This window comes from Macaca nemestrina, chromosome 6 (genome assembly GCF_043159975.1).
Source record: "Macaca nemestrina isolate mMacNem1 chromosome 6, mMacNem.hap1, whole genome shotgun sequence".
Taxonomy (NCBI): domain Eukaryota; kingdom Metazoa; phylum Chordata; class Mammalia; order Primates; family Cercopithecidae; genus Macaca; species Macaca nemestrina.
In genome coordinates this window covers 65,174,323-65,318,501 of record NC_092130.1, presented here as the reverse complement: position 1 = coordinate 65,318,501, position 144,179 = coordinate 65,174,323, and the positions used below count along the sequence as shown (strand labels likewise).

At 40.6% G+C, this 144,179-nt stretch overlaps 1 protein-coding gene, 1 long non-coding RNA gene and 1 pseudogene across 4 annotated transcripts; 2 read left to right on the top strand and 1 right to left on the bottom strand.

The window, feature by feature from the left end:
* Positions 1 to 39,769: 39,769 nt before the first annotated feature.
* Positions 39,770 to 41,227, top strand: LOC139363947 (syncytin-1-like; annotated as a pseudogene).
* A 33,563-nt stretch (positions 41,228 to 74,790) lies between these two features.
* Positions 74,791 to 129,966, bottom strand: LOC105499984 (tripartite motif containing 36). Of its 3 annotated transcripts, none has more exons than XM_011772888.3 (10): positions 129,815 to 129,966; positions 113,311 to 113,545; positions 95,177 to 95,502; positions 92,629 to 92,775; positions 89,658 to 89,753; positions 85,747 to 86,000; positions 85,387 to 85,511; positions 81,964 to 82,251; positions 78,737 to 79,034; positions 74,791 to 75,296 (listed from the first exon to the last, which is right to left on the bottom strand). In XM_011772888.3, the coding sequence occupies exons 1-10, from the start codon at positions 129,875 to 129,877 to the stop codon at positions 74,942 to 74,944; spliced, it is 2,187 nt and encodes a 728-aa protein (XP_011771190.1). In that variant the 5' UTR covers positions 129,878 to 129,966; the 3' UTR covers positions 74,791 to 74,941. The 3 variants fall into 3 exon arrangements, with proteins under 3 accessions (XP_011771190.1, XP_011771187.1, XP_011771188.1); XM_011772885.2 differs by lacking the exon at positions 129,815 to 129,966 and adding an exon at positions 119,540 to 119,845; XM_011772886.2 differs by lacking the exons at positions 74,791 to 75,296; positions 78,737 to 79,034; positions 81,964 to 82,251; ... (4 more) ...; positions 95,177 to 95,502; positions 113,311 to 113,545 and adding an exon at positions 121,007 to 121,126.
* LOC105499985 (uncharacterized) lies at positions 121,122 to 130,092 on the top strand. Its single transcript, XR_003013814.2, has 3 exons — positions 121,122 to 123,093; positions 127,597 to 129,174; positions 129,959 to 130,092. It is a non-coding gene; the product is annotated as an uncharacterized lncRNA (long non-coding RNA).
* Positions 130,093 to 144,179: the final 14,087 nt, after the last annotated feature.

Here is a 144,179-nt window from a genome sequence, read left to right as displayed (position 1 = left end):
GTGAATGACATCTGCAATTACGAAGGAAGTTCAAGGGAAAGAGCCTCCAAGGCAGTCCTTCACAGATGAAAGAGAATCTAGGAGAGGGGAAAGAAAAGTAACCCTGCTTAGCCTGAGCAAGGCTTCTGAGCTCCAATTCGACCTTATGGCATTCACACAGGGGCATGGAGGGCCAGCCTCTTCAGCACATATTGATATTAATAGTCCTCATTTATCAAACCCCACCTGTATGCTACACAGAACTTAAAATGCTTTACCTGCATGCTGTCATTTAATTCTCACCATAACCTCACAAGGTAGTTACTTTCATGACACCCATATCACAACTGAGGAAACCAGGCCTCAGAGAGATTAAATAAATTGCTCAAGGTTACACAGCTAGAAAAAGCAGACACTCAAACTCAGGATTACCTGCCCCCAAAAGCCCATGCTTTTTATCTCTGTCATCAACCCTTCAAGGACAGGGAACATGTCTTGTTTGTTGGTCCAGCCTACCACTATAGAGGAATGTCAGTAAACAACAATGAACTGAAATGATCCTACCCAAACTGGCGCCAGTTTCCCACCTGCTGGCTCATGAAAATAAGCAGAGGAGAAGGGAACACAGGCCTCCTCTGTTTGAAGGGTGAGTAGGCCTAGGCCAAGGGGCTCCAGACTCAGGTAGAGCAGAAAAAAGACTTCGAGGGTAGGATCAGGTTCCAGCTGTCATACCTGTACAGTAAGTGGTGCTCCTAAAGGCCATGGCAGAAATTGTGACACCATGAAGGGAAGAATGAGAGTCTCTCTATGCGAAGTCTTCACACCCCCACTTCTGGATTGTCTGAGCCCATAAAGAAAGATGAGCTAAGGAGGGGTAGAGGTCAGGGGCCTATAACTCTAGTTATGACCACTTGTTGCCAGAGCTGCATTCTCCTGGGAGATGCACAGGGTCAGTGTATTAGTATGTTCTTAGGCTGCTAATAAAGTCATACTCCAGACTGGGTAATTTAGAAAGAAAAAGAGATTTAATGAATTCACAGTTCCACATGGCTGTGGAGGTCTTACAATCATGGCAGAAGGCAAAGGAGGAGCAAAGGCACGTCTTACATGGCAGCAGGCAAGAAACCAGGTGCAGGGAAACTCCCCTTTATAAAACCATCAGATCTCGTCAGACTTACTATCATGAGAACCGCTCAGGAAAGACCCACCCTATGATTCAGTTACCTGGGACCAGGTGCCTCCCACAACAGGTGGGAATTACGGGAGGTACAATTCAAGATGAGATTTTGTGGGTGCACAGCTAAACCGTATCAGTCAGGTAGCACAGACGGGGCCTGAAAGGCCAAGGGAGACACAACAGCGGTGGCAGAAAGAACTCTTTTCAGAGTAGGGAGAACTCAACAGATACCTATGAAGGACTGAACAGAAGCAAACAAGACGTTGTACCTTGGATGTGTCTGCCTCAAAACAGCTCACAAGGTTGATTATTAAAATTATTTTGGCCTACAGCAGGAATTTTGGCCAAGTTTCTAGACCAGAATTAGGCCCATAAAATGGCAGCATTTTAAGGAAACTGAGAGAAAAGAAGACAGAGGTCTTCCCCTGAGCTCAGCCAAGTCAGTGCGAGAAACGTGCTGAGAAGCCCCTTCTTGGGATGTCTCCTCCAGAGCCTCCACCTCGCAACTTCCACACTTGCCTAAGCATAAGGTAACCTGGGGAACTTGTTTTAAAAATATGGACTCCTAGGCCTCACTATACATTTACTGAATCTGAGTTTTCAGGGTCCTGGACATGCGTGTTTTTAGCAAAGACTAGGTCCTTTAGGAACAGAGGAGTCTGGGAAACACAGCAACAGTCCAGGCTCTCAAATTGTTACACCAGTGTAACAGTTTTGAAAGCCATTTCCAAGTTTGAATGAATGTTTAATGGTTTCAGATTTTTTTAAGTAAAAACAAAATACAATGGGAAAATCATCTTTGAGAGAATATAAATTAAATTTAAATGGGCCAGTTAACAATTATTTTCAAAAGCCAGATGATTTTGAATAAAATCGCCAGCACAGCAGAAGCTAATGGCTTGTTCCCTTGCCTCAAACGTGCTAATAAATGTGGTAATAGAGAAGACTTATTTGGAATTTAAATAAAGGTAAAAGAACAAGTTCACTTCAGACCTGGCTATATTTTTTGAGACTGTCCTTTTTAAGGAACTTCAGACTTGAAATGAGGAAAAGTAAGTGTATCTTCTGAATAAATCACTGAGAAAGGTCTTGATCCCAATCCACCTTGCAGAAGGTTACATTATCCCGGCCCTGACTAGGTGGTGGATATGAGAGTGATCTCTTTATTTCTACTTGCTGGCCTGCAGGAGGCTGGATAGGGGAGTGGTTGGGAACATGGGCTTTGGAAACAAAAAGATCTGGGTGGGCTCAAGTCCTGCTTCTACTACTATGTATCCTTGGACACACAATTTAAACTCTCTGGGTCTTGACTTCATCACCCATAAAACAGAGTAATCATGAAACCTTGTTTGTAGGGTTATTGTATGAAATGAGTAAACGAAGCACAACATCTGCATATAATCAATACTCCATAAAAATTAGGCACTTCTATTTCTATTTGAATTATGAAGACAATGTTACTCAGCTTTTTAATTAGCACTGGCCTTGCCTGGTCACTTCCTGCTAAACCATTTTTTATTTCTGGTTTCTAAATTTGCTTGCTGTATACGTAACATCTGAATTTTCATCCAGAGCAAAGAGTATTATCCACTTTGGCACAAAAACTTTAAAAATCTATTCCCAAACAGTAAGTTACTCTAAGTTGTCCTCATGATAAATAATTGCCCCTAAAGAGAAATGGCCTGAATTTTTCTATATTTTAACTATGCTGCAAAGTCAGCTCTTACTGATGTATATATACATATCATGATGAGAGTCTCTCATTCTCTACTTAGCTAACTCTTACTTTTACCTTAAAGCCTCCTCCAAAAGGTCTGTCTTCCCAGTGGACTCAACGTATGATGGGGCTGTACTTCGATGATGACCTGAATTCTGTACTCATTCATTCATTCAATAAAGGTTTGCCAAATACCTACTATCTGCTAGGCACCAACCTTATTTTTGTCTGTATTTTTTATCTGACACTTTTCCTGTGATTTTGTATTATTAGTAGTAGTATTATTATTCCCACTCCACACTGAATTGTAACTCCCTTAACAGCTGAGGCTATGCTGAATTCTTCTCTAAATCTTCAGTGCCCAGCAAGTGCTTTCTACACATCAGACTTGGGAAAAAGTTTCTTGTTGCCATCTGGCTGATTCTTACCCAGGTGGGGCAGTTTCCCTCAAGATGGAGAAGATATGGTGATAAACCAGCTTGCTTAGGCTTGCTGGTTTGTTATAAGACCTTGAGTAAATTACTTTGTGACTTACTGAGATCCTCTCAAGCCTCAAGACTTGGCAAAACTTAAATCCGTGTAGCTCTAAAGCTTAGTTACACCATCCTGGGCCTCAATTGTCTCTCTGGGTATTGCATAGCAGAAAGCCATGGGACAGATAGACCTGTGGATACTAATGGAATGGTTTCTACATTTTCCCAGAAATGTCATATGTTTCATTTCATTTTATCTTAAAATTTAAGAACATTCTACTTACTGATAAATCTCTCTCCCTTCAGTGAACAACAAATAAAAACAGATTAAGACCAATTTGACTCAAATCAGCATCAATTTCAGCATTCATTCTGTGAAGAACAATGAACTCAGTAGTTGGCCGGCCACAAGGAAAATTACAAAAATAAAAAGAACAATATCTGCCCTGAAACAGACTGAAATTTTTCTGCTCGTCTGATTGGTTTTACTTTTTATCCAGATGATTTGGCATCACAGAGACACAATCTATACTCTGTTTATATTCTTTGCCTTCATAAGTAATTTGTGCAAGACAAAATAAAAATTTTTTAATGCAATTCGTAAGTCTTAGGTAATGGGAGTTTCATGAAGACATATTTGTTACCTAGATATGGCATAAAAATTCTATTTGAGTCTGATATTTGAACACCTCCATCAACATTCCTAGGCCCCTAAAATACAAAAGCCCCTTTGTGTTTTCTTCTCCACTCACAGGTGTGTTCCGATCATGTTATGAGCTTGGGTATCAATTGTTGTAAAGTTGCCTGAATCACATGGCCTAATTGGAGACCAAGGCTACAAGCTCAGTCTCTTTGGAGCCCTTCATGCTGCTATGAGGGCAACTGTACCCATAACCCAGCTCACAGCCCTGCCCTTAGAAACCACTGGTACTGAAGCAGAGAGAAGGTCACGGGTGGATCTCTATAAAGTCAGCACCACGACTGGAGAAGCAAAGTACAAGTTGTGCTCAAGGTGGGTAGAAAGCATCTTCCAACTCCAAGTACAGCACACTTTGCTTTCATAAAATATTAGCGGGATGTTCTCAGGCAACTAACAATGCATCTGATTCCCACCCTAATCTGCCCAAAAGGGCAGTGATGAAAAAGCCTGGCAATTAGCGTGGGCATACAAAATGCAAAAAGGCCACAGGAAGGTTATAGTTCTTCAACCTGCTGGTTGTTTTCATGTTGCAAGGAACATGAACTTCCATTTCTGTTTCTACCCAAAGTGAGCCACAGACTCCAGTTCCTGCCACTGGAGCCATCTTGTTTCTTCATAGCCTCTTTCTACTTCTCTTCTTATTATAATTAATGTGCTTTTATCTTGCCTGGAAGTGAAATTTGTAATGTGATTTTAAATCTATATGCTAGGTCCATCATCTGTCCCTAAATTGAATATCTGGGACCCATAAGCAAAAACTGCAAAGAGAAAAATAACAAAAATCAGTAAAAGCAATTGCCCTATAGTTAGAGTCTGGACTTTTCACTAGTTTTCCTCATGAGGAGCAATGCTGGTTAGGCTGGCTGTTTTGGTGCCATTTGGCAAATTCACTCTTCCAGGACCCAAAACAACTCCCTGAACTGAGAATTAGATCCTTCATTTGGTGAAAGGAGCCATGCAACTCTTATAAAATCGAAGTCATTTGAAACTTTGCTACTCCCTATTAAAAACAAAAACAAAAAGACCCTGTTGGCTCAAGGAGTGAAGAAGTGATGTCTTACAGAAAATAATTCATTTCTCTACTTTTCTTAGATAACATCCCCCCCTCTCTCTTCTTCCTCCTCCCACGATTCCCTCCCTGACCCTTCAGTTTGCCATTCCCATGCACAAAGGACCCAGAGTCCCTTAAAACAGAATGGATGTTCATGAAGAAAGAGAATCAATCGGGCCACGTGAGGGTGGACAATCAAACTCAATTCTTCAGGCAGCAAGATCACATAACTTCATTCCTTCCCTTGACCAACACAGATGGGTGACACCCGATGAATATAGCTAAAAGGAAGAAGCCATTTTAATCCAAATAAGAGTAATTTCATGAGTGTTTGGAATCATCCAGGCTTCAGCATTGCTTTTCTTACCTCTTTCTCTGAGTAGCAGATAAATTCTGTCAAGGGAAGTGAGACTAAATTAGTCCTCTCTGGGAGAAAGGAGACAGTTATACTTTTCCAGTGAGGAAGTACAGCTAAAGACATATGTTATATATTTATATTTCTATATGTTTATAATATATATATATCCTTAATCGTAGTATATCAGTTAATCATTGGAAAACAGTTACTGAAAGTTTATAGACAAATAAGAGGGAACATTTTTGAGGCCAAACCTAAATAACACAGAACTGCCTTTTAGAGGTTTTCAGGGGAAAATATTTTTCTTCTCAAATATTATCAGGTGGAGAACAGTTGAAGCCAAACCAAATAGCACTAAACTGCTTCCCAGAGGTTTTTGTGGAAAAATATTTTTCTTCTCAAATATTATCAGATGGAAAATCCAACAGCCACACTAGAAAAATCCCAGTTGGTTACAGCAATCCAGTTTCCCATCAGCAAGCTTTTGTTGTCCTCAAAGCACTGTATTGGCAGACCAAACGGTAGTGCTGCAGGGAAAGCAGATCCAAAAGCTAAGAACACTGACTACAAATTGTTCTTTCCCTTCTTAGTCTCTTTAGAAGGAAATAAGCTCAAAGGAAAACCAAACCAACATCCCCCTCAAAACCTGAGATTTCTCCAAACTTCCGTGTATGAAGGAGCAATACCATGGCTCAGAGCATGACCTCCATAATCAGACAGAACTGGGTTCCACTTCTTCCTCTTCTTAGCAAGTGACTGAGCCTCAGTTTCCTGGACAGTAAAATTAAGTTGTCATCTACTTCATAGCATTGTTGTAAGACGTAAGATCAGGCCGGGCGTGGTGGCTCACGCCTGTAATCCCAGCACTTTGGAAGGCTGAGGCAGGCAGATCATGAGGCCAGGAGATCCAGACCATCCTGGCCAACATGGTGAAACCTGTACTCTACTAAAAATACAAAAATTAGCCAGGCATGGTGGCATGCACCTGTAGTCCCAGCTACTCAGGAGGCTGAGGCAGAAGAATCTCTTAAACTCAGGAGGCGGAGGTTGCAATGAGCCGAAATCACGTCACTGCACTCCAGCCTGGCAACAGAGCAAGACTTGGACTCAAAAAAAAAAAAAAAAAGATGTAAGATTAATGCACACAAAGGACTTAGTTCAGTGTCTGAGTAAATTCTCAGTAATACTAGAAATACATGTTAATAGTTATAGAAATAGTTATTTTTATTAATAAATTGTTCATAAGGCTTATGGTTAAGATTCTGAATTTTTACATTTTGTTTTTACTTTTAATTGTTTTTTTGTAGAGATGAGGTCTTACTATGTTTCCCAGGCTGGTTTCAAACTTCTGGCCTCAAGCAATCCTCCCACCTTAGCCTCAAAAATGCTAGAATTACAGACATGAGCCACTGCACCTGGCTTAAGATTCTATAAATCTTGATATTGTTGTGAAAATGATGACATTGTTTAACAAGATCATGCGTCCTAGAATTTCCAGGAAAATCTCTATTTCAAGTATCCTATGGTCATGCATACAAAGTGTTGTTTTAGTAACCAGGGTATTCATTGATCGTCACTGTAGGTTGTTTGAAATGGAGAAAGTTTAGGGAGAGGAAGTGAAAAGAGGGACAAAGTGAGAGAATACAGGATTTATGGAACATGAACCCCAAACTGGGGTTCTTGAACTCCTTAGAGATTAATATGAGCAATCTTTTTGTAAATGAAAAATCTTAATAGACATCAGCCATACAGATAGATGCAAAAATATGACCAATATATTCAACAAGTATATTTAATGCTTTTTGCTATTTTACTGCATATTTAGAGAAGTTCAAAGACATGAAAAAAGAAATGAGAAACACTTTCATAAATATAGCTTGTCATTGAAGTCCTGGCAAAGAGAGTAGCAGAAAGGTGTTTGGTGCTGGAAAACCTGGAAACCAACATTTCAGATCAAGTCCTAATGGCTTCTGCACCAAAGCTAGGCAGGCAGTTACCTAGGAATGTCAAGCCTATCAGAAACTTGCCTTTTGAGTTGTTGATCCAAGGAACAAAGGAAATGCCACTCTCACAAATCCTCCCCAAGCTCCTCTTACATCAAATCAGCAATTGCCTTCTTTTCAAATCATAAATACTGTAAATGTGGGCTGGCCACGGTGGCTCATGCCTGTAATCCCAGCACTTTGGGAGGCCAAGGTGGGTGGATCACAAGGTCAGGAGTTTGAGACCAGCCTGGTCAATATGGTGAAATCCTGTCTCTATTAAAAATACAAAAAAATTAGCCAGGTATGGTGGCACATGCCTGAAATCCCAGACTTGGGAGGCTGAGGCAGGAGAATTGCTTGAACCCAGGAGGTGGAGGTTGCAGTGAGCCAAGATCGTGCCACAGCACTTCAGCCTGGGCAACGGAGTAAAACTCTGTCTCAAAAAAAAAAAAAAAAAAAAAAAAATACTGTAAATGTGAAGGGACATTTTCACAGAACTGGTTTGATTAGATCACATTTTTTAAATAAATAGAAAATGTAAAATCGTGTATTTTAACTGAGGGTGCTAGACTTTGTATAAATAAATAACACAACTGACATATCTTGAATGGGATGGTGGTTCTGGCAGTTACTTTTAGTAAGGCCTTGGTTCACCTCCCATGCTGTTATCTGCATATCTCCCTCTGATCAGACTTCATACCTTTATTGTCTGCATTCAGGAGGCTCTTGAGGCTGTGGAATAGAGCTTACCTCTGTGGGGCATAACTGGTTGGTGTCGGAAGTAGGCTACCTACCTGTTCTATCCAGCAGAGCTTCAACATAAAAGTGGAAGGAGAAGACCACAGGTGCCTCTTATACACATAAGCTTACAAGTTTACCATAACAGTCTGTTCTCAACTGAACAGTGCGAACAAATTGAACCACAGTAACATTAGAAGTGTGAGATTTAAAAGTCAGAATGTCTATATTCCAACTCAATGATTTAAAAGATAGCCACGACACTCAACACACTTGGACACAAAAGAAATTCCATCCACTGAGATATCCAAAACTTTCCACTGTGAAGGCTGGTGTGTGGGTCTAAGGGATGATGCTGTTCATCCCAGAAGAGATGCTTTGAGTGGGAAGCTGAGAAGGAGGAGGAATAATGGCCCTGCCCTCTTCCTAGGGTCTGCCCTATACTGTGTATCATTATCTTATTTAAAAGTATATCTGAGGAGTGGGCACGCCCAAGATGGCCGAATAGGAACAGCTCCAGCCTCCAGCTCCCAGTGTGAGCAACACAGAAGACAGGTGATTTCTGCATTTTCAACTGAGGTACCAGGTTCATCTCACTGGGGCATGTAGGACAGTTGGCGCTGGTCCACGGGTGCAGCTCAACCAGCAAGAGCTGAAGCAGGGTGAGGCATTGCCTCACCCAGGAAGCGCATGGGGAAAGGGAATTCCTTTTCCTAGCAAAAGGAAATTGAGACACACAACACCTGGAAAATTGGGTAACTCCCACCCTAATACTGCACTTTACCAAGGGTCTTAGCAAATGGTACACCAGGAGATTATGTCCCACACCTGGCCCGGAGGGTCCCACACCCATGGAGCCTCCCTCATTGCTAGCACAGCAGTCTGAGATAGAACTGCAAGGTGGCAGCGAGGCTGGGGAGGGGCGCACGCCCTTGCTGAGGCTTAAGTAGGTAAACAAAGCCTCCGGTAAGCTCGAACTGGTTCAACAAGGCTGGTTCAACATACGCAAATCAATAAATGTAATCCAGCATATAAAAAGAACCAAGACAAAAACCACACGATTATCTCAATAGATGCAGAAAAGGCCTTTGACAAAATTCAGCAGCCCTTCATGCTAAAAACTCTCAACAAATTCGGTATTGATGGAACGTATCTCAAAATCATAAGAGCTATTTATGACAAACCCACAGCCAATATCATACTGAATGGGCAAAAACTGGAAGCATTCCCTTTGAAAACTGGCACAAGACAGGGATACCCTCTCTCACTACTCCTATTCAACATAATGTTGGAAGTTCTGGCTAGGGCAATCAGGCAAGAGAAAGAAATCAAGGGTATTCATTTAGGAAAAGAAGAAGTCAATTTGTCCCTCTTTGCAAATGACATGACTGTATATTGAGAAAATCGCAACATCTCAACCCAAAATCTCCTTAAGCTGATAAGCAACTTCAGCAAAGTCTCAGGATACAAAATCAATGTGCAAAAATCTCCAGTATTCTTATACACCAGTAATAGACAAACAGAGCCAAATCATGAATGAACTCCCATTCACAATAGCTTCAAAGAGAATAAAATACCTAGGAATCCAACTTACAAGGGATGTAAAGGACCTCTTCAAGGAGAACTACAAACCACTGCTCAGTGAAATAAAAGAGGACACAAACAAATGGAAGAACATTCCATGCTTATGGATAGGAAGAATCAATATCATGAAAATGGCCATACTTCCCAAGGTAATTTATAGATTCAATGCCATCCCCATCAAGCTACTAATGACTTTCTTCACAGAATTGGAAAAAACTGCTTTAAAGTTCATATGGAACCAAAAAAGAGCCCGCATTGCCAAGACAATCCTAAGCCAAAAGAACAAAGCTGGAGGCATCACGCTACCTGACTTCAAACTATACTACAAGGCTACAGTAACCAAAACAGCATGGTACTGGTACCAAAACAGAGATATAGACCAATGGAACAGAACAGATACCACACATCTATAGCCATCTGATTTTTGACAAACCTGAGAAAAACAAGAAATAGGGAAAGGATTCCCTATTTAATGAATGGTGCTGGGAAAACTGGCTAGCCATAAGTAGAAAGCTGAAACTGGATCCTTTCCTTACTCCTTATACGAAAATTAATTCAAGATGGATTAGAGACTTAAATGTTAGACCTAAAACCATAAAATCCCTAGAACAAAACCTAGACAATACCATTCAGGACATAGGCATGGGCAAGGACTTCATGTCTAAAACACCAAAAGCAATGGCAACAAAAGCCAAAATTGAGAAATGGGATCTAATCAAACTAAAGAGCTTCTGCACAGTAAAAGAAACTACCATCAGAGTGAACAGGCAACCTACAGAATGGGAGAAAATTTTTGCAATCTACTCATCTGACAAAGGGCTAATATCCAGAACCTATAAAGAACTCAATCAAATTTATGAGAAAAAAAACAAACAACCCCATCAAAAAGTGGGCAAAGGATATGAACAAACACTTCTGAAAAGAAGACATTCATACAGCCAACAGACACATGAAAAAATGCTCATCATTACTCGCCATCAGAGAAATGAAAATCAAAACCACAATGAGATACCATCTCACACCAGTTAGAATGAAAATCATTAAAAAGTCAGGAAACAACAAGTGCTGGAGAGGATGTGGAGAAATAGGAACACTTTTACACTGTTGGTGGGACTGTAAACTAGTTCAACCATTGTGGAAAACAGTGTGGCAATTCCTCAAGGATCTAGAACTAGAAATACCATTTGACCCAGCCATCCCATTTCTGGGGATATACCTAAAGGATTATAAGTCATGCTGCTATAAAGACACATGCACGCGTATGTTTATTGTGGCACTATTCACAATAGCAAAGACTTGGAATCAACCCAAATGTCCATCAGTGACAGACTGGAATAAGAAAATGTGGCACATATACACCATGGAATACTATGCAGCCATAAAAAAGGATGAGTTTGTGTCCTTTGTAGGGACATGGATGCAGCTGGAAACCATCATTCTCAGCAAACTATTGGAAGAACAGAAAACCAAATCCACATGTTCTCACTCACAGGTGGGAACTGAACAATTAGATCACTTGGACACAGGAAGGGGAACATCACATACCGGGTCCTATTGTGGAGAGGGTGGAGGGATAGCAATAGGAGATATACCTAATGCAAATGACAAGTTAATGGGTGCAGCACACCAACATGGTACATGTATCCATATGTAATAAACCTGCACGTTGTGCACATGTACCCTAGAACTTAAAGTATAATAATAAAAAATTTAAAAAGTGTATCTGGGAATGTTCTGAGCATTTATTTGATTCCTAAATGAGGCTAAATATGACTGTGCTAGAAAATAATTGCTATTAGAATAGAAATAAAACAAAAATAGATAGTGAATATCAAAGAATGTGTACCTCCATATAAGCTAAACAGCATTGTTAGTGCTGCCTTCAAGGTATTCTGTGCTCAGGCTGTCTGCATTCATCAACCTAGATGATGTACCTGGTGGGCTACTGAGATCTGCTCTGAGTATTCATATCCATCACAAACAAATCAAAGATACTGTGTTGTCTATAGAAAGATGTGACCTACGCACCTAGGGCAGGACAGGCACTTGGAGTGTTGCTTTCCCACTTGTAACTAAAGATTATATTTATGAGAAGTCTCATAATCTGTATTTATAAAGATTTCCCCTCGTGACTAAAAATTAAATTTATGAGATGCCTCTCCTTTTTCCTTTTTCTTTTTATTATCCTTTATTAAATGAATAATTATACCAGAAGGTACCATTTGTTAACCACCTCATTGATTCCAGGAACAGTAATATGCCCTTTTCCTTTAACTTTGAAAACAGCCCTTGAACTAAGTGCTATTATTGTAAGAATTGAAGAAAGAGGAGAGAAACAAGAAGGGTGGCTCAACAGTCAACAGGTTTATTTCCAACTTTGCAGGGACTACTGACAGAGTTAGGTCAGAAGCTGCAGTTTCTTATAGACTAAGAGTTTTTAAGGATTCAGGGTGGGAGAGTTTATCAGAGGCTTGGACTGCTTCTGTGCTTCTTTATTGTGCTTATCTGGGAGGGAGAGTTGTGAGTCTATTCCCACACATCCTTCTGCAGCTGCAGGAATACCCCCTGAGTTTGCCTTTAGCTTCTGTATCTTAGTGCACCTGAAGGGAAAGGAATGTGATTAAGGCCTACCGTTTTACTGGAACCCCACTGTATGAGGGTGAAGTTTGGCAGTTACCCAAGAGACTTCCCCTCTGCCTTCCTCTGTGCCTGAGCTGTCTTATTTGTGTTTTAGTGTCTGCTCTTTTCTGGCTGCTTGTAGTTAGAAGAGAAGTGATTTCCTTGAAATGCATGAAGCTGGAAAGGCACCTGGAACTTTGTTTGTCTGAGGTGATGGTGCTCCTGCTCTGTCAATTATCACGTCTGGGAGATGAGAAACAAAGGCTCAGAGATGTTGTGTAGCATGCCCCAGGTCACAATCCTATGAGGTGGCAGAGCTGGAATTCAAAGCCCAAGTCACTCCAACTTCAAAACCTATGCCCTTAACCATCTCACTAGACATCTGCCAAGAATCAGACCAACAGGCCCAGGGCAAATGGGATTATGGCAGCCTGCATCAAGGACATACCAGATACAGCCTTTCCTGCCCACTCATGCCCAGCTCATGTGTCCCATGTTTCTCTCTGTCTCCTACTTCTGGCTTACCTAAGCTGCCTTCATTGACCACAGTCCCTGGCTTTGACTTAGTGAACTTGAGATGAGAAGTCTTCTGATCAAGGTTTTTATCCATCGAAGAGTTCGTGGTATCATGAGCTTCAAGGAATGAAGCTGTGAACCGCTGCAGCAAGTGTCATAGCTCCATTAGTGGCAAGATTTATTAAAGTGAAAGAGAAAGTAAAGCTTCCAAGTGGTGGAGGGGACCCGGAAGGGTTGCCCTTTCGGGCTTGCGTGTCTTATGCTTATATCCCCTTATGACCCCTCCTCTTTTCCTTTTTCTGTACTATAGAATTAGCTTATTTTCTATCCGCTTGTGGGTTGGTGGGCCTGATTGGCTAAAAACATCAGCTGCAGCTAGAGCTTAAACTCCCTATATGATTGGTTGAAGTTTCAATCCCTTAGCTTACAGCTGTGACTCATTTTGGCTTAGGGAAAAGTCCCTTTAGGGAAGTCCCTATTGACCCAGGAAGTCCAGCCAACTTAGCCACTTAGTCCCTCAAACTGACTCCAATCTCTTTGTTTTTTACCACATTTTCTATTTGGGGGGTCTGCATTATCCTAAGTCCTTGCCTCTGATTTGAGCCCAGTCAGCCCTTCCACAGTTCTATCAGTCTGGAACTCCATCAACTCAATCAATCTTCCCTTTTGTAGATCTGTGTGGAACCTCGTGTCATAAACTGGATGCCTGGAACAATTAACATGCATGAGCTAATAACATTTTCATAATAAAGGTGTTTTAGTGTATGTTTCTATATGTGTTAGGCATAAATATGCACATATCTTTTTTTAAAAACTAATACTAAGATGACCCTCTGTCTAGACTGAGGAGATTCCTACAAGGAAACCATTTGCTTCCTTCAGGGAATTCTTCACAGTCCCATACAATAACCCTACAAGATCAAAACCAACTCCACGCAACCCTCAAGTTCTTGCTGTTTTTCCTAGGCCTAGCTTGCCACCTACTGGCAAGAAACAGGAGTGAGAATCCAGGTGCAAGGACAGAAAAGGAATGACAAGAATTGAACACGATGCCTCTGCTAAATATTCTAGAACTTAGATTCTAGCTTTAGATCTCCCAAGGCCCAGATCTGCCAAAAATCTACAGAAAGACTGGAAGCAGTCAAAGAAGGCTTTCTCCTCTAAGTCACTGTTAACATCTGTGTCTTCTTGAAAAAGAGTATGAACAAATCAATGGTCTTTATGCCCTTCATTGGCAGAAGATCTCCTTTTGTTAAGACACTACAGGATGAATAAGTTCTGGAGACCTAATGAACAGCCTAGTGACTATAGTTAATAATACTGTTTTGCATACTTGAAATTTGCTAAATGAGTAGATCTCAAGTGTTCTCACCACACACACACACACACACACACACACACACACACCAGTGAAGTGATGGATATGTTAATTAGCTCAGTCGTGGTAATCTTTTCACAATGTATGTGTATATTAGATATCATCTTGTACACCTTAAATATATACAATTTTATTTGTCAATCATACCTCAATAAAGCTGGAAGAAGAGAAGAGTTTGGGAGTTTTTAAGAAAGAAAAAGAAGAAACTGCACAAAAAAGAATAGGAGAGAGAAGGAGCAAATTTGAAATTCCCAGAGAAAATTCGTAAAGACAGCCAAGGAGGAGTTTCTCAGCTCAGTCTATCAGCAGACATCATCAAGAATGCAGGGCCCACAGCAGTAGGGTTGTGGACAAAGTGCATGATAAAGCAGCTTCTTTCTCTTTCCCTGGAACTTGAATCTGTGAGCTCAACTGAACAAACACCAATCAAATGTAAAAGCCTAAACTAAACTCTTACGTTAACATTTTTAATAACCTTCAAACTGAAAGGTTTTCTTAAAAATGATATCTTTACCTAGCTCATATAAAATTATACATTTCTAAAAATATTAAACATATCAAAAGCATGTCATGCAAATTTGATTTCAATGTCTTATATCCACATCCTCACATCATAAACATCTCACAAATAGCAACCCCTTCCAAAATGACTCTTTTTCATGCTTTAATTTTGTGCCCCAGTTTTCTCTAACTCTTGAGAAAAGATGACAATAAGGAAGAAAAACTGACCAGCCCTTCTCATTTTCCTTCCTTCTCACTTGTCAGAAATTGGGGGGAAAAAAAAAAGCCTGATGGGTTTTAGAAAAATTTTAGATTTTATGACCTTTTCTCTGTTTAAAGTGCAGATGAATTTCAAGTTAATCATAACAGATTGACCGCACATAGCCATTTCCTTCCTCTCCTGACACTCAAAATGACAACAACAAAATAAAAAATATATTACTCCCAAGGACAAAGAGAATGGGAGAGGACGCAACAGCAGCCAAGGGATTTAAACTCATTTGCAGAAAATTGAGTAAGGGTAGACTTTAGAGTGATGGCATTTTTACCTCACTGCCCACAGAGAGCAGTGCTGCTAAGAAGCATGTGAAACATGTGCCTGAGATCCCGCTCATCAAAAGGCACCTAATATCAAAGGCAGGGGTAGGGTGAGCGGCTGGAGAAAAAAGAATTGATTGAAGGTCTAGAGATAGAGTAGTTGGAACCCAGGTATAACCTATTCCTACAGAGCCAGAAATGAAATCTACAACCAATGACTTTGTAGGAAAAATGATGCCTTCTCTGACAATATGTCACCCTTAAAGGAGAGCATCTGACAGTTTGATGCTTGGCAGGGAAGACAAGGGCATGCGCAGAAGTGGGGTTGGGGGGAGTTGATCAACAGTCCAGTATTTTACAATTCTCTTGCTCCTGCCATCCAGAAGCAATTACACTTCAGCTTTACTCACCTTTCCCTAGCTTAAACCAACCAAAAAACTCCTGCCCAAGGAAAATGTTCAGATTTGCAAACCACCCAGCAGTAGCAAACAAGACAATTCATAAAGAGACTCAGGAGCTTAGAAAAGAGACATATACGTAGCATTGACCACTTTCTTTTGCTAGTTTCAGAGCTCATCTTTAAGATATTTATTCCCTACAGAGGGTCAAGCTTTTGGTTTTGATGAACCTCCATACGTCACACACCAAAAACATGCTTTCTAGCAAAATACTACATGTAATACCTACCCATTAAGACCAAACAAATCAAGTACATGCTAGAGCACCTTACAATGTAATTTTACATGCACACCGAAGCACTCATCTCCAAATCATCTAATAACACTGCCAACTAATTTCCTTAGTATCCTGACCTGAGAAAAATCTCAACCTTACAGGTATTTCTGGGAGTTGGGGAAACATAGTGAAATTTAGTTTCTGTACTGTAGGTGTCCAATAAACATTTTGGTTCTGTTGTTTTTACTGTAACGTGACCTGTGCCTTTTCTAACTCCCTTCTGAGGCAGAACTATTTTATTCATTATTAAAAGCGGTAAGAGTTTGTAGAAATACAGAAGTATAAAGCAGATGTTATGGGTGAACTGTACTTATGACCTCAGCCTCCCAAAGGTCACACAAGGTGGTTCCTACTCCTCCTGCTGACTTCTGGCATCTCTATGCCTAAGGAGGTCATCTGGCCACAGGAGTGTGTCTGCATATTGTGTATAACAGGCCAAAGGGGCAAGGAGTTAATGCTCCAATGAAGGAGGAGAGTTGGTAGATAAATACCCTAAGCTTCCTGCCCCTCAATGGGGATGATTACAGCTATGTTCCAAATACTGTGTCAGCAGGATGGAGATCTGGTTGTCTATCATTCATTAATGGTTTCTCTTGCCTTACTCCCCGATTCTCTCATAGTACTTCTGGCAACCACCCCTCAAATAAACAACTTGTTATATGGAGTCTCTGGAAAAGTCCAGTGGGAGAAAAAACATCACAGCAACACCAACAGTTATTCACCATTTGAAAAGCAGCTTCTAACATGTTGCTAGAGACTAAATGGTGGACCACAGAAAAATCACGAGACCACGTGACCAGGGCTACCCCTTCAGAAGCTGGGTAGGGCCAGATCACTAAATGCCAAGGTCAGGCAGCCTCAACATAAATACCCAGCACAAGGGAAATGCTACTGATACAGCTCCGTTGTCTAGAGAAACACCCAGGGTCCTTGGCGACACAAACACACATGGAGTGGATTAAAGAGCAGAAAGTTTAATAGGCAAGAAAGAAGAAAACAGCACCCCCATACAGATGGAGGAGGGCTCTGAACAAAAATCTCCATGTGTGGCAGAAAGCAGTCGGTTATATTGGGAGGCTAGAGGAAGTAGTGTGTGATTTACATAAGGCTCAGGGGATCAGTTTGACCAGGTGTGTCATTCATGTAGCCTGTGAGAGGACTGGCCTTCCCACCCTGGAATTTTAATATGCAAATGTGGCTACCTGGATGGTCACCATGATGTCCTGCACATGTGGCCTCTACTTGGCTGGTCGCCATGATGTCCTGCATACGTGGCAACAAAGAAAAAGTGGGGGGAACCAACCACCATATTGAGTGGACCTGGCTTTTAGCCACCAGCATTTGCATATCAATGCTTGCAGATCTAGTTTTTCAGGCTGCTTTCTGTTAGAAAAGAAATGTTTTGGGGACTGTTTTTATTAAACAAAAAGCCTTACCAAGGACTCTTTTACTCTCTCTAGCTGCCTAAAATAATTTCTTAATAACTCCTGTAATATTTCCTCCCTCAGAAGATGTCAGCCTAACTGCTGTTAGGGGGTTTTGAACTGCAACTCTTTCTAGCTACTTCCTGCTGAAAAGGGGCATTGAGTGGGAAACAACAGCTAGGGTTCCTCCTGGGGTAGATCTAAGGGTCCTCAGAAGAATGGCTTTTCCACATGTGGTTCTCTTTGTAACACCATTTGGAATTTGATCGCTTCTAGGCAAGAGAAAAAAATTTGAGTGTACAAGGTCCAAATATTAATACAAGACATGTAAGCAAGAGGCGACTTAATAAAGGAGCTAACCAATTCCATGAGGAAGACTGAAATTCATTAACGAGGGACTGTAGCCACCCAGAGCTGAAGCCCACATTTTCTCTTAGCCTGTCAATGATTTCGATGTGATCTTTAAGTACCTGTAGGTTTTCTTCTACTTGACTAGAGGTGTTAATCCAGAAGCAGCATGTTTCATTTAAAAGTGCACAGGTACCTCCCACTTGGCTGTAAGAACATCTAGGGCTTGTCTATTTGGTACTACTACTGAAGCTAAAGCATCTATAGATTACTGTTGTGACTCTGTGGCTCCTACGGCAAGAGAAAGAATACAGGGCATTCAAATAGGAAGAGAGGAAGTCAATTTGTCTCTGTTTGCAGATGACATGATTGTATATTTAGAAAACCCCATCATCTCAGCCCAAAATTTCCTTAAGCTGATAAGCAACTTCAGCAAGGCCTCAGGATACAAAAATCAATGTGTAAAAATCACAAGCTTTCCTATACACTAATAATAAACAGAGATCCAAATCATGAGTGAACTCACATTCAAAATTGTTGCAAAGACAATAAAATACCTAAGAATACAACTTACAAGGGATGTGAAGGACCTCTTCAAGGAGAACTACAAACCACTGCTCAAGGAAATAAGAGAGGACACAAACAAATGGAAAAATATTCCATGCTCATGGACAGGAAGAATCAATATTGTGAAAATGGCCATACTGCCCAAAGGAATTTATATATTCAATGCTATTCCCATCAAGTTACCATTGACTTTCTTCACAGAACTGGAAAAAAATACTTTAAATTTCATATGGAACCAAAAAAAGAGACTGTATAGCCAAGACAATCCTAAGCAAAAAGAACAAAGCTGGAGGCATCACACTAACTTACTTCAAACTATATTACAAGGCTACAGTAACCAAAACAGTATGGTACTGGTACCAAAACAGATATAAAAACCAATGGAACAGAACAGAGGCCTCAGAAATAACACCCCACATTTACAACCATCTGATCTTTGACAAATCTGACAAAAACAAGCAATGTGGAAAGGATTCCCTATTTAATAAATGGTGTTTGGAAAACTGGCTAACCATATGCAGAAAACTGAAGCTGGGCCCCTTCCTTACACCTTATACAAAAATTAACTCGAGATGGATTAAAGACTTAAATGGAATACCTAAAACCGTAAAAACCCTAGAAGAAAACCTAGGCGGTACCATTCAGGACATAGGCATGGGCAAAGACTTCATGACTAAAACACCAAAAGTAATGGCAAGCAAAGCCAAAACTGACAAATGGGATCTAATTAAACTAAAGAGTTTCTGCACAGCAAAAGAAACTATCATCAGAGTGAACAGGTAACCTACAGAATGGGAGAAAATTTTTGCAATCTATCCATCTGACAAAGGGCTAATATCCAGAACCTACAAAGAACTTAAACAAACTTACAAGAAAAGAAAAAAAAAAAAAAAAAAAAAAAGCATCTCCATCAAAAACTGGGCAGATGCTATGAACAAACACTTCTCAAAAGTAGACATTTATGCAGCCAACAAACATATGAAAAAAAGTTCATCATCACTGGTCATTAGAGAATTGCAGATCCAAACTACAATGAGATACCATCTCACGCCAGTTAGAATGGATATCATTAGAAAGTCAGGAAACAACAGATGCTGGAGAGGATGTAGAGAAATAGGAACACTTTTACACTGTTGGTGGTAGTGTAAATTAGTTCAATCATTGTGGAAGACAGTGTGGTGATTCCTCAAGGATTTAGAACTAGAAATATCATTTGACCCAGCAATGCCAAATACCCTAAGGATTATAAATCATTCTACTATAAAGACACAAGCACACATATGTTTATTGTGGCACTGTTCACAATAGCAAAGACTTGGAATCAACCCAAATGCCCATCAATGGTAAACTGGATAAAGAAAATGTGGCACATATACACCATAGAATGCTATGCAGCCATAAAAACAGATGAGCTCACGTCCTTTGAAGGCACATAGATGAAGCTGGAAACCATCATTCCCAGCAAACTAACAGGAACAGAAAACGAAACACCACATGTTCCCACTCATAAGTGGGAGTTGAACAATAAGAACACATGGACACAAGGAGGGGAACATCACACACCAGGGCCTGTTGGGGGGTGGGGGCCTAGGGGAGAAATAGCATTAGGAGAAATACTTAATGTAGATGATGGGTTGATGGGTGCAGCAAACCACCAGGGCACATGTATACCTATGTAACAAACCTGCACATTCTGCATATGTATCCCAGAGCTTAAAGTGTAATTTAAAAATAAAATAAAATAATTCAGGAACTACTGTTACTATAGTACCTATTCTCTTCCAAGGCCTTGGGAGGATTAAGTGTAGTCAGGAACCACAAAGAAAATATACCCCTGTTCTTTGAAGGGATGGTTCTAAGTTGTGGCCTGATAGAGACACCAGCAGTTTTTTCTCATATATTAAAAGTTTCCCCTCTTTACATATAATAGGGGTACCCTTGGATATGGATAAGGATATCAATATTCAGGATAGTCATTTACGATGCCATTTTGAACTGAATATGCCAAGTGAGAAGGTCAACCTGATAAATTGAGTTTTGAAAAATTACAGACATAATATGCCCTGGCCAATATCTACGATGATCCTTGTGGCAAGGGCTGTCAGTCCAAATGTCTCCGGTTTGCCCACAAATTTGTAGGCTGCTACTATTAGCGAACATCATACAAGGGTCTGGAATTCCATGAGGGGGCATGTTTGGAAAGGCCCATGTGTTATTCTTTACATTATAGTCAAAGTGCTTAGTTAGAGCATGCCATTTCTATTGGAACTTCCAACCAGAAAGAGAGGCTAGATTCTGAAAGCCCCCCAGTAGGGCTTCTGATCCTTTTAGATCACCTTTACTGCACTTTCCTCCCCAATCTTTGAACTATCAGCAATTACAAGTGTGATTTGACAATGTTTGAGATATCCCAAGTATGGTCCTTCCCTGTTGCTTTTAAAGCAGTAATCCCAGCACTTTGGGAGGCTGAGGTGGGCAGGTCATCTGAGGTCAGGAGTTCAAGACCCAGCCTGGCCAACATGCTGAAACCTCATCTCTACTAAAAATACAAAAATTAGCCTGGTGTGGTGGCGGGCACTTGTAATCTCAGCTATTCGGGAGGCTAGGGCAGGAGAATCGCTTGAACCCAGGAGGGGGAGGTTGCAGTGAGCTGAGATTGTGCCACTGCACTCCAGCCTGGGCAACAAGAGTGAAACTCCGTCTCGAAAATAAAATAAATAAATAAAATTAAAGCAGAGGGAGGCATTTGTATTATCCGGTCAACTTTTCCCAGCCTGAGGGTGTGAAGCTTATTTTGGGGGAGAGTGGTCTTTGGCACTGGGGGCAGAGTGTTTTTCTCAGAGGAGTTAGTTGCCCAGCTGAAAGTGCTCCCATACCATGTTCCTACTGCAAATAATAGAGTGAGTATAACAATTCCCACAAGGGAGGCATGGTAAGTAATTTCCATCTAAAATTGTTATTTGCCAAGATACATAGAATTTATCTTTAGAGTTCTATGAAGTTACAGATGTAACTCCATGGATAATTAAAAATGTCCTTGCAAATATGCCTCAAAAAGAAATTCTAATATTTGGCAGTAAAACTCAAAAGGAGAGGCAGAAATGACAAAAAGTATTTGATGAGGTAGGGGTGGAAATGAGTAAGAGGAGTAGTTCTCACTCGATGACTTCTCTTTCATGATTTTTAGCTTAAGGTCTCCTATTTCTTCACATTGATATTCAGGACGTTCCTGTGGGCTGTCAGGGGTTGTTCCCTCAGCTCTCCAGGCTTTGACTCAAGTGCAATGTATCCAGGAGTCTATTCCTGTACATTTTATTGCCGAAGGGGTTGAAAGAAGAACAGCGTAAGGCCTTTCCCAGTTTGGGCTTAGGAAAGCAGAGAGAGAAGGGAGAACCTTTAACAGTACCAAATCTCCTGGGTTAACAAGAGGTGGTCCTATTTCCTGGGGTTGGACTTTTGCTAATTGTGCTAATTCCTGTTAGAGATGAGCCAGAGAGGACATGCTTAACTAACTCAGAGGTTTCCTGATCTAATAGAAAATCACTGGTGAGGAAAGCCTGTCCATACAGCATCTCAAAAGGTCTGAGACCTACTTTTGAAGGGGTATTTCTTATTTGTATTAAGGCCTTGGGAAGAAGAGTGGCCCAAGGAAGGTGAATTTCTTGGGATAATTTTCTGAGGTGTCTCTTGATAATATCATTAGTTTTCTCTACGTTTCCTGCAGACTGGGGTCTCCAAGCACAATGTACATGATATTCTATGCCTAGTGCTATTGAGGCCCCTTGTGTGACAGCTGCCTTAAACATGGAGCCATTGTCACTTTGAAGGTACTTAGGTAGGCCAAAGCAGAGAGTTTTTTCATTAACTAACACTTTTATTACCTCAGAGGCTTTTTCTGTGCAGCATGCAAATGCTTCTACTCAATTAGTGAAAGTATCTACCCACACCAGAAGGTATTGAATGCCCTTCATCTTTGGCATGTGGGTGAAGTCTATCTGCCAGTCTTCCCCTGGATAACTTCCTATTCTTTGGTTTGAGGAGGAAGGAGTCCTATTCAGGGGACTATTTTTGAAAAAGACTTCACTGGCATTAACAACTTGTTTGAATGTTTCTAGTATGTTCTCTCCTGAAAACAATCTCTGGGCACGTTGATAAGTTTTATCCTTTACCAAGTTAAAAGTTTGGTGAAGGATTTTAAGGACTTTACATTGGCTAGAGGCTGACAAGTGGAGTTTGCCATTCTTTGACTGTAGACATCCTGAGGGCTGAAAAGTATACCCTCGAGAACTGGCCCATTCTATTTCTGTAGGGGAGTACTGAAGTTTAATTTCTCTTACAGAGCATCCCCAAATTAGAGGGGTTTGAAGTATGTTGATGTCTTGAGACTTCCTTGCCACTGACTTAGTTGCCTGATCAGCTAATCTGTTTTTTTCAGCTACTTTATCTGTTCCCTCTTGATGTCCCCTACGATGCATCACTGCTGTTTCTCATGGAAGGAAGACTGAGGATAATAATCTGTTAACTTCCTGGTGATATTTTATAGGAGATCCATTAGTGGTAAGAAAATATCTTTCCTTCCAAATGGCAGCAGGAGCATAGAGAACCAGGAAAGCATACTTGGAGTCAGCGTAAATATTAGCTACCTTTCCCTTGCTTAATTAAAGTGCTCTTTTAAGAGCTATTAGCTCAGCTAATTGAGAGCTTATGCCTGTAGAGAGAGCAGCACTTCAATGACATCATTTAGAGTGACTACTGCATATCCTGCCCTGCCTTTGTTCTACAAAAGACCTCCCATCTGTCAAGAGGGCCCAGAATGGGTTCTCTAGGGGAGTTTCCCTGAGATCTTTCCTGGCTGCTTAGGTCTGTATTATGACCTGTTCACAGTCGTGTTCAGGTTCCCCAGTTTTCTTAGGGAGGAAGGTGGCTGGATTTAGGCGAGAATAAGTTTTTAATGTGATGTTGGAATCCTTTAACAGAAGGGCCTAATATTTAATGAGTCAGCTATCTGTTAGCCAAAGGCTTCCCCTAGCGTACAGTAGTCCTGCCATGTTATGTGGGGTATAAACAGTTAAGTCATTTTCCAGGGTTAATTTGGAGGCTTCTGGGACCAGTGGGGCCACTGAGGCAATGTTTCAGATGCATGCTGGCCATCCTTTAGCCACCAAATCAAGTTCCTTACTTAGATAACCTGCTGGTTGTTGACCTGGTCCTCAGGCCTGTGTTAAAACTCCCAGGGCCATTCCCTTACTTTATGATACGTACAGGTTGAAGGCCTTCCCTCTAAGAAGGCTGAGAGTTGGTGTCTTAAGCAAGGTTTGTTTTAGATGGTCAGAAGCCTTTTGACTGTTAGGTTCCCAGGTTAAAAGATGAGTTTTAGCTCCCTGAGTTTCTTTTATGAGGTTAAATAACAAACAAGCTTTTTCACCATGCCCAGGTACCCATAGTCTACAAAATCCTGTAATGCCCAAAAATCCTCATAGTTGCTTGAGGGTCTTGGGGAGGTGGAAGCAGAAAATAGACTGAATCCTTTCTTCCCCTAATGCTCTGGTCCCCTCTGACAGCACTAAACCTTGGTATTTCACTGAGATGTTGCAAAGCAGGGCCTTGAATTTTGAAATCTTATATCCTCTGCTATTTAAGAAGTTAAGAAGAGCTTCAATGCCTTCATGAGAAGCTTCCTCAGCTGGGGCACAGAACAGAATATCATAAATGTACTGCAAGACCATAACTTGAGGGTGGGAAGTCTCAGAGAGATCTTTTGACAATGCTTGTCCAAACAGATGAGAACTATCTCGAACTCCCTGAGGCAGCACCGTCCATATTAACTGGGCAGTTTGGCAGGAGGGATTTTCAAAGGCAAACAGGTATTGAAAATCAGGATGTAATGGTATGCAGAAAAAGACATCCTTTAAATCTAACACTGTAAACCATTTAGTTCCCTCAGGTATTTCAGTTAACAGGTATAGGGATTAAGGACTACTGGGTGGATTGGAACTACAGCTTCATTAATAAAGCAGAGGTCCTGAACTAGTCTCCATTCTCCATTGGGTTTCTGCACTCCTAATGTTGGGGTGTTGCATGGGCTATTACAGGGTTTGAGGAGGTTCTGCATCTTTAGGTTAATAATGGCTTCTAGCCCTTTCCTAGCCTCTGGCCTTAGGGGATATTGTCTTTAGTTAGGAAAAGAAGATGGATCTGTACTGGCCTAGAGATTATAGCTCAACCTATTCTTCCTTGAGTTGCCCACACTTCTTAATATTAGCTTCCATTAGGGAGAGACAAAGAGTTTGTCCTGGGGCTATACGGATGCTGGCCCCCATGTGAGGTAGAATATCTCTACCTGATAAAGGAGTGGGACTTTCAGGCATGATTAAAAAGCTATGTGTAAATAATAGGTCCCACCTCATCTGCAGCTAAGGGGTTAGAAAAATACCGGATTAGAGTTTTTCCTGAGACACCACTTACAGATTTGCTATGAGAAAAGGGGAGGCCTGGAATCAAGAGGAGAAGAGAGAGACTGGCTCCAGTATCCAGAAGAAGATCTACCTTCCTTCCTTCAATTTCCAGAATCACGCAGGGCTCCCCTAATGGCAGTCTGGGCTGCTGGAGCCAGGGGTTTGTGCCCCGGGACCTGTCAGTCCTGCTGGACTATCAGACTGGTTCTGAACCCAGTGACCTCCATCTCCAGGGGCAGTTTGATCTCCAGTGGTCTCCGCCACAGACTGGACAGGGTTGAGGTGGCTTCTTCTTGCTGCCTGGGCATTCCTTCTTAAAATGCACTGACTTGCGACATTGATAACAGCTAGTGGATGTGCTCTGGGGATCCTGGACTTTGCAAGCTTGCAATGCTGCTACTAGAGCCTCTGTCCTTCTCTTGGTTTCCTCTCCTTTTCCTGGGCCTCCTCCTAATCCCTACTGTAAAAGGCCAAAGTGGCTATTCTCAGGAGGTTTTCTAGGGTGCTATTTGGTCCTATAGCTTGCTTCTGTAGTTTCATTCTAATATCGGGAGCTGCCTATGTAATCAACTTGTCCTTCAGGATGAGCTGTCCCTCAACTGAATTGGGGGATAAAGAAGTGTGTTTTATTAGTGCCTTTCTGAGCCTTTCCACAAAGGTTGTGGGATTCTCATCTGCTTTTTAGTCTATCATGGACAGCTTAATTCAGAAGTTTGGCCCTGGTTTTTCATAAGCCCTCTAACATGCATATTAAAAAGTGCTTCCTTTTCCATTCATCTACTGATTTACTGGGGTTCCATCAGGGTTGTCTGCCAGAACTGCTTCTCCTCCTGGTGGGAATGGAGTTTCCATTACTTCTTCACCTTCCCTATCCCCTTTTTTCTCTTTGGTCTACTATAGCAGACAAGTTGCTCATCTCCATATTTTTCTGCTGGCTGCAGAACTGCCTGCTTCTCAGCTGCAGTAAGAGTCTGACCTAGGAGGAACATAACATCCCTCCATGTGAGGTCAAACACCTGAGTTAAATTTTGTAAAGTTTCTATATACCTATTGGGGTCATCAGAAAATTGGCCTAAGTCTCCCCTTATTTGCTTAAGGTCCTGTAATGAGAGGGCAACATAAACCCTCATGGCACCATTTCCATCAGGCATTTCCCGCAGAGGTAAAAAGTGGGGAAAGTGGGTAATACTGGAGATGGTAGAGCTGGAGGAGCTGATGGTATGACTGGAGGGGCTTCTGGATGAGGGGTACTGGAGGGTTGGGACATTCAATAGCTCTCTCAGATTGCTCCTGTGGAATCTGCTTTAGCTCTGGGGAACTATTCCCCGTGGGTTTGCCTACCATGGCTGCTAAGAGAACTAGGTTGATCATGCAAAACTTGTAAAGGTTTGTGTTGTGTTGCAGGGCAAAGAAAGCCTGTACATAGGAGACCTCAGACCGTTTGCCCTTCTGTCTACAGAAAAGATCTAATTGTTGGATAATATTAAAATCAAGACTCCCCCCAGCAGGCCAGGTTTTTCTGTCCCCAAGAAGGTAAGAAGGCCATGCCCTTGTGTAACAGAATATGAGGTGATTTTTATTCAAAGTCTCAGGGTTAAAGGAGTCCCAGTGCTTCAGAATGCACTCCAGTGGAGTGCATGCTGAAGATGATTTGTTACCCATCTAGAAAGAGAGGTGAGAAAAAGGTGTCCCTGAAGTCTTCTTCCTTTCTGTGTGTGACCCAGGGTAGAGAAGAAGACAGTGGGAGTGTCCCCCTTGACTGTTTTTTGACTCCTTGGTTCCTGGCTCCCTGTTAAATGTGTCACCCATGGTTGTAGGAATGACCCTTCAAGCCATGGCAACAGAGATACTAAGCTATTGGGCTAGTCATGCTCACCCAAGTAGCTCTAGTCCTCTGCTTGTGATTTCCCTTTGACTTCCTAGACTTGTGTGACCTGTGTGCCTCCTTGCCACCCCACCCCTCACAAAAAGGATCTTGGGAAAGACTATATAAAAGGCAAGGCTCCTTCAATGGAGGGAATGTGATAGATTGTCTGCTATTATGGCCCATGCTAAAGCATTTACCCTTAGAAAAATGGTTCTGTTTAACTTCTGGACCTTAAAAATCCCCTTACTAATTAAGTACTGTCTTAATCAGAGACAGAATAGGTGTCTTAAAGGGACGTGGGGACCTAATGGCAATTTTCCTGCTAATGGGACAGTATCAGGACTAAAATTTGGCTGCAGAGGACATTTTACTCCTAATTGTTGAAGCCAGAACTTTCGCATTCACAGAAGCAGCATAAAGCCTGGTTTCCAATAGAAAGATGCAAAAAGGAAAAATTGGGAAGCTGCAGTGTACAGCAGAGTACCAGCAATGTGTCTTATAAAGAGGATTTATATTTCCATTAGGTGGCGCTGTTGGCTTAGAAATACCACGTGCTCACCAGAGGACTAGTAGTAAATGACCTCACTATGGGGGAAAGGGAAGACCTCTGTTCCTAGAAGATCGCAGTGGCATTCACCTGAGCTATCTCCCCAGTTATTACAGTATTTCTTGATCTTGCCTAACAGGATTACTTCCCCAGGCTGTAAAAACTCACACATATTCAATACACAGAGAGAATGAGACATAGCAACTACAGATAGAAAAAGAAGGAAAGTTTTGTGACAGAATAGCTGCGGATCCTTTAACAACACCCGGGCAGGCTGTCAGAGGCTGAGTCCAGTCAAGAAGCCTTTGAATAACACCAGGGTGTGCCCCGGCCAGAAATTCTTAGTTACTTCAGGATTCTTCCCAGCCTCACACGATGGCTAAGGTTCCCTGTGAAAAGAAGCTGGTTTGAAGCATGACCAACATTCCCAATGACCCGTGGGTATTTGGGGGTTCTCCATGTTCTCCCCAGAAAGCCTGAAATCCAAGTCTTTAAGAATGGCTGTAACACTAAGCGTATCTAGACAGCTGACAGATGCCCATTATTGATTTGGTTTTTTGTCTTGTTTTGAGACAGAGTCTTGCTCTGTCATCCAGGCTGGAGTGCAGTGGCATGATCTTGGCTCACTGTAACCTCCACCCCCTGGGTTCAAGCAATTCTCATGTGTCAGCCTCCCAAGTAGCTGGGACTACAAGTGTGCACCACTATGCCCAGTTAATTTCTTGTGTGTGTATTTTTAGTAGAGTTAGGGTTTCACCATGTTGCCCAGGTTGGTCTTGAACTCTTGAGCTCAGGCAATCTGCCCACCTCAGCCTCCCAAAGTGCTAGGATTACAGGCATGAGCCACTGTGCCTGGTCAATTTGATTTGATTTTAAAATGAAGGCCAAGAGCTTGGAATGAAAGGACAGATTTTGAGTTCACTCCTCTGCTCACCACCCTGATGAATGTTGTACCTTTGCTTCCTGACCAACGCACCATGACATTTAGGATTAGGCCTAAGGAGGTCTGGCAGACACAACTAAGTTACACAGAAGGGTGACCCAGATGCTAAGTTACCAAACTCTTGCACTCTTGCCTCTCCCTTAGTTCTTACCTATGACCTTGTGAGGGATTTCCTAAGATCAGCTGGTGGAGAGAGAAAAACATAAAGCTCTCCCAGTAGAAAGAGCTTTGAGCAGCACATGTAGTCATTAACTGTGGGGGGAGGAAAAAGTGGCCAGAAGTAGAGATATTCAAGAACTCCTGGGAAGTGGTAAACAGCTCTGTTGGCTGGTCAGGGCCTGAAAAGAAAAAGGGAGAAATATTAGAAGATAGGATCAAGGAAGTCTGGAGAAGGAGCACATGTATTGATGTTTGTGATTCAGGTCAGTGCCTACCAGATCATTCATCACAAAGGGGTTACACAGGAAGGCTCATCCTGTGCTGGTAGCCAGCCTCTGTTCTCAGGCACTCCGGTGTTTTCACGGTAAGTTTGTGACTAGAGTAATCACGGTGGCAGGGATGGAAGCTATGCCGAAGCCTGATAGCACAGGCCCTTCTTATCAAAGATACTCTAGTTACCACCACTGCTAAATGTCAATGTCAGAAACCAATACTAGCCAGGTGCAGTGGCTTACATCTGTAACCCCAGCACTTTGGGAGGCCAAGGCAGGAGGATCACTTGATGCTAGGAATTTGAGACCAGCCTGGGAAACATAGTGAGACCCCATTTCTAAAAAAATTAGGCATGGTGTTTCATACCTGTAGTCTCAGCTACTCAGGAGGCTGAGGCAGGAAGATCACTTGAGCCCAGGAGTTCAGGGCTACAGAGAGCTATGATTGTGCCACACTGCACTCTAGCCTGGGCAACAGAGTGAGACTCTGTCTCAAGAATAATCAATTTCTTTAATAAAAATTTTAAAAAGAAACAGACAGGCACAATGGCTCATGCCTGTAATCCCAGCACTTTGGGAGGTCAAGGCAGAAGCATTGCTTGAACCCATGAGTTCAAGACCAGCCTGGGCAACATAGGGAAACCCCATCTCTACAAAAATGTAAAAACTAGTTGGATGTGGTGGCACACTTGTGGTCACAGCTACTGGGAAGCCTGGGAGGTCGAGGCTGCACTGAGTCGTGATTGCATCACTGCTTCACTGCTTTCCAGCCTGGGCAACAGAATAAGACAGGAATGAAGGAAGGGAGGGAGGGAGGGAGGGAGGGAGGGAGGGAAAAGAAACTAATACTGAGGCCTAAATATGGCATTCATTCCCTCAAGGAAGCCAACAAATCACTTGGTGACAAGTTGATTTCCTTACACACTAGAGAAGCAGTGATTCATCTTTACCGGGATGGATGTGTTGTCCAGGTAAGATTTGCCTTCTTTGCCTATACTGCCTATATCAACACGATTATTGGAGGGTTCATATAGTATGTGACTTAACAGTAAGAGATCCTATATAACATCTACTTGGACTAAGGGACCCACTTTATAGCAATGTAACAATGAGCACATGTTCACAGGATCCACTGGTCCTATCATTTACCACTCCACCCAGAAGGTTGCCAATGTGATAGAACATTGGAATGACCTGTTAAAGACACAGCTATGGTTCCAGCTTGTGAATGTCAGCCAGTTGAGGTATAGTCCTTCAAGATAAGATATAAACATTGAATCAACAGACATTAAGTAGTTAAAATACATAGGACTCGGAATGAAGGGGTATGAGTAGGAATAACCCCTGATACAGTCTGAATGTTTTTGTCCCCCAAAAACTCCTATGTTGACATCTTAAACCCTAAGTTGATGGTATTAGGAGGTGGGGCCTTTGCAAAGTGATTAGGTCATGAGAGTGGCCCCTTCAGGAATTGGATCAGTGCCCTTATAAAAAAGGCCCAAGAAAGCCAGATCATTTCTTCCAACATGCAAGTTTACAGTAGAAGTTGCAGTCTGCAACCAGAAGAAGGCCTTTGCCAGAACTCAATTATGCTGGTACCCTGATCTCAGACTTCCAGCCCCCAGAACTGTGAGAAATAAATTTCTGTGGTCTGTAAGCCACCCAGTGTGTGGTATTTTGTTATAATAGTCCAAATGGACCAAGATTTGGACCAAACCCAAATGGACAAATCTTCTCACCATCACTTCCAGTGAACCACTTATGTTTTTTGGCATTCCTGTCCTTACAAGTTTAGGTTCTGCAGGATTAGAAATTTTAGTCTATGGGCATGGAATACACACAACAGAGTTCTACTAAACCTAAAGTTACCACTGTTTCCTGATCATCTAGGGATCCTCTAAAGAAGTTAATAGACTAGCAGGCATAACTGATGAGGATTGTGATAAGGAGACATGGTTGCTGCTACATAGTGGGAGCAGGGAGAATGTCAGTGGTTCAGTGGGATGCCCCTTAATGCTTCCATAGCCTTCCAAGTGCAAGATCACCAGGGAGCCAGACTCACCAGGGAAGAAGGTCTGGTCATCCCATTAGGTGAGCAACCTAGACCAGTAGAAGCATTAACCGAAGAGGAGGGGATTCCAGAATGAACATTCTGTGAAGGAGAGGATGAATATCCCCACAGCCTGGGAACAACTGCAGCAGCATCCCACCAACCACCCTGCTGTTAGGTCCTTCCATCAGGGGTATGATTAAGGCCATAAATTAATGACAGAGTGAACTTAACATGGGCACATTGATAAGCAATACAAAGGACATAGTGCGAAAGATGCACTCATGCCCTGTGCGTATCCCCTTGACACACCCTGGAGGTCATCTGAAGATAACTCCCTTACTGTCCACTGGCTTCCTGTGCCTCCCAGTCCACGGGCACTCTCCAGCCCAGGACTGTGCTTGGCTCACACACGGGGCAGGCTGGAAGTACCAGGGAGTTAATGTCTCAGAGACTGTCAACCAGAGTTGGAGTTGATAATGACCCAGCTTTCTCACCTCTTGATGGGAAATGTTCGGATTATTTTCCACAGTTTCTTAGAGGGATATTAATAAGACTGAGCTCCATTCACCCTCAAAAGTTACCCATTATTAATGCAGCTTCAATGGCTTTCTTCCTTTTCCTGACTCACTTCCCCACTTTCACCCATGGCGTCCTGGGATCACCTTCCTATTCAACTCCTTATACCCAAATCCTTGACTAAAGTCTACTTTGGGGGGAAACCCAGGCTAAGATAAAAAGACAAAGAAAATTATCATATTTTCTAATTAATAGAATAATATGTGGCCAGTGAAAATATGTACATAGAAATACAGAAAGGCACGTGGATTACAATGTTAACTGAAAAACAATAATTTGTCTATTCTCATTACAACTACAAATAAGTAAAAACAGATCCTTGTGGATGGAAATATACAGGGATGATCATCACTTTGTTGGGGCTGAGGAAAAACATTTTTTAAGGAGGGAGAAATCAGAGTGTTAAAGTGCCCAGGGTTCAAGTGAGATAAGCGTGACATTACTCCCTGTTGTGTTTGGACTTTTGTGCACAGCATTGTTCTCAGCAGTCACAGATCTGCTGGTTGTAGCAAGATCACCACCATCCTGGGTACTGCCAATTCTTTTCCCCAAAGCTGCTCATTTACTCACAAAGGATGGGAAAGCTCAGCTGTCTCTGGCTGTGACTGTAGAAAGCCTAGATTAGAGAAGCCAGACTAACAATGTGCAATCCTCATAAATTAACCTTGGTTTGGAAGAAAAGCTTGACTTACAGGTTGGGATATTCAGTAGCAAAACCCTGTACCCCACAAACTACAATTAAGTATAACCTGTCTTCTGAGTCTAAGGGGGCATGACTAAGCCACAAGAATGACCTTATATGGCCTCTGGCATTGGAAATGTTCCTTTTTACTGAGAAAAAACAGATTAGTCTATGCCAATGGCCAGACCATAAATGAAAAAGATTTAGTTATTTACCATATAAAAATATAAAGCATTTTTGGGGAAAGTATACTACAAAAAAGAAAGTCAGAGCTGGGTGTGGTGGTGTGCTCCTATAATCCCAGCTATTTGGGATGCTAAGGCAGGAGGATCACTTGAGTCCAGGAGGTAAGAGACCAGCCTGGGCAACACAGGGACACCCTCATCTCAAAAAAAGAAAAATTCAAGAGCTAAACAAGAAACTGGGGGGGGGGAAATCTTGCAATAAATATGGTAAAGGGTTAATATCCTTAATAAATAAAAAAAGAAGACAGATGGTGAATAATCTTTATTCATCAACTTCACCAACATATTTGCCCTGAACAGGACTGTCAGCTCTCAGCAGATATCTGGAACTCTACGCTGACTTAGGAGGAAAATTTAAATGCTCTACTGGTAAAAAGAAGTCAGCATTTGTCAGTGGCAGTAGAACTGCTAGAAACTGTAGAGAAATCCAGGAAAAGCATGGTTTCATTTCCATGTTTTTACCCTGAGCAAAACAAGGAAAGGAAAGTGTTATATTGGGGCTGAACTGGCACATTTAAAATATAGAACAACTTAAAACCCTGTGATCTGGGGCTTCCTGAAAGTTAACAAAAATCTAGCAAGCTACAAGGGAAATAAATAATAGGAGAATCATTCAACAACAGCTCTGTCTTTAATAAAGCTAATATTTTGACAATTTTATGAGGTTTGTGTGGTTTTTGTTTTGTGGTAAGCTCAGAAGTAATCACAAAATATAATATGAAAGCATTATTGTAATAAAATAAAAACAACAAAAACAGATTGAACTAAGAGCAAAGGAAATCAATTCAATACCTTGCATTTCTCAAGGACTGATAGCCACACAGAAGGAGATGGCTACCAATACTGTAATTTGAGGGGCCCTAGAAAGGCTCCAGTGGAGATAATTCCTCTCATTTCCTCCACTGAAATTCAGCCTTTGAAATTTAATTCGTTAAGATCTCCAATGCCTTTGGTTTCTTATGCAAATAAGGACAAGGATATCAACCTAAAGTCATTTCCAACTATCACCCTTTGGGGAGGATCTTTTTCAAGGCCCCAGTGGAAAGAGAATTGAGACTAGAAAGTGAGGTGAGAACCCTAAAAAGGGGAAACCTGGGAGGAGGCAAATACACATTTCTAACCATTCTGTTTCTACCAAGGTCAGCATATGTCCCAGGCACACACATCACACAGGCATATCTGAAAGGGAGAGAACTGACAAGGAAACCTGCATAGATTCTAGAGCAGGTGCTTGCTAAGGTGTAACCTGCTGGCTTAGAAAGCACTGGCAAAGACACAGGGTTACAGACATCAACTTCTTAGCAGATCTCCTCCCACTCATCGCCTCAGCCTTTGGGGCTTCTTCAGAATTTCACAACTGCACCTGTTGTTGTTGTTTGTTGTTGTTGTTGTTGTTGTTGTTATGGAGTTTCACTCTGTTGCCCAGGGTGGAGTGCAATGGCGCTGGGTCAGCTCCCTGCAACCTACGCCTCACAGGTTAAAGCGATTCTCCTGTCTCAGCCTCCCAAGTAGCCAGGATTACAGGGGCCCACCACCACACCTGGCTAATTTTTGTATTTTTAGTAGGGACAGGGTTTCACTATATTGACCAGGCTGGTCTGGAACTCCTGACCTCAGGTTATCCACCTGCCTCAGCCTCCCAAAGTGCTGGTATTACAGGCTTGAGCCACTGCACCTGGCCACAAATGAACCATTTCAAAGAAGTTTCCCCCAAGATGAATAACTGCCCCAGTGGTGGGCTTCCAACTTCCCTGCAGTCAGTGCCTGCCTTCTCTGTATTTGCATATCTTGCTGGGTTTTAACAAGAAAAAGAGTTGGTCACAGGTGAATTAACAGCTCAGGAAAAGCAAGACTGTTTTTCTGAGAAAATAAAATAAAAAGCTAAAAGCTTGCAAAGTCACCAGATGCTGAATACCTCAGAAAAAGAATTACTTTGTAATACTGCTTTGAAATGAGCTTCCTAAGCAGATGAGGTTCTCCTTCGTTGTAAACCACCTCCCAGCAAACCAGATATTCAGGTCATTCTCCTTACCTTCTGGGGATATCTCCATAGTTTAGAAAGCAAGATCACAATTTTTCTTTTCTTTTCTTTTTTTTTCTGAGACAGGGAGCTCTGTTGCCCAGGCTAGAGAACAGTGGCAGGATCACCACTCACTGCAGCCTCAGGCTCCCAGGGTCAAGCGATTCTTCCACCTCACCCTCCTGAGAAGCTGAGACTACAGGCATGCTAGCTTGCCCAGCTAATTTTTTTTTTTAATAGAGATGGGACTCTCCCTATGTTGCCCATGCTGGTCTCAAACTCTTGGACTCAAGAGATCCTCCTATGTCAGCCTCCCAAAGTGCTGAGATTACAGGCATGAGCCCCCATGCCTAGTCATAAGGTCACTAAATTCCAAAGAAATCTAACATTTCTTTAGCACTTACCAATGTCAGGCACGATAAAAGTGACTTTCATGCATTTAATCCTCAACTCACCTCTATTTTGGGTATGAGGATTATTATCCCTGTTTTGCAAATGTAGGAGCCGGTACTTACAGAGCTCAAACCTCTGCCCAAAGTCAGCAACCGGGGCAGAGCCAGACAGCAAAGTAAAAAGAAAAGCCTGCTGACACTACAGCTGGAGCCCTTCCCCTTCCGCACTCTACTCTCAGATTCACAAATATGGGGAAAAAGTGCACCTAAACTCGGCCAAGATCTACAAAGGTCAATTGAACAAAGGAGCTAGAAATACTTGGGCGAGCTTTACTGGGGAAAGTGGAAAGGGAGGTAAGAAGTGGCTCCTCCACTACTTAAATATCATCAGTGCAGTAATTCATGCAGCAAGTACTTATTGAGCTCCTGCTTTGTGCTAAACAGTGTTCTGAGCATGGGAGATGGACTAGAAGGGGACAAACCAAACCCTAACCTCATAGAGTTTAGATTGATAATGAAGACATACAACACGGCAGCTGGCAGTGAGAGACAGGACTAGCTGAATTTCCTAGGCCAACTAAGAATCCCTAAGCCTAACTGGGAAGAGGACTGCATCCACATTTAAACATAGCGCTTGCGACTTAGCTTACACTCGATCAATAGGGTAGTAAAGAGAGCTCACTAAAATGCTAATTAGGCTAAAACAGGAGGTAAAGAAATAGCCAATAATCTATCACCTGAGAGCACAGGGGGAGGAACAACGATTGGGATATAAACCCAGGCATTCTAGCCTGGCAACCCCCTTTGGGTCCCCTCCCATTGTATGGGAGCTCTGTTTTCACTCTATTAAATCTTGCCAACTACACACTTTCTGGTCCATGTTTGTTCCAATTTGAATTGAGCTTTCGCTCACCATCCACCGCTGCTGATTGCCGTCTTTGCAGACGCCGCCACTGACTTCCACCCCTCCCTATCTGGCAGGGTGTCCACTGCACTTCTGATCCAGCAAAGCAGCACCCATTGCCGCTCCCAACGAGGCTAGAGGCTTGCCATTCGTCCTGCACTGGCTAAGTGCCTGGGGTTTGTCCTAATCAAGCTGAATAGAGCTAAAACACTCACCGCATGGCCCAAGATTCCATTCCTTGGAATCTGTGAGGCCAAGAACCCCAGGTCAGAGAACAAGAGACTCGCCGCCATCTTGGAAGTGTCCTGCCACCTTCTTTGGAGCTCTAGGAGCAAGGATCCCCCGGTAACATTTTGGTGACCACAAAGGAACTCTCCAAAGTGATGAGTAATACTGGACCACTTTCACTTGCTATTCTTTCTGTCCTTCCTTAGAAGGGAGGAAAATACCAGGCACCTGTTGGCCAGTTAAAAAAATGATTAGTGTGGCCCCGAACTTAAAACTTAGGTGTGAGGCTGTCTGGGAAAGGGCTTTCTAACAACTCCCAACCCTTCAGTGTTGGGAGCATTGATCTGCCTGAAACCAGTTTCTGCTTTCAGTTTTCCTGGGGAAGCAGAGGGCCGACTAGAGGCAGAAAGCTGTCATCCAAAACTCCTGGCATTAGCCAGTTGAGATCAATGGTGCAGCCAGAAGTTTCTACTCAACAGTTACCCATGCGTGTGCTGCTACCTTTCCTTCTGACCCATACCTCCTGGGTCCCAACAACGACTTTCTTGAAAGTGTAGCCCCAAAATTCTCCTTACCTCTGAATCTACTTCCTCCAACCCCTGCCTCCTAGGTACTAATGCTTCAGACTTTCACTTCCTCTCCCAAGCATTAGAACAAGTTGTATCTCCAAAGGGATCTAGGGAAGCTCGATGCTGCATCCTTAGGCATCTAGGCTATGAACCCAGGGAGTCTTGTCCCTGGTGCCCCTCCCAATTTAGGTATACAGCTCTTGACATGGACAGTTATGTGACACCCATCCCTCACCACCCTTGCCAGGGCCCCAAGTTTGTAAATGGCTAGTAGGATTGCTCTCCCTTTGTGTAGATGCTCTCCTCCCCCATTTTCTACCCAGCTTACCCCCTACTCCCAGCCACACAATACAATCTCCAACCCTTGGCTTCTTGGCCAGGGCCTTGGAACTGACAACCCAGTACTCTAACAACTGGAACTGGGTCTACAACAGCATAATAGATCAAGATGAAAACGAATTGAGTAAATTAAAAGGGAGGCACATATTCCTATAGTGGCAAATGGGGGAAACAAGTGAATGTCCTTCCGTTGTGTTCCTAAAATCCATCTACAAAGAAAAGGGAAGAAGAAAGAGAGAGACAGAGAGGAGAGAGAGAGAGAAAAAGAGGGAGTCAAAGAGAGAGAGAGAGAGAGAGAGAGAGACAGAAAGTCGAAGAGAGAAACAAAGAGAGAGATCCCAGTAGTAGCAACTGCTTTGCTAACAGAAGAAAGTAGAAAATTAGTCTTTAGAGGAAACCTCATTGTGAGCACATTTCACAGTTCAGAACTATCCTAAGTCAAAAAAAGAAAAAGGGGGTAGCTTACTAACTCAAAAATCTTAAAGTATAGGGCTATTCTGTTAAAAAAAAAAAAAAGATAATTTAACATTAATCACTGAAAATTTCCTTAATCCAGCAGATTTCCTAACAGGAGATTTATATCTTGATTACCATACAAAGGTCCAACCAGACCTAGAAGGAACCCCCTTCAGGACAGAATGATAGATGGTTCCTCCCAGGTGATTGAAACACACACACACACACACACACACACACACACACACAAAATGGGCATTCAGTAATTGAGGGAAACTCTTGTAGAAGCAGAGTTAGGAAAACTGCCTAACAATTGGTCTGCTCAAACATGAGAGATGTTTGCACTCAGCCAATCCTTAAAGTACTTACAGAATCAAAAAAACTATCTCAATTCTGACTCAAAATGTTACCCACACCCTCTCTGAAATGAATTTGCATAAGAACTGTTGTTTGTGGGAATGCATCTTGATGGGGCAACTGGGTTGTTATGAAATATTCAGGAACCCAGCCCAGCTCTAGAACTCACCCCTAAGCACAAAAGCAACATTGGGCATGCTGGTAAAGGACCACTAGAATCCAGCAGTCTGGACCCCTTTCTTTGTGGTCAAGAAAGGTGGGAAAAGTGGTGCAGGACTGCTACATCAGTGAGTGTAAACTAATCTGATAAGCAGAGGTCCATGGGTGGTTACACATGCTGAAAAGAAATAAGCATTAGGACCATAGAGGATGCTCTAGGACTAATGCTCATCAGAAAATGACTAGGGGTGCTATCATCCCTATGTTCTTTTTCAGATGGGGAATGTTCCCCCCAAGGCAAAAACGCCCCTAAGATGTATTCTGGAGAACTGAGACCAATTTGACCCACAGATGCTAAGAAAGAAATGACTTATATTCTTCTGCAGTACCGCCTGGCCACAATATCCTCTTCAAGGGGGAAGAAATCGGGCCTTCTGAGGGAAGTATAAATTATAACACCATCTTACATCTAGAACCCTTTTGTAGAAAAGAAGGCAAATGGAGTGAAGTGCCATATGTACAAACTTTCTTTTCATTAAGAGGACAACTCACAGTTATGTTAAAAGTGTGATTTATGCCCTACAGGAAGCCCTCAGAGTCTACCTTCCTACCCCAGCATCCCCCAACTCCTTCCCCAACTAATAAGGACCCCCCTTCAACCCAAATAGTCCAAAAGGAGATAGACAAAGGCATAAACAATGAGCCAAAGACTGCCAATATTCCCTGATTATGCCACCTCCAAGTGGTGGGAGGAGGAGAATTTGGCCCAGCCAGAGTGCATGTACCTTTTTCTCTCTCAGACTTGAAGCAAATTAAAATAGATCTAGGTAAATTCTCATACAACCCTGATGGCGATATTGATGTTTTTCAATGGCTATATTGATGTTTTACAAGGACACTTTAAAAAAGATTGTCCAAATAGAAATAAGCTGCCCCCTCATCCATGCCCCTTACGTCAAGGGAATCACTGGAAGTCCCACTGTCCCAGGGGACAAAGGTCCTCTGAGTCTGAAGCCACTAACCTAGTGATCCAGCAGCAGGACTGAGGGTGCTTGGGGTAAGCACCAGCCCATGCCATTGCCCTCACAGAGCCCCGGGTATGCTTGACCATTGAGGGCCAGGAGGTTAACTGTCTCCTGGACACTGGCCCAGCCTTCTCAGTCTTACTCTCCTGTCCCAGACAACTGTCCTCCAGATCTGTCACTATCTGAGGGGTCCTAGGACAGCCAGTCACTAGATACTTCTCCCAGCCACTAAGTTGTGACTGGGAAACTTTACTGTTTCCACCTGCTTTTCTAATTATGCCTGAAAGCCCCACTCCTTTGTTAGGGAGAGACATTCTAGCAAAAGCAGGGACCATAATACACTTGAACATAGGAGAAGGAACACCCATTTGTTGCCCCCTGCTTGAGGAAGGAATTAAGTCTGGGCAACAGAAGGACAATATGGACAAGCAAAGAATGCCCATCTTGTTCAAGTTAAACTAAAGAATTCTGCCTCTTTTCCCTACCAAAGGCAGTACCCCCTTAGACCGAGGCCCAGCAAGGACTCCAAAAGATTGTTAAGGACCTAAAAGCCCAAGGCCTAGTGGAACCATGCAATAGTCCCTGCAATACTCCAATTTTAGGAGGACAGAAACCCAACAGACAGTGGAGGTTAGTGCGAGATCTCAGGATTATCAGTGAGGCCGTTGTCCCTCTATACCCAGCTGTACCTAACCCTTATATTCTGCTTCCCCAAATACCAGAGGAAGCAGAGTGGTTTACAGTCCTGGACCTTAAGGATGCCTTTTTCTGCATCCCTGTACATCCTGACTCTCAATTCTTGTTTGCTTTTGAAGATCCTTCAAACCCAACATCTCAATTCACCAGGAACATTTTACTCCAAGGGCTCAGGGAGAGCCCCCATCTATTTGGCCAGGCATTAGCCCAAGATTTGAACCAGTTCTTATACCTGGACACTATTGTCCTTCAGTACATGAATGGTTTACTTTTAGCTGCCCATTCAGAAACCTTGTGCCATCAAACCACCCACGTGCTCTTAAACTTTCTCGCCACCTTTGGCTACAAGGTTTCCAAACCAAAGGCTCAGCTCTGCTCACAGCAGGTTAAATACTTAGGGCTAAAATTATCCAAAGGCACGAAGGCCCTCAGTGAGGAATGTATCCAGCCTATACTGGCTCATACTCATCCCAAAACCATACTAACTGTTGGATGTGTCTCCCTCTGCACTTCAGGCCATACATATCAATCCCTGTACCTGAACAATGGAACAACTTCAGCACAGAAATAAACACAGCTTCCATTTTAGTAGGATTTGTTGTTTCCAATCTGGAGATTACCCATACCTCAAACCTCACCTGTGTAATTTTAGTAATAATATAGAAACAACCAACTCCCAATGCATCAGTTGGGTAACTCCTCCCACAGGAATGGTCTGCCTACCCTCAGGAATAATTTTTTGTTTGTAGTACCTCAGCCTATCATTGTTTAAATGGCTCTTCAGAATCTATGTGCTTCCTCTCATTCTTAGTGCCCCCATGACGATCTACACTGAACAACATTTATACAATTATGTCATACCTAAGCCCCACAACAAAAGAGTACCCATTCTTCCTTCTGTTATTGGAGCAGGAGTGCTAGGCAGACTAGACACTGGCATTGGCAGCATTGGCGGTATCACAACCTCTACTCAGTTCTACTATAAACTATTTCAAGAACTAAATGGATGGCCGGGCGCGATGGCTCAAGCCTGTAATCCCAGCACTTTGGGAGGCCGAGACGGGCAGATCACGAGGCCAGGAGATCGAGAGATGATCCCGGCTAACACGGTGAAACCCCGTCTCTACTAAAAAATACAAAAAAACTAGCCGGGTGAGGTGGCGGGCGCCTGTAGTCCCAGCTACTCGGGAGGCTGAGGCAGGAGAATGGCGTAAACCCGGGAGGCGGAGCTTGCAGTGAGCTGAGATCCGGCCACTGCACTCCAGCCTGGGTGACAGAGCAAGACTCCATCTCAAAAAAAAAAAAAAAAAAAAAAAAAAAAAAAGAACTAAATGGTGACATGGAATGGGTCACCGACTCACTGATCACCTTGTAAGAATAACTTAACTCCCTAGCAGCAGAAGTCCTTCAAAATCGAAGAGCTTTAGACTTGCTAATGGCCAAAAGAGGGGAAACCTGTTTATTTTTAGGGGAAGAATGCTGTTATTATGTTAATCAATCTGGAATTGTCACTGAGAAACTTAAAGAAATTAAAGATCGAATACAATGTAGAGCAGAGGAGCTTCAAAAGACTGGACCCTGAGGCCTCCTCAGCCAATGGATGTCCTGGATTCTCCCCTTCTTAGGGCCTTTAGCAGCTATAAGATTGCTGCTTCACTTTGGACCCTGCATCTTTAACGTCCTTGTTAAGTTTGTCTCTTCCAGAATCGAAGCTGTAAAGCTACAAATGGTTCTTCAAATGGAACCCCAGATGAGTCCCTGACTAAAATCTACCGCGGACCCCTGGACCGGCCTGCTAGCCCATGCTGTGATGTTGATGACGTCAAAGGCACCCCTCCCAAGGAAATCTCAACTGCACGACCCCTACTAAGCCCCATTTCAGCAGGAAGCATTTAGAGCGGTCGTCAGCCAACCTCCCCAACAGCACTTGGGTTTTCCTGTTGAGAGGGAGAACTGAGAAACAAGACTAGCTGGATTTCCTAGGCCAACTAAGAATCCCTAAGCCTAGCTGGGAAGGTGACCGCATCCACATTTAAACATGGGTCTTGCAACTTAGCTCACACCCAACCAATAAGGTAGTAAAGAGAGCTCACTAAAATGCTAATTAGGCTAAAACAGGAGGTAAAGAAATAGCCAATCATCTATTGTCTGAGAGTGCAGGGGGAGGGACAATGATCAGGATATAAACCCAGGCATTCTAGCTGGCAATGGCAACCCCTTTTGGGTCCCCTCCTGCTGTATGGGAGCTCTGTTTTCACACTATTAAATCTTGCAACTGCACACTCTCTGGTCCGTGTTTGTTCCAGTTTGAACTGAGCTTTCGCTTGTCATCCACTGCTGCTGATTGCCGTTGTTGCAGATGCCGCCACTGACTTCCACCCCTCCAGATATGGCAGGGTGTCCACTGCACTTCTGATCCAGCGAAGTGGCACCCATTGCCACTCCCAATCAGGCTAGAGGCTTGCCATTGTTCCTGCATGGGCTAAGTGCCCAGGGTTCATCCTAATCAAGCTGAATAGAGCTATAACACTCACCACATGGCCCAAGATTCCATTCCTTCGAACCATTGAGGCCAAGAACCCCAGGTCAGAGAACAAGAGGCTTGCCACCATCTTGGAAGCAGTCTGCCACCATCTTGGGAGCTCTAAGAACAAGGACCCCTGGTAACAGAAGCACGGGCTATGAAGAAAAACAAGGAAAAGTGGTGTGATTTTGGAAAGGGTGACCAGGGAAAGCCTCTCCAAACAGATGACACTTGAGCAAGAGCCCTACCTGAAGCAAAGGATTCAGTCATTCACAGGGCTGAAGGAAGTGTTTAGGCTGAGGCGCCATAAGTGCAAAAACTCTGAGGAGTTGATCGGACCTGTTCCAGGAACAGCCAGGCCAGTAAGCCTGGAGTTCCATGAGTGAGGAAGACTGGTAGGAGAGGAGGCCAGAGAACCAGCTATGAGACAGGTAATATGGACTGTGCTTCTCAAAATTTAGCCTGTCTTGGTCTCACTAGCATACACTGTGTGTGAAAACTCATTTTGCTGGCTACCCCCAGAGTTTCTGCCTCAATAGGTGGGGCCTGGGAATTTGCATTTCTAACAAGTTCCCAAGTGATACTGATCCTGCTGGCCTGGGGACCACACTATGGGAGCTTTCCAAGTCCTGATAAGACTTTGAATTTTGTTCTAAATGTGACTGGAAGCATTGGCAGATTCTGAGCAGAGGATGAAGAAAAATTATAATGGGGCAAGGGTAGAAACATGGAACCAGAATGGAAGCCATTACAAGAGTTCAGGCAAGAAATAGTGATGGTCTAGAATGAAAGCAGCTGTGCTGGAAAGTGGGGAAATGGTCGGACTCAGACACTCTGAAGGTAGTACTGATGTACTTGCTCATGGACTGATGTGACATGAGAGGCAAAGAGAAATCAAGAGGTAAGTCCTAGGTTGTAGACTGACCTACTGAGTGGAAGCATTTGCTGAAATGGGAAGATAGGTTTGGAATTGGATTTCATTTTGAACACAATTATTTTGAGATTCCCATTAGACATCCAAGTGGGGTAGTGAGTGGGCAGATAACTTACATGTCTCAAGCCTTGGGAGATGTCCAGGACAGAGGTACAAACTTGAAAGGTATATTTTTATAACCAATATGTATAATAATAGGGCTGGATGAGATCATGAGAGAGTGAGTGTAAATACTCACTCTCATGGCCCAAATACTGAGCCCTGAGGCACACAGAGTAGACAGAGAAGGAACAGCCTATGAAATAGGAAAAACCCAGGAGAATAAAAGCTGTGGAAACCAAGAGAAAAGGTGTTTCCATAAGAAGGTCATAACCCAATGCTGATAGAGTAAGAGGAGGACCAAGACGTGACCACTGGAGTTGGCAACCTGTACCGGGAATCATTTGGTGAATTGGTGGCCAGAGCTGGATTTACCGTAAGGCTAATGAAGCTTAATTTCAAGGCCCCTTACTTACACAGGAGCATCAAAATTCCCAGAAAGGGCACTAGCAAGATATTCACAAGTTGATATGTTTTTGTAAAATTTGCAAAGGTAAAACTGAGACTTCTATTAAATTTCTCTTTTCACTTTGACTTCCCGTCTGTCAAAAGGCACTGATGTGGCCAAGGGCACTTTTGGAATCTGGCTAAGGGCAAGTTGAGTTGGGGATACATTTATTTTATGTTTACCAGGATATATTATATGATTCATGGTCACTTTCATATAGAATAGTTATTATCAGTTGTTCTGGAAGGTGAGATCTTTGGTTATCACATCTTCTGGAGTTTTCCATGATTTATAGTAAGGGAGATGGGAGCTTGGAAAATAGACCAAATGCCACTAAGTGTCACCAAAGAATCTGTATCTCAAGAGTTTCTCCTGGTGCCTGCCTTACATTCTAATCTCGTGTGGACATGAGAGAGAAAGGGAGGGTCATCAGAAATTGTATTTTAATCAGCTAGGGCACAGGTTTTAAAAGTTTTACCCATTGTTATTTTTGTTGGTATCTGGTTTTAATAGAAGAGACTATTCAATTAAAATCTTACAGGATCACTCATTATTTGTCAGAAACAGAAGCAGTTTTAAAGTCAATTGGGCCTCATGCATCCTGGTTCCCCAGTAGCCAACGCAGCCCCTAAGGACTGTACTTTGACAACTGTTGATGTGGGCATTTGGATTTCTCTGACTTGCATCACAGTTACATACACTATTAGAGCAAAAGGAGAATTGTTTGGACTCCAAATTTCACATGGGCAGACTAAACCTAAGTTAAGTTTGGCCTTGCCTACCTACCTTCATGATCTACACAAATACCTCACAGAAAAATAGACAAATTTTAGAATATCCAAAGCAAACAAAGAAAATGTGTGATTAACTGAGAATATTTCTGTGCCAAAGGAAACCTGGTAGCTGAATGATCAAGAAAATAACTAATGGAAGATAGGTGCTTATAAGAACTAAGCTGATAGTTATCCCCCTACATGCTCAATTCTCCCACCCACCCAAAACTTACCTGATATAAATTGACGAATATTGATCGGACATCCAGCTTTCCAGAGCCCTTCCCTGGAAATGCTGATTTGACATGCCTGCAATGAGGCCCAATAATTTGTATTTTAATAACCAAGCAGTTCTTCTCATCAAGGAAATTATAAAATAGTAGATTTGAATGTTGCTACTCAAAATATAATCAGGGAATCAGCAACAGCAGCAGCACTACCAAGGAGCTTGTTGGAAATGCAGACTACTAGACTCTACCCTAAACCTCCTGAATCAGAACTTGCATTTTCTGAGGTTGCATAGTAGTGAGAATATTGAAATGAAAAATAAACTAATCCAAATTATAACCTGAAGATTTCAACGCTCCCCTCTCAGTAAATCACAGAATAAGTAGATAAAAAATCAGCAAGGATATAAGGACGTGAACACCATCATCAACTAACCTGACCTAGTTGAAATTTGTAGTATACTTCACCCAACAACATTCTTTTTAAATGAACATGAAACATTCATTAAGATACATCATATTCAGAATGATAAAACAAGTCTCAGTATACTTAAGAGTAAAGTCATACAGAGTCTATTCTCTTACCACAACAGAAATAAACTAGAAACAATAAAAGAAAGATACTGGAAAATCTTCAAGTAGTTGATAATTAAGGAAATCACTTCTAAATAGTACATGGGTGAAAAGAAATTACAAGGAAAATTACAAAACATTTTTAACTGAGTGAAAATCAAACTCAACATGTTAAAATGTGTGGGATGTAGCTAAAGCAGTGCTTAGAGAAATTTATAGTGTTAAGTGCTTACATTAGAAAAGAATAGCCTGGGCAAAATGGCACAACCCCATCCCTACAAAAACTACAAAAATTATCTGGGCATGGTGGTGCATCCCTGTAGCCCCAGCTACTCAGAAGGCTTAAGTGGGAGAATGGCTTGAGCCTAGGAGATCGAGGCTGCAGTGAGTCATGATCATGCCACTGCACTCTAGCCTGGGCAACAGAGCAAGCCTCTGTCTCAAAAACAACAACAACAACAACAACAAAATGCATGTTTCCAATACTGAATAATATTAAAAATGTCCTGTACAGTTATTCATTTATTGAATGGGGTCCAAATCCACTCTTCATTGCCTGCTCCATAATAAAAGAGAAAGAACCTGTATCTTCCTTTTGCCAGCTGGTGCACTGTTAAGCTTTGTCAGTAGAGCACATGGAAGGAACACAGGAGGAGGAGAAAGCATGGCTTTTCAGATTATGGTGTGCTCCTCTCAGCAGGCTTCTGAAGCACGCAATTTCCACCACTCTTGGCTCATGCAGCATGTGGCAGCAGGCAACTGGCAGCCCACAGTCTATAGCAGTTCCCTGTAGGCAGCTTTCTCTGACACCCACTTTGGCCCTAAGGCACAATACCTCCCTCTGAACAGCTCTCTTAGCATTTCTTTCCTCTTTTTTTTTTTTTTTTTTTTTTTTTTTTGAGATGGAGCCTTGCTCTATCACTCCGGCTGGAGTGAAGTGGCACAATTTCAGCTAACTGCAAACTTCACCTCCCAGGTTCAAGCAACTCTCCTGCCTCCGCCTCCTGAGTAGCTGGAATCACAGGCGCCTGCCAACACACTCAGTTAATTTTTGTACTTTTAGTTCTTTTTTTTTTCTTTGAGATGGAGTCACACTCTGTCACCCAGGCTGGAGTGTCGTGGCGCAATCTCAGCTCACTGCAACCTCTTCCCCACAGGTTCCAGTGATTCTCCTGCCTCAGCCTCCTGAACAGCTGTGATTACAGGTGCATGCCACCATGCCTGGCTAATTTTTGTATTTTTTTAGTAGAGATGGGGTTTCACCATGTTGGTCAAGCTGGTCTCGAACTCCTGACCTCATGATCTGCCTGTCTTGGCCTCCAAAGTGCTGGGATTACAGGTGTGAGCCACTGTGCCCAGCCTAATTTTTGTACTCTTAGTAGAGACAAGGTTTTGCCACGTTGGCCTGGCTAGTCTTGAACTCCTTACCTCAAGTGGTCCACCGTCCTTGGCCTCTGAAAGTGCTGGGATTACAGGCATGAGACACAGCATCCAGCCTCCCTTAGCATTTCTAAGGAGCGCCACCATCCTGGCATCTCAGCACCATGGCCACACCCACACCATCTCCATTGAGGTCTGGATCTCAGCCTGGAGACCTGACAGGCAGTAAAGGTGGTAGGGTTTGGGGATGTTTTTTTGAAATTTGCACCTTTGTTGGTTCTCTCTCTCAGTGCGAGGGACAGTGGCTGTTCCCTGTAACTGCTATTTCTGTATTCTTTAACATTCTCTTTACTTCTTACCAGCCAATTCCCTGTTATTCGAATCCTTGGTCATAGTTAACACTTTAGCTTTTCCTTTTCAAATTACTGTGTGGTTTTTGCCTCCTGGTTGGCCCCTGACCACCGCAGGTTGTCAGATGAAGAAGCCATTTTAACTTTCTCTCCCTGATAACAAAACCCACATAAGCCTTTTGTCTGATACGTAGGACAAACTCACATGTTGGCCAAATTTAAAAAACTGAATTCAATATCCTGATGTTGTATACAGAATTTAATACTAGCAATACTTAATACAAGTTATATAAAAAGTATAACAAGCTCATCTTTCATGAAAGACAATTGGCTGTATATCCTATTGGCAAGATTCAAACAGTAAAATTATTAACCACTTGTCACAAATGTGAAAGAAAATCTTCATGAACGAAAACTCTTCACTAAAATGAGCTGCTACTTCTAAAGGTGTCATCACCTCTACCTTATACTTACATAAGATCACGGTCCCTGGAAGTTTTCCAACTGGCACTCAAAAGGGCAAGAGTTATCGTTAGCTGCAGATTGCCTAACACTGTCTAATATGTTAATTATTTTGAGCATCCACAAATACATCAAATCAGATCAATAGTTTGAGTCTTTTGCATAACCGTATTCAGCTGTGCTTTGTGGGGTGCTCTTGGTTGGGTTACATTTCAACACTAGGGGGCAATATCCTCACTTAGAATCTACTCTCCACTTGCACACGCCTAACATTTCTGTTGTTGCTTTTTTCCTCCCAACTAGGGGATTTCTCAATTAAAGAATCCAAATAGGACATAAAATAAAATGCCATCTGAAATTCACTTGGGGGCTGCGGAAAACTTGCTCTCCAATTATTTTTGAAAACTCTCAACAGTAGTTGCTGAATTCTGATTTTTACCTGGGCAGTTAGAGCTTGTCATTTTCCATGTGAATGATTCTGTAAGCAGAGCCCATAACTCTCATAGCCTCTGTTGTCACTGCCTATCAACCAGCCATCAAATCAAAACTATTTTTTTCAAGAGTTAATTTCACCCAGATGCTGAATTTAAAAAGGGAGAGGTAATTTCCTTGACATTTCTAGACTTGATTAAACATACACTCATTCAGGGGTGGGGAATGAGGAAGGATGGAGAATTTGTTAATTAAGCTTCATTAGGGAAAAGCATGAAAACAGTCTACCTCCCAAATGCTTGGGAAAGATTGTATATTTTTTTAGAGTTAAAGGCCCTCTCTCATATCTAAAATTGCACATATACAGGTTACCTAACAAACAACTGAACAAAGTCAGATTGCTCTTTGGAAAAACTGTCTTGGGAGAGTAATTATGAGGTTTATGGAAAGTCATAGTTTATAATAGAGGGATTTGTCCACTTCTCAAAATTAACATTTTTTGAGCATTTGTTTTCCTTTTTTTAAAACTTTTATTATAGGTTCAGGGGTACACGTGCAGGTTTGTTATATAAATTGTATGTCATGGAGATTTGGTGCACAGATTATTTAGTCACCCAGGTAGTAGGCACAGGACCCAATGGTAGTTTTTTTATCCTCTCTCCTCCGACCCTCTACCCTCAAATAGGCCCTGGTGCCTGTTGTCCCTTCTTTGTGTCCATGTGTACTCAATGTTTAGTTCCCACTTATAAATGAGAACATATAGTATTTGGTTTTCTGTTCCTAAATTCACTTATGATAATCGCATCCAGCTCCATCCATGTTGCTGCAAAGGACATAATCTTATTGTTTTCTATGGCTGTGCAGTATTCCATGACATATATGTACCACAATTTCTTTCAGCATCCTATCATTGATGGGCATTCAGGTTGATTCCATGTCTTTGCTATTGTGAATAGTGCTATGATGAACATACGTGTGTGTGTGAACAATTTGTGTTGCTTCAGGTATGTAGCCAGTCATGGAACTGCTAATGGTAATTCCATTAGCAGTAAATGATAATTCCAACTACTTTGAAGAATAAGCCACATTGCTTTCCATAACAGTTGAACTAATTTACATTCCCACCAGCGGTATGGAAGTAATTTTTCTCTGTAACCTTACTAGCATCTGTTATTTTTTTTGACTTTTTAATAATAGCCATTATTAAAAATGGCTGGTATGAGATGGTATCTCATTGTGGTTTTAATTTGCATTTCCCTAATGATTAGTGATGTTGAGTATTTTTTCATATCTTATTGGCCACGTATGTCTTTTGTTCATGTCCTTTGTCTACTTTTTAATGGGCTTTTTTCTTAATTTGTTTAAGTTCCACATAGACTCTGGATATTAGACCTTTATCAGATGCATATTTCACAAATGCTTTCTCCTATTCTGTAGATTGTCTGTTTATTTACTCTGTTAATAGTTTCCTTTGCTGTGCAGAAACTCTTTAGTTTAATTAGGTCCCATTTGTCAATTTTTGGTTTTGTTGCAATTGCTTCTGTCACCTTTGTCATGAATTCTTTGCCAGGGCCTTTGACCGGAATGCTATTTCCCAGGTTATCATCCAGGGTTTTTATAGTTTTTGGTTTTACATTTAAGTATTTAATCCATCTTGAGTGGATTTTTGTATATGGTGTAAGGAAGGAGTCCAGCTTCAATCTTCTGCACATGGCTAGCCAGTTGCCCCAGCACCATTTATAGAATAGGGAGTCTTTTTCTCATTACTTGTTTTGTCGACTTTGTTGAAGATTAGTTGGTGGAAGGGATGCAGCTTTTTTTCTGGGCTCTCTATTTGTTCCATCGGTTTATGTGTCTGTTTTTGCATCAATACCAGAGCACTTATTTTTCTGCTAAACATGTTACTCATTTTACCTTCAGAGCAATGTAAATTCCATGAGGCAATAACTTGCTCAAGGTCATTTCAGTTGAATGGATAAGTGAGTAGAACGCAGTCTGACACCAAAACTCACATGTTAATCTCTGTATTATGCTGTCATCCAGAAGTCTTAAGAGACAGAGAATGGTAGAGCAGAGGGACTTCTGAAAGCAGGGTCTAGCGAAATTTTGTCATCAAGTGAACTCTCATGCAGAATCTCAAATTAAAAAAAAAAAAAAATTAAAAGGTATTGTTCTTAGCTGGAGCAGGTGAGGGAGGAGACCCCTGGCCTCACCCATTCAGCAGCAGCCCCACCTCCCCCTTCCTAATCATTTTGTTCTGCTAACCCTGAAGCATCCCTGGGCTTCTTGCCAGCAAGTTACATAAAGTGTAGTTTCAGCTCAACTCCTGTTTTGAAGATGAGGAAACTGCTCTTTTCCAGTCATGTTGTATTTAAAAACATAATAGAATCAACAGAAAATGATTCCTCAGGCTGGTACAAAAAGTTAAACTTCTCCAACAGGAAAAATTGAAGCTCTGTATATTTTCACCTTGGAAGATCATCTGCTTCCCAGTACATAGCTCATCTTTTGAGTGGATAGGAATTTGGATCCGTATCATGGCAATTACATTAAACACTTACTATATGCCTAATGTCAAGGCTGCTGCATGGTTCTGCAATTTACCACACAGCAGTATTCATCTCAGCAGAATGAGACAGGGACCCAAAACTCAGCTCTTGCCTCTGCCTGGAAGGTGTACCTTTTTAAATTGACAGTGGCTTTGTCTGTTCTCCAAGCTGGTGTGTTGATATCTCCATGTAATCTTATTTTGCATATTTCTGAATGTTTATTGGTGTTTTGAATTTCCTCTTTTGTGATATACTCAAGTCTTTTGTTCTTTATTGTATGGGTTATCTTACTATGTTTACAGCTTTGATACATGGTATACAAAATATGTGTACCAGCCAAAAGAAATGCTCTACCTCTTCAGTGTGACTTTTTCCCTACAAATCGATTTAATGTATATTTTTGTGCTGCAATTTTTCCACTAGGCTCAGGTTTCTTCACTGAGTTGGATGAAGTGAGGTGAAGCCACTCTAAACTTGATAATATCATTTTGAAAGGATGTTCAGCTATTTTATTTGAAAACAAAATCCTTCTCAAGATTTCAAAGGGTAGTTAATGCTGAGATTTCCACTTCCTCACATAGTAACTGCGAAGGCATGGTTGTTTGGACCCTCACCACTCTAGATACAAACTACTACTAGGAAGAATCATCTACACTGAAGGAATAAGGATTTGGGGTGACCTTCTCGCATTCTAGTCATGGAGCATGACAATGTGTTTCGAGATAGTGTATTCCTATTTATGACTTTAGAGACATTTGAAACTTACCTGGTAATAAGAGCTGTGATCAGAAAGCCATGGTATGTTCCGAGATGATTTACACATGTAAATTCTGTGTACTCTTTTAGTCTGTTAAATGCAGTGGCATTTACATGAGTGAACTAGTATTGGTTTTCAAGCCAAAGTAACTCATTTTGGGATTCTTACGAGACTTCTGGAGGAAGATAGATTACTAGCAAATTTTAAGAGAAAAATTTAAGCCGCCTAAGTCTTTTTTTTTTTTTTTGAGATGGAGTTTCACTCTTGTCGCCTGAGCTGGAGTGCAATGGCGTCATCTCCGCTCACTGCAACCTTCGCCTCTCGGGTTTAAGCGATTCTCCTGCCTCAGCCTTCCGAGTAGCTGGGATTACAGGTGTGTGCCACCACACTTGGCTAATTTTTTGTTCTTTTAGTAGAAATGGGATTTTACCATGTTAGCCAGGTTGGTCTCGAACTCCTGACTTCAAGTGATCTGCCCACCTCGTCCTCCCAAAGTGCTGGGATTACAAGCATGAGCAAGCCCTGCTGTTAAGCTGCCTAAGTCTTAATGAGAGTCACCATTTTAAAAAATCTGTTAACACTTTATCATTGTTTTAGTCTTCTACCTGCCCACACAAATATCCCTACAGAGCTCAAGATCCCAAATATAGATGTTAGAGAATGTGGTTGTCAGGAGCCCCTGAGTTAAAAGATAGAGGACTATTGTGGATTGAATAATGGATCCCCACAAAAGATATGACGAGGTCCTAACCCCTAGTACCAGAGAATGTGACCTCATTTAGGAATAGGACCTTTACCAAGGTAAACAAGTTAAATGAGTTCATTAGAGTGGGCCCTAATCCACGGACTGGTGTCCTTATAAAAAAAAGGGGGAGGGGATATGGACACAGATACAGACGTACACAGAGGGAAGATGATGTAGAGACACAGAGAGAAGAGTGCCATGTGACTGGAGTGATGCTGCCGCAAGCTAAAGAACACCTGGGGCTACCAGAAGCTAGAAGCAAAAAAGAATCCTTCCCCTACAGATTTCAGAGAGAATATAGCCCTGCTGACACCCTGATTTTGACAAATTTCTGTCATTTTAAGCCACCCAATTTGTAGTACTATATTATAGTAGCCCTAGGAAACAAATACAGAGGGTTTTAGACTTTTGAAAGTATAAGGAGGGAAGTAAATGGATGGTTAGCTTGAGGGCAGGGGGAGGAGAAAGAGGGATATGTAATATATTTCTTCTATTTCCTTCCTTGCTAACCCCAACTGAAGGATTGCCTTAAGCCTGGACACAAGTAGCAATGATTCAGTACCCACATACTCAAATATGACAAAAGGTGGACAGAGGACCGGCTGCACTCTGCTAAAAGCTACAGTGCAGAGTAGCTGAGCCCAGCAAGGAACACAGCATTTTTCTGGTGTCACTGACAACAAAGGTGGTCAGGGGTGATAGTGCAAGGACACAAGCAAATTCAATCCTGAGGATGTGTCTGATACTTCTGGGGACTCCCAGTCTATGGTTAAGAGTCATTATAGGCTGGGCGCGGTGGCTCACACCTGTAATCCCAGCACTTTGGGAGGCCAAGGCAGGCAGATCACGAGGTCAGGAAATCGAGACCATCCTGGCTAACATGGTGAAACCCCGTCTCTACTAAAAATACAAAAAATTAGCCAGGCGTGGTGGCAGGCACCTGTAGTCCCAGCTACTTGGGAAGCTGAGGCAGGAGAATGGCGTCAATCTGGGAGGCGGAGCTTGAATGAGCCGAGATTGGACTACTGCACTCCAGCCTGGGCAACAGAGTGAGATTCCGTCTCAAAAAAAAAAAAACAAAGAGTCATTATAATTTAGTCATTAATATTGACATGATGATAGTTGTACCATAGGCTAATCAGACCTGGTATTTGGTGAGCAATTATTATATACCAGAAACCATGCCAAACAAGCTACCAAGAGCATGTACTTCAAAAACCACCTCCAAGGTAATTGTCAATAGAAGCAACACAACAACCTAAGGGCAACTTTTTAATCATCTAATCCAATATATTGGTGTCATTCAAAAGATAAAAAAAGATAAAAAAAGATTTTTACTAGAAAAATGTATTTTTTGTTGTTGCTTTGGGCATAATCCATATTAACAGGACACTTACCACCAGAGAACAAAAAAACAAAAAACAGAAATACACTCTTCAAATCTAACAAGGTCAAAGGAAATCTTCATATTATTGGTAGGCACCAACAAATAAATTCCATCCTGTGAGAGAATTGTAAAGAAACTCAAAGGCTTCTAGAGGAATCGCAGCTTTGTGAAGTTTATTCTCAGTCTGAAAAGGTGGGAGGGGGGCTGGGTGCAGCGGCTCATGCCTGTAATCCTAGCACTTTGGGAGGCCAAGGTGGATGGATTGCCTCAGCTCAGGAGTGCGAGACCAGCCTGGGCAACATGGTGAAATCCCGTCTCTACTAAAATACAAAAAAATTAGCTGGGCGTGGTGGTACACTCCTGTAGTCCCAGCTACTAGAAAGGCTGAGGCACAAGAATTGCTTGAACCCAGGAGGTGGAGGTTGCAGTGAGCCAAGATTGTACCACTGCATTCCAGCCTGGGTGAGAGTGCGAGACTCTGTCTCAAAAAAAAAATAAATAAATAAGAAAAAAGAAAAGGTGGGAGGGAATTAACTTTCACTGAGTACTTATATGCCAGGCATACATTATTAATCTAATCTTCAGAAATCCCACAAGAAAGGTATTTTTCCCATTTTACAGATTAGGAAACCAAGGCTCTGAGGGGTTACGAAGCTGCCAAGGTTATTCCTTAATAAATAGTGGCGCTGCAATTTGAGCTCAAGCCTAGCTTGTGTCAAAGTTCTCTATGTTGCACCACAATCCCTAAACAGTGGATTCAAAAAGAGTGCCAAATGCAAAGTTGGCAAAATCCAGGGGAACAATTAAGCCAGAATTTAAATGACACTTATGAGGTGGGGGAGGGGAGAGAATCTACCACAGATGCTGTCATTCTTTAGACTTTCAGAAATGGTATGGCAAATTGCTGACACAATTTTCTGATATACTTTGATGAGCGACTGAGGATACCAAAATGACCCTCTATCAAAATTATCTTTTCAACCCACTATTCCAACTCTTACAAGATTTTTAATAGCTCTTCTTTTAACAATGAATTGTTTGAAAATTAAAACCACCATTTCATACCACCTTACTCCTGCAAGAATGGCATTAAAAAGTCAAAAAACAGGCCGGGCGCGGTGGCTCAAGCCTGTAATCCCAGCACTTTGGGAGGCCGAGACAGGCGGATCACGAGGTCGGGAGATCGAGACCATCCTGGCTAACACGGTGAAACCCCGTCTCTACTAAAAAAATACAAAAAACTAGCCGGGCGAGGTGGTGGGCGCCTGTAGTCCCAGCTACTCGGGAGGCTGAGGCAGGAGAATGGCGTGAACCCGGGAGGCGGAGCTTGCAGTGAGCTGAGATCCGGCCACTGCACTCCAGCCTGGGCGACAGAGCGAGACTCCGTCTCAAAAAAAAAAAAAAAAAAAATGTCAAAAAACATTGGCATGAATGTGGTGAAAGGGAAGAACACACTGCTAGGGAGAATGCAAATTAGTACAAACTTTATGAAAAACCATCTAGAGATTCCTTAAAGAACTAAAAGTAGATCTACCATTCGATCCAGAAACTTCACTGCTGGGTATCAACCCAAAGCAAAAGTGTCATTATATTAAAATTACACATGTACATTTATGTTTATTGCAGCCCAATTCACAATTGCAAAGATATGGAACCAACCTAAGTACCAATCAACCAATAAGTAGATAAAGAAAATGTGTGTTATATACAATACACACACACATATAACATATACACAATGGAACATCACTCAGTCATAAAAAGGAATGAAATAATATCTTTTAAAGCAGTTTGGATGGAGCTGGAGGCCATTGTTCTAAGTGAAATAACTTAGAAATGAAAAACCATATAGCATATATTCTCACTTACAAATGGCAGCTAAGCTTTGAATATGCAGTGGTACACAGTGATACAATGGACTTTGGAGACTCAGAAGGAGAAGAGTGGGAGTGGGGTGTGAAATAAAAACTACATATTGGGTACAACATACACAACTCAGGTGACAGGTATACTAAAATCTTAGAATGTACCACTATATAAGTCATCCATGTAACCAGAAATCACTTGTACTCTAAAAGCTACTGAAATAAAATTTTCTTTTAAATGAATTGCCTGGCTGAGAGGAAAGGTCAAGAGCCCTGGGAAATAAGTTTCATTTTGAGGCACCATTGAGACGTCCAAGTGTCCATGCAAAGTTGGTGGTTACATAAATGCCTTTGGGGCTCAGAGGAGAAGTCGAGGCTGGAAACATTAAATTGTAGAGCAATTGGCAAATAGGTGAAGGCATGTGCAAGGATAGGAGCATCCAAGGGACTGGGATCATCCAAGAGTGAGGGCTCTACACTGTTGGTAGCGTTAGTTAATATACTGGAATTATGAAATCCTAAAACTCCAAAAGCAAACACAGATGGTGTGAAGTGACTTAAAATGCTCTCACAGAATGTCAAGATGAGAAAAATGCAATGATTCAGATTCTCTAATCTTCCTCTAAAGACTTAACTCATCTGTTTATAAGAGATCTGATCTTTAAATATCAAATTTCCTCATATTTGCAATCTAATCTCTTAGTAAAGGAGATGAGGATAGACAGCTAATTTCAGTTAATATGTTAACAGCACATGTAGGAACCTAATCCTTCTGAGTCACACTCTGTCATACTGCATCCATCTTTTCTATTAATGCCATTTTAGATTCCTCAGATGTCTAGATCCAAGATAACAACTATCCAAATGTCAAAGGTCATCTAATGACCTTATTCACAGGCGTTCTAGATTGCAAATACTTAGAAATATCTTTAGTAAAATCGTCAATTGGGGGAAAAGGACCAAGTAATTGATTATCATAATGTAAGAATGGTAAAAAGTCATAATTGAGTCTAAATGAGTGAATTTAATTTCTAGATTAATTTAGGAACTAACATAAGTCATTTACATAATTAAACTTTATTTCATGTATCTGCATTAACAAAATAGTTTGGACCATGTTCAATGTGATTACTTCTTTGAAATCAATGCTTCTTACATTTCTATTGACCCTAAATCAATAGAAATAGAATGAGGTGGAATGCTGGGATACAGAAATAAACAGGTCAATATAGACTGAAAACCTTTGTAGTTTCATAAACAACCTTTTAAAGCATTACATAATTTTAGTTCTCAAACTACACACAAATTGTGGACAGGCTCAAATCAGCCTTGAAGGCTTTTATGTCTACTTAATTCTCTCTTTCTTACCTGGGTTCTGAAGTAAACTAAATAATAATTCTGGAGAGAGATTATTGTGGCTCTTGGTTAAATTAACACGGACAAAGCAGGCCAGGCATGGTGGCTCACACCTTTAATCCCAGCACTTTGGGAGGCCAAGGTGTGCAGATTGCTTGACCTCAAGAGTTCCAGACCAGCCTGGGCAACATGGCGAAACCCCATCTCTACAAAAATACAAAAACACTAGCTGAACATGGTGGTACATGCCTGTAGCCCCAGCTACTTGGAGGACTAGGGTGTTAGGATCGCTTGAGCCCATGAGTCAAGGCTGCAGTGAACTGAGATCATGCCACTGCACTCCAGCCTGGGTGACAAAGTGAGATCTTGTTTCCAAACAGAACAAAACAAAAAAAAACAGGCCGGGCGCGGTGGCTCAAGCCTGTAATCCCAGCACTTTGGGAGGCCGAGACGGGCGGATCACGAGGTCAGGAGATCGAGACCATCCTGGCTAACCCCGTGAAACCCCGTCTCTACTAAAAAAATACAAAAAACTAGCCGGGCGAGGTGGCGGGCGCCTGCAGTCCCAGCTACTCGGGAGGCTGAGGCAGGAGAATGGCATAAACCCAGGAGGCAGAGCTTGCAGTGAGCTGAGATCCGGCCACTGCACTCCAGCCTGGGTGACAGAGCGAGACTCTGTCTCAAAAAAAAAAAAAAAAAAAAAAAATTAAAAAATTAAAAATCAAAACAAAAAAAACAGATAAAGCAAAATATCTTTGGGGAACTTAGGAAAATTATCTCAAACAGACTTCAAATGAGACTATTCACACAGTAAAATCCATTCTTAATTTCTATGTTAGCACAAAGGAAAACAGTGAAGAGTGTAATCAACTAAGCTGATAATTATGACAGATTTGGGGGCACTGTCACCAAAGTGCCACACATCTCTACTAATGGTGGACAAGGTGCTACTGAGAACAGTTCTACACCTTGTAGATAATGGGTTTTTTCCTAGCTAGAATCCAGTAACTCTACCCATTTTAGAATGAATCATCTAAATCTGAAAATGGCCCATGAAGATGACTTCTGATCACCAGGTTCCTTGTCAATTCATCTGCATTACCACTTTACAAGTTTCCTTTGAAAATGCTTAAGTCTACTAAAGCTACTGAAAAGATGGAGAATTTCTCGTTTTCTCAGCTAGCTATAGAGTAGTCCCTGTTATCTGTGGTTTCACTTTCCACAACTACAGTTACTCACGGTCAACTTCAGTCTGAAAATATAAGTGGAAAAATCCAGAAATAAAAAATTCATACGTTTTAAACTGCTTGCCATTCTGAGTAGTGAGATGAAATCTTGTGCCATTCGTCTTTGTCCTGTCCAGGACTGAATCATTCCTTTGTCCAGCATTTCCACTCTGTAGACGCTACACATCCTTAGTCACTTAGGAGCCATCTCTGTAATCAGATCAACTGCTGAGGTATTACAGTGCTTATATTCAAGTAACCCTTATTTTACATAATAATAGTTCCAAAGAGCAAGATTAGTGATGCTGGCTGATATGCCAAAGAAAAGTTGTAAAGTCCTTCCCTTAAGTAAAAAGGTGACAGCTCTCGATTTTATAAGGAAAGAAAAAAACTGTTTGCTGAGGTTGCTAAGATCTACGATAAGAACAAATGTATGACACTGTGAAGAAGGAAAAAGAAAATCGTGCTAGTTTTGCTGTTGCAGTTCAAACTGCAGAAGTTACAGCCACAGTGAGCAATAAGTGCTTAGTTAACATGAAAAAGGCAGTAAGTTTGTGGAGGATGTGAACAGAAATGTTTTCCAACTGATGGCAGTGCTATTCGTAGTTTTAGGCAACCACTGGGAGTCTCTGACCGAAGTCCTGAGGATAAGGGGGAACTACCAAACATCTCTTCAAACTCTATGTGAGTTTGAAACTCAGGCTTTCAGAGGCAGGGCAAGCAAAAAAAAGGCATGACCTGAGCCTGATGCTGAAGAGGGCGTGTCCTGCTGGAAAGTAGAAAGGCATTCAAATTCAAGCTTTTTTTTTTTTTTTTTTTTTTTTAACAGGGTATTTTTTCCATTTACAGGTGAGGAAACAAAACATATACAGATATATTCCTCCCAGAGTAGCCACGTTGAAATTCCTATACCAAGGACACTCTTTAAAGTATTATTTATAAAAACAAATTCTGAAAAACCTTACTATCCAACAACGAAATCCCATGCAGTAATTTAAATCTTTTCTTCTAAGAGTTAATCTTAGAAACAATTTTTCCAATTATTATTACCGTTATATTTGGCAAACATTCCTCAATATTTAAATGGTTTTAAAAGGAAGGTTGGATAATTGTTTAAAGTTTAGATTTTGGGATACATTTTGGATTCAAATCCCACTTATAAGCTTCGAGACCCTAGACAGGTTATTAACCCCTTTGATCCTCAGTCTCCTCACCTGTAAAATGGGTAAAATGATACACTTAAGATATGAGAATTAAAATAAGATCTACATAAAGCAATTTGCATAGTTCCTGGAATACGGCACTCAACAAATAGTAAACTTTTGACATAATAAATCCTAAACTAGGCACAATGGCACAGGCCTATAATCCCAGCTACAGACTGACGGAGGAGGATCGCTTAAGCCCAGAAGTTTGAGACTGAAGGATGCTATGATAGCACTTGTGAATAGCCATTGCACTCCAGCTTGGGTAAAGAGTTTTTTTAACTCCCTGCCTTTAAACAACAACAACAACAACAACAACAAACCCCTAACAAATCTTTCAGCTAATTGTGGACGTATTCCACAATTAACTCATTCTAGTATTATCAAAGACAAAGGGTCAGAATCACTTAAATTCTATTCAGACACATTCTGAAAGATCCATACCAAGATTGCTTGGTTTGTTTCACACAGTTGAGGTGACTTATAATCCCTGCACTTAATTTGAGAAGTCCACACTCTCTCCTTTATGCTGTATGACATAGTATCTTAAGAGAGTCAATTAAATGTTTGCCCAAAAATCCAAGCCGATTCAAAGCTTAAGAAATAACTTTGGCCTTACCTATAAATATCACAAGGGCTACCTCAGATGACAGTTTTCATTTCAGTTGATCCACTTTATTTTCCGAGTAGGCCAGGCGTGGTGGCTCACGCCTGTAATCCCAGCACTCTGGGAGGCAGAGGCAGGCGGATCACCTGAGGTCAGGAGTTCAAGACCAGCCTGACCAACATGGAGAAACACTATCTCTACTAAAAATACAAAAATTAGTCGGGCGTGGTGGTGCTTGGCTGTAATTCCAGCTACTTGGGAGGCTGAGGCAGGAGAATCGCTTGAACCCGTGAGGCGGAGGTGGCAGTGAGCAGAGATCTCACCATTGCACTGTAGCCTGGGCAACAAGAGCTATACTCCGTCTCAAAAAAAAAAAAAAAAAAAAAAAAAAAAAAAAAAAAAAAAAAAAATTCCGAGTAAACTAACGTGTATGCTCGTATACCTCCTATTCTGGCTCCCCCTCCACACATGCGCAGAGCAACATTTCTGGTCTATAAAGCCCAGCTTCACCTGGATAGAGCTTGTTAGAAATGCAGACTCTCGAGCCTGCCTCAGGCCAACTGAATCGTATTTGCATTTTAACAAGAATCCCAGATGATCTCTATGCATGTTAATGTTTGAAAAGCGCTGCTCTGTAGTACATGCTGCTTTTTAACAAGAATATCAGCAGTTTCTAGGAGCCACTAGAGAAATCTGTCATGAACTAAGTTTACTTTAAATACTAATACTTGACACAGATTCTGTAAATTCTTTTCTTTTGCATTTTATGAGGTCTCGTTCACTGTTATGTAATTCTAAAAACACACCTGGATCATAGTATCTTGATCTCTCAGAAAACAGGATTTAAATTTTACCTGATGGATTAAATTACACCTCAAAGTAATTATTCATATAGCTCCGTTTTTGTTTTGGTCATGATAAACTTAAAAATAGTTGTTGAATATACTAACGATTTCCCTAGCCCAACTTTCTATTCAAATATAAAATCATTTGCAAACAGCTATCTTATGAGGGTTACATCCCATTTTCAGAAATGCTATTTATTTTTGAAACAGGGTCTTTCTATGTTGCCTAGGCTGGTCTCAAACTCCTGGGCTCAAGCAATCCTCCCACCTTAGCCTCCTGAGCAGCGAGGATTACAGTCGGGTACTATTGCACCCAGATCCAGAAATGCTATTTGAAAACAGAATATTTATGTGAAGCCACCGTGTAGTGACTACTTAGTATCCACGACACAATGCTTTGTACACATTATCTAATTTACCTAAAGTATATAGCAGTAGAACTATTTTTCAGTTAAGATGGAGCTCAGAGGCTAATAACGTGTCTAAGTTCCCACAACTATTAAGAAACAAAGCTCAGATATAAATTCAAAACACTTAGGTATGAACTCATGTCTGACATTCAAACATATCATTTGAATGTTTTCCAGTCGATGGCAGTGCTATTCACAGTTTCAAGCATCCACTGGGGTCTTGGATGCCTAACTCCCAGTGTATTAACCACTACTACTGTTATATTTCTACAATGTGTTCCATGGACTGTTCTGTTAGATTTAAAGCCAAATGGGCACTAAATGCTGTAAGAATTCCTGCAGTCAAAGCTAAAAGAAATATCTAATTTGCCTAGCTGAATATCATCCCAAATTTATTTGCTCATGGAATCTTCTCCCTTTCTCAAAACCTGTATAATACTGAGATCAACCTTTTGGACATGTACTACAATGTACTAATCTTCACAACTTTTTTTTTTTTTTTTTTTTTTTTTTGAGACAGAGCCTCCCTCTGTTGCCTAGGCTGGAGTGCAGTGGCATGATCTCAGCTCACTGCAATCTCTGCCTCCCAGGTTCAGGCAATTCTCCTGCCTCAGCCTCCTAAGTAGCTGGGATTGCAGGCACGCACCACCACACCTGGCTAATTTTTGTATTTTTAGTAGAGATAGGGTTTCACCATGTTGGCCAGGCTGGTCTCGAACTCCTGACCTCAAGTGATCCACCCACCTCGGCCTCTTAAAGTGCTGAGATTACAGGTGTGAGCCACCATGCCAGGCCACCTTCACAATTTTTTAAGAAGTTTTTAGAATTCCCTGTCACCCAACGACTTTAAGGCACTTACGATGCACTCCAAAAAGGAATTTAAATACTTGTATGTAAAAGCTACAGGCAGAATTGGCAACACAAGAAATTTTACTAGGAAAATAATTTCTGGACTATAAATATTTCCGTAGTACAGACATGCTTTGCTTAAGAAATGCAAGGACAATCTAGGGTATAGATAATACAAATAACAGTGTTATGCAGCACCTTGAAACTCTCAAATGTTATCAAATACTAAATCCCCTCACCAAATATGTTAACCTAAAATAATCAAAAGGGTGAGAATCTAATTTAAAGGTTTATTCAAGCAAAATGTGAGAGGATGACTCATCTGGAAACACCAACTCCAAAGGAATAGAATCAGAGATCTGAAGTAGAGAAGTTACGGTTCATTTATGTAGGCAGAGACAGAGGAGTTTTTAGCAGGATTATTACATTATTTACACAAGGTTGGTGCATAGTTATAGGAATATTTGGTTACAGGCAGTGTTTCTTTTTGGGAAGGGTACACTTAACATTTTTTAGAGAGGGTGTAACAGTCACGAGATTTCTGTCATCTGGTCTAAACAAAGGACAATAAAGGGGATCTATAACAGTCATTAAAAAGACAGGAAGTTTTTGTCCCTGACATCGTTTAATTCTCTCTGGTCATTGTACAGAACAAGAAAAAGAAGAAGACAAGTTAATCTGTAATCTGAGAACAGAAGTTGTAACCATATGTGACTCAGATCACAATCACAAGGTTTAAAGTGTTTGAGGTTGTTTCAGCAGCTTTTCAATTTTATTTATTTTCACAAATAATTTTATAATTGATTTTCCAAGAAAATATGTCTGCTGCGACATCTACACCCTGTACTGTATCCATCATTTAAAAAATAACAACAAAAAAACCATTGATATTGCTTTTGAAGAGTCAAGGAAGTATTTCCTAGGGTGTTATAAAATGAAGATCTAGAAAAGATACTAACTATGAATCCAATGAATAAATATTAAATGTCATTTCTTCTAGCTAAAATCATCATTCCAAAACTACTTCATTCAGTTTCAAGATGGCAAAATTCTATCCAAGTTTTTCTTCCTTTTAAAAATCATCCTAAAACAAATTGAACAAGAAACCAAAAGTAAACTCCAACTAAAATGCAACTAGGAGACATTTATAACAGTAAACTATAATGAAAGGAGAGCATATGCGGGAATGGCAAAAGACTTAGTAAGGAAAAGTCAAGTCCAAAAGCTTGCAGAGGGAGAAACCCAGGAGAAGCAAGTCAATTTACCAACGCAGATCCTCTGTCAGGCTCAGGAACTGCAGGTACTCAAGTACCACCAAAGGCAGAGGTAAGTCACAGGCTAGTAACCAAGGGAGATTCAAGATGTTGGGATCCAGCAGTGATAAAAACTAGGTAAAAATTCTGCTGTTGTAGAGCTTACATTTTATAGGATGCAGACGACAGTGAAATTTAGAAGTCCTGGCCGGGCGCGGTGGCTCAAGCCTGTAATCCCAGCACTTTGGGAGGCCGAGACGGGCGGATCACGAGGTCAGGAGTTCGAGACCATCCTGGCTAACACGGTGAAACCCCGTCTCTACTAAAAAATACAAAAAACTAGCCGGGCGAGGTGGCAGGCGCCTGTAGTCCTGGCTACTCGGGAGGCTGAGGCAGGAGAATGGCGTAAAAACCCGGGAGGCAGAGCTTGCAGTGAGCTGAGATCCGGCCACTGCACTCCAGCCTGGGCGACACAGCGAGACTCCGTCTCAAAAAAAAAAAAAAAAAAAAAAAAAAAGAAGTCCTATGGAAAATGAAGCAGGAAATGGAGAGTATGTTTGTGGCAGGGAGGTGTAATTTAAATACAGTAGTTAGGGCTGGGCAGCGCAGTGGCTCACGCCTGTAATCCTAGCACTTTGGGAGGCCAAGGCGGGTGGATTACTTGAGGTCAAGAGTTCGAGACCAGCCTGTCCAACATGGTGAAACCCCGTTTTTACTAAAAATACAAAAATTAGCTGGGCGTGGTAGTCAGTGCCTGTAGTCCCAGCTACTTGGGAGGCTGAGCGCGGAGAATCATTTGAGCCTGGGAGGCAGAGGTTGCAGTGAACTGAGGTCGTGCCACTTCATTCCAGCCTGGGTGACAGAAGGAGGCTCCATCTCAAAAAACAAAACAAAACAAAAAAAACACACACACAGTAGTTAGATGGTTCTCATTGAGAAAGTGCCATCTAAAAAAACACAAAGGTGGTAAGGGATTATGTGGATATCTGGAATAGTAGGGGCAATATGAAGTGACTTACATATTTACAGAAGGATCACTCTGGCTTTCAAATTGAAAATGGAAATTAATAGTGCAAGGGTTTGAGGTAGCAATCATTAGTGTTCAACCATATCTAGTTATCTTCTTCCTGGGTACTCACAAGGTAACATTCTGATGCCTGTGAGTTAGCCTCAGGTGATTAGTCTTAGCCAGTGAAATGTGGATAGAAGAGATGTGCTGAGGCACTAATAGGTATTAACAGCTGTTGGGACTCATCTGTACTTTTTCTGTTGTAGTAACTTTAAAAACCATGTACTAAGGTGCTGTCACAAAATGTGGGGAGTCTGGATCCCTTCATCCCTGGTGGAGCAGCATTTATTGATCTACAGTAAATTTTGTGAGAGTAAGAAGTACATTTTGGTTATGTCCACAGGTTTCAGGGTCTGTTAACAGAACTTAGCTATACAGCTAATACAGGGAAGAAGAAAGGAGACTTGTTAGGAAGCTATTACAATGATGATATTGGAATGTTGGTGATAACATCACAGGTGGGAGAAGCTGAACTCTGGATATATTCTGAAAATAGAGCCGAAAGAGACAGTTTGATAAGGAGCAGTTAAATCCCACCCCTCCAGTTTCCCAGCTCCACCCACCCCACATTATCAGGTGATTACCCTCTCTCCCACCTCTCCTCTCCATCTGACTCATTACTACCACCACCACCAATAACCTCCAAACAAGATAGGAGGTGGAGTTTCTGAAGAAAACTGGAAAAGTTTCTCATTCAGGGACACTAAGTACATAGAGGAAATCAGTAGAATAAGAAGAGTTTACTTACTGAATGGAGAAACACTAGCCTAGTTCCCAGTCAAATTTCTGAGGACCACTACACAGACAGAAGATTGAAGCATCTTCCTTTAGAGAAAATAAGTATCCCCAGAGAAAAGACTAGACACTGACTTGTGGGGAGGATCCAACAAAAACCATTTATCCCTTTATTATGCCATGGTGAAGTCCAATAGTCAATAAGCCCTACTTACACATAAAGCTATTAACCAGCACTTAGTGCTTTAATCTTTAATAGAAATGGCAAACAAACGAAAAGCCTAGAAAGGGAACACAAAATGGTACAGTCACTTTGGAAGACAATTTGGCAAAAAACAAATACTATACAATCCACCACCCGTTGAGCTCTTTGGTACTGTACCCAAAGGAGTTGAAAACTTATATCCACACAAAAACATGCATATGGATGTTTCCAGCAGCTTTATTCATAATTGTCAAAACCCAGAAGCAACCAACATGTCCTTCAGTAGGTGAATGGATAAACTGGTGCACTCAGACAATGGAATATTACTCAGTGCTAAAAGAAATGAGCTATCAAGCCATAAAAGACAGAATTTAAATGCATATTACTACATGAAAGAATCTGATATGGTTAGGCTCTGTGTCCCCACTGAAACCTCATGTTGAGTTGTGATCCCCAGTTTTGGGAGAGGGACCTGGTAGGAGGTGATTGGATCATGGGGGTGGATTTCCCTTTTGCTGTTCTCATGACAGTGAATTATCACAAGATCTGGTTGTTTAAAAGTGGATAGCACTGCCCACTTTGCTCTCTCTCTGCTGCTGCCATGTGAGGGTGCGTACTTCCCCCTCACCCTTCTGCCATGAGTGTTAGTTTCCTGAGGTCTCCCAGCCAGGCTTCCTGTACACCTGCAGAACTGTGAGTCAATTAAACCTCTTTTCTTCATAAATTACCCACTCTCAGGTAGTTCCTTATAGCAGTGTGAGAAAAGACTAATACAAAATCCAATCTGAAAAGGCTACATGCTGTATGTGGACAGTAAAAGATCAGTGGTTGCCAGAGGTTGGGGTAGGCAGGATAAATAGGGAGCACACTGATAGCATTTGGCTGTGTCCTCACCCAAATCTCATCTTGAATTATAATAATTCCCACATATCAAGGGCAGAGCCAGGTGGAGATAATTGAGTCATGGGCGTGCTTTCCCCCATACTGTTCTCATGGTAGTGAATAAATCTCACAAGATCTTATGGTTTTATAAAGGGGAGTTTCCCTGCATAAGCTCTCTTGCCTGCCACCATGTAAGATGTAACTTGGCTCCTCATTCACCTTCCACCATGATTGTGAGGCCTCCCCAACCATGTGGAACTGTGAGTTAATTAAACCTCTTTCCTTTATAAATCACCCAGTCTCAGGTATGTCTTTATTAGCAGCATGAGAACAGACTAATACATTAAATTGGTACCAGGTAGTGGGGTACTGCTGTAAAGATACCTAAAAATGTGGAAGCGACTTTGGAACTGGGTGAAAGGCAGAGGTTGAAACAGCTTGGAGGGCTGAGAAGAAGATGGGAGTTTGGAACTTCCTAGAGACTTGTTGAATGGCTTTGACCAAAATGCTGATAGTGATTATGGACAATAAAGTCCAGGCTGAGATGGTCTCAGATGGAGATGAGGAACTTGCTGGGAACTAGAATAAGGAGACTGGCAGCATTTTGCCCCTGTCCTAGAGATTTGTGGAACTTTGAACTTGAGATAGATGAACTTGAGAAATTTCTTTCTGGTGGAAGAAATTTCTAAGTGGCAAAGCATTCAAAAGGAAGCAGAACATAAAAATTTGGAAAATGTGCAGCCTGATGATGTGATGGAAAAGAAAAACCCATTTTCTGGGGAGAAATTCAAACTGACTGCAGAAATTTGCATGGGTAACAAGTAGCCAAATGTTAATCACCAGGACAATAGGGAAAATGTCTCCAAGGCATGTCAGAGACCTTCACAGTAGCCCCTCCCATCACAGGCCTGGAGGCCTAGGAGGGAAAAAAGGTTTCATGGGCCAGGCCCGGGGACCCCTGCTCTATGCAGCCTCAGAACATCGGGCCTTGTGTCCCAACTGCTTCTGCTCCAGCTGTGGCTAAAAGGGGCCAAAGTACACTTGCTTCAGAGGGTGCAATCCCCAAGCCTTGGCAGTTTACATGTGGTGTTGGGCCTGCAGGGTGCATGGAAGACAAGAATCAAGGTTTGGGAACCTCTGCCTAGATTTCAGAGGATGTATGAAAACACCTGGATGTCCAGGCAAAAGTTTTCTACAGTGGCGGTGCCCTCATGGAGAACCTCTGCTAGAGCAGTGTGGAAGGGAAATGTGAGATTAGAGCCCCCAGAGGGGCACTGCCTAGTGGAGCTGTGGGAAGAGGGCTACTGTCCTCCAGACCCCAGAATGGTAGATCCACTGACAGCTTACATTATGTGCCTGGAAGAACCGCAGACAATGCCAGCCATGAAAGCAGCTGGGGTGGGGGGCTGTACCCTGCAAAGCCACAGGGGCGGAGCTGCCCAAGGCTGTAGGAGCCCACTTCTTGTATCAGCATGACCTGTGAGACATGGAGTCAAAGGAGATCATTTTGGAGCTTTAAGATTTGACTCCCCCACTGGATTTTGGACTTGCATAGGGCCTGTAGCCCTTTCGTTTTGGCCAATGTCTCCCATTTGGAATGGGTGTATTTACCCAATGCCTGTACTCCCATTGTATCTAGGCAGTAACATTCTTTTCATTTTATAGGTTTGTTGGCAGAAGGGACTTGCTTTGTCTCAGATGAGACTTTGGACTGTAGACTTTTGAGTTAATGCTAAAATGAGTTAAGATTTTGGGGGACTGTTGAGAAAGCATGATTGGTTTTGAAATGTGAGGACATGAGATTCGGGAGGGGCCGGGGTGGAATGATATGGTTTGGCTGTGTCCCCACCCAAATCTCACCTTGAATTGTAATAAACCCCACATGTCAAGAGTGGGGCCAGGTCAAGATAATTGAATCATGGGAGCAGTTTCCTCCACACTGTTCTCATGGTAGTGAATTAGTCTCATGAGATCTGATAGTTTTATAAATGGGAGTTCCCCTGCACAAGCTCTCTTGCCTGCCACCCATGTAAGACGTGACTTGGCTCCTCATCTGCCTTCTGACATTATTGTGAGGCCTCCCCAGCCATGTGGAACCATGAGTCAATTAAACCTCTTTCCTTTATAAATTATCCAGTCTCTGGTATGTCTTTATTAGCAGTGTGAGAACAGAGGATTTTTAGGACAGTGAAATAACTGTGAGGTACTACTGTGAATGCATATGTGCGTATGCATTTGTCCAAACTCATAAAATGTACAAGAGTGAACCCTAATGTAAACTATGGACTCTGAGAGATAATGATAGGTCACTGTGACAAATATTTTACTCTGGTGAGGGATGTTGATAATGGGGGAGGTATGAATGGGGCTAGGGGATATATGAGAAATCTCTGCACCTTCTGCTCAACTTTGGTGTGAACCTAAACCTTCTCTTAAAAAATAAAATCTCTCTTTTAAAAAACAGACTAAGCACTTGAGAAAATTCTCTAACATCAAAGGCAAAAACAAAACAATGGAAATCCTACAGGAATACTTAAAGGAAATGTAAGGAGAAAAAAAAATCAAAGAAATATAATAAAGTCTAGGAGTGGTAAGAAAAAATGCAGCATCAATGAAACAAAAACAGCATGCTTCAAAATGGTAAGAACATGAAGCAGTCTAATACCTAACTAGTAGGAGAGTTTCAAAAAGGTAGTGGACTTGAGGGAAAGAAATCACCAAAGAAATAAGAAAAGTTCCTGGAACTGAAGGGAAGGACCAAATGCCCAAAACACAGAATGCAGAACAATAACTCACATTAAGAAATATTATAAAATTTCAAAACACCAGAGATAAAAATAGAAGCTAAAAGTTTCCAGAGAAGAACACAGTTCATGTCTAAAGAATCAGTAATTAAAATGGCATCAGACTTCACTAGCAAGACTGGCTGCTAGTAGATAACAGAACAATGCCTTGAAAAATAAGAAAACAATTTTGAACTGTTAAGTGGAAGCTAGAGCAAAGAAATCTTAGAGCATGCAAAATTTCAAATATCCTACCTTCTCTCAATCTTCTCTCAAAACTGGAGAATATACTTTACTAAGACAAGGACATAAACTAACTAAAACACAGACATGGGATCTAGGAAATAGGATTTAATTTGGAAGAGAAGGAAAGGTTATTCCTAGAATAAAGTCAAAAGAAAGCCCCAAGAGCTATGTAGCAGGCCCAGGAACCAACCAGTCATACTGAAGTAGGATGACAGTTATAAGAGAGATTCCCCAGGAAAAACAAATAGAAGTATGTTTGACCCTGTAGAAATGCCTTACTAGAGGCATTTACAGAGCTTTTGGAAAGCACAGAACCACTTAGAGATTCAAAGAAAACTAAGTAAGAGAAATAGGTATTCATTAACTCCAAGAAAGAAGAAAAAAAAGATAGAAAGAAATGTAATCATAAATACACCTACCTGGCTGAATATCAGACAATACTTAGATGCTAAAATCCTCATTTAACATTACATAATGTTGACAAATAATGCCTAATATTTAGCAAAAAATGAATAGTATTAATATAGCTGTCAACGCAGGAGAACAATGTTGCTGACTGAGGGGCTTGTTGGGGGCAGAGATGGGGGACTGGAAATCTGTTTTTATGTGTCTTATTTGACTTTATAAACTCTTGCATTTATTTTCTTGGAGATTTGCAGATATATGTACATATTATTATTTTTAAGAGATTATAAAATACTTTTGTAGTGGCTAACATTGTTCATCACCCTACAAGGAAGGAAAAACAGAGTCATTTCAATTGTCTTAAGATCATAAGACAAGCATACTATTCTGAAGGATATTATCTTTGCACTTAGAAGATTCTTGTCTTAGGATATCAAGACTTGAAAGATTAAAAGGAAAAGCATGCAGATATCCAATAAGCAGTCATATAATCTGCCCGATCAGCATAAAGTCAGACTGCATTTGAACCACATGTCAACATAACCACTGAGGAACTTTTTAAGGTCCTCCCAAAGCATGCACTGGTGGCATTTAAAATTCACATGGAACCAAAAAGAGCCCAGATAGAAAAAGCAATCCTAGGCAAAAATAACAAAGCCAGAGGCATCACATTACCTGACCTCTTACTATACTATAAACCTTCAGTAACCAAAACAGCATGGTATTGGTACAAAACTGGACACATAGGCCAATGGAAAAGAATAGAGAATCCAGAAATGAAGCCACACGCCTACAGCCATCTGATCTTTGACAGAGTTTACAGAAATGATCAATGGGGAAAGGACTCCCTATTAAATAAATGGTGCTGGGATAACTAGCTATATGCAAAGAATTAAACTGGACCCGTACCTTTTACCATATATAAAAATTAACTCAAGATGGATTAAAGATTTAAATGTAAGACCTCAAACAGTAAGAACTACAGAAGAAAACCTAGGAAACACCACTCTGGATACTGGCCTTGGGAAAAAATTTATGACTGCATTCTCAAAAGCAATTGCAACAAAAACAAAAGTTGAAACATAGGACCTAAAAAAGAGCTTCTGCACAGCAAGAGAAACTATCAACAGAGTCAATAGAAACCCTACAGGGTGGAAGAAAATATCTGCAAACTATGCATCTGATAAAGTTCTAATATCCAGAATCTATAAGAAACGTAATTGAACAAACAAAAAACAAATAACCTCATTGAAAAAACGGGCAAAGGACATGAACAGATACTTCTCAAAAGAAGACATACAAGCAGCCAACAAACATATGAAAAAAGGCTCAACATCACTATTCATCAGAGAAATGCAAATCAAAAACCACAATGAGATACTATTTCACAGCAGTCAGAATGTCTATTATTATTATTATTATTATTATAATAGATGGAGTCTCACTCTTTTGCCCAGGCTGGAGTGCAGTGGCATGATCTCGGCTAACTGCAACCTCCGCCTCCCGGGTTCAAGCAATTCTCCTGCCTCAGCCTGTTGAGTAGCTGGGATTACAGGCGCCCGCCACCACGCCAAACTAATTTTTGTATTTTTAGCAGAGATGGGGTTTCACCATGTTGATCAGGCTGGTCTCGAACCCCTGACCTCGTGATCCACCCTCCTCAGCCTCCCAAAGTGCTGGGATTACAGGCGTGAGCCACCACGCCCGGCCCCAGAATGGTTATTAAAAAGTCCAAAAATAACAGTTGCTGGTGAGGCTGCAAAGGAAATGCTTAAACACTGTTGGTAGGAATGTAAATTAGTACAGCCACTGAAGAAAATAGTTTGGGGATTTCTCAAAGAAATTAGCTACATTTGACTCATTACTGGATATATAGCCAAATGAAAATATGTGATTCTATTAAAAAGACACACGCACACATATGTTGATCACAGCACTGTTCACAACAGCAAAGACATGGAATCAACATAGATGCCAATCAACAGTGGATTGGATAAAGAAAATATGGTACATATACACCATGGAATACTATACAATCATAAAAAAGAACAAAATCATTCCCTTTGCAGCAACAGGGATGCAGCTGGAAGCCATTATCATAAGTGAAATAACCCAAGGACGGAAAACTGCACGTTCTCACAAGTGGGAGTTAAATATTGGGTACTCATGGACATGAAGATAGCAACAACAGACACTGGGGACTAATAAAGAAGAGACAGAGGGGACAGGGGATGAAAAACTGTTGAGTACTATGCTCACTGCCTGGGTGAGGAGACCATATCACAAACCTTAGCATCATACAACATAGCCATGTAAAAATCTGTCACACCTACCCCCAACTTGAAAATAAAAGTTGAAATTACAAAAATAAATAAAAAGAAGCCAACTACTGAGTTCAGATAGGTTACAAAAAGGAATCTAGGGAAAAAGAATTTTATTTTGAAGCATTTTAAAGTTATCCATAGGTATTCAAACTATAGTCTATAATTCATGTATGGCATATTTCAATTTATTTGTATTTTGACAATATTGTACAATCTTTCAGGTCAGAGTCTTGCCAGAACTTTAAGTTTACTCTTTTTTAATTGTAACAATTATTCTTCTCTATTGCAAAGGGAAGAGCTCAAATAAGAGGTATAAAGAGAAGCAGCAACTCCTATAGTCTCAGATTATCTCAGCATGGAATGGCCAACTAGGAACAGAAATACCAGAAAGTTGAAACAAAAAGCTGCAATAGCTTTCCAAGTCTTCAAAACAGTTTCTTTTGAGTTGTTCTAACATCTTGGAACATTATAAATACCTTTATTTAAACAGTCAGCACAATGTCCATTTTCCCATTTACAGTACCCCTCAGCCACCACCATATCTATTCTTCCCCTTCTCTCCCCCAGGAAGATAAATCCTGCTGTCTGCATCCCTAGAGAGCCCTTTTTGGCTGGCTACCAGTTGGGTTTGGCCAATAAACAGCACCAGTAGAATAGGTGGAGGATGACACCACATCTCTGACAATAGCTGCCTTTCATGGCGACCTCAGCTCCTGCTAGGAAATCTTTCCTTAATCTTCTGAGATCCAAGAAACACGATTTTTTCCTCTTGTCCTTATTCTCGCATCACTGCTAGAGGCAATAATGGCTCCAGGCTGTTGCTAGTCTTAAGTGCCTCACCAGTACTTGTGCTTCTTTACAGCTGCCCATATTGTTAGGCAATTCTTTCATGAACTTTTCCTTTGAACCATATCCGGTAAATTCTATTTCCTGCCAGAACTCTGAACAATTCACCAGCCTAAAGCCTTTTTCACACCTATCTTTGCATGGCAGTTCCTTAGCCATCAGGTGTAAAATTTACGTCCTCCTTAGAGGCGTTACCCTAACCACCAAATTAAATGCCAATTCCCACCTCCAGCAGTCTGTAGCCTCTTCCCTGTTTTTATCATCTCTCCTTGCTAGCAGGTAAGCTCCATGAAAACAGGCACCTAGCAGGCTGTCTTGTTCACTTTATGCCCACTGCACAGCACTATGCTTTATAGACAGCAGGAGTTAAAAACTTTTTGTGAAATGAATGAAATAGTTCCAAATCAAACTTAACAAAATGAAATTTCTTAAAGTTTATTTTTAAAGCAGAAGAGTCTCAAGAAAAACTCTAATTTTAGGATATTCCCATAAACAAGCATATAAAACTCCTTTAAAATGAATGCAAATCTTGTCTGGTAGAACATAATTTCTTTCTTAAGAGTATTTTTGCCTATAATACTGTAGCAATACAATTGATTATATTTCCACATGAGACACACTTCCAGGGCCTTATCAGATTATGGGCTGTGGCAAAAGATTTAACAGGCCCAGATTATGTTCAGTCCCCAAAAGGAGATAGCTCTGACTCCTACTATTTTCAAGAGAGCAACTGTGCACATGACAATTAAATTATTGAGAATCATAGGGATAGCCTTGAAAGAAAAAACTTTAAGACCCATCAAGCATTAGTAACGATTCATTGTGATTCACAACCCACCACAACTACCAGAATCGCAGATCAAAGAGTATGAATGTGAACAAAGGACCGCTCATCTGGTCAAAACCTGATCTATTATGTATCAGAAAAGAAATATTAAACAATTTAATATATGCAACAATTGAAGTTTTAAGCTAAGCTTCTCTAATAATCACTTCCACAGAAATTAAGCTAATAAATGTTCAAAATGATTTCATATAAAACTGTAGCTCTGAGTTATCATGTACAGCTAATCATGTTTTCATAATCAATTTCTTTCAACTTTTCATGTAAACATACTAAAAATTCCTGGAATGCAGATTTGAATAATTACACTTGAATTCTTTTTAATTTTTTATTAAAAATGAAAGAAACACAACAATTTATTTACAATTGTACAATGTTTGAAACGGCTATCCTATTCCTGTTAAAGCTTCATATTTAAAAATGTCTACATGATATGTGCTTGTACAAGGCTTGAGTATCAAACTTAACCACAAATGTGACTTTAGCAGCTTTATTGCACAATGATCCACATAACACTGCATTATTTGCTTAGTTTAGCCTACGTCATAAAGTGCTATTCATAGATGGGAAATTAACAGCCTGCTAAACACTGAAATTCTCCATGATATTTTCTACTTGAGTTGAGGGTAAAAAGCTAATTTAATGCTACCAGCCTGAGTAACAGATTTTCATTAAAAACATAACAACAAGGACAACCAAAAAAAAACAGGCCCAAAAGTTTTGGTTACTCTGCTAAAACATGTCAAAAGCATTCCATAAATGATTACTGCTACAATGCATAACAGTAGTTTCTGAACATTTTAACTTCAAAAAAATAAGTAGTTTAAATAAAAACCACCTACTTGTAAGAACGCCTTTCAAAAACACACAATTTAGATAGAATGTAATTCCTCAAATTAAAAGATATTTCAAAGGGTACACAGTCATTGTGATCTTAGTTATCATTTCTAAGTAATTAAATTTGTATTTTTACTGGCTTATATTAGAAATGCTTATTACCAATGAGAAACAGAAAATGCCACATAAGTGAACAATGTTATAAAAATTTATAATATATGTAACGCTACTAAAATATATAATGAACTTTTCAAACATGTAAATATAAACCAGGAAAACCTGATATGTAATAATTGGGCCAAAAATGAAAATCACAAAACACAGTAAGGGGGTAAAAGAATAAATATGACTTTAATATCAGTCCATCTTTACCAATATATCTGAAAAATAATTCTTTGATATAAGAACAAATATTTTCACAGAAGAAAAACTGAAGATAAATTTCTTTGAAAAAAGTATATAAAGTGAGAAGTTTAATGTGTTAGGTGAGAACTTTGTGTTTTCTGCAAGAAACCATGCTTACTACCCATGCTGGTAAATGAGTGTTACAGCTAAGCAGACTCTTAAAGTGTCCTTAACAATACAGTTTGTGGTCTTAACAAAACAGTAGTATTCCTTTTCCAGGCAATATACTTTTAATAGTTACACACTTTAAAATACACAATTTTCCACTTAAATATACTACCATTTTTATGGTGTTTTTCTTTTTACCTATCTAGAGCTTTGTTTTCCTATTGAAAACAAGACACATTGCTTAGTACTAATTCCTATCCATAAGGCATTTAAAAAATATCTTCTCTTAGGACATAAACATGATATAAAAATGAAAAATCAAACACAAGAGAAGCATAATAAATACTTTTGTATCCTCCCCACCATCAGGAAAGTGTCAGCGACACCAGCTGACAGAAATAAATTAGATATCCTGTACATAAAGTAAAAGCTAACCATTTCAGTATTAATTTGGAAAGAACATCTTCACTTTCATCATTTGTGAAAGGCAGAACAATGACATGGAAGACACAAGACTGTTTAGATTTTCTGTATTTCAAGAAGAATCATACTCAAACACAAGTGTGGTGACAGAACACTCAGTGATATGTAATTAGTTACGAAGGTTAACGCTAAGGCATTGCTTTGTTCACAGTTTTTGTCCTGAGTCACATCAGATGTTTCAACTACATGTCTTCTTGGTATTCCAAATATTTTGCTGTGATGGGTTCTTCAAGCTGAATTCCTCCACTGCCCATTAATGCAAATGCTGGATACAGTGTATGTGAACAGTCCACTTGGCGCTCATAAAGGCATTTCATGTGATCCATATCATAGAAACTTACTTTGCCTTTATCATAGTCAAGGAAAATCCCAATACTTGTTGGCATAGGAAGAACTCTATTTTCAGGTTCATTAGAAGAAGTAGGTGACTTGGGTATAAAAAATTTCTTCATGCCTATAGTAACTAAGGTAAACGGTTGTGAAGAATCAAAACAGGCATCCTCACTTCCACTGTCATGCCCACTGTCTTGCTCATATCTGAAACACAATACACAAAGTATCTGTATCTTCAACCATAGATCTAAGTATCTTCAAAACATTTTCACAGGATAATATACACTGATATAAAGTTAAAATAATTTTTACATCAAAAGCTTTCTATTAAAACAAAATCGAAAACATAAAAATGACACATTGCAATTTAGAATTATACCACAGACTCAGCCCCAAATTCCCTGTCATTAAACACTGCTTTAGTTACATACACAAGTGAAACCCTAGAAAATCATTTAGCCTTCCAAAAAGTGAGGGAGCAGCGGGCAGTCAAGGAACTGGTCAAATGTTATAGCACAGAATCATATACAATCATGCACCACATAACATTTCAGTCAACAACAGACCTCATATACCACAGTGGTCCCATAAGATTATAATGAAACTAAAATATTTCAGTTGGGCGCAGTGGCTCATGCCTGTAATCCCAGCACTCTGGGAGGCCAAGGCAGGTGCACCACTTGAGGCCAGGAGTTCGAGACCAACCTGGTCAACATGGCAAAACCCTATCTCTACTAAAAATACAAAAATTAGCCAGGCATAGTGGTGTATGCTTGCTACTCGGGAGGCTGAGGCACAAGAATCACTTGAACCCAGGAAGTGGAAGCTGCAGTGGATCGAGATAGTGCCACTGCACTGCAGTCTTGGCGACACAGCAAGACCTTGTCTTAAATAAATAAATAAACAAATAAATAAATAAATTCCTATAGCTTAGTGACGTGGTAGCCACTGTAAGGCTGTAGTATAACCCGTTACATGTTTGTGGTGATACTGTTATAAACAAACCTGTGCTTCCAGTTGTTAAACAAAAGTGTAACACATACAATTATGTACATTATGCAATATTTCATAAGTGACCGTTACTGGCTCATGTGTTTATTATACAATGTTTTTATTGTTATTGTAGATTTACTCCTTCTATTTATTAAAAAAAATGTTAACTGTAAAACAGCCTCAGGCAGGCCCTTTAGGAGGTTTTCCAGAAGGCGGCACTCTTATCCTAGGAATGACAGCTCCATGCATGTTACTGCCCCTGAAGACCTTCCAGTGGGACAAGACGTAGAAGTGGAAGACAGCAATATTGATGATCTTGACCCTGGATAGGCTATTATGTTTGTGTCTTCATTTTTAACAAAAATGCTTAAAATGTTAAAAATTTTAAAAATTAAAAAAAAACTTGTAGAACAAGGCTATAAAAATTTTTTTTGGGCCAGGCGTGGTAGCTCATGTCTGTAATCCAGCACTTTGGGAGGCTGAGGAGGGTGATCACCTGAGGTCAGGACCAGCCTGACTGACACAGGGAAACCTCATCTCTACTAAAAATACAAAATTAGCTGGGCGTGTTGGTGCATGCCTGTAATCCCAGCTAGTCGGGAGGCTGAGGCAGGAGAATTGCTTGAACCCGGGAGGTGGAGGTTGTGGTGAGCTGAGATCACACCATTGCACTCCAGTCTGGGCAACAAAAGCAAAACTCCATCTCAAAAAAAAAAAAAATTGTATATAGATGTATAAAAAATGTATATAGATGTACAATGTGTTAGTGTTTTAAGCTAAGTGTGCCTACAAGAGAGTTAAAAAAATTTTTGTTAATTGAAAGTTTATAAAGCTAAGGTTAATTTCTTAAAGAAGAATATATTTAAATAAATTTAGTGCAGCCTAAGTGTAGAGTGTGTTTATAAAGTTTACAGTGGTGTGCAGCAATGTCCTAGGCCTTCAAATTCACTCATGGATGCACCCAGAGAACTTCCAGTCCTGCAAGCTCCATTCGTGGTAAGTGCCCTACACAAGCATACAATTTTTTATCTTTTATAACTTATTTTTACTGTACCTTTTCTATGTTTAGATATACAAATACTTACCGTTGTATTAAAATTGCCTACAGTATTACAGTACATGCTGTATAGGTTTGTATTCCAGGACCAAAAGACTATTCCATATAGCTTAAGTGTGTAGCAGACTATTCCATCTAAGTTTGCGTAAGAACACTCTATGATGTTCTCGCAACAATGAAATTGCCTTGCATTGTATTTCTCAGAACATATTCCTGTTGCTAAGCTAACATATAACTGTATAAGAAAATACAGGCTGGGCACGGTGGCTCACGCCTGTAATCCCAGCACTTTGGGAGGCCGAGGCAGGTGGATCACCTAAGGTTGGGAGATCAAGACTAGCCTGACCAACGTGGAGAAATCCCGTCTCTACTAAAAATACAAAAAATTAGCTGGGTGTGGTGGTGCATGCCTATAATCCCAGCTATTTGGGAGGCTGAGGCAGGAAAATCGCTTGAACCCAAGAGGCGGAGGTTGCGGTGAGCTAAAATCGCGCTACTGCACTCCAGCCTGGGCAACAAGAGCAAAACTCCGTCTCAAAAGAAAAAAAAAAAAAAAGAAAAGAAAAAAACCAAAATACAAAGATAAGATGTATGCCCTAAACCAAGGAATTACCAAGCTAAGTGAAATATACGAGCACTGTAAAATAATGCAAGAGAAAAAAGCATGTTTCATTCTCGTCCCAAGAACTCTATTTCCTGGTTGGAATTTCAACATGGATGTATGAGGCAAACAAAGATTATGAAGCTTTTTCGCCTTTATCAAACAATAAAAACGTATAGAATATTTTGAAACATGTTCCCCATTTTTTTCAATATGCCTATGTTGCTTTTTATATATTTTGGATAATACTGCATCAACAATGTTTATTAGGTTTCTCCACTTCTAATCTTTCTCATGTTATGAACTTTTTAAACATTAATACAAATTTTCTATCAAGTGGACATGCCACTATGTTTTACTGTTACAATTTTCAGCATTATATAAATTTTTCACCTTTCTGCAAAAAGCTTTTCCTATCATTCGGATTGTTAAGCTGGGATACTGTTCACATGAGTGGTCAAAAATTATTTTTCAAAGCTAGTTGACCTTACTCCATCTAAAACAACTAAACTGCACAATCTTCATTAGTCAATCTCTTAAGAAACTGGAAGTCTTTGCTGTGGAAATATGTCTACCACGACCCAGTTTTGAAAAGGACTTAAGGGAAAGTTTAAAGAAACTGTGTCCCATAAGAAAAGAACAACTTAATTGTGAAGTATGACAATTAGAGGCATTGTATTATACACCTGGGTAATTTTTATCACATAATTTAGGTAAAATGCAAAAGACTTTCAAAATTTAAAACTGTGAAGCTATATCATAATCAAGAGATATCCAAAACAGATTTCCTCATGATATTAAAATGTAACTGCTAACTCTCCTTATTCAATGTGTGATTACAAGAACACCCGGCTCCTTTTCTCAATCAAGCCACAGCCAAAATACTAGAATCTAAGAAATAAGAAATGTATACTCCAAATGTAATAAAGCCAAATCTATTTTCAGGCTTACTTTCAAAAAATTATCAAGTTCTAGATCAATACAAAAACCTACCTTGGACTAACTGCATCCCGGGGAGAACGGAGCCATTCTTGTAGTTTATCGCTAGAAGCAACTCCCACTTTTACCAGGTATGAATACGGTTCCACACGGAAGGCCCAGAAGTGTTTTCCTTTTGTAATGCCAGTATCTCCAATGATGTAGTCTAAGCTTGTGTAATAACCCACTTGGATGCGTTCTGCAGCAAGCAGAAGATTAAATCCAGCTCTACTCTCTACACGGTCTCTCTTCAAGTTCAGCAGGAGATGTTCATTATTATAGCCACATTTTTCATCAAAGAGGAAGCTGAAAACTAAATAGAGCTTAAAATTAATATCAGGCTAAAAATTATCATTGCTCTAGTTTGTTAAATCTGATAGGTTTTCTTACAGAAATTACTGAAGAGAGACGGGAAGCGGGAAGGAGGTGTCACACTACACCAGACAACTATGACAAACCAAACCCAACTTCGCCATATATCCTACCCAGTATATTCTCTACCTAAAAATCTTCAGAAATCTCAAAAAGCAGATGAAAATATTTTTAATTCATGTGAAAATTTATAAAAACAGCTCTTTGGAATAGAAATAGCAAATCTATCAGGTATTTCACACTACTGAATTTGTTCTTTTATATTTATTAAAGATAAAAAATAAAGAGTTGTATATTTTCATAAATAACTCTATATTTTCTTATCATAAGTTTTGTTAATTTGGGACACTTTAGCTATTTTAATAAAGCTTTTTCTGTATCAACCAACATGGCAGACATAAGAAACATGGGAGAGTGTAAAAAAAAACCAAAAACAAAAACATAGCTTTTGGGTTGAGAGAGACCTGGGTTTGAATCCTGCTCAAGCATTTAACTAGAGTTTGATCCAAACTTTAATTTCTTCATCTACAGAATGAGGATACTACTTCCATAAGTCTATATTGACTCAAATATATTAAGCATAACATTGGCTGCTAGCCAATGGGGAAACAACCAAAATTCCATCAACAGATGAATAAAGAAAATGTGGTATATACATACAATGGAATATTATCCAGCCTTAAAAAGGAAATATTTGGATACATGCTACAACATGGATAAATGTGGATACATACATTTGGATACATGCTACAACATGTATGGATAAATTTGGATATGTGCTACAACATGGATGAATTTGGATACATGCTACAACATGGACGAATAAGCCAGATGTAAAAGGACAGATATTGCATTATTCCAGTTATATGAGATACCTAGAATAGGCACATTCATAGAGACAGAAATTAGAATCGAAGTTACCAGCCTCTGGGGAGAGGGGAAACAGGAGTAACTGTTTAATGGGTATAGGGTTTCAGTTTAGAATAATGAAGTAAGGAGATACAAGTGGTGATAGTTGAACAATACTGTAAATGTACTTAATGCCAATGAGCTGTATACTTAAAAACTGTTAAGATGATACATTTTATCTTTATTACATCCCAATTTTAAAAAATGACCTCCAGGCATCATTGTGCACACCTTTAGTCCTAGCTACATGGGAGGCAGGAGGATTGCTTGAGTTCAGGAGTTTGAGGCCAGTATAGACAACACAGTGAGACCCCATCTCTCTCTCTCTCTATATATATATTTTTAAACAGGCTGCTAGCAGCTGGGCGTGGTGGCTCACACCTACAATGCCAGTACTTTGGGAGGTCGAGGTGGGCGGATCACTTGAGGTTAGGAGTTTGAGACCAGCCTGGCCAACATGGTGAAACCTGGCTTTACTAAAAATACAAAAATTAGCCAAGCATGCTGGCCTGCGTCCGTAACCCCAGCTACTACTCAGGAGGCTGAGGCGGAAGAATAGCTTGAACCCAGGAGACAGAGGTTGCAGTGAGCTAGTGAGCTGAGATGGTGCCACTGCACTCCAGCTTGGGTGACAGAGCCACCAGACTCCACTTCCAAAAAAAAAAAGGCTGCTAGAAAACTACAACCATTACCAAGATGTGAGCCGACCATTCTTCCTGCTAATGCCTATTTTCCTGGCATGCTTATTTGTGCTGGCTCTCAATCTCAAAAGTCTCCCAGTTTGCAAAATAAATGTAAAGGGTCACCCTAGTCATGTATCTTCTCTCATAAAAAGGAAGACAACCCTTAACACTTCCTCTCCTCCCTCCCCCTCCACTATGTGACTGAAAACAGCGATTATGTCCAGGTTTTTCTACCACTTTCAGGCAGAAAGACTAGAAAAGGAAGCAGAAATAGCATAAACCATAAAATACTTAATACTTGCGAATTCATCCCAAAACTCTCTATTGGATTTTATTAAAATTTAAGAAATATAATTTTAGCCAATCTTATGTAAGTTTGTATTCCAATTTTTCAAAAGCCACAAAGTGCATGAAAAACAAATTGTGCTTTTCTATTTTGAAGAAAAAAGGAAGAAAGGGGAGAGTGCAGAAAATATGGGTACATAAGACACTAAAAACAGGCAGGGAGCAGTGGACCTAAAATCCAATTAAAGGTATCTGTAAGGCAGCGACTGAAAGGGGAAAATGTGTTCCTGCTAACCAGGCTGAGCACAACTTTGGTTCTAAATATCCCTTGTTCATGGAGACATCATAGTGAACATCAATGAACCTTTAAAGTCATTCTCATTCTATAAAAATCTTTAGGCGCTCTATATGTAGTATCAGTGGTTTTTAACTTGGGAAGGGAGGGGGCGAAGACTGGGCATGAGGAGCTTTTAGCGCGGGAGGAAAAGCTATTCATGTGGTTCTAATATACGGCTTCCATCCCTATTAGCTGAGAATTGCCAAGTTAGATAAAAAATCCAGACAAATCAGAATTAGGTTAAATCAAAATTATATTTTAGGATATTACACCAATAAATTTTAAAAATACCTACCTAGATCTTGTGCTTTAGAGATTTCCATAAACTAACCAAAAATACAGAATTATGTATTTAAAACTTTCAAAGTACCATTTATGTTATTTTAATCCCAGCTTAACAGCTCTGCTCACCCGAATTTCTTCCATGTTTTTCTCTATCTGATATCAGTTAAAACCTAATCCCGTTCTCAGCCTACAAGGTAAAATTCGAGTACTCAGTTCATTTCTAAATCCCAGTTGGGACAGAAGCTACTTTTCTGGAGTCTTTTAAAAACAAGAGCTGTTTCAATGCAGGTCTACATGGAGATATTGACTAGTTTATTTCATCAAGGTCTCGTGCAACTCTATGCTTCTTTTATTCCTGATAGTCACCATACCTGGGGCTGGAGGAGTATGAAGAATCAATTCTCTGCTACAAGGACTACAGATTGAACCCTTGTAAGCTCTTACTCTGAAAGCATAGGTACTACTGTTTTCCAAGTCTTGAATTATTTTACTTGTTCCACACACTTCTATCTCATTCCATGACATTTCATCTTCTCTATTGATTTTCCGATATTCAAGAACATAGCTATCAGCTTTATCCTTTTCTGGATGGTGCCAATTTATCAAGGCATTGTTATAAACTTTGCTCTGTTCCTCATTGATCTCTGGCACATCGATGCCTGAAAGAATTATGAAATAGAAAACAACATTAAAATAGTGACATTTGAAAACCAGTGTTTTTCCTCAAAAAATAACATATAAACAATATTTACTGATTTTTTTTTTTTTTCCAGACGGAGTCTCACTATCTCCCAGGCAGAAATGCAGTGGCACGATCTCGGCTCACTGCAAGCTCCACCTCCCAGGTTCATGCCATTCTCCTGCCTCAGCCTCCTGAGTAGGTGGGACTACAGGCTCCCGCCACGACGCCCAGCTAATTTTTTGTATTTTTAGTAGAGACGGGGTTTCACCGTGTTAGCCAGGATGGTCTCGATCTCCTGACCTCGTGATCTGCCCACCTCAGCCTCCCAAAGTGCTGGGATTACAGGCGTGAGCCACCGCGCCTGGCTATTTACTGATTTCTATACTGTCCAATAATTTTCTAAATTTATAATACTATAAGAAAGCACAAAATTAAATATATTAAAATTTTTAATATATTTTATATTTAAAAGGTATATCTATACTTATAACTGAAAGGAGAAATAATAAAAAAGAAAACTGACTCAAAGCCACAAGTAAATTTTTTTTAAACACATGCCTTCTACCTACTGAATAATAGCCCATGACTTGAAATTTTTTTTACCTATGTCCTTCCCTAAACAAACTATTATTTTAATATTTTTAAAATATAAGTCTGGTAAGAATATCAAATTCTCAACGAATTTTTTTTTTTTTTTTTTGAGACAGAGTCTTGCTCTGTTGTCCAGGCTGGAGTGCAGTGGCATGATCTCAGCTCACTCCAGCCTCCGCCTCCCAGGTTCAAGTGATTTTCCTGCCTCAGTCTCCCAAGTAGCTCGGATTACAGGTACGTGCCACCACGCCCTACTAATTTTTTGAGTTTTTAGTACAGATGGGGTTTCACCACATTAGCCAGGATGGTCTCGATCTCCTGACCTTGTGATCTGCCCACCTTGGCCTCCCAAAGTACTGGGATTACAGGCGTAAGCCACCGGTGCTCGGCCTCTCAATGAATATTATATCATTTCTTTTCATATTTTATTCTGTAGAGTTGCAAAGCAAATTAATTTTTCTGAATACAATCATGATACATAGTTTTGTAAGGAAATCAGAAACTAAAAAATACACATTAAAAGATTTTACTATAACCTTTTTGTATAGATCCTGCCAGTATTTTCCCCCTCAATGGTATACTACTATGTATATCAACATTTAACTGTTGAGTTTTGGAAACAGGTTTCTGGTTTTTCACTAAAAATAAAATGATTAAAAGCTAAATCTTTGTTCATATGCATAGTCCTTTCTATAGAGCCAATTCCTAAGCTTAACTGCTGGAATCATATGCTAAGAACAATATGCTATAAAAGCTACACACACACTTTTATGTCAAATCACAGAGAAGGACATGAATAAGAATCAGAAGTCTCTCTCCTCTCCTTATTCCCCAATGTATAAGCATGTCTGTGTATGCTGCATTTATACAACTGAACGTTATGCAGCCATCATGAGTTCTGGAAAGTTATCCTAAATACATTTTAAAATTTTAAAAAAAAGTAACAAAATAACACAAATAGTAAACCCCCTACCCCATATCCTTTTTCTTTTTTTGAAAGATAGCTTTCAAAAAAAAAAAAAAAAATGCATGTAGCAAAAAGCGAGGGGAAGATCCATTAGCCAGAAGCTAGGTGACTACTATCCCATTCTCATCCATCTGTTTCCTTGCTATACAATGGTATAACCCAGGATTACCCACCCTCAACCTCACCTTTCCAGCAACCACTTTGGGATCCAAAGGGAGGGAGGACCTAGGACTCACAAGTAAGCAAAAATATATTTGTATATATATACTATTCAAGTATACATTTTGGAAACACAGTATAGTGTATGAAATACAAACAGCATTTTAAGTGACGACAAATATCTTTGAAAAAATAAGGTAGTCATAATAAATCAGATTCAGGTACAGATTTGAAAAAGGGGTTGCAGTTAATCCTTCAGAGTTTTAAACTTTTAACAAGACAAATTTCCTTTCATTAACATACAAATCTACAAATCTGTACCTATAAAGTAATCACACTATAAGCATATCTTTCTAAGGACTGTAATTGTTCACCATCACTAGAAGAGAAACCTTAGGGAGAGGAATGAGGTGAGCAGAAGAAAAACAGGCAAGGAAGACCTCCCTGCTAGGGAGTAGCAAAATAGAAACATAAGCAAGTGTTATGGGCTGAACTACATCCTTCCCCAGTCCCCCAGACCCCACCCTCGCCCCTGGAAATTCACAAGTTGAAGTCCTAAACCCCAGTACATACCTCAGAATGTGACTGTATTTTAAAATACGGTCTTTAAAGAGGAAATTAAATTAAAATCAGGTCATTAGAATGGGCCCTACTCCAATATGACCAGTGTCCTTATAAAAAGAGAAGATTAGATTACACACAAACACAAACAGAGGACCATGTGAAGACACAGGGAGAAGACAGCCATTTATCAACCAAGAGGAGAGGTTCAGTAGAAACCAACCCTGTCAACACCCTGATCTCCGACTTCTAGTCTCCAGAAATGTAAGAAAATGAATTTGTTTGAGCCACTCAGTCTATGGTACTTTTGTCACTGCAGCCCAAGCAAACTAATACAGCAATGTAAACAGCCTGCAGATTCCATCTCTAGGCTTCTGTTCGAGAAAGTCACATACACTTGCCCCAAGAATTGTGACAAGGATGTGCAATACAGCATTGCTTTATAAAAGAGGAAAAAAATAGAAAAAAAAATATCTTAGTAGGAAAATGATTTATTTATTTATGAAATACTATAAACAGTTAAAATATCACTTTAAATCAAAATTTCACATAACAAATATTTACATTAATTTTCTAAAAAGGAATTTACAAAAAGAATACATACAACATGTTATTTATGCAATGTTTAAAAACACACAAACTAATGGAACATAGTTTTTGTGCATAAAATACAGTTATAAAAACATAAATAGGATATGATTTCAGGATGCTACGATAGTCCTGGGCAAGTGATATGCTGCTTTATAATGTCAAATTTAAGAGAACTTGTGTTTTCTTCCACACTATATAAATTCAGACAAAAAGAATGAGGTTTTTGCCTTCATTAAGACTTACCACTAGAGAAAAAGGATAATTCTCCAAGAAGTTCTGTTTGCTTAGAGGTATTAACAACATAGTCTTCAAAAGAAGTCTGAGCTGCAGGTCTAAAGCTCTTCAAAGATTCTGTGGCTTTCTGTATTCTGCAGACAGATATTTTATACAAAAAATGATTCTTCAAGAAGGCAAATCAAACTATCTGCAACATGATTAACAAAATAACACCCACACTTCATTCAAAATTAAAGTTAAGAATGAGGCAAGATGTACCTCACATTAACACAGCATTATGGACCACTCAGAGCTACAGTGAGAATACACAGCAGCATTTAATAAAATTGCTCAAGAGGTTCTGAAGTTAGAAGTAAAAGAGAATACCTGAGGTGGAGCTGCTTTGCTGTTTGCACAAAGCAGGACTGATCCGTCTCCTTTAGCACTTCTTGAGCATATCCCACAAGTCCATTGTTCTCTAGAAGTCCCTGGTACTCCTCCATTTGAGTCTGAAATTTGTCTAATCTTAGTTTCTTGGAGGAGTCAATTGCTTTCAAAACAGATGATTTCCTCTCTTCCAGAATTTCAAAGAGCTTTTCAAAATGTGTAATTGCTTCTTCTTTAGCCCTCTCTCCATTACACTATGAAAAAACAGTATCTCCATTACACTAAGATAAAGCATTGCCTCTTCTGTCAAACCCAAATGGCTTTCCACAAAGTTCTACATAATTATATTTCATCTATGTGATGACAACATTATCAAAATTCAATAAAACCAACCTAGATATTATAAAGAAAAAAAGTTTTATCTGACTCTGAAATTTTCAGAACAATATTTTGGCATCAAATACATTCAGCAAAGAACAAATGACAACTTTTATTCAGATTTACTTTGTAATTTTATAATATTGTACTTCCTTAAGCTTTTCATCTCCAAAGTCCAGTATAGACAATTTAGTCAATTAAATAAGAGAACAATCTTTCAGTGGTATATAAAGGAATTTGAAGGAGAAATGAACTGATTTAACCAAAAACAGGAAGACACAAGTCCAGAGCTTTGAATTCATTTCAAATTCAGAAATGTTTTAACCCTTTCTACGCTACTCCAACTTTTTAAAAAGTTGTTTTTGTTTTTTTGAGATGGAGTCTCTCTCTGTCACCCAAGCTGGAGTGCAGTGGCGCGATCTCGGCTCACTGTAACCTCTGCCTCCCCGGTTCAAGTGATTCTCCCGCCTCAGCCTCCCAAGTAGCTGGGACTACAGGCACATGCCACCATGCCCGGCTAATTTATTTTCATATTTTTAGTAGAGATGGGGTTTCGCAGTGTTAGCCAGGATGGTCTCGATCTCCTGACCTCGTTTGTGATCAACCCTCCTTGGCCTCCCAAAGTGTTGGGATTACAGGCATGAGCCACCGCACCCGGCCTAAAAAAGTTTTTAGCCACAAAACTCTAAAATATGACATTCTTTACTAAGATATAAAAATAAAAGTATCCTCTTCACATTCATATAATTTAATTATAATTAAATCCTGACTTAGCTGTGTGACCATATGCTAATCATTTCACTTCTCTTTCTGTTTTTCTCTTCTGAAAACAGAGGATAAGAAAAACCATTTAGGTTTTTGTGAAGAGACTTTAAAAGGTTATTTACATAAAGTACATACCACAATGTCACATACTGTAAATAAACATTCATACAAACTGTCAGAAAATGATCCTAGTATTGGTTAAACATTCTGAATTCCTATAAAATCAGAGCTCATGATTTGAGAAGACTGGCAAAGCACTCCTAAGCAGTTATTATAACAGACTCACAGCAGCCAACAGAAAAAAGTCTTCGAGAACACTTTTTTTTTTTTTTGAGACGGAATCTCGCTGTGTTGCCCAGGCTATAGCACGGTGGCGCGATCTCGGCTCACTGCAAGCTCCGCCTCCTGGGTTCACGCCATTCTCCTGCCTCAGCCTCCTGAGCAGCTGGGACTGCAGGCGCCTGCCACCATGCCCATTTAATTATTTTTTGCATTTTTAGTAGAGATGAGGTTTCACCGTGTTAGCTAGGATGGTCTAGATCTCCTGACCTCATGATCTGCCTGCCTCGGTCTCCCAAAGTGCTGGGATTACAGGTGTGAGCCACCACACCCGGCTTTTTTTTTTTTTTTTTTTTGAGACGGAGTCTTGCCCTGTTGCCCAGGCCAGAGTGGAATGGTGTGATCTCGGCTCACTGCAACCTCCGCCTCCCGGGTTCAAGCAATTCTCCTGCCTCAGCCTCCCGAGTAACTGGGATTACAGGCGCGCGCCACCATGCCTAGCTAATTTTTTTGTATCTTTAGTAGAGACAGGGTTTCACTATGTGAAACCTGTGGCCAGGCTGGTCTCGAACTCCTGACCTCGTGATCCACCTGCCTCGGCCTCCCAAAGTGCTGGGATTATAGGCGTTAGCCACTGCACCTGGCCAAGAACATTCTTAAAAGCTGATAATATATGGCAGAAGTGTACTGTGCATTTTCCAATGGCTTCCAGCCAACACCAACATAATGAAAGGAAATTTTTTCCAGATCTCCTGTTTCCTAACACTGAAAACCACATATTTTTAAAAGAGAGGGAGTAGAAGGTAGTGATATTTTGATAGTATTTCACTGACAAATCACGACATTAAACTCAGAAATATTATTATAGAGAGATTTTTTTCTAGCTAAGTATAATTACAGATAAAAAGACAGTATCACCACCATCACTGAGTAAAGGTCAAGAATGGAGGCAAGTTATCTACCATAAAAAAAATCCTTATTGATAAGCCTGCAGATACAGCTTAGGCAAATGATACAAAACAACTCAATAATGTCCCCACGATCACAAGGAATCGGTGTCTACATGAATACTTGACACCTAAGTTCTGCAATTTTTAACCTATTGATGACAAATCCCAAAACAGACTCTCGGTCTTTATTTCAGAAGTGAAGGGCAGCAGGACCGAGAGGACCAACAAACAAGGCTACTAATAAAATGACCAAAGATGCAACACTTGAAGCAAACTACTGAGGTGATCATCTGCTTTGTGTTGAGACAGTCTGTCATTTAATCCAACAAAAATATGAAAAAGAAAACCCCAAACTGCATGGAAAAACGACTGACAGGCAGTAAAGATCAGGAAAATAATATTAAAAACAAAAGCACTACTGGTAAGGGTGTTAATTTACATGATTTCTCAATAATTTCACCCTATATTGGAAAAAAATTTCTTCAAGTAACAGAGTCATACTAGCTGGGATATTTTTATATTTAATTACCAAAAATCAGGAGTAATGGCTCAACTTTGTTTCAAATGGAGAAGAAAAACAAGTGTACAACAAAGTCAATGAAGAATATCTGGACTTTTAAAATAACCCAACCCAATCCCCTTTTACTATATTTTTAAAATGTTATCTTTTCCAATTTTTTATTAAAACATAATACACAAATGGAAAAATGTACATGTAAGTATAAAGACTAATGAATCTTTACCCACACACTCAATATAACCAGCATCCAACAGAAAATCCAGATTAGATAAAAGAACATTACAAGTATTCCAGAAGCCTCCATATAACCTTTCCAGACACTGATCCACCCCTCCTCAACTCTAACAACATCATCTAGTTTCACCTTTTTGGGTACTTTTTATAAATGTAATCACATGGTATGTATTCCTTTATGTCTGGCACCTTCCTTTCAACATTATTGCAAGATTAATCGACACTGCTGTGTGCAGCTGTACATCATTCATTCTTATTGCTGCTTTTATTCTACTGTTAATGGGCATGTGGGTAGATCCCACTTTGTGACAACTACAAACAAGGCAGCCACCAACATTCTAATATATGTCTTTTGGGGAACATATATAGGGTATAAACTCAGGAATACCTGAAATTTAAAATAAACCTGGTCTAATCTGCAAATAGCACATTTTCCAAAAGTGATCTATTAATTTTAAAAAATATAATAAAAATAAGTAAAACCTATCAGTTCCCTTATATTACTATTACATATTTTTGAGATCTTGTTAGTTGCCACACAAATAGTCATTTTTCCCTCTGTGTTCCAGTATCATTTAATCACTAGCTTTATCACAGAAGTGACCGCACAACATTGTAATTCATTTTTTATATTTGTTTCCAGAGCCCCAGAAAAGCAGGGGTGAAATCTAACACAACTTTGTATTCCCAGCTCATATAATACTCTCAGGATTTTATGAACAAATGAGTGAATGTCTAGATAAAATAACAATAATTTAAAATATGTAAGATAGTTTATCACTTACCTCTGTTTCTTTCATTAACAAGTTTAGTTCAGATATTTGACTCTTCACTTGGCTTTCCTTACCAATAAGGTAATCAATATCCTTTGAAAGCTTTTCCTGTTGAAACACATTCATAACACAAACGGACAAAACGGGAGTTTAACAAAGACCTTGCAGAGTTTTTTTTTTTAATTACACAGGACTCATCCTCTTCTACAGCCTCTGATAAACAGATAATAAAATCAACTATGGCAATTATCATTATTAACCCAGAGTAAACAATTAATGGCCTTAGGCACAGAAGGCCAAAGGATGTATGAAATATTAGAATCAGTTGGAAAAAAAGAACAAGGTAATAATGGTTAGTCAAAACTTCCGAATATAAAAATAATACATTTTTATTGTTTCATTGTCATTCCTAGAGCTCCTGCTCCTAAGGCTTCTAAGTAAATGGAAGAGCAGCAATTCAAATAGTTTTGTCTTCAGATTTTACAATTTACTCTCACAAACACCCACGTGCGCGCGCGCGCGCACACACACACCTCTACACAATAGGAATAGCAACAAAGAGCCTTCCAAAATAATATTCACAGTCCATCCCAGCCTATGAAATAATTACACAATAATGAAAATAGTTTTATAAAAACAGGCAATTTCCAGAGCTCATTGAGTGATCTGTCTGTAAGGCAGACATTTTGAAGTATAGTTTCTTTCCCATAGAAATGCCGTCATAGGTTTTGGTGAGATCCCTGGTCTTGCCCAGAAAACCTACTCTGAAATACACAAAAAACAAAACACGAAAGCCCCGAAACACCCTGGGGTAAAAAGCTGTAACAGAAAAATGTATTCAGAGTCTAAATAAGAACAAGAACATCCAGAAAATGCCTTTCAAGCTGTAGCCCTTACAGGCCGATCTGGGCATTTCAGGCTCAGTTACCACCAATGACTTGAAAGGAAAAGGGTGCTCAAGAAGAGGGCACTATTAAACACTAAACACTATTCCGCAGGCTGAGAGGTACTTCTTACCACCAAGCTGAAAGTAAAATGGCAATTCTGACAATACCATCCCTAACAGGCCCATGTGGAAATCAGAAGTACTAGGTGCAAGTGGTGGTACCCTTTTTAACTACGGTAGCAATGAGACAAATTTGGCCATTTAAATTTAAGTAAGGCTTAGTTCTATGATAGCAGCTTACATTAGAACTACAAGATAGGAAAAGGTAAGTTAATTGACTCAAAGAGGTAAGGACCAGAGAAGGATACAGGGCAGAATTCAGACGCATGATCTAAAAGCACTACACTCTCTGAGTTTTAATGCTCAAAGTATCTGGCCAACTACATGTTTATCTGAGAACAGCTTTTATCTGAGACAGCTCCAGTCTTAATTGTCCCCTCAAATATAGCCAGTTTGTTTTAAAAGACTAGATTAGTTTTGTCTCCAAAAAGTATATGCACCACACAGAAAATAGGCACTGAAGATTAAAATGTAAAAAGACAAGGCTACCACTAACTCCTTTAGATAAAACAGGACCCCAGTTCTTTAGGCACTAATCAGAGGCTAATTTCTCAGGGAATTCAAAACTGCTCAGAAGCTTTCCTCTGGATCGGTCGTTCTCAAACACCAGTGTATATCAGAGTCTCCTGAGGGCAAACTAAGAACCCTGAGGAGATGCAGCTGAGTCCAAGGAGGCCATACGTTGTAAGGCATGTACCTAAGAAGAGACTGTTGTAAAGAGAAAGAACTCCAGAGACACAAACAGTCCCCCTTATATATTCAGCAGTCCTCATCAACTCTTGTGTGTGAGGAAACTGCCCAAGCCTAGGCAAAGAATTACCCTACAGGCCCTGAGGAAACAATGCCAGGAGCTTACACAAGGCTGGGAAGAGTGTCTGTTCCCCACCAGTCAGATTAAAAAAAAAAACAAAAAAAAAAAACAAAAAAAAAAACCACCTCAAAATTCACAGGGCATTGAAAAAAGTAATCAAAGGCTTTTACTTTGATAGTCAGGTAACATTAGCCCTTAGAACCAAATGCTGTTCTGTCCTGCCTCACAAAGTAAGATCCAAACGTTTCCAAGTAACTTAATCACATACTCAAAGAAAACAGCATTTGTAGGAATACAAAAATATCCAATAACTGGCAGCCAATCAAAAATTAGCAGGCATGCAAGGTAGCAGAGGAATATAAACTCTAATTAAAAAAAAAAATCAATCAAAATTGACCTAGTAGTGAAACAGATGAGAGAATTAGTAGGCAAGAACAATTATACAATTATACCTGTATTCCATATGTGCAGAGAAGATAGAGTACAACATAAATATAAAATGTAAAACAAAACAGTTTGCATATATGCAATTAGATAGAGGCAAAAAATGCATACACGTATTGTTAGAGAGGAAGGAAACAAAATGGGTAGTAGGTATACAGAAGATTTCTTTTAAAAATATTGTTTAAAGGGAAAAAGAATAAAACAAAAAGTTTTCTACCACTGCCTGCTTTGCTGTTGATTATCAAATTTGAAAGTTTTAAATATCATCAATAAAGCTAACAGAAAGGAAGTAATTCAGTTTTAAATCGTAAAAGTGCCATCAGAATGAACAAAATACTGATTCTATAGGCAAGAAATAAGAATCAAGTGTCTTAAAACAGCCACAACCCTTTAAAGTATGTCAATCCTATGTAGACATCCATTATTATAGACATTGGGCTCATTTGGGTATCATGATGAAGTGTCCTTCAGCCTTCTCTCTTCCCTCAGAATTCAGAGCTAATGCAATGTAGGTGACAATATATGCCAGGCCTTATCAGTACCACAAATAACTGTTCATCAGAAATACTAACAACCTAATATCAGTAGATCATTAAGTAACACTTTAACTCAGTTTAGTACAAAAAAGGTCATGTAACACACCATGATTTTAAAAATTAAAAGTTAAAGGCATAAAGTAAAGTTACGAAGAATCAAAATTCTGTTCCAAAAATAAGTCCTACCTTTAAGGTTTTGTAGGCACTGCTCATGGTGGTTACACGGTGGTTGGCATGATTACCACCCAACTTACACAGATGGCAAACTGGCCTCCGACATAATTCACAGTACATGTTTATTCTCTCTGTTTCATGTTCTGGGCACATTAAAATCTATTGAGTAAAGAATAAAAGTGTGATTAAGGATCTAGGTTTCAAGTAACCTGACAAACTACCAAAATACAAAGATTTCCTTTACAAAATCACTAAATAAAGCCATTTAAATGAATATGAATGTAAAAAGAAAAATGGTCGATACGTCGCATGAAAATTCTCTATATCGGAATTACTATTTTTCAATTTGAGGGTTCAAATGATTAATGTGTAGATGTTGTCTACAGCCATACCCCTCTGAACGTGCCCAATCTCTTCCTAATATGTAAATGTTATTTCTCCAAAACTTGTTCAGTTAGAGTTTCATTCCTATCAGATTCAAATGGAATGAACACTTAGCCAAGTTAGAAAGGCCATCTGACCACACTGATGAGGCAATTCTTAACTATCATAGTCAATATTTTTAATGAAGCACCATAACAATTTATGAGACTCATGGCCTCAGTAACAGAAATCTGTTACTAAAAGAGTCTCAGAAAACTTTATAAGCTTCTAGATGTGTTTCCTTTTACAAATTAATTACAAATGCACTGACCAAATTTGGAACTGTTTTTCTGATTTGTCTACCTTTTTACTCTGTAAACTATTATCGTAGAGGACTAAAAGCTATCTGATAAATAACATATGAAATTTTATGTAAAATAACTGTTTTCGTTTGAAAGGGGAAATTCCTTTTAGTATGTTAATAAAATCAAAAGTTGTTAAAGATTCCAATAGATTACATTTTAAGCAACTGTAACTTGTCTGATAACTTAGAGACATTTATTTATTTATTTATGAGACGGAGTCTCGCTCTGTCGCCCAGGCTGGAGTGCAATGGTGCGATCTCCGCTCACCGCAACCTCCGCTCACTGCAACCTTCACCTCCTAGGTTCAAGCAATTTTCCTGCCTCAGCCTCCCAAGTAGCTGGGATTACAGGCATGTGCCACCATGCCCAGCTAATTTTGTAACTTACATTGAAAAGGAACAAACAAAAAGGACAATATAGAAAGTCCTAATACCAATATATAGGCTCAGGAGAAAAACAATTGGAAAATGTTTCAAGTTTTTCAGCATGTCCAAGCTTCCACATCCCCAAAGCCATTACATTTAAAATAAAATAAAAAGTTTGTCTATCTGCAAGAAATGATCAAAAGAACTCAACGTTATAGGCAAATATTCCATAGCAGTAAGGAACACCATTTTGGACACCGTTTTAGAATTGAGTAGCATTAACTACTTGACAAATGAAATGTTTCTCAGTATAATCTATCTGTATTTCTTTTGGTCTTATCAATGTTTTATTATATTTGTAAACAGAAACTGTAAGGCTATACTTAAAATTTCCTTAAATCTTTAATTCACAAAGACCCAACCTTAATAAAAGTCATTTAATCAAAGGTTATTTCATGGTAGAAATCAATTTAATCATTTAAAAGAAACATTAAAACATCAGGTTGAAGTTACAAATTTTTAAAAATTGATGGCCTTGAGCATTTAAAATGAGGAACATAATAGAGGATTAAAAGCTATCTGATGAATCTACTGCCAGACTGACAGTTTGAGAAAGGTCATTCAAAATGTGATAGCACAGATGGTTTTTGCCTTAATCTACCAATCCTTGACTATTTAATATAAGAAATAGCTCATAGTTTCAAAAAAACTTTTGAGTTTTTCCCATTTTTTCTTACAAATTAAAGGTTTTACACTTAAGAATGCAAATAGATTTTCATACACAGGTTACTACGTTATAAGGAATAAGAACTTTGAAAAACTCAACCACAGGTTTTAAAAATCGATATAAATCAGAAAGAAGTGAAGATATCAAAAGATCAGTTTATTTCCAGGCACATAGCAGGGCAAACAATACATAAACTTCTTTTGAGCAATATTAAAAAAATTACTCAGAACGTTTAAGAAATGCAAATTCTACTTTAGATAACATATAACCATTATATCACAAGCTACAAGCTACAAAATATTAGGCTGTAGTTACTTTTATTCATTGTACAATTCTAGCTAACTAAAAACAAAAATACGTTTCGCAGTCAAACTTTTTAGGCAATTATGGATTTATCACACTAAAGCACAAAAAGGCTTTTTAACTTTAACCATTTCAATCTTAAAGAGTATATCTGAGATAACCTTTAATCAGAGTTATCATTACAAACATTCATTTACTGTAGTGTATCACACTGGATTATAATAGAATAAACCACAATATTGCCCTCTATTGGTGGGGATGTTTAGCCCCATAGTAAGTAACTCCAGCCAACTAGGCCTTAAGTTCTCACACCTGCTTTAAAAGTTATTTCCTTTCTGTCAAGTTCTAGACTCAATATATTTATTTCATAACATTAAGTTACATAAACGTTTCACAACATTAAGTTAAAATAACACTCTAATAAAAACTTCACTTACCTTGGGTCTAAAGTTAGTAGTTGGACCAACATACTCATGTTGAGCTTTTATTGTACCCCAAGGATGATGAATTTTGAAGCATTCATTGCAGTAACTTGCACTACAGTCCATGCAGCTTTTTGTGGATTCCTGAGGTGGTGGTTTACAAAGGTCACACATAATGGCTGTGGCTGCCCTAGCTGCCTGCCGATATCTTTCCACAATAGTTTCCAAAGTGAAGTTTCGAAACAGACCATTGATTCCTCGTTCTCCAAGATCCACATCATGCTCACAGCCAGGGCAAGGAAAAATAGTTGTCCTCGGGGTCAATGAATTGCGCTTCCACCCTGTGTAATTAGTAAGTCTTTGTTTAGTTACAGCTGTAGGAAAATGATTAGAATGAAGGAAAGAGGAGTCATGTCTTACAGACATATCTACAAATATATCACAAAAACAGTATCCGAAGTGGCTCCACATGAAATTTGTATTGTGAAAACGTTTTTAAAAATTTTTCCTTAGTATACAAAAGACAAGCCCAAGTTATTAGTTATCAAATCAAAAAGGAAAATATTCTATAGTAAACCCACATCAAACCCATATTAAATCATAAAGATAAAAACATATAATACAATACTACATGGGGTCAAGATCTTTTAAAATTATATAATTAGCATTTATAGTTACTTTTATACACTATATCCAAAGGCACTGAAATGAACAGTCTTTGCTGACTGACAGGAAATGAGTCGATACATAAAAGAGCAGGGGTCCCTAGCACAATGCCTATGAAGAGGTGCCAGGCAGATCCATGAACTATTAGAAATCTTTCATCTATATACATATGCATATTTTCTGGTAAAACCCCACAGCTTTTATCAGATTTCCAAAAGAGTATGTGACGTGACCCCAGAATTTTTAAAAACACTACAATAGAGGGTTTCCCACTGTAGTATTGTTTTATCTGGAAAAATTCAGTAGGGAAGATCATTAGTTAACCGAGTGCAATCTACAGAAGAGTGAAAAATGCATTCATAGACCTATAATTCAGTGATTTTTAAGAGGGACCAACCATTTAATATCTTCTTATGACCTGAAACAAAGAATCATTAAGATTACTTAATTCAGTAAGCCAAAAGTTGCCCCAAAAATACTGCCAATACTTTTACAACATATATAAAACAATGAATGACCTTAAACATCACACTTTTTAGTATTATTATCCCAATTTTAATAAATCAAGAAACCAATGTATGACAGTCCTTACTCACTGGTTCACAGGACTCCAGGGTTGTCCATTTACCACAGGTGCATGCATACCATATTACCCCATTTGTAAATCTGTTCTTTTTTTTTTTTTTTTTTTTTTTTTAAGACGGAGTCTCACTCTGTCGCCCAGCCTGGAGTGTGATCTCAGCTCACTGCAACTTCTGCCTCCCGGGTTCAAGCAATTCTCTGCCTCAGCCTCCTGAGTAGCTGGGATTATAGGCGCCCACCACCACGCCTGGCTAATTTTTATATTTTTAGTAGAGATGGCATTTCACCATCTGGCCAGGCTGGTCTTGAACCCCTGACCTTGTGACCCACCCACCTCAGCCGCCCAAAGTGCTGGGATTACAGGCGTGAGCCACCGCGCCCGGCCGTAAATCTGTTCTTAAGAGTATGTAGTCTTACTTGCCCACAAAATAAGTCCCTTAACATAAACACAAACTTCTTAACCTACATTCTTTCATACTACCATGTATCCAATATCAAAAATGAATGGCTGAATTTGGTATACCACATAACTGTCATCACTCAAAAGAATGTCTTAAAAGATATCTGACATGGTATCAGTTCAGGTAAAATTTAGCAATCAGCCCACAATATTACTTATTGGAAGTGATGTTATAGCATGCTATATGGCACTGGGCCCCAAAATCTACTCATACAACAAACATGCAGAATATTTTAGTATCTTCATTTAAAGATATTTTAACCTTTACATTTTTAAACATTAATGCATACAAAAAAGCTGCCCAATAAAAATTTGAAAATCCTAAAATATATCCAGATAATAATTCTAAAAACATGCAATACAATCCAAAATCTTTCACACCACAGCAGGCATATAATGAAATAAGCAGCAAAGCTACTTTGAAATCACATGCCAATGAAAATTTCATTTAGGAAATAAAACAAGCCAAACAATTCTGGAAATGGTATGGTGCAGTGGTCAAGTTTAAAAAAATGGAAATTCATATTTAATTGCAGGTTTCCATACATGAACTAGGTGATGAAAATTTAGATAAATAGAAAACGAATATCAAAAATGTTAAAAAAATGAGTTATTTTTGGTTTTATGAAGATTATGACCAATTAAAGTAATGGGATAATGAAAAGTAAATAATGACAACAAAATCAAGCTTTAACATGTATGCTGGTGACACCCAGACTTGGGTCCTCAGAAATTTGAAAACAAAAACAAAAACAAAAAAGTTTCATCCCTTTTCTGTATACCTCTGCTAGTGTACTTTTACAGTAAAAAAAAGTGTGAAACACTACACTTCTTACATCAGACATTATATTAAGACATGTAATTTTTCACAACTCATTCAAATAGATACCTTGGTTATCTTTCTGAACTGATCTTGAAAGCTCTCAAATATTTCTTACAAATGCTAAAGAACTTTTATTTCATCTGTCTTATACTTCTTTCATTGTGTTCATAAAAACAAACAGTAGATGTTCAGAGCAATAAACAAAATGAGAATCTTAGGATATTCTGGGAAGTAAACCTAATGAAAAAATCAAGGCAATGGAACTAAGAACAAAATGGAAGCGTCAACTTTCTACTTTCCATGGCTGTGCTATCTGATACAGTAGCCATTAGCTACATGTGACTTTTAAAATTTAATTAAAATTAAATAAAATTTAATATTCACTTATTTGGTTATCATAGCCATATTTAAAATTCTCAAGAGATACATGTAGCTAATGGCTACCATATTATATGATACAGGGTTGAACATTTCCATTATAATAGGAAGTTATATTGCATAGTATTGCTCAATTGCATTAGACAATGAAAAAGAAAAATAGAGGGATCATTGCAAACTAGATTGAAGGACTATAACTAGAGGAAGGACTAGATTGCAGCTCTGACAGAGCAGCATGTGGAGGCTAGCATTGTGAAATTTTGCTCCAGAATGACTACAAAAATAAACTAGGAAAGCTGAGAGGACCCACAGAGCCCCTGAAGGAAGCAGATTGCTCCTACAGGACCTGGGAGACACCCTAAATACTGCAAGGGCCCAGACTGTGGAAGTGGGAAAGGGAGATTGTGTGCCCCCAAACACACCTCCACTGGGGAAACTGAAGGCCTGGATAACGGGAGAAGATTTTGACCTTACCTGGAGCTGAGTCAATTTAGAGAGCTGAGTGAAATACAAGGGTAGAGGAAGCAGCGGGAAAACCCCTGGAAGCTCACTGGGCCCCCACCAAGTCGTTTTTGTCTGGTCTCACAGGCAGGGATCCTTCTGGAGAACAGCCAGAGGCTCTGGGAAAAGGCCACAGGGAGAAGGAAATCTCCAGCTGAAGTTTGATACAATTTGAACTGATGGAGAAGCCTTCTGGCCAGAACTTGGGGGAGCGTGTAAATCCAGCGTGCAGACTCCACAGGCGGGAGAAGGAAAACCATACTTGCTTTTGCAGCTGGGAGGTGGGTAGACTAGGGCAAGTTCTCAGTCCTGCTCATCCACTGCCTGGAAACAAACTTAGTAATGTTGTCAGGGGCACAGTGGAAGTGAGACTGGCCCTTCAGATTGTGTGGGAGCTGGGTGATGCCTGTGACTGCCGGCTTTCCCCCACTTCGCTGACAACCTGTGTGACACAGCAGAGGTGGCCATAATCCTCCTAGGAACATAACTCCATTGACCTGGAAAGCTCAACCCCAATCCCCGCAGCAGCTGCAGCAAGAGCTGCTCAAGGAGAGTCTGAACTCAGACATGCCTAGCCCTGCCCCCACCCAATGGTCTTTCCCTACCTACCCTGGTAACTGAAGACAAAGGGCACATAATCTTGGGAGTTCTAGGGCCCTGCCCACCGCTTGTTCCTCCTCCTACTACCACAGTTGATGCCCTTTGGAAAGTTCCACCTCCTGGCAGGAGGCCAACCAGCACAAAAATAGTGCATTAAACCACCAAAGCTAAGAAGCTTCAAAGAGTCCATTTCACTGCCTGCCACCTCCATCAGAACAGGTGCTGGTGGTACCCATGGCTGAAAGACCCAAAGATGGTTCACATCACAGGACTCTGGGCACACAACACCCAATACCGGCCCAAAGCCTGGTATGCTTACCAGGTGGATAGATTCAGAAGAGAGAACAATCACTACAACTCGGCTCCCAGGAAGGCACATCCATAGGAAATGCGAAAGAGTACTACATCAAAAACAACCTGTGGGACAAAAGGAACTGAACAGCAACCCTGAGCCCTAACCTCTCCTCTGACAGAGCCTACCCAAATGAGAAGGAACCAGGAAACCAACTCTGGTAATATGACAAAACAAGGTTAACACCAGCAAAAATCACACTAGCTCACCAGCAAGGGACCCAAACCAAGAAGAAATCCCTCATTTACCTGAAAAAGAATCCAGGAGGTTAGTTATTAAACTAATTGAGGAGACACCAGAGAAAGGCAAAGCCCAATGTAAGGAAATCTAAAAAATGATACAAGAAGTGAAGGAAGAAATGTTCAAGGAAATAGATAGCATACATAAAAAACAATGAAAACTACAGGAAACAATGGACACACTAATAGAAATGCAAAATGCTCTGGAAAGTCTTAGTAACAGAATTGAACAAGTATAAGAAAGAAATTCAGAGCTCGAAGACAAAGTCTTCGAACTAACCCAATCCAACAAGACGAAGAAAGAATAAGAAAATATGAACAAAGCCTCCAAGAAGCCTGGGATTACATTAAATGACCCACCCTAAGAATAATCAGCGTTCCTGAGGAAGAAGATAAATCTAAAATTTGGAAAACGTATTTGGGAGAATAATCGAGGAAAACTTCCCCAGCCTTGCTAGAGACCTAAACATCCAAATACAAAAAGCACAAAGAACACCTGGGAAATTCATGGCAAAAAGATCATTGCCTAGGAACATTGTCATCAGGTTATCAGTTAAGACAAAGGAAAGAATCTTAAGAGCTGTGAGACAAAAGCACCAGGTAACCATAGGGAAAATCTATCAGATTAACAGCAGATTTCTCAGCAGAAACCCTACAAGCTAGAAGGGATTGGGGCCCTATCTTCAGTCTCCTAAAAAAAAAATTATTTGCCAAGAATTTTAGATGCAGCAAAACGAAGCTTCATTTATGAAGTAAAGATAAGAGTTTTTTTCAGACAAACAAATGCTGAGAGAATTCGCCACTACCAAGCCTCCTCTAAAAGAACTGCTAAAAGGAATTCTAAATCTTGAAACAAATCCTGGAAACACATCAAAACAGAACCTCTTTAAAGCATAAATCACACAGGACCTATAAAACAAAAATAAGATTTAAAAAAACAAAGAAAACAAGGTATACAGGCAAAAAATAGCACAATGAATGGAATGGTACCTCATATCTTAATACCAACTGAATGTAAATGGCCTAAATGCTCCACTTAAAAAAAGATAAAGAATTGCAGAATAAGTAAGAATTCACCAACCATCTGCTGCCTTCAAGAGACTCACCTAACACATAAGGACTCACAAAAACTTAAGCTAAAGGGGTGGAAAAAGACATTTCATGTGAATGGACACCAAAAGCCAGCAGGAGTAGCTATTCTTAAACCAGACAAAACAAACTTTAAAGCTAACCAGTTTAAAAAGACAAAGAAGGACATTATATAATGATAAAAGGCCTTATCCAACAGGAAAATATCACAATCCTAAACATATATACACCTAACACAGGGGCTTCCACATTTATAAAACAATTACTAACTGATCTAAGAAATGAGATAGACAGCAACACAGTAATAGTGGGAGGTGTCAATACACCACTGACAGCCCTAGACAGGTCAAGACAGAAAGACAACAAAGAAACAATGATTTTTTTTTTTTTCTTTGAGATGGAGTCATGCTCTGTTACCAAGGCTGGAGTGCAGTGGCACAATCTCAGCTCACTGCAATCTCCACCTCTCAGGTTCAAGAGATTCTCCTGCCTCAGCCTCCCGAGTAGCTGGGATTACAGATGCGTGCCACCAGGCCCGGCTAATTTTTGTACTTTTAGTAGAGACAGGGTTTCACCATGTTGTCCAGGCTGGTCTCAAACTCCTGACCTCAGGTGATTCTCCCGCCCTGGCCTCCCAAAGTGCCAGGATTACATGCGTGAACCACCATACCTGGCCAGAAACAATGGATTTAAACTATTCCTTGGAACAAATGGACCTAACAGTTACACGCACAACATTCCATCCAACAACCACAGAATATACATTCTATTCAACAGCGCATGGAACTTTCTCCAAGATAGACTGTATGATAGGCTACAAAATGAGCCTCAATAAATTTGAAAATACTGAAATTATATCAAGCACTCTCTCAGACCACAGTGGAATAAAACTGGAAATCAACTCCACAAGGAACCTTCAAAACCATGCAAATACATGGAAATTAAATAACCTGCTCCTGAATGAGCACTGGGTCAAAAAAAAAAAAAAAAAAAAAAATGAAAACAAGATGAAATTTAAATATTCTTCAAACTGCATGACAATAGTGACACAACCTATCAAAACCTCTGGGACATGGCAAAGGCAGTGCTAAAAGGAAAGCTCACAGCCCTAAACGCCTATATCAAAAGTCTGAAAGAGCACCAAGAGACAATCTAAGGACACACCTCTAGGAACCGGAAAAACAAGAACAAACCAAACCCAAACCTAGCAGAAGAAAGGAAATAACCAAGATCAGAGCAGAACTAAATGAAATTGAAACAAACGAAAAAAAAAAAAAAACCACAAAAGATAAATCAAACAAAAAGCTGGTTCTTCGAAGATAAATAAAATTGATATACCATTAGAAAAATTAACCATGAAAAGAAGAAAATCCAAATAAGCTCAATAAGGAATGAATCAGGAGATATTACAATTGACACCACAGAAATACAAAAGATCATTCAAGGCTGCTATGACCACCTTTACATGCATAAACTAGAAAACCTAAAAGAGACAGATAAATTATTGGAAAGATACAACTTTCTTAGCTTAAATCAGGAAGAATTAGAGACCCTGAACAGACCAATAACAAGCACCAAGATTGAAATGGTAATTTTAAAATTACCAACAAAAAAGGTCCAGGATCCGACGGATTCACAGCAGAATTCGACCAGGTATTCAAAGAACAATTGGTACTAATCCTATTGACACTGTTCCAGGAGATAGAGAAAGAGGGAACCCTCTCTAACTCATTCTATGAAGCCAATATCACCCTAATACCAAAACCAGGAAAGGACATAACAAAAGAAAACTACAGACCAGGCTGGGCGTGGTGGCTCACGATTGTAATCCCAGCACTTTGGAAGGCTGAGGCGGGCAGATCACCTGAGGTCAGGAGTTTGACACCAGCCTGACCAACATGGAAGAAACCTCACCTCTACTAAAAATACAAAAAAATTAGCCAGGTGTGGTGGCGCATACCTGTAAGCCCAGCTACTCTGGAGGCTGAGGCAGGAGAATCACTTGAACCCAGGAGGCAGAGGCTGCAGTGAGCCAAGATCACGCCATTGCACTTCAGCCTGGGCATCAAGAGCAAAACACTGCTTATAAAAATAATTAGCTGGGTATGGTGGCAGGGACCTGTAATCTCAGCTACTCAGGAGACTGAGACAGGAGAATTGCTTGAACCGGGGAGGCAGAGGCTGTGGTGAGCCAAGATCGCACCACTGCACTCCAGCCTGGGCAACAAAGAGCGAAATTCCGTCTCAAAAAAAAAAAATAAAAATAAACTACAGACCAATATCCCTGATGAACATAGATGTTAAATCCTTAACAAAATACTAGCTAACTAAATCCAACAACATATCAAAAAGATAATCCACCATGATCAAGTGGGTGTCATACCAGGATGCAGGGATGGTTTAACATATGCAAGTCAATAAATGTGATACACCACATAAACAGAATTGAAAACAAAAATCACATGATCATCTCAATAGATGCAAAAAAGGCATTTGACAAAATCTAGCATCCCTTTATGATTAAGACTTTCAGCAAAATCAGCATACAAGGAACATACCTCAATATAATAAAACCCATCTATGACAAATCCACAGCCAACATAATACCGAATGGGGAAGAGTTGAAAGCATTCCCTCTGATAACTGGAACAAGACAAGGATGCCCACTATCACCACTCTTCTTCAACATAGTACTGGAACTCCTAGCCAGAGCAATCAGACAAGAAAAAGAAATGAAGGGCAACCAAATTGGTAAAGAGGAAGTCAAACTGTCACTGTTTGCTGATGATAAGCATTCTTATACACCAGTAACAGACAAACAAAGAGCCAAATCAGGAATGAACTTCCATTCACAATTGCTTCAAAGAGAATCAACTACCTAGGAATCCAACTTACAAGGGATGTAAAGGACCTCTTCAAGGAGAACTACAAACCACTGCTCAGTGAAATAAAAGAGGACACAAACAAATGGAAGAACATACCATGCTCATGGATAGGAAGAATCAATATCGTGAAAATGGCCATACTGCCCAAGGTAATTTATAGATTCAATGCCATCCCCATCAAGCTACCAATGAGTTTCTTCACAGAATTGGAAAAAACTTCTTTAAAGTTCATATGGAACCAAAAAAGAGCCCGCATCTCCAAGACAATCCTAAGTCAAAAGGACAAAGCTGGAGGCAGCACGCTACCTGACTTCAAACTATACTACAAGGCTACAGTAACCAAAACAGCATGGTACTGGTACCAAAACAGAGATATAGACCAATGGAACAGAACAGAGTCCTCAGAAATAATACCACACATCTACAGCCATTTGATCTTTGACAAACCTGAGAGACACAAGAAATGGGGAAAGGATTCCCTATTTAATAAATGGGGCTGGGAAAATTGGCTAGCCATAAGTAGAAAGCTGAAACTGGATCCTTTCCTTACTCCTTATACGAAAATTAATTCAAGATGGATTAGAGACTTAAATGTTAGACCTAATACCATAAAAATCCTAGAGGAAAACCTAGGTAGTACCATTCAGGACATAGGCATGGGCAAAGATTTCATGTCTAAAACACCAAAAGCAACGGCAGCAAAAGCCAAAATTGACAAATGGGATCTCATTAAACTAAAGAGCTTCTGCACAGCAAAAGACACTACCATCAGAGTGAACAGGCAACCTACAGAATGGGAGAAAATTTTTGCAATCTACTCATCTGACAAAGGGCTAATATCCAGAACCTACAAAGAACTCAAACAAATTTACAAGAAAAAAACAAACAACCCCATCAAAAAGTGGGCAAAGGATATGAACAGACATTTCTCAAAAGAAGACATTCATACAGCCAACAGACACATGAAAAAATGCTCATCATCCCTGGCCATCAGAGAAATGCAAATCAAAACCACAATGAGATACCATCTCACACCAGTTAGAATGGCAATCATTAAAAAGTCAGGAAACAACAGGTGCTGGAGAGGATGTGGAGAAATAGGAACACTTTTACACTGTTGGTGGGATTGTAAACTAGTTCAACCATTATGGAAAACAGTATGGCGATTCCTCAAGGATCTAGAACTAGATGTACCATATGACCCAGCCATCCCATTACTGGGTATATACCCAAAGGATTATAAATTATGCTGCTATAAAGACACATGCACACGTATGTTTATTGCAGCACTATTCACAATAGCAAAGACTTGGAATCAACCCAAATGTCCATCAGTGACAGATTGGATTAAGAAAATGTGGCACATATACACCATGGAATACTATGCAGCCATCAAAAAGGATGAGTTTGAGTCCTTTGTAGGGACTTGGATGCAGCTGGAATCCATCATTCTTAGCAAACTATCACAAGAACAGAAAACCAAACACGCATGTTCTCACTCATAGGTGGGAACTGAACAATGAGATCACTCGGACTCAGGAAGGGGCACATCACACACCGGGGCCTATCATGGGGAGGGGGGAGGGGGGAGGGATTGCATTGGGAGTTATACCTGATGTAAATGACGAGTTGATGGGTGCAGCACACCAGCATGGCACAAGTATACATATGTAACAAACCTGCACGTTATGCACATGTACCCTACAACTTAAAGTATAATAATAATAAATAAATTAAAAAAATAAAAAATAAAAAAAAATAAAAAAAGGAATAGTCAGCAGAGTAAACAGACAACCCATAGAGTGGAAAAAAAAATTTCGAAATCTATACATCTGACAAAGGGCTAATATCCAGAATCACAATGAACTCAAACAAATCAATAAGAAAAAAAAATCCCATCAAAAAGTGGGCTAAGGACATGAATAGACAATTCTTAAAAGAAGATACACAAATGGTCAACACACGTATTTCAAAATGCTCAATATCACTGTATGATCAAGAAGATGCAAATCAAAACCACAATGTGATACCACCTTACTCCTGCAAGAATGGCCATAATAAAAAAAAAAACAGATGTTGGCATAGATGCAGTGAACAGGGTACACTTCTACACTGCTAGTGGGAATGCAAACTAGTACAAGCACTACAGAAAAGAGTGTGGAGATTCCTTAAAGAACTAAAAGCAGAGGCCAGGCGTGGTGGCTCACACCTGTAATCCCAACACTTTGGCAGGCCAAGGTGGGTGGATCACCTGAGGTCAGGAGTTCGAGACCAGCCTGGCTGCCATGGCAAAATCCCATCTCTACTAAAAATCGAAAAATTAGCCAGGTATGGTGATGCTTGCCTATAATCCCAGTTACTTAGGTGGCTGAGGCAGGACACTCGCTTGAACCTGGTGGGCGGAGGTTGCAGTGAGTCAAGATCACGCCATTGCACTCCAGTCTGAGGGACAACAGTGAAACTCTATCTCAAAAAAAAAAAAAAAAGTACTGAAAGTGGAACTACCATTTGATCCAGCAATCCCACTAGTGGGTATCTACCCAGAGGAAAAGAAGTCATTATACAAAAAATATACTTGCACACTATGTTTATGGCAGCACAATTAGCAGTTGCAAAAACGTGGAAAAAACCCAAATCCCTATCAATTGAGTGGATAAAGAAACTGTGGTGTTATATATACACGATGGAATACTACTCAGCTATAAAAAGAAATGAATTAATGGCATTCACAGTGACCTTGATGAGACTGGATACTATTATTCTTAGTGAAGTAACTCAGGAATGGAAAACCAAACATCATATGGTCTCACTCATAAGTGGGAGCTAAGCTATGAGGATGCAAAGGCATAAGAATAACACAATGGACTCTGGGGACTCAGGCAGAAAGGGTAGGAAGGGGGTGAGGGACAAAAGACTACCAATAGGGTGCAGTGGACACTGCTCGGGTGATAGGTGCACCAAAATCTCACAAATTACCACTGAAGAACTTACTCCTGTAGCCAAACACCACGTGTACTCCAATAACATACGGAAATTAAAAAATTTTTTAAATAAAGTAAAGAAAAATAATGATGGCTTGGAAAGGTAAGGAAGTAATGTAGAGCAAGAAATGCAACTTTATATGTCAAATTGAATCTGATATTTGCAAATTATGTGAATACTAGCAACTTGCAGAATCTATTCTTTTTCCCACAAATCTTTCCTTTAAAGATAGATTAAAAAGTCAGCATAATTTTAAAATAAAGACTCCAAAAATTTTCAAATTGGTTTAGAGCAAATCCCCTAAAAAAGTCAGCTTTCAGTCGTTCATTTAACCGTTTAAATATCAAAGAGAAAATAAAGTATTTCAAAACAAAGAGAAGAGAGTCAGTTCATAACCAACAGGCTGCAAACTTCTGCCAGTTGCATCCTCTCCCATATTCTGGTTGCGACTTCCCTATCGCTATCCCCGACAGTTCATGAACTACCTCTCCCAGTGGTGGACACTACTGTTGGGCTTTTGGTGTTTGGCAGTGGCTGGATATCTTATGCTGCCACCTTAATGCTTCTTTTGGCACATTCTATTTGATGCCTATGAGTTACATTTACCTTTTGGGTATTACATCGGCATTCTTCACCCTGTAAAAATTATTTTTCTCAGCTACCCTCTGAATCAAAAATGGGTAGTAGCTTTTTTAAAGCAAACTGCTCCTATCTCTCCTTATAATTACTAAATTTCAACACTTAAAATTTATATTCTCAAAAGCCTGTAAAAGAAAGAATTATACATGACTTCTAATCGTGGTTACAAGATCTTTAAGTCAAGAAATGCAGAAGAAAGAGAAAAAGACAGAAAGGGGATAAATTTCAGGTGTTAATTATTCTCCCATGAAATAGAGGGTGGTATCACCAGCATCCCATAAAAAAGCAGTCAATGTTATTTTTAAAGGTCAACTGGAGTAAAAATAAATTTTAATAAGATAGGTTGCCCCATCTTTTACACAGAATCAAATATTTCAAAAGTCTAAAAAAGGAGTGTACATTTACCCACAAGTGGGTAAGACCTCAATGCTAAAACTCTGATGCCAAGTACTTTAAAACACCAACAAAGACGCTATATGTATAAAATGAGCAAAGATATCATTAAATAGAAAAATAATCAATATCTTTAATCACATTTTTCAATACATAAGAACGCATTAGCTTATTTAACCTTTTACATATAGCAATATCAAGCTTTGGTCCACTAAGCAAATGTAAAGGATTTTTAAGATACCATATACAAAAAAACATACAAAAGCAGTATAAATCATTTTCTTCAAAAATATTTTGTCATGTATATTGACAAAATGCAAGCACCAATAATCAGTGTTCTCTTTAAACACATCAGAACTTGCTTGGAAATTTAGTCCTGTTGACCTTTAAGTCATTTCAGCCCAATTTGTTCACTCTCTACACAATTTTGAAGACTTGACCACTGATGTTTAAGAACCTTACACAAGATTATTTAATTTAAATCTAACACCATACTGCCTGCGGCCACAAAAGCAATAAAACATTTTCTACCTCTCCACCCCACAGATCTCCGTTGTGATGCTGTGAACAATGAACAGAAAGCTGGATTTAGAATTTAATTTCAAAGAGAAGATTCACAACTTGTTAACAAAAGAGAAAGCGGTAATTGTGTCCTGAAAATAATACAATTATTGAATTAACAGTAAAAATGTGTTTTTCCTGGTACACATGGTATTTATGAAGCCAGTAGTATAAAACATCCATCAAGCAATCTTATTAGAATCATTGTGATATAGCACTTAAGAGACAATACTTTGTCCTATATAGATTTGTATTTTTAAACAATCATACTTACAGTAAATGCTGCAAATACAAAATGAAATCAAACATCCTTTGACTTTTTACTGACCTAAAAACTGTTAAACAAACAAACAAAAAAACCCTAAAACTGAATATATCAGTTTAGACAATGGGAAAATACAAAATGGGGGGGAAGCTTACATATATATGATCAAAAGTATACAGTAATATGGCGTTTATTTGTACATAATTTAATATGCTACTGTGTTATGCACAAAATCTCACTCTCCTTTAAAGGTACCCTTTAAAAAAAAAACTGTCAAAAGTCTAATGCAACATTATCCAAAAGAAATATACGAGCCAAAACTATAATATACTATGTTTAAATTTTCCAGTATATATTAAATTTTCCAATATATTAAAAAACAATTGAAAATAATTTTAATAACATTATTTAACCCACTATATCCAAAATACTATGATTTTAAAATGTAAACAATATAACAATGATTAAAGATCATTTCACAGTCTTTTTTATTCTGTGTATTTTAACTCACAGCATATCTCAATTCAGACTAGCCACATTTCAACCACTCAATAGCCACATGTAGCTAGTGGCTACCATACTGGAAAATCCAGGTTTAATTAATCCCTTTATTAGACCAGTGACAAAACTAGACTGGGTGCAGTGACTAACACCTGTAATCCCAGCACTTTGGAAGGCCAAGGCACAAAGAGCGCTTGAAGCCAGGAGTCTGAAACCAGCCTAGGCAACAAAGTGGGACCCTCATCTCTACAAAAAAATTTTAAAATTAGCAGGGAGAGAGTGAGTGGCATGCACCTCTAGTCTCAGGTACTTAGGAGGCTGAGGCAGGAGGATCACTTGAGCCTCAGAGTTAGAGGTTACAGTGAGCTATGATCAAGCCATTGCACTCCAGCCCAGGTAACAAACAGAGTGAGACCCTGTCTCAAATAAATGTCTAAAGGATAAAAATTTAAAAAGAAAGCTGTCAGAAAAAAAGGAATATTACTCATGAATTTATCAGAAAAAGGATTATAGGCAAATGCCCAATACATAGAGGGCAAGTAACATCACATTTGTACTGCAATGACTTCTACCAGTTTAAAACTGGTAAAAGACAATCCTAAAATTTGCATTAAAACCTCCAAGAATGATTTCCATACTTACAGCATTCTCACCCTTTGGCTGCCCTCTCTTTATTAACTTGCTCTGTATGTGTTGTTGATAAAGGACTATGTTCTAGTAATAAATCTGTTATAAAGCTTTGTGCAATGCTAAGGGGTACGTGTCTTTAAAAAAAAAAAGAAGGTGGGTCTATCTTGTTCATTGTTCTTAACCATTTAGCCATATCTGGTAACCAACAGGTACTCAAATATTTGTTGAATGAATGAATTCCACTGGTATTCAATAAGGCATAGAACTTCAGTGCTGGAGATATGGCATGCGACAGAACAACTGGCCCAACCTACCACCCACAGCAGAAATACCCTCCACAATATTGCAGACAATGGCCACCCACCCATTGTTTTAAACAAAGTCTTCAAATACTGATGGCCCAAATGCTGTCTGGGTCACAGCCAAAAGATACATTTTGGCTGTCCTGCCCTACTGAGCTGGTGTGGTTATTTTTAAATAATCTGAATTGAAAATATTTAAAAACCAGATTTCACATGGAAACCACTATAAAGTTTTTGTGAAAAACCAATAAATCTGACAATCTGGCATCTTCAACCCTGATAGTGCCAAGTGGTTACTGCCCCCTTTAACAAGGCATCTGCTTTAGACTCCACAGTCCCAAACCACACCCTACTTCTCCAACAGGGAGTCCTAAAATCAGTTGGCTGCTGTCCCTTTGGGCTGATGGTTTTCTTATAGTAGTTGAGATAAAGGGAAAATCCAATATTTATGGTCTCCATATTTACAGCAAAAAAACTAAAATGAAGGAGAGTCCTATATTTATTATGCCTGGGGCTCTCTTCATTGATGCACCTGTTTGGCCCTGCAGCATCTAAATTTGACACCGGATGTAAACACTTTTAGTGGCAGGAGTCTGATATACTCAGCCCATTTCACTTCTGGGGACAGCCTTAGTAGTGGGGTGGTGTGTGTGTGTGTGTCTTCTTTCATGCTAAGTTAAATGTGCTTTCCTATTCCATCTACTCATTGACCTGGGACCTCTGCCAGAGATACCCAGCATACTCGTTCTATCCATAAGAAAGCTATCATATTCTGCAGTCATCCCTTCTCATCTCCTGTAATTGCTCTTTACCCCTCTCAGGACATAATCTAACTTCACAGGGTTCTTCCTAAAGAAGAGGGAGAAACATCTCAGTCATTCTATTTCGTATCTAGACAGTGAAACGTATGGTGTAATGGAGCTCATATTCCAAAAGACAAAAGTCATTATTACTGAATATAAGCCATTGTGGCATGCTCTGTACAAACCCTGTGGCAAAGGTTTCTCATTCAACATCCATTTAACAAATATTTATTAAGCATCTAGAGTACCACACTAGGTAAATTCCTGAAAACAGAAAATCATTCGTCTAGTTATTCCTATGAATCACACAAAAAACTAGCCAAATCTTAATATTAAAAGCCTACAGAATTTTGTGAAATATGTATATAAGCGCAAACTAATTATAAGTAGAACTATCTAGTACATAACTAAAATGTTGTTTGTGCTAAATATTAATATACAAAAAGTTTTCTTTGGTCAATCAAGCAGGGTTTCTCAATCAGCCAATGAAGATGTACCAACAGAATATCAAGTTGTTACGCTGGTAGGACTGATTTCAAGCGATGCTGTCTTTCCCTCCTCAGTATGCCAGATCGGTAGCAAGGGAGGAAACATAAAGGTGATGACCTCACAAGGATCATGACCCTTTATAACTTCATAGTCTCTGAATTTTCTGTTTGCCTGATGTGACGCTGCTTGTTTTTTTGTATATACATACAACTTCCATATGTGCAAAATATCATCCATGTAACTAGTGATTGCCATCTTTTTAAAAAAATATGTTTTAATAGCAGCATATCTACTCTTCTCCACTCTCTCTGATGGAGCACACATAAGTATCACCCAATATCTCTCCTATCTCTCCTATCACAGAGAGACCAAAAGAAGATAACATTCTCTAAAATGTAACTTAGACTCTTTTCTGCAAAGTTTTTTTTTTTTTTTTTACAAGATTAAAAAGTTACTCCTGTACTTTAAGAGGGAGAAACTGACACAGTGGACAAAAAGATTAAACTTGAAACTTCAAAGCCCAAAATAGGAAGCGCTGCTCTGAAAGTCTGATACTTAGGACCACTACTGACTCTCCTCCATAAGGACATGCCCAACATGAGCCTGTACTATTTCCACTCATTTTGGTCCTCGCAGCTGACTTCTGTACTAGTATTTGGCCCTGAATTTCAGTGTCTCCAGTGATTTCAAGCTAATTTTGATCTACATTAATCCTGCAACATCCGTCCAGAGAAAAAGTAACATTATCCCAACAAGAAACAATTTAAACATTGGCCATGTAATAAAGATATATGTGCTGTACATCAATTTCATTTTCTATACATTACTACAGAATTCTACTACTATTTATGACATTCAAAATCCTTCTTTTAAAAACAGACAAAAATGGATGGAGAGGCTGGAATAAGTTGCTCATGCCCATAATCCCAGCACTTTAGGGGGCCAAGGTGGGCAGACTGCTTGAGCCTAGAAGTTTGAGGCGAGCCTGGGCAACATGGTGAAACAAAAATATATAAAAATTAACTGGGCATGGTGGCACCCGCTTGTAGTCCCAGCTACGCAGGAGGCTGAGGTGGGAGGAGCACTTGAGCCCAGGAGAGGGAGGCTGCAGTGAGCCGAGATTGCGCCACTGCACTTCAGCCTGAGAGACAGGGAAGACACTGTCTCAAAAAACAAAAACAAAACAAAACAAAACAAAAAAAAACGGATGAGGGATAAAGAAAATAAAACCCTCAAATGGGACCAGAAGGGACAAAATGACAAAAAATAATTCCCTTAAAAGTTATCTAGGACTAGCCATTAGGTAGTCCCACTCCTTAACTCTGCAGTTTTTATTTACCTATTACCATATATGAATTATCAATGTTTTCCTAGTTAGTATTTCAGTAGTCCATTATTTTATGTATCAAGGACATCACACAGTCAGAAAAATTCCTAAAGACAAGCATAGGATTTTTTTTTTTCTTGAGACAGACTTTCATTCTTGTTGCCCAGGCTAGAGTGCAATGGCGCGATCTCGGCTTACCGCAACCTCCACCTCCCAGGTTCAAGCGATTCTCCTGACTCAGCCTCCCAAGTAGCTGGGATTACAGGCATGCACCACCATGCCCAGCTATTTTTGTATTTTTAGTAGAGATGGGGTTTCTCCATGTTGGTCAAGCTGGTCTCGAACTCCTGACCTCAGGTGATCCACCCACCTTGGCCTCCCAAAGTGCTGGGATTATACGTGTGAGCCACCATGCTCAGCCTTACAAACACAGTTAATAAGGAGTTTAACACAAAGTTCATATTCAATATCTAATATCTACTTTAAGTATGAATCAAAAGCCAAGAGTTCATTTTGACATTTCAACAGTGGGGGAGGACCATTTATAACTATAGTTTTAATTTATTCATCTGGAAAAATTAACCCTCAAGATGACAAAAATAATTTTCCTTCCAGTTACCACTGAATATATATCTATAAGCTTACCCCCAGCACCACCCCAGCCCAGAGTTCTAACACATACCTGGTCTATTAATTCGGTCAATTTTATCCATACTAGGGGAGGGGAGCCGAAGTCGAGGACTGCTTTGATTGGAGTTGTCTGATCCCACATCGTTGAATGAATCATCAAGAGTCAGCAGGAGTTCTTTTACACATTTATGACAGATACTATGTTGGCAAGGGAGAATCAATGGGTGGGTAAACAGCTCCTTGCATGCTGGGCAAATGAGCTCCCTTTCGATATTCTTAATGGTAACCTTAAATTGAGAGTAAAACAATCCAAGTTAAAGGCTCTTAGTGGGTAAATATATTAACATTCTTATACCTCTTGAATAAATACATATGTTTACCTTTCCAAAAACAATTAAGAAAATGATTTTTTTTAATTTTAAATTTCTTTTCTCCAATAAAATTTGATACCATCAACTGCCCTCAACACCCATAACCCAGAACTGAAGGAACATGAGATAGTAAAGGGCGAAAATGAAAAAATGAGAAAAATTATGTAAAATATTAGAGGATCATGATATTCTATCAAAAATTACAAAGCCATCATTCAAATCTCCATCACCAGTGCACTGATTTAGGACTTCAGTGAAATCCCAGAAGTAGATCATGTCAATAAAAATTTTGAATACAGCACTAACAGTAAGACTATATTCCTATTTAGTGAATTAACGCTGTAACTGGCAAATAACAGGAGCTATTAAACACTAGCTGAGTCAGTATGTTCATGGAACGCCAGTTGGTATCTATTTACAAGCCGAATTATCAGCAATTTTCTATATTAAATGCGACCATTTTTCATATGCTGCAACTGTAATGCTGCCAAAATGCCTGAGGTTCTAATGCTGTATATCAAAGCAATTATCTTAAAAGCACTTCATGAATATGTATTAGTCCATTTTCACACTGCTATAAATACCTTTGTATTTCTTTATATAAAGATATTTCTTTATATAAAGATATTTCTATATAAATTACCAATTTATAAAGAAATTTATAAAGAAAAGATATTTAATTTCTTTACATATAAAAGAATTTTATATATTTATTTATATAGAAATTTATTTCTATATAATTTATAATTTATAAAGAAAAGAGATTTAATTGACTCACAGTTCCACTTGGCTAGGGAGGCCTCAAGAAACTTACAATCATGGCAGTAGGGGAAGCAGGTCTGTGTTACGTGGAGGCAGGTAAGAGAGAGCAAGAGCAGGGAAACTGCCTTATAAAACCATCAGACCTTGTGAGAATTCACTATCACAAGAACAGCATGGGGAAAATCTACCCGTGATCCAATCGCCTCCCACCAAGTCTCTCCCGCAACACCTTGGGATTACAATTTAAGATGAGATTTGAGCCTAACCATATCATTCTGGCCCTGGCCCCTCCCAAATCTCATGTCCTTACATTTCAAAACCAATCATGCCTTCTAAACAGTTCCCCAAAGTCAACTCATTTCAGCATTAACTCAAAAGTCCAAGTCCAAAGTCTCATCTGAGACGAGGCAAGTCCCTTCTGCCTAGGAGCCTGGAGAATCAAAAGCAAGTTAGTTACTTCCAGGATACAATGGGGGTACAGGCATTGGATAAATGCTCCCATTCCAAATGGGAGAAATTAGCCAAAACAAAGGGGCTACAGGACCCATGAAAGTCTGAAACCCAAAACTGCAGTTATTAAGTCATAAAGCTCCCAAGTGAGATCTCCTTTGACTTCATGTCTCTCATTCAGGGTATACTGATCCAAAGGGTGGGTTGCCATGGCCTTGGGGCAGCTCCACCCCTGTGGCTTTGCAGGGTACAGCCCCCCATGCCACCTGCTTTCATGGCTGGCGTTGAGTGTCTGCAGGTTTCCCAGACACGTGAATGAAGCTGTTGGTGGATCTACCATTCTGGGGTCTGGAGGACCATGGCCCTCTTCTCAGAGCTCCATTAGGGAGTGCCCCAGTGGGGAGTCTGTGTGGCAGCTTATACCTCACATTTCCCATTTGCACTGCCCCAGCAGAGGTTCTCCATGAGAGCTTCGCCCCTGCAGCAGACCTCTGCCTGGACATCCAGGTGTTTCCGTACATTCTCTGAAATCTAGGCAGAGGTTTCCAAACCTCAACTCTTGACTTTGGTGCACCGGTAGGCCCAACACCATGTGTAAGCCACCAAGGCTTTGGGCTTGCACCCTCTGAGGCAATGGTCTGAACTGTACCTTGGCCCCTTTTAGCCACAACTGGTACTGGAACAGCTGGGACACAGGGCACCAAGTCCCAGTGATGGCAGCTGCAGCCCATCTGGAACAGCTGCTGCAAAGATGCTGGCTGCAGCTGGGAAGGCACAGCCGGACCTGCTTACTCTGCAGAGCCAGCAGGATCCAGGAACAGGCAGGAGCCCTTCCCCATTCCGAGTTGGTGGGGAGGGAGCCCCATGCTCCTGGGTACCACTGCAGCCACCCAGCTGTGGACTAGGGCATTCCTATGCTCTTGGTGGCCCAGGATACCCCTCTTCCCCTGCATGCTCAGAAATGCCTGCTCCTGCTGCTTGGCCTCTCCCCATTCCCAGTGCCCACTCTGATTTTGGAGAAAAGCTGTGGCCAAGCCAGGGCACTGTCATGACCTGGCCAGGTGTGTGGGTACTTGAGGAGATGCTGACACACTAGCCCACTGCCGCCTCAGCCCCCTCTGGACTTTGGGCGCTGATGAACATAGGAGAGAGGCCAAGTGCAGGGCTGAGGGTGACTCAATATGGTACTGCACGCATCCCTCAGCTAAAATAGTCTGGGCACCACGAATGGCAGTGGGAGGCAGACAGGTTCCTGGGAGGAAAGGGACAGATCCCTGCTGAAACCCCACTTTCAAGCAAGGGATAGCCTGAAGCCTAGGGTCCAGGCTGCCAGTTCCACTGACTGGAGTGAGAACTTACAGTGAATTTTCCAGGCCCACCCATGGCTACCCATTGGTCAATCAGCACACACTTCCTCCCCTCTGAAGCCCATATAAACCACAAACTCAGCCAGACTCTGGCAGATGATAGGACGACTTGCCTGAAGGTAAGAGCTACCCGCTTGGGTCTCCTGTCTGCTGAGGGCTGCACACTCAACAAAATGACCTGCCTGCAGAGAGGAGATACCCACTCTGGGTCTCCTCTCTGTTGAGAATTGCAGATGTTGGGAGGAACTGCCTGCGGAAAGCAGCTACCCACTACGGGTCTCCTGAGAGCTATTATTTTGCTCAATAAAGCACCTCTTCACCTTGTTTACCCTCCAGTTGCTCATGTAGCTCATTCTTCCTGGACACAGTACAGGAACTCTGGACCTGCCAAATGGCAGGACTAAACAAGCTGTAACACAAACAGGGCTAAAATATACCCCACCGCTCGCCATGTTGTGGGTGACGAGGAGGAGACAAGAGAGGAGAGAAGAGCTGCAGCCCTTTAGGGAGCCTGGACTTACGAGCTCTCCAAGCCAGGGCTGTGACACCCTCTTTGTGGCTCTGCAGTTCCTGGCATCTCCAAGTTTCTGGGTGTCACCGTGTTCCACAGTGCTTGTAGTGGAAGCCACTTGTGGTACACCTTTGTTGCAGCCACAGCAAGGAGCCGGCACCCATGCTGGCACCTGGACCTGACTGCCCCGCCATGGCCAGCATGCCTGGCTGTGCACACTGTACCCTGGGCTCGCTCACTCATGCACCCCTTGCTGCTCTGCACCTGGGCTTGCCCTTGGCAGGCATGGGGTCTGGGCCAGTAGTGAAAGCCAAGCACAGTCTGTCAGGCCAAGTGGGCAGAACAAGTCCAGTGGGCCTGAGCAAAACTTGGGCAAAGGCAACACTTGCCACAGACGTTTCTGGCTGGCAAAACGACACCCTAAGGATCCTGTGATACCGAGGCTGCACACAGCAGCAGGGCCCTGGGCCCACTCCACTAAACCATTTTTCTCTCCTAGGCCTCCAGGCCTGTGATGGGAGGGACTGCTGCCAAGATCTCTGACATGCCCTGGAGACACTGTACCCATAGCCTTGATGATTAACATTTGAGTCTTTTTTACTTAAGCAAATTTCTGCAGTTAGCTTGAATCCCTTCCCAGAAAATAAGTTTTTCTTTTCTACTCCATGGTAAGGCTGCAAATCTTCCAAACTTTTACGCTCCCCTTCCCTTTTAAACGTAAGTTGCAATTTCAGATTGTCTCTCTCAAGTTCAAAGCTTCACACATCTCTAGGACAGGGGCAAAACACTGCCAGTCTCTTTGCTAAAGCACAGCAAGAATCACTTTTACTCCAGTTTCCAACAAGTTCCTCACCTCCATCTGAGAGCACCTTGGTCTGGACTTCTTTGTCTATATCACTAGCACTTTTAGTCAAAACCATTCAACAAGTCTCTAGGAAATTCCAAACTTTCCCACATCCTCCTGTCTTCTTCTGAGTCCTCCAAACTGTTCCAGCTTCTGCCTGTTACCCAGTTCCAAAGTCGCTTCCACATTTTTGGGTATCTTTACAGCAGTGCCCACTACCTTGGTACCAATTCTCTGTGTTAACCCATTTTCACAGTGTTACAAAGAAATACCCAAGAATGGCTAATTTATAAAGAAAAGAGATTTGACTCACAATTCTGCATGGCTGGAGAGGCCTCAGGAAACTTACGATCATGGCAGAAAGGGAAGCAAGCACGTTTTACATGGCAGCAGGGGAGAGAGAGTAAGAACAGACAACACTGCCTTATAAAACCATCAGATCTTGGGAGAATTCACTATCACAAAAACAGCATGGGGGAAACCAGTCCTATGATCCAATCACCTCCCACCAGGTTTCTCCCTCAACACCTGGGGATTACAATTCAAGATGAGATTTGGGTGTAGACACAAAGCCTAACCATAACAGAATATTAAAAGAGTGTAGAGGACCCTTTAAAAAAGGTGTATAAGCACCACTACTAATGCTCTCAATACTACAGGCTTTCATTATTTTAAGTGAGAAGCATTTTAGATTCATCACAACTAAAAAAGTTTAATGACCTCCTACAGTTTCGCCATTTCTCTATGTAGTTTTTTCCATGTATCCCAGACTTCAAATATACGAATCCTACAGTCAGCATCCCTGCAATTTTAAAGACAGCCCAACTTCAAAGCACTTATAACCTTGCACAATCGTTTCAACTACTAGAAACACAAAGAAAATTAAAATTGATTTAATGTAATGAAATTTAAAAATGTATGCTAACTTATTCTCCCTAATAATCTCTGACAATTTAATCGCATTAGAGCCAACTGGTTTTATCATTGTTAGTGGGTGTTTCAACGCAGTCTCTTGCTGCATCACTCAAATATGTGATGAAGAGCCATATCACCTCCCAATTGTTCATAGATTTGGAAATAAGATAACCAAATCTCACAATTCACATCAAAGAATACAGAATATTCACATCCTATCTCATTTCACAAAGGGTTTGGCACCTAATTCAAAAAGAAAATCCAGGATGTCCAAAATAGGTTCTTACATTCTATTTTATGTATCAATATGGTCAGTTACGGTTTACTTCTCACTGGGGGAGGATCTAAAAGCATTTCCATTTTCTCGTACATGAAGCAGTGTCTTGAATCTGACGTTTTAATCACAATGGACATAAAGTGCCAAAGGAAAATTTAGTTCATCAGTCATTGAGGGAGAAACAAACTGATTAAGTGTAACGTGGCGGCTCCCTCAATTAAGCGGTTCCTCGGGAAACTTCGGAAGAATTGCACATTCGACACCTTTAAACAAAAACACTTGTAGGCTGACAGCTGCCCGGGCCCCGGCCCGCCCCGCGCGGGCTGGCGAAGCCGGGGAGGAGCCTCTGCCCCAGGCGGCGGCAGCCGGCCGGGCCCGCGGGGGTCACGACGCCTAGACAAAGGGCGGTCCCGCAAGCGCAAGGCACGCGCCCCAGCTTTCTGCCCGCACCAGACTCCCTAACGCTAATTAATTCTGCAGCCTGAGCTCTATTAGAGAGACCCTCCATGATTCCCCGAGGTGCTCAGGTGGGCAACTACCGGATTTGGGCTTTTCTCTGGCCCTGGGGACCCCACGTCCGGCTCTCGGGGATAGAAAGGGGACGCCCCGGGTTGCAGAACCTAGCCCCGGGCGGAGGAAGGCGAAGAGGAAGCAGGATCCCCACACGACTGCCCCTGCTCTCCCGGGAGGAGGCTCCCTGCGGGCTCCCTGCGGAGGAAAGAGAAAGAGCCGCAGCCGGCACACCGCCCTCGAGGTGGGGGGCGGCGGCCCCCTCCGCACTCACCGGCGAGTCTGAGCCATCGCCCTCCATGGCTGCCTTCTGCCAGGTGTCATCAGCAGCACGCTCCACTTAGGCACACCGGCCACCCCGAGCAGGGTCTGGTGGGCGGGTCCCTGCGGCGGCCGTGGAGCCTCGGTCCGAAGCTGGAAGACGAGCTGGTCAGGCGGACCTGGCCAGCGGACCGACGCGGGGAGAAGTAAGCCGGGGCCAGCGAAAACACAGGCGCGGGAGAAGCAAGCTTCGCTCCCAGCGACGGCCCCGGGAATCCCGCCCAGCGTCCGGCTGCGGCAGCGGCTCCTGCGGACTGCGGCTGGGAGGGGCGCCGCGCAGAGACCCGGGCGGGGCACGGTGGGGCGTGGCCAGGGCGTGACCGGGCCGTTGCCCAGGCAACAGCGCCAGCCGCACAAAAGAGGCGGGGCCGCCTGGGGCTGGTAGGCTGGGTGTCTGAGCGTTGGGGTCAGCGAGACTCGGCTCGGCGCGGGTGTGGCACGCGGTTAGGGATCGGCGCCTTCCGCCGCCACCTCTTCCCTACGCAGCAGCCCCTCACTCCCACCCGGGCTGCCGCCCGTCGCCCGATGCCAGGCTGGGGGGCCTCTGAGGAGCGGAAGTGAGGGCAGCCGGGAGCGGTGGGCGGTTGCCGAGGGCGGCGCCTGGGCGGGCAGGCCCCGCTGCGGCAGAGCAGCCGGCTGCAGCCTGGGCCCCTGGCCCCGCGCTGCCCCTCCGCCCTTCAGTTTGCTCCCACTGCGCTTTCTTCCTTCGCGGTTCGAAGCCCCGCTTCCAGACTCAACACAGGACGGTGCGGGCGAGGGCGAGCCTAAGCCACCTTCCCTGAATGGCCGCGGCGAGGACGGCAGAGCTGCGCGAGGCGACCAGAGTGAGACCCCGCCCGCCCCCTCCGCCGTCCCCAGCCAGGCGCAGCCTGGGGTTCCCTGTCCCCGCCCGGCTCATCCCCGTTCTCTCCTGGCTTCACTCGCTGGGTGAACTTCATAGTCCCTAACTTGGCACTGAACACTCGTATCCCGCTTTTTGCTTCTATACCCCAAGTCGCGATGTCACGGCAAGTTCTTGCCCAGTGGCGCGGGGACCGCCTGCAGGGTGGGTATTCCTCTCCCGGATGCTGGCCAGGGACTGAATTTAAAAGGCCGCGGAAAGGGAGCGACCCCCCGCCACCCGGGCCTAGGCTTTCCCTCCTGAGGACCAGGACAGAGGGTCCTGAGTGGCTCCGGCACCCCCACTTAAGGCGCGCACCACCTCAGGGACTGGCTGTGCACATTTCACCTGCCACGGCCCAAGTGTGTTTCTTGTGTTTTTTTCAGGACACACGGAGAACAAATTAACTTAGGATTATTAGATCACGCCACTGCCTTCCTGGCTAGCTAAATAATTCATTCCTATGTATTAGGCTTTAAGAACAGATGCCCTAAACTTCTGGGTAAGTAGGGACTACAGAGCTGTAGCGAGACATCTCGTTTAGGTTTTAAAATGCTTCCCACTTTTATTTCCTGTTTGGGAGAAGTCTCTCGCTGTGGCAAGTTCCGCCGTCTTCCCACAGCCCTGTCTGCAGCGGTAGCCTTGTCTCCAATCCGGCATCTGAATAAGGAGTGTAGAATTAAGAACATTGAGAGACAGTAGCAATTTTCTCTAATTGAACACCCTCCATTTACAGATGAGGTGAACAGAGGATGAAAGCTTTGCCAGGTAATAATGCCTGGGCTGTTCTGATCCGGATTAATGCCTGTTCCGTGGCCGCAGGTGCTAGACTTGAGAAGGCTTCCTTCCCACAGGTTCTGAAAAGTGCTAATCAGGAGGAGAATAACAAATGCCTGCGTGAATTAGGTGCCTATATATATTTTTAAAGGCTCAATCGTTAGAAAGCATTATAAGTCTTTCTCACACTGGCCTTTGAGCGAAATAATTCCCCTCGGGCTGTAATTTCACATCAGCACACCTGCTTTGATCCAAAACTTATTAGCTGACACAGTAAAAGTGATTAGTAGGCTCCATTAACAGGAATTAAAGATAAAACCTGTATAGACATATTTTGGTGAAAATACATTGCTATGGCCTTCCATTTTTGCAAATCAGACTTCACTGAGCTATCATTTTCTACTTGATCCACAAAATTCAAACATGATGTTAATACACTTGGCAAAACTGTGTCTCAAAAAAAAATAAAAATAAAAAATACTTAGGCAGTGGGCACAACCTTACCATTATCACCCCAGTATAGGTTTTAGTTGTGTGAGCAACTATCTATTTATCCTTCTGAAACAGATCATTTGGTGGTATTTTTGTTTTGGTCCCATGAGATGTTTAAGACTTTATATTAGTATAGATTTGAGGACTTTCTAAGTCTAATTCTTTCAAAGTATAAGCGTCTTCTTGTTTTAAAGTAAATTTTGTGTTTGTTAATTTTTTGAATATTTTTGTGCCTCAAAGATGTTCAAAGTTAAAATAATTCACCAAGTAACGGTATCATTGCGTATTTCTCTATCAAAATTAAATATAAGATTTACAAAGCCTCTCTTATTTTGCTCAAACCTTTTTGTGGTAGCATATGTTGGTACAGCTTATCTGAAGGGACATTTTACAAATCCTATCAAAAATTTTAAGTATTTGTAACTTTTGACTAAGCAATTCCACATCTAAGAATGTTTCTACTGTAATACTTGCATATGTGCACAAAAGCATGTGCAAAGAGCTTATTGAGACCTTATTTATAACTAAACATCATCCATAATGTACATTCATACCACAGAATACTGTGCAGCAGTTAAAATCAATGTACTGATGACAAAGGATTTCTAATATATGATGGGCGTGGTGGTCCACACCTGTAATCCCAGCACTTTGGGAGGCTGAGGCGGGTGGATCACCTGAGGTTGGGAGTTCGAGACCAGCCTGGCCAACATGGTGAAACCCCTTCTCTACTAAAAATACAAAAATTAGCCTGGTGTGGTGGCACACACCTGTAATCCCAGCTACTCAGGAGGCTGAGGCAGAAGAATCACTTGAAACCGGGAGGCAGAGGTTGCAGTGAGCCAAGATTGTGCCACTGCACTCCAGCCTTGGCGACAGAGCGCGACTCTGTCTCCAAAAAAAAAAAAAAAAGTACAAAACCATATGGATTCTATATGCTGCCACTCTGGCCAAAAGACGAGGCAAACTAAAATTATAGGCAAACAAAAATAAGCATCTGGAATAGAGCACAAAAAATGATAACCATTGTGGAGAAGTAAGGGATAGAGTCAGGTATACAAGACTTACTCTTCACTCACATGTATTATCTTTGCATCTTATATGTACATGTTATACTTCTAAAACTTTTTAATGTTAATCCGTTCTATCCATACACTTTTAAAAACAAAAGGTGGGGGGAAGAAGACAAATACGAAAACTGCCATTTTAAACCACTGCTTTCCCAGTTCCCTAATCATTTCTGTCTCCCTGGGCTGCCGTGCTCTGTGTCAAGTCATCAACTTCTCTGTTGCAACATCCAAACATCCCAGCCTCCCAGGATACCAAGACCCTTCCCAGTTCCTCAAGTTAAAATCCTGGTGGGTTTTGTTTGCTTGCTTTTTATCTTCCTTTCTTCTTCCCTATCTCTGGTCAGCCTTAAATCATAGGTTGTTGTCAGATTCTGTTCTTTCTCATCCTCACAACCGATTCCCATGCTCACTCTAAGCCCCCTCTCCACATGCCTAGCAGCCTATCAATTCAGTATTTACAGATGACGTTCCATATGTGTAACCCTGTCCTCATGCCTCTATTTGCACAAGGAGCAGAATAAGCTACAGTCCTGGACCACAGGCAGCTTGGTATTGGAACATAATGGGGCGAGGGGGTGTGTGAACCCATGTATTTGAGAGTGTGTGTGTGTGTATGTGTGTGTGTGCATGCGCATGAGTTGGGGAGCAGGAGTTAGAGAAAGGGTGATAAACTTGTGGTGACAAAGTAAGTCTGGTAAAGTATGGAAGGCCTCTATGCTTTTGTAGATGTTGAGCAGCTTTGGAAGGCTTTTTAGCAGGAATGGCATGAAATATCTGAACTTTAAAAAAATCATTATTCCCCTATTTTCCATTGTATATGCTATCCCTTGGTGCCTACTCCTCCCCAGTTTGGAGTATCCTAGCACCTCCTTTTTCAATAGTTTATTTTAAAATCTGGGTTAAAAATGCAAAACAAGAAAACCTATTCCATTCTTATCCCCCTAAGTTCACAGACCTTCAATACTCTTGCCTTCATTGTGATATCTTATTTTCCACTTCTGGTATCACTTAATTGCTCTTCTATCACAGGGGCATGAGCTGTCTCACATCCATCTACTTCATGAAGTCCAAAAGGTCAACAGTCTCCCCTCTCCAAACACACACAATTCAGTCTTTGATAAAACAGAGCCTCAATCAATGTTCATTGCTTGATATTTAAAATATAAACCCCTTACCCTATAAACCATATACTACTCCATAAGCTGACTTGGTCTCTTTCCATATTGATTCCTAATACCCAACAAGAGATTAAATTTCTGGCTGGGTCAGGACCTAATGACCATGGTGCATATTAATTGGTTTGATCTGAGATCAGACAGGCAGGGTATCACCATTCTATTAGTATATACTAAACAAGAAATAGAAACAAGGTAATATGGCCATATATTCCCTAAACCCTGTCCCCTTTTGGGAAACCCTAATCATTAAGCAGCCACAGATATAGAATCAAGAGAGACCTTGGACGTATAGAAAATAAGAAGTATGGAAATAAAGTAAATTACAGGGTTTTAGAGTAGATTGGCACACAGACCACCTGTACTACTGGGTATCAGGAGGTTACCAGTGAAGGGATAATGAATGGCATTGTCTATCAATTATTGACTCAAGCTTCTGACAGGCCAAGCTTACCAGTCATAAAGTGTTTCTATGGGAACAAAGTCAGGGGAGAGGAGTCCAGAGAGCCAGCGAGTTCAGATTTCCACTACCTGGCCAAATCCTCCTCATCTTTCAAGTTGCACTTCTGGAGCCTCCTTTATTAGTTTTGATTTCATTGATTATCTCCCTTTATTCTGAACTCTTTCAGCACTCAGTTTAACACAACTACCTACTCTTTGTACACTGATATCTGATGTTTTGTCTTCTCGACCATTTAAACTTTTATTTAAGACAAAATCTAGTAAGCGTTTATCTACTAAACAGTAGCACCAGAGCAACAATTTGCAATTAGGAAGATGAGAGGAACCCAGTGCTGCTCTCACAGACTCTTTTCCATTAATGATGAGTGTATTGGCTGAATAACTAGTGGGCAAAGACGTTTTTTGGCCAACTTGAGGTAAACAAAATTGGTAGTATTTTGAGGCAATCTAGCAGGCCCCTCTCTGTTGACCACATCTCATTATTCTTCCCCTCAGGGTTACTAGATTTAGTAAATAAGAACATAATACACCCAGTTAAATTGGAATTTCAGATACATAATTTTTTAGTATATGTTCCAAATATCACATTGCACATATTCTAAAAAAAAAAAAAAGTATCTTAAATTCAAATTCAACTCTACACATCCTGTATTTTTTCTGTCAACCCTACCTCTACTTCTTAATGATCACAGTGTGGATATAAGGTGTCTCAAGGCCCAACCCTGTTGTCATAAAAGCTAGAAGTAATAGCTTTCATTTATTGAGGGCCTATGATGTGTCAATAACGGTATTAGGAAACTTGCATACAATATTCATTTAACTCTTGTAGTAACCCTGTGAAATAGGTATAATTCTTTTCAGAGAAGACATGTAACAAGTAAAATTCCTCTCCACCTCCACCCATAGATTAAGTAATATGCTTAAGATTACATGGCTATATACTAAAAAGCCAAGATTCAAACCTGGGTCTCAGTCCAGCATCCTTATTGCACTGCCCACAGGTAAGTATACAACACAGAATTTACGATTTCACTAAAAATCGGATTTAAACATCCTTTTACAAAGTAGTTTAGGAGACACCTTTTTTCCAAAATATCTTTAGCGCAATATAGTAAAAAAAAAAAAAAAAAAAAAAAAAAAAAAAGAGGAAAATTATATTTATGAAATTAGCTCTTTTCAAATAATATTGTAAATCTTCTGCCTGCCTTCCTTACTCTCCACAGCACATACATTTTGCCCAATTTCAATATATATATTTTAAAAACCTTTAAAAAATACTTTGTAGGCCTGACGCATTGGCTTACCCCTGTAATCCCAGCACTTTGGGAAGCTAAGATCACTTGAGGTCAGAGCTCGAGACCAGCCTGGCCAACATGGCGAAACCCTGTCTCTACTAATAATACAAAAAATTAGCTGGGCATGGTGGCGTGTGCCTGTAGTCCCAGCTACTAGGGAGGCTGAGGCAGGAGAATTGCTTGAACCTAGAAGTGAAGGTTGCAGTGAGCCCGAGATTGCACCACTGCATGCCAGCCTGGGCAACAGAGTGAAACTGTCTCTCAAAAATAAATAAATAAATAAAAATACTTACACAGTGGGCACAACCTTACCACTATCACCCTGGTTTAGATTTTAGTTGTGTGAACAACTATCTATTCATCCTTCTGAAACAGATCATTTGGTGGTATTTTTGTTTTGGTCCCAGGAGATATTTACGACCTTTTATTAGTCTAGATTTGAGGACTTTCCAAGCCTAATTCCTTCAGAGTGTGTCTTCTTTTTTTAAAGTTTGTATTTGTAAAAATTCTTGAATTTTTTGTGCCTCAAAGATGTTCAAAGTTAAAATAATAATTCACCAAGTAATGGTATCATTGCCTATTTCCCTATCGAAATTAAATATAAGATTTACAAAGCCTCTCTTATTTTGCTGAAACTATTTTACTCCTTAGATATGCCTGAACAGTAATTATTAAATTATGGGAACCGAATGTACCATCTGTTTATTTACACATAAATGTAAATATGCTAAATACACAAAATACAAACAGATATACTAAAATTTGAATTCTATATTCCTTGTCATCAAATCTTCATTATATGATTCCAGAAGAGTGTATGATGGTGATAAAAAAATTAGTGAGACCAATCTTTCAAGAGACCAAAACAGTTTAAAAATACTGCTTTGAGTAACCTTAGATATTGACCACAGATTTGGAAACCTCTTTTAATCCAAAGAGATTAGCTGCAAAATAAACAGAAAGACAGCTTTCAGAAATGGTAAAAGTTTCACGGTTAGTGAAATATAAGGAAATACATTTACATTTTTAAGCCTCTTGAGAATGATCGTAAGTATTAACTACACTTATGCAGTATTGTTTGATGAGCAGAAAGGTCACAATGGCACATATCACTATGTACTTTAAATATTAACGTAGCCATCACAATAGAGTAAATAAGCTGATCCAGTTTGTCTTGTAGGTTTTAGGTTACCCTAAGAAAAAAGGCTCACTTCCCACATTTCAGAGAACATATGGTATGCTAATTTAATTTGAAATAGACACACAAACTGCTGCCACTGGGGAAGGAATGAGATTGGATGTGGGCATGAACTTCCACTTTTTACTCTGTAAAACTTTCTGTGAAGTTTGAGTATTTGACAACAAGCATATATTCAGGTATTAAGTTTGTAAAAATGTAAAGCTATGTATTTTTAATTATGTACAGTTTGAGAAGTCCAGTACAGGATGAAACAAATCTGGGGGAAAAGTGAGAGAAATTAAGAGGATGGTCAACTCAGTGGTCTCAACTTTGAGGGATGGTGGGGCGGGGGGGGGGGGGGCAGGCCAACTACAGGCCTCTGCTCTCCTTTAACTCCCATAACTAGACCAGTTTCCCATTATTCGTTACATTACAAACCCCAACTACAAAGTGGAACCTAACTCCACAGAGGAAAATAAAGCAAGTCAGTCTCAACGGTCTGCTATTCCATGGTTAATATTCAGTGTTCAAATCCTGTATAACCACACACAAAACAGGGGTCTTAAATGGGCTAGGACTGGGGCTGCAGGGTGGGGCAGGATTTGAGCCTGAGGAGCATGGGTAGGAAATAAGCTGGCTACTCCTGAACAACTCTCCCCCTCCAACCCCCACAAAACAGACAGAGGAACTGTCCTAAGTTCTTCTTGGGAGAGACTGCTTTCAAACCTCAGAGATTTCAAAGGGACACCCGCCGGGCCTTTCCACCTTTAGAAGTCAACCTGGAATGCTCATGTGTTTGCTGCAGGCCCATTGCTGAAGCCTAGTGAAGACAGAGGCAGAGAGAGAGAGCAGAGAAATCCAGTGAATGAAGCCAGAAAGTTAGTGTTTTTTCATTATAGTGAACATACTGTGATGAACCCATTGCTATTCTGAGAGGGTTTTGTTTTTGTTTACCTGACTTGATTATAAGCAGTTTTAATGGTTCTGCCCTACTTCCCCATTTCGTGTTCATGGGACATCCATCAGTCGGCTTCATGGTCACCTGGGCTGTTCTTAACATGCAAATCCCTGGGTCCCACCCCGAAATTATTCTCTCAGAATTTCAGGATTTGTCTGTCATTGAAGGAAAGCATAGCCAACTAATACAATTCTGGCTTACTTTGAAGAATGTCTGAGCACCATAGGACAAAATTCACCTATCATCTTATTCTCCACCCTATCAAGAGTAGTCCATTTATTTTGTTCAACCAAAGGCATTTTTCCTCCCTGCCCCCCAGCCCCTCATCATTCCCAAATCGATGTCCCTGTTAGGCATTCTCCTAGACCTGGGCAGTCGGGGCCCTGCTGCACCTCTCGCTCTTTAGAGGCCCTGGTTCTGGCCCTCCTCTGGCTGCCTGCCTCTTTGCTCAGAGCCAGCTCTTTCTCGGGGATTTCTCTCCCCACGGTGAGAGGGAGGGGTGGGCCGCAATATGCACCCTAGGCCCGAAGGGTGGTCAAGGGGCTGCTGCTGGGGCGACAAAGAGCTCGGATACACTGGTCAGTGTGTGCTGAATGCCCCTTGAGGTACAGGACGGAGCCTGGGCTTGGAAGAAAAGTGGAACGAGGGTTCTCCATTGGTACTTCTGACCCGGGGTTGTAAATGGTAGGGGAGGCCCAAGACACAGCTCCACTTTCGAAATGTTAATGAATATTCTGTTTCTGATGAACGTATTCAGTGCCTGTAGAACAAGAGAATTCAGAGAGGCGTAGGGTTCATTTGGGACTTTTTAGGCTGAGAGTGCATTAAACCAGCTCACCAGCCCTGGGGCCGTAGGACTGTCCGGCATGAAGCTAAAACTACTCCATATGCTATATAGGCGGCGTTGGAGTTAGTGGGGTGTGGGACTGCAGGGTTTCAGGTGCTCACATCAGAGCTACAGAATCATCCTCCTTTCTGTTAACCGTGCGCAGGGAGTCGAGTGCTCCTTTGTGCCATCACCTCTTCTCGAAGCTCCAGGCGCAGAGAGCAAACGCTGACGCCCTTTCCCGCCTTCTCTCCGCCTGCGAGTCCCGGAGGGCAGTGCTCTGTGCAGCCTCCGTATTTCCCGACACGTTCCGCCTGCAAACCACTTAGGAGCTTCTGCCGGCAATTTCTGGGACGCAGCGCGGAGCCCACCCTCCTGCACGGGCTCAGGCCCGGCACCACCCCGCCGGCTGAGGGCGTGGTCGCGGGCGCCACCGACGGCGCCAGCCTGGGTTCCTAAAGGCTCCAGGACAGGTGAGGGGCTGAAATCCCGCTCCTCCAGCATCTTCCCCTCCCTACCAAAAGAAGGCTGCTTTAAATATTCCCGGCCTGGAGCAGCAGAAGCTAACGACCTGGAAGGAGGCCTGAAAAGGCCAGGGCAGGGCGAACGAAGGTGCTGTCCCTATTTACCGGCCACACGCTCTGACTGCGGGCTGACCCCGATCCCACACTCTGAGCCTATTCACTCGCTGGGCGGACCCTCCCTCCACGCTCCGCGCCCAGACAGGCGAGGTCACCCACTCGAAGTCACCACGCTTGGGGAGCCCTGGTTGCGTGGGGGAGCGCCCCCTTGGCCAACGCCCCGCCCTCCTTTCCATCTTCTGACGCTGGGCTCTCGCCCTTCGGCGTCCGGGAGCACCTACTGCTGCCCAGCTGGCCCCCAAAGCGCCCGAAAGTCCCCTCTTGGCTTATTTCAGAGATGCCACGCAATAAAGAAAAGGCGGCTACTTTGCATTCCGCAGCTGCTGGGACACCCGGGCTGCGAGCGCAGCCCCTGGATTCCAGCCTCCCGCCCTTCCCAGGCGCTGGAATGAACACGGACGCCCACAGTGGCAGGCCAGGTAGTGCCGGAGTCCGGGGCCCAGGCCGCGGCGCCCCGCGTCCCATCACTTACCTTGCCTTTAGCTAGCAATTCCATGATGTAGCCAAATTCACTCATCTCCCCAGACTCCGACATGTTTACGCCCCTTCACAAACTCTGGAGGACCGACGCGGGTATATCGAAATTGTCTTTTCTTTTCTCTTTTTCTGTTTTTAGTCTGAGTTTTGCCGAGCTCCCCGCCCATAAGCTGTTAACCGGGAAAAGTGAGAAAGCGCCGGGGAAAGTAAGAAGCGGGCTTGGGTGGAATGAAAGCCATCGAGGGCTCCTGGGCAGTCTCGCCCGGCTTGCTAGGATCTGGGTGCACCGATCGGGGCTGCGCGATCTAACGGAACAAACGAGGGCGGCGGCAGCGGTGGCGGCCGTGAAACCCTCACCAGGCGGAGCCGGGCGCGCGGAGGCCCCGCCTCCTCGGGGGTCGCGGCCGCGGTCGGACCGCAGCGGAGACAAATAAACGCGCACACAAAGCGGGTGCCCAGCGCGGCCCCAGGTCGACACTCCCCGGCCTTCATCGCATGCCTGGAGGTTGGCCGTCCCGGGCTCTCGGCGCGAAGATCTGGAAAAAAGCCCCATCGCACTGTCTGGAGGTGCGAGGGCAGGCAGAAATAAATGCAGAGGAGGCGCAACAAAGGGGCTGACTGCCAGCGCCGGAAAATAAATAAATACATAAGTGAAGGCCAGGAAATGGCAACGGCGCATCTCAAGTCAGCCTTCCTGAAATCCAATAGGTAATAAAGACCAAGCCCCGCGCTTCTGAGATGAGAACAAATACAGGGACTGTATTTTAAACACTTAAGTGTGTAAGGCCAATTGTATCTCCATATCGTTTTGATACTCAGCTTTCCCTTAACAATAACAAAAAAGAAAAGAAAAGAAAAAAGAATAAAAAGAAGAAAGAAGAAGAAGAGGAAAGAAAAGAAAAGGAAAAAAAAATGTCAGCCAGGTTCCTGGACACTCTCACCCTTAGTTACCACAAGCCCACTTTTTAAATTATTTGTTTCGTTGGTTGAGTTAAAGCGTTCAGTGCATGCTTCTTATATTTCTGTACTTCTTTTTATAACAGCAGCTTCCCTAGGAGGCTGCAGCCGAAATGGCCTCAGACCGTACCATATCTTTGCTTCTCTTCAAAAGAAAACTTGGCTGAACAAAGTCAGTCCCAGTCTATCACTCTGCTCTAGGCAGTCTTTGCGATTAAAGGCTTGATTTTTTTTCTTTAAAAAGAAAAGAAAAACGCTGCCAGCAATAATTAGATTAGACACGAATAAGATCTACTACAAGGTTTGTGAAACCACTTTCCTTAAGCAAGTTGGCAGAGTCTGCGTTGCACTCAGCAACAGTGGGCAGGTGTGTCGAAATGACCTATTTTACAGGTAAGTGTATAAGAGTTTTGCAGGCTTAAAGAGACATTGGGGATTTTTCTTCTTTGCCTCTTCCTTTTCTCATTTTCTAACGTCTCCACTCTGGTCCAGAAATCCAGAAGTATACACATTTCTTTTTTCAACACACCTCTTCGTAAAGCTCCAGTAGTGTTGCTCTGTAACTGTTGTTCTACCAGAACTTTGCTTCTTCAGTGTGTTACTTTCCTTTACGAGCTGGTGCTGAAAACCTCCTAGAACAAGCAGCAAAAGTTAACATGCTGATGTTCACAGTTAGGGCTCTGTAGGAGGCAAGACACAATCATAATCCTTCTTGGATATACAGCTGGAAGCTTCTTGTCCCTCTTAAGTTCTGTAGAACTTCGTGTATACTCTTTGCATCCACAGGAAAACTAGTAGAATTCAATTAAGGTGTGTAGCATCCATAAATGGGTCCTTGCCTACTGTTAGCAACACTTGATGGATTACCAGAAAGAGATATTGCTCTAAATGTGAACATTTTTTCACACCCAGAATGGATTCTGGCACCTGATTAAAAACCACAGTGTTCGAGCTGAACAACAAATCTTATGTCTGCATTACAAGCAGGAGGGAGAGAGACAAAAGAGCACACAAGGCATTTGTTACCCCTTAGAAAGCTTCCCCCAACCCCATCCAGTGACCTCCACTTACACCTTTGTGAGAAATGGGTAATATGCACCCCTAGCTCCAAGGAAGGCTGGGGAGGTGATTATTTTGTTCTGGGAACATTGCCACTCTAAACAAAATCAAGGATTTGTTCGTAAGGAAGAAGAGGGGACAGATACCAGGTAGAAAGTTGTTAGTTTCTACTAACCTTGAGTGAGTCCATTCAACTTCCAGAGTTTCAGTTTTCTCTTCTATAAAATGACTGCTTTTGACTAAATGGTCTCTAACCCCTTCCTGTTCTTAACCCTAAGATCTCTGATCTGAGGATCCCTTTGCCATCTGGCAGCATTAGCTGCCATTATCCTCCCTGAAAAAACTGCTGTTAAAAAAGGGCTGTCCACCTGATCACTTGCTACTAGAAAATATTCCAGGCAAAATATCCTTATCAGTTGCCTAGATTCCTACTCAAGACCAAGAAAGTGGTGGGGGCAAGAGTTTTAGAAAATGTAAGTTGGGTCCTGAGCATTTATTTACTCCAATACCTGGTGGTATTTACCACTCTTTATAGTCATTGTGTGAAGAGCACTCTGGAGCATTAAAGATCTTTCAAAGAAGATAGGCATACAAAAATGAAGACAACATTTAAATTTCTTCTGAAATTCTATGCATGCACTTCAAAGACAGAGGGTCAGACTATCAATAGGTACAAAAGTACCTATGTCAAAAGTTGCTTTATTATTTCCCTTTCTTCTAAAAAAAAAAAGATTAAAATCATGCAAATTTAAAACTTCATTCCCTAAAAGAACCAAAATTAAGAAAAATGTTAATTCATATTTCTCTAAAAATAAGTATAAAATTAACATGACAGGTGCTGCTTCACAGGGGACTTCCCCACCTAAGAGGAAGCTATTTAATAGAGGGATTATGTGATGTGTGAATTTTTCACACTGAGAAGACCAGCAATATTAAAGGGTCCCTTGCTGTGGAAAATATGCTAATTGCCAACTTTCATCAAATGGAGAAAATTCTTCAACTGCTCTATTGCCATGCCAATTATTGAAATAAGTATAACTTATAGAGATTCACAACATTCTATTTTCTCCTTCTGATGGTAACCAGCATAATACATAATAGCTTTAACAAATAACATCAACAAAATACACAATCCAAGTTTTCTTTTTAATGGTGACACATAAATTGTATTTTTGAAGGTTTTGAATTTAAAAATCTATGATGATGAATGTTCAGCTTTTTAAGAGGTAGAGACTGAAGAAACCTAAAATATCTTACTTTTAATAAAATCTCACATTTTCTTAGTTTTTTATTTCAAAAACATAAACCTAAAATTTGACTGATTCTGTACTCAAAAAGGTCATTTTAAAAAAAATCTTATTTTTTGAATAAGCTTTATTGAGGTACAATTTATATACCATAAAATTCACTAATTGTCAGTGTACTGCTTAGTTATTTTTATTAAATTATGGATTTGTAAAACCATCTCGTAATCTGGTTTTACAATATTAGAATATTCATTTATTGAGATTTTCTTTAATTTTTTCCAGCAATGTTCTATCACTTTTAGTGTTCAGATATTGTACTTATTGTATTACATATTGCAAGGTACTCCTTTTAATATTATTGTGAATAAAATTGACTTCTTAATGTCATTTTTTGGATTGTTAATTACTGTTATATAGAAACACAACTGATTTTTGCATAAGGTTGTGTTTTACAATGGGGCAAAATTCACTTATCAATTCCAGATTTTATTTTCAGATTCCTTATAATATCATCTGTAATTAAAGACAATTTTATTTCTTCCTTTCCAATCTGTATGCCTTTATTTTTCTTGCCTTATTGCTCTGGTTAGAACCTCCAGTAGAACCTCCATTGAATGCATGCAGCAAGTGTGGGCATCCTTGCCTTATTCCCAGTCTTGGGGAAAAAGCATTCATTCTTTCACCATTAAGTACTGATTGGTTTGCTATATTCCATGACTTTTGATGTGTTTTTAAATTAAGTTAGAAATATTTTAAAAATTTCCTATTGTGATTTTTTTCTTTGACCCATGGGTTATTTACAAATGTGTTGTTTAATTTCCAAATTATTTCAAATTTCCAAATCGTTTAGATTTTCTATTTTTGTTATTAGAATTGATTTTTGAATTAGAATTGATTTCTAATCCAATTCTGTTTTGAGCAAAGATCATCCTTTGAATGATTTTAATGTTTTTAAATATATTCAGCTTTTCAATGGTCTAATGTGGAAGTCAGCAACTTTTTCTTAAAGGGTAAGATATTAATGAACATTGTAGACTTGAAGCCATATAATTTCTGTTACTACTTGTCTTAGTCTGTGTTGCTACAAAAGATCACCTGGGGCTAGATAATTTATAAGGAAAAGAGGTTTATTTGGTTCATGGTTCTGCAGACTTTACAGGAAGCATCGTGCCAGCATATGCTTCCAGTAAGGCTTCAAGAAGATTTCACTTATGGCAGAAGGTGAAGGGAAGCTGGCATGTCACATGGCAAGAGGGAGCAAGAAAGAAAGGAGAGGGATGTCATGCTCGTTTTAACAGTCCGTTCTCATGAGAACTAATAGAGCAAGAACTTAACTCATTACCACGAGGACAGCACCAAGATATTCATGAAGGATCCATCTCCATTACCAAAATAGCTCCAACTAGACCTCATCTCCAACACTGGGGATCAAATTTTAACAGGAGGGGACATATATCCAAACTATATCACTACTCAACTCTGCTGTTACACGATGAAAGGAACTATTGACAATAGGTACAGAAATGAATGTGGACATGTTTCAATAAACATTTATATATGAAAATAGGCAGCTGAATAAGCACATGAAAAGATGCTCGACGTTATTAGTCATTAGGAAAATGCAAATCAAAACCACAATAAGATACTACCTCATACTCACTAGAATGGCTAGAATCAAAAACAGAGAGAATAACAAGTATTAATGACAATAGGGAGAAATTGGAACCCTCTTAGAATTCTTAGAATTTTGAATTACCATATGACTCAGCAATTCCACTCCTAGTTATATACACAAACAACTTGATAACAGGGACTCAAACAGATACTTGTAATTCATTGCTGCATTTTTCACAATAATCAAAAGGTAGAAACAACTAAAGTGTCTGTCAATAGATGGATAAACAAAATATATATACATATAATGGAATATTTTTCAGCCATAACATGTAATGAAGTTTTAACATATGCTACAATATGAACATTGAAAACATTATGCTAAGTGAAATAAGCCAGAAATAAAAGGATAAATATTGTATAGTTCCACTTATATGAAATATCTAGAATAGATAAACTCATAGAGACAGAAAGTAGAGGGGCTGGAGAGAGTCTGGAATGGATTGTTTAATGGATAGAGTTTACATTGGGAGTGACGAAAAAGTTTTGGGTATAGATAGTGGTAACGTTTGCACAACATTTTGAATATAATTAATGCCACTCAATTGAACACTTAAAAATGGTTTAAAAAAAAACTAGGCAGCTGATCCTTGGGCTCTAATTTACTAACCCATGGCCTAGAATATTACCTATTTTGGATGATATTCCATGTGTGCTTAAAAAGAGTGTATATTCTGCTGTTGTTGGGTGAAGTATTCTACAAACGTCAGTTAAAGTTGATTATTGCTCTCTCTCTCTCTCTTTTTTTTTTTTTTTGTGACAAGGTCTTGCTCTATTGCCCAGGTTGAGTGCAGTGGTGCAGTAATAGCTCACTGCAACCTCCACTTCCTGGGCTCAAGCCGTCCTCCCACCTCAGCTTCCTGAGTAGCTGGGACTACAGGTGCATGCCTCCACACCCAGCTAGTTTTCCTTTTTTTTTTTGTAGACATAAGGGTCTCACTATGTTGCTTAGGCCGGTCTTGAACTCCTGGGCTCAAACAGGAGCCTTGGTTCCTCCAGCCTTGGCCTCCCAAAGTGCTGGGATCACAGGCATGAGCCTCCATGCCCAGCCTTAACAGTGTGTTTTCTCCAGAAATTTATTACACACAGGCCGGGCGCGGTGGCTCAAGCCTGTAATCCCAGCACTTTGGGAGGCCGAGACGGGCGGATCACGAGGTCAGGAGATCGAGACCATTCTGGCTAACACGGTGAAACCCCGTCACTACTAAAAAAATACAAAAAACTAGCTGGGCGAGGTGGCGGGTGCCTGTCGTCCCAGCTACTCGGGAGGCTGAGGCAGGAGAATGGCGTGAATCCGGGAGGCGGAGCTTGCAGTGAGCTGAGATTAGGCTACTGCACTCCAGCCTGGGCGACAGAGCGAGACTCCGTCTCAAAAAAAAAAAAAAAAAAAAAAAAAAAGAAATTTATTACACACAATCTTTGGCCCAAAGAGAGCAACAAAATTCTTTTGGGATTGTTTGTGTCACAACAATGGATCACTCTTTGTCTTAGAGTTGCTCAAATGGTAGAATTAGAACAGTGTGCACATATCCTAAGTCCATCCTCATTCGCAGGGGATGATATTTCTCTAGCAAGCAAGACTTTGCCCAGGAAGAAGCCTAGGATGGCCAGCCCAGGCTATCACAGGAGCCAGTGGCCTCCTAAGTCAGGCTGTTGAGTACATGGCTTCATGGTCCTCTGTGCCTGAATCTCAACTAGATCTATGGAATCCCAATATGCCAGTAGTATTCATTCATTAAATAGTCCATTAAATATAAGTGACCACCTACTGTGTGCCTGGCAGTGTCAGGCAATGGAGATTCAACAGTAAACAAACAAGACTTTTAAAATATAAATGTCCTTTTAATACCATGCTGTGTTTTGAAAGCTTTTATTTCGTATTGGGCTTTTTGATGCTAAGGCAATATGATCTTGGTAGGTAGGGCAGAACCTTTATTTCCCTGCAGGGTACACAGCGAAATGATACACCATTTCTCTCCTAGGAAATGAGATATGTGGAGATCATCAGCTTGTTTGTCATTAGATATGGTAGAACTATATTGGATAACCAGTGTTCTCTTAACTAAGGTCCTGACTAGCTATTCACCCACTCCCTCTCCCCACTTCTCTCTCCATCAACCCCCACACTTTCACATTAGGTGAAAAATTGTTAGGGTGATGACAGCTTCTATAGGTACAAGGAAGGTAGGGATGAAAGAGAAATCTACCTCTGATCAATACAGCTGTATCATCATCATAAATAATTTAATCACTTTCTCTGTTTTTAGTTTCTTTGATCTGCTTCTCTCATCATGCCTGGTTGTGTTACTGCCATAAAAGTTTGCTCTTTGAGAGGATGAAGAACCTTCTAGTCATACCTCAGTAATCATCCTGGGGCAAAGATCCACTTTGTATTACTCCTCCTGCCTAATGCCTCATAGCTAAGCATCAACGTTTTTTACCATCCTGAAGGTTCCTGGTTGCTGCTTTGAAATGTTCTAAACCAGAAATAAATGAAGTTTCTTATTAGGCTGACCCTAAGAGCTATCATCTTGTTGTTCTTTATTTATTTTAGAAGATTGCTTATTTTGTGGGTATAGAGGGAGGCAAGCTAGAGAGAGGAAGAGGGATACTTTATAGCATCTCAGATTCAGTTCGAGTATTACTTTTAGGGGCACTGAGTGAGGAGATAGGGTATATTAGGAGGTAGTAATTAGTATACGGTTGGCTACTGTCTGATGATCAAACATGGAGTTCATTGGCTCTAGCAAAATGATAAATCAGGTCCATTTTTCTATTTTGCCACTAACACATATTTTAAAAATCGTCTTGCTGTGCCAGGGTTCCTCAATAAAAGGCACAGCTCTTATCTCCATTAAATTGAAATTTAAAATGTTAATAACACCAATATATGCTACTGACTTATTGATTAAACTGAGTATTTGGTAGAGCTTGAGCACTGTTGTTCTAGCTCTACCAAAAAGAGGAAAATATCTGGGAAGAGATTCACAAAGTAGAAAAAAGGTGCTAAGAAAGGAGTCTATACACATCACACATATACACACATCTATACACACACACACACACACACACACACAAATAACATTGACTTTGAGGAGCAGGAAGGACAAGTTCTTGGCAGAGAGGCCGGCATCTTTTCATCTGTCCCTAAATTACACACTGATCAGCCAATGCAAGGAGGGGAGCTGTGATTTGTTTGTTTGTTTATTTATTCATTTATTTATTTATTTGAGATGGAGTCTCACTGTGTCACCCAGGCTGGAGTGCAGTGGCATGATCTTGGCTCACTGCAACCTCTGCCTCCCGGGTTCAAGCAGTTCTCCTGCCTCAGCCTCCTGAGTAGCTGGGATTACAGATGGCTGCCACCACTCCCGGCTAATTTTTGTATTTTTAGTAGAGACAGGGTTTCACCATGTTGGTCAGGTTGGTCTCAAACTCCTGACCTCGTGATCCCCCCACCTCAGCTTCCCAAAGTGCTGGGATTACAGGTGTGAGGCACTGCGCCTGGTCATTTGTTTTTAAATCACCTTTTTCTGAGTAAAATCAAGGCCACAAAGGGGAAAGTATGTTGAGAATTGTATTTGTTAACTGATTTTCTGCCTAAAAAAAAATAACTACCATATTCTTCTCCTAGAGAGCTATCTTTTTCCAAGTCTTGGTGTTCTTGATGCTTCCCTTCTCATGGACTCTGCTTTTCTTCATTAACTTCTTTTCTGAATCCATATTTGAAATGGAGGCTTCTGTGTCTTTTGTGATTTGAAGTGAATATACTCTATTTTAAGGACTCAAACCACTTTTGTGGCTCCTTTCCCCAATGCCCACAACATTTAAGCACATCTCTGACTGGTGCTCTGCAGCTCCTAGGTGTTCTGAAGTTCCTCCCACAGCTCTGTTGGCTGTGCACTCTGGCAAACAAAGATGAAGAGCTCAATAGTTAGAAAGGCTTGTCTAGGGTCAGAAGGTAATCAGAATTAATAACAGACCAAATATAACCCACAACAGCCCAGCCACAGCCTGAGGCTCTTTTTCTGAATTTATACCTCTTCATTTACTGTGACATGCATGGTTTTGAATGCTATCAGGGAAAATATTTTTATTATATTTTCCGTTGCAGAAGAATCTTCTACTATGATTTTCTTCTCAACACATTTCTGGAATGCAGTAGCAATATTTATAAACATTCCCTTAGAGAAACAATATGGATACATTAATATAAGTGATAAGCATATTTTCTGCAAATATATCTATTTTAGCATTTCACCAGCTTGCTAGGGGAGAACTTTGTGTTTCACAAGGCATTTGTTTACTCTTGAAAAGGAAAACTGTTGACGTTTTCCTTCCAATATGCTTATCTTTAAAGATTTATAATATAAAATATTCTCAGTGTGATACGTACTTATTTGAACTATTTGAATTTCATGTGATTCCAAATGGAATTTTACCTTTCTTTTTCAGTATTCTCTTAAGACAAATTTGGTTTACTCTTATGAAAAGAAACACTTTTTATTTAACTGTAAAACTACTCATTGAGTAAGAGTAACAAGCTGTAAATAATTTGTTACATATTATCCCATTTTTTGGTTAACAATGAAACAAAAATGACTATCAAATATAAAGTATTAATATCTAACACATATTGAGTCCAAAAAGTATTTACTCAACGAATAAATGAACAAATGAATAAATATACTTACTTTACAATGGGAGAAACTGAGGTCAAAAGTGTTAGCCACAATCTGGTATACTATAATCCAACTAAAAACTATCTAACCATCTAATTCAAATGTTGTTTTCCCTTGTTTTATTTAGAAGACAAATGAAAGCTTTAGTACTGAATATTTTGAAAGAGAAACCTGAGAATAATGCCTTGTGGGGAGAAAAGCTTCAAATTAAAATTTCAGAATAAAAATAAGGAGAAAAATAATTTTACTCAAACACCACTTTGCCTTTCCTTTACTCTTAAAGAGTCTCAAATAACCATTTAAATACTATGAAGTTAAAGAATTTTCTTAATTATAAATCTATTGTGCTTAAGGGAAACCTGGAAGCTTTACTAAGGTTCTAATTTTTAAAATTATGTGCACCACCTTATTTATATTTTCTAAATGACTATTCCTAGTGGGAAATAAATTAAGTGACACAGTTATGTCTTCACCTGCCAACCAACACCACAGTTATAGTCCAAGAAACTGTATTTTATGGTACATGGGTTCAATATTTACGTTTCCTCCTTCTTTGTAACAGAACTTTGAGAAATGTGCCCAACTTAAAAAAAAAAAAGAAAAGCCGTTTTGCAGCTTTCTTTGCAGAAAGGGTTGACCAATGAGGTATCAATGGAAGTTTTTATGTCCAGCTTCTGGGAGAGCCATATTGCCCTCTCTTTCCTTTCCTTCTAACTGAAATACCATTCTGATACCTGACATCCAACCACCATCTTGGACTACTGAGGAGAACCTGAGGATAGAAGTCATTCACTAAAATGGCTGGAGAGGAAAGAGGGAGGAGCCTGAATCTAAGGATGGTGGAGCTTCCATTCCAACTGTTGACCACCTACCTTCTATCTTCATTTACTCCAGAGACAATTAAACTATAACTTGATTAATTGATTAAACCATGTTATTTGAGTTTTCATACAACCAAGCCTAGTCACAACTAATATAGCCATGTTATAGCTATGAGACTTTTAGCAACTCATTTCTCTATACCTCAGTTTACTCATCTGTAAAAATGGACCCGATAACAGTATTGACTCAGAGACCTGTTACAAGGATTAAATGAGTTAATATATGTAAAGAGCTTAGAATTGTAGCCAACACAGACTAAAGGCTCAATGAATCCTCTATTGTTATTATTCACTTGTACCACCTATAATATAACACCCGCAGAATAAATGAGAAAAGGAGTATGAAGAGGAGAAATCACGTTTCCCATCATCTTCTTCAGAGATGAAAGACCTGGGTAAAGAGCATAACGAAACGCATAACAAATCATACTTCTCAATTAAAAGCACTTTGCAGATTACAAGTCATTCTGTAAGGATACTTGAGTTGTTCTAATCCTTACCAGAGCTCTGAGATGAGGGTGCAAGTCGAAACTTGCTTGAGTTAACAGGTCATTTGCTGGCTGGTTCAAGAGCTGGAGTCCCAAGTTCACTGTTCCAATAAAGGCCAAGTTGGCTTTGTTCTAGTTCATGACCCTAGACAGTACAATATACTTAGTTTTGGTTAATTGTCCTCTGAATAGGATTCTAAATTTAAATCGTGTGGGATAAGACATGAGGAGGTCTGAGCCATGCTCCTGAGAAACTCCAGGCATCTGCCCTCTCCTGCTGTGATTGGCTCCACCTGCCAGCAGGTGTGTGGGGGTTGTAACTAAGTCTTTTTGATTTTTAAAGGGAAATTTCCTGAATTTTTTCGAGAAATCTATTTTTCCCCCAGCTAATTTATTTAAAAGCCTCTGAGCCTTTGGGTCTTAACTTTAGGATGACTCTCCAGTGAGCTCTGCTCACATCTTAATTTAATAATAACAGCTAATATTTTTTAAGCACTCATTATAGGCAAGGCACCATTTTAAGTGCTTACTGATATCATCCTACTTAATCCTCACAAAACTTTGCAAGGTACTGTTGTATTTGCCTTTTAGAGATAATCACCCTGAGGCACAAATGGTGGAGTGACCTACTCAAAGTCATTGGTGGAGTGACCTACTCAAAGTCATTAGGAGGGAAGGTGGCAGAGCCAGGTGACTCCATGGTCCTAGCCACCACCCACTACTCTTGTCTCATATTTAAAAACTGTCCACTATCTGCCTTTACTTTTCAAGGCTCAACCACTCAGAAGGGCCTGGGTGTGTTTCTTTGCTCAGGTGCCTTTGATTGTGGTCATATTTCAATCTTGTTATTCCACATGCCAGTCTTTCATTACTCACAAAAGATAATAAAATCCCTTAGGTGATGTCTTCCACTGCATCAGCTACCCAGGTTGTTCTGTCTTCTATGCCAGAGGCTTGTTGCTTTTGGTTGGTCCTTCCTTCATCTCAGCTCACTATCAAACGCCCAGGAGAGCCTCTGGCTCGTGACTCCAAGGCCAGTTCTCCAGGACTTTTACTTCCGTAATCTTCCTCCCTTAAACCCATAATGTAGTCTAATATAAGAAAAGCTTCAAACAAATCCCAATTGAGGGGCATCCTACAAAATACCTGACCAGCACTCCTTAAAACTGTCACAGTCATCAAGAACAAGGAAAACCCGTGAAAGTGTCACCACCAAGAAGAGACATGAGAAGTATTTGTAACATAGTATCCTGGATGGGATCCTGGAACAGAAAAAGGACACCAGGTAAAACCTAAGGAAATCTGAATATAGTTAATCATAATGCATCAGTATTGGCTCATTAATTGTGGCAAATGAACCATGCTAATGTAAGATGTCAATGAAAGGGAAACTGGTGCAGAACAGTTGGGAACTCGCTGTACTATATTTGCAATTTTTCTGGAAATCTAAAACTTTTCTAAATGAAAAAGTTTATTTTTTTAAAAAAGTATATGCCATGTAGTAAAGTCCTGTCCTATTTGTGAGATTCTACTGGGCTGGCTAATATACCATCTTCTTCGTAAAAACCTTGAACCAAACACATCCTTCTCTCCTCTGAAGAGCTTAGGGTACTTTATAGAAAGGGATATATGTTTTTATTGTTTCTACTGATCCAGGTGGCAGCTTTTATGATTCCTGGGTTGTACAGTAATGATATCTGCCATAGGGAATGGCTTACTAAAGGTCACCAGAATGGCACCATAGCTGGGTGTGGAGCCTTGTATGACACCTGTCCCAGTGCCATTCCAGGCTGGGCAGGAAACTGGCTCAGATGAATTCAATTCCATTCAATTCAACAAATATTAACTAGCACCTACTATGTATTGTAAGCACTGGGAAACTATTACGTTGGCGCAAAGGTAATTGCAGTGCACAACCGCAATTACTTTTGCACCAACCTAATAAAACCGAAAAAGATTCTGTTTCCTGCTCAAGGACAGTGTGGTGTAATTGGGGAGAGACAAATATATCATTAGACAATTTCAGTACAAGAAGTTACATATCATGGCAGATGTGTAAAAGGTGTTGAGGGCGCTTGGGAGGAAAGATACCTCACCAGGCAGGAGGTGGGTATTGAGCCCTAGGAAAAAAGTCTCAGCCTGAAGTGCAGGTGAATCCTGGTTAGGGGGAAATGTGTTTTAGTTCTGTAGGGGCTCTGCTATGTCTGATTTCTTAAGACTTGATGGCTCTTCTGAAGAGTTTACTCAATAGCAGTAGTGGGACTACATTAAACCCAGTTTTCCTGGCAGGGCATAAATCTTACTTTCAGGGCCTCAAGTTTTGTGAGAACATGAAAGCGCTTCGATATATATGAATAGCAAAATCATGGTTCAAAAAACTTGGCTTACTCTTGTGTCTCTGAGGTGTGAACAGGGAAGGGAGATTTGCGCAGGATTTTGTGGACTGTAAAATATGCTGGCACTCCTAGGAGGGTGGTAACGGGCCTGAATTTCCTGTTTATACCTTTAGGAGTGATTAATCAGGACAATGGAGATTAATGCTATTTTCTTATACCCTTTGATAGTAAGGCATAGGCGTTTTTCCCTTAGGCTGTGAACCAGATCTGGGGGACACTTCCTGGGTCCCTTCCCTCCCTGTGAGAAATTTAATGAGCCACATTCTCATTAGACCACTAGGTCTAAGTTTGAGGCACTGTGCAAAGTGAATTTTGCAAACATAAGAGATTTTTTCTTTCTTTTCAGTAGTAAGTCACTGCATTAGAGAAGCAATTTCCTGATATGGAGGTTCCAAATAAATTGTCTGTGCTGTCTAAATGTTTTTCCAGATATTTTGAAATTATTTGCTCTCTTTCCGTGCCATTCTGTGAGGGATGAAGAGCAGCCAGCTGTTGGGTCCTCTTCTCCTGCTTGCTGTCAGCACCACTTCCCCTTCCTTCATCCTAGGAGGTCCATCTGTCAAAGGCAAATGCCCACAACATATTCTGAGACAGTTAACATCCTTCCCTTCATATCTACTTTCCTAAGCTAAGAAGAGTAAAGAAACTATTTGCTTGGCTTTATTCAGCACCTTGCGTCTCACAGGCTGCAATTCTTTGGTAAATTACACCACTAATTGTTTAGCCATCAGGGAAAACTGGTCTTTTATAACATTTTCCTTTTCTGAGTCTCCCTAACACAATGAAAAGGCCCTAGTGTCCAGACAAGGATTTAAAAAGTGGAGTCTGGGGGGTAAGTTTACAATGCTTGGGGAAGAAAAAGGATACTCCACGACTGAGAAAGCTAAGCCAGGAGGGGTACTTGAGCCCAGGAGTTTGAGGTTACAGTGAGCTATGATCATGCCATTGCACTCCAACTTGGGGCAACAGAGCAAGA

Coding starts and splice junctions, on each gene's coding strand:
- LOC105499984 (XM_011772888.3), bottom strand. CDS start 129,877: ATGTCGGAGTCTGGGGAGATGAGTGAATTTGGCTACATCATGGAATTG. Junction 113,546..129,814: donor AATTGCTAGCTAAAGGCAAG/GTAAGTGATGGG, acceptor TCTCAATTTAAG/GTTACCATTAAGAATATCGA. Junction 95,503..113,310: donor TGACCGAATTAATAGACCAG/GTATGTGTTAGA, acceptor CTAATTACACAG/GGTGGAAGCGCAATTCATTG.